Below are 144,179 nucleotides of genomic sequence, written 5' to 3' on the forward strand. Positions count from 1 at the left end.
CGTAATCATTCTCCAAACACACAAAAAAAGGTTTATTTCTTTTCACATAGTCCTGTGCACCAAAAGTAAAGGACTATCAACACAAATCTCTCTTCAACCATCTCATGGTCAATAATATCAGACAATCCAAGGCACTAATTTACTATTCAAACAGTTCAGTCTTTTCCAGCTTAGCAAAATGAAAACAAGGGGGTGGGGGGAGCCCTCTGCCAACAGTTCCAGCTTATGGGCTACTGCTGCTTTGTTAGTCCAAAATAACTCCAAAAAAGAGGGGAAGATACTACAAAAGATACTAAATAGCAACCACAAAAAGCAGTAAAAAGTCTAATGGACTTTCACAGTGACCCACTCTGTCTCATGCACTAAAAATTTCAATATAACAGTGAAACAATGATAACTGTAGGAGGTATCCTCAGTGTGAAGGAAAAGCGAAGGGAAAGAATTCTCCAGCGCTTATACACACTGGTGAAGATATAATAACCTCCACCTGCATTCAAATATATTGTAAACCAGTAATACTATCCGAAATATAAGTCTATATTAATAACCAAGTGTACATCGCCTAAGTGCCTCACTCTACATCAGGGGTGTCAAACTTAATCACATAAGGGGCCAAAATCTGAAAAAAAGGCTATGTCACGGGCCAAATTTTTAATTAAGATACTTAGAGGTCCTTTTATTAAGGTATGCTAACTGATTTTGCGCACGCTAAATGTGCACCTTAATAAAAGGACCCTTAAGTGACTAAGGCTTAGTCTTAGCAGACATATAGGGTTACAACATCTCCAACCCCACACTGGCTCTGTGGTGTAAACAAAATAAATATTGTAATCACAAAACAGAAAATAAAATTATTTTTTCTACCTTTTGTTGGCCCCAGGCTCTGGTTGTCTTCTGATAACTCACTTGCCAGGGTCTCCTGCCCATTTGTCGTTTTCTTCTTTCTCCGTGCTAACCATCCATCTTCCATCTCTGTCCTCCCCTTCCGTTTCCCTTTACTCCCTCGGAGGTCTGGCATTTTTCCTTTTTTCCTGTCCATATCCGCAGTTGCGGCAATGGATCCCACCATCCCCAGATCCACCATCTGTCCTTTTCTCAACTACCCTTTCATCCAGCATCTCTCCCTCCTTCCCCACCACCCCAGGGTCCATCATCTCTCCGTTTCTCTTCCCAACTACCCTGTCCTATGCCACTTCCAGAAACTGTATGTCTCCCACTTCCATCTTTCCCTTCACCCCCCATTGGTCTGGCATCCATCTTCTTGCATTTCCTCCTCCAATGATTTGGCATCTCTCTCCTCTTCTTCCCTTCCCTCTCCCACACCCACACCCCCATGCTCTGGCATTTCACTCTCTCCTCTCTCTTCCCCCCCACTTCCATCAGCATCTGCCCCCTTTCTTTCCCTCTGACCTAAATCCATTCAGTATCCTTCCCCCTTGTTTTCCCCCTTTCCCTGCACACCAATTCCATCAACATTAGCCCCCTTTCTTTCCCTCCAGCCTAAATCCATCCAGTATCCTTCCCCCTTTCCCTGCACACCAATTCCATCAGCATATGCCCCCTTTCTCTCCCTCCACCACTCTTTCCACATAGCAATGCACCCCCCAGCAATGGCAACAGGCCCCCCTACGGCAATGGGCTCCCACCCGGCATCGACGATGACAACAACACTGCCCCCGGCATCAACGATGGCAATGCAGCCAACTGCTGGCATCAATAGCAACGCGGTCAATGCAGCTCCAAGAAGATCCCGCGATGACTGCGTCTGCCGGTCCATCCCCCTCCGACATCACTTACTTCTTGCGGCAGACGCAGTCATTGTGGGACCTTCTTGGAGCTGCGTTGCAGTTGATGCTGGTGTTTGACTGCATTGCTGTTGGTCGATGCTGGGGGGGGCCGCAATGTTGTTGTCATCGGTTGGGGCCCGTTGCCAGGGGGGCCAGCATTGTCGTCATCGGGCGGGGGCCTGTTGCCGTGCAGAGAGGGAAGAGATGGGGCCCATTGCCTTCTGAAAAAAATGGCATGGTAAGTCGTCCTTCAGCGGACCCCCCCCTGATTATTTTGGGCCCTAGGCACGTGCCTACTGGGCCTATTGGTTAATCCGGCCCTGGTTCCTCCTGTACAACCCTCGTGTGAGGAGTAGGAGTTGGTGCCTGGGGTTCTCCAGCCGGTTCCACCCAGCTTGTGCTGTTTCTTTGCCTCTGTGCCCTTCCCCAACTCTCAGCTGAAAGGGATTTATTTTCCTAGGGCTGCTGCACCCCAAGTGTATCCCACCTCTACTGGCTCCTCCCTTTTCATTAATGTAATGTAATGTAATGTAATTTATTTCTTATATACCGCTAAACTCCGTTAGGATTCTAAGCGGTTTACAAAAAAACTAGACAATAGGGTGCATTAAAATTATAAGTAAAATGGGTACTTAGATATTCCCTTACTGTCCCGAAGGCTCACAATCTAACTAAAGTACCTAGAAAAATGACAATTAGTAGAGTAATGAAAAAATAAAATAGAGATAGATGAGAAAAATAAGAAAATAAACATTCTAATAAGACTACAATGGTCTAAAGGACTTTGAAAGGTTGAAAAAGAGGGGAGATGGGAAATAGAAGCAGAAGGGAGAACCGTTGAAACTATAGAATTCTTGGGAAATTTAAATGAAATTTAAATAATAAAGTAGGAAACAAAAACCAAGTGGCAAAACAATGAATGAGATTTAAAAATAAAATATCATAAACTAAAAAAGAAAGTGAAAAAATAAAAACATTAATCCTTTGGTTACTCTCTTCTACTGCTGGGGAATTATAGACAGCTTTACCAGTAGCCTTAGGGAAGGAATAATAGGGTCCTTTTGTGCAGCATGGCCTTGCTGCTGCACTGGTCCTTATCAGTTGTCCTTCTGAAGGGCCAGAAATCTGCCTGCTAGGCTTTACAAACCTATTTCTCTCTCTAGGCTTAGGTACTGGTCTGGCTGAACTAGAGTTATTAGCAGGGTTTGTGAGCATGACAGGGGCTTTCCTGCCACAATACCTTGGTTTATATTTTGACTATAATTTGGGAGGAAAATGTGGCATAGTGGTTAGAGCTACAACTTCAGCACCTTAACGTTGTAGGATCAAACCCCATGCTGTTCCCTGTGACCCTGGGCAAATCACTTAATCCTCTACTGCTCCAGGTACATTAGATTTATTTTTATTTATTCAATTTTCTATACCGTTCTCCCAGGGGAGCTCAGAACGATTTACATGCATTTATTCAGGTACTCAAGCAGTTTTTCCTTCTCTGTCCCGGTGGGCTCACAATCTATCTAACGTACCTGGGGCAATGTGGGGATTAAATGACTTGCCCAGGTCACAAGGAGCAGCGTGGATTTGAACCCACAACCTCAGGGTGCTGAGGCTGTAGCTTTAACCACTGCACCACACTCTCCCCATCAGGACAGATAGGGAAAATGCTTGAGTACCTGATTTGTAACCTGTTTTCAGCTCCTTTGGGAAGACAGGGTACAAAAAATCAAATAAATAGAATAATTTCTTCTTGTAAACTGAATATGTCAAAAGTCATAAATAAAGTAAAAGCAACTGTGAATTCTTGGTTACCTCTACATTTATCATGGTAGGAAAGATTGAATTATTTACAAATGACAATAGTCCCCCAAATTTTACACATATTAAACATGTTCCCAATAATATTCTCTTCTACCTTCTACAAATCTCTGGAAAAATCAATGGGAGGAATTAACTTTCCAGATCTTTAGTATTATCATAAAGCTTATTTGCCATGTCATGGATCAGTATGATTAACTTTACAAATTCCATATCTTCACAAAGATGGTTACAAATTGAAAAATTAATCTTAAATCCTATACCTTCAATTAGAGTTCCAGGCATGTGTTTACCATCATTACTTTCTAATCTTTTTCTAAAAGATACTTATAAAACACATACCCCCCTCTACTAAACCGCGATTGCGGTTATTAGCGTAGGGAGCTGCACTGAATGCTCCGTATTGTTCCTGATGCTCATAGGAACTCTACGCCGTTGGGAGCAGCGTGGAGCATTCAACGCGGCTCCCTGCGCTAATAAACGCTATCGCGGGTAAAAGGGAGGGGAGAGGGGTTTTAAAAAGATGGATCAGAAATCAAAAACTTCCTGGTCTAAATCACTTTATTATCTTATCTGGTATAGCCCAAATTTATTAATAGATAAAAAAATAATTTCCTGGAATATTTGGCAATTTTTTTAATACAGTAAAACCTTGGTTTCTGAGCATAATTCATTCCGAAAACTTGCTTATAATCCAAAACACTCATATATCAAAGTGAATTTCCCCATATGAAATAATGGAGACTCTGATGATTTATTCCGCAACCCATAAACTTTAATACAAAATACTGTATGTACTTGTATTGCAAGACCTTGCTTGTATATCAAGTTAAAATTTAATTAAATGTTTTGCTTGTCTTGCAAAACGCTTGCAAACCAAGTTACTTGTAATCCAAGGTTTTACTGTATATGGGACTTAAATGACCTGATTATAACAAACCCTATCAATAATATTTACCCTACATGGAAAACATTTGCTGAATTGCAATCTATTTTTAACCTCCTTGATACTCAATTCTATAAATGTATTCAATTATTAAACTAAACTAAACCTTAAGTTTGTATCCCGCATCATCTCCATAAAGATAGAGCTCGACACGGTTTACAGGTAAATTCAATAAATGAGGGAAGAACATAATAAGAAATTAGAGATTATGAAGAGGATAGCTAGCTTTACATTTTAAATAGCTTTACGTTTTGGAGAAAAGCCAAGTATTCAGATGCTTTTGGAATAATTGGAATGAACCTAGGTTCCGCAGTGGGGCAGGGAGGTTATTCCAAAGCTCAGTGAATTTGAAGAAAAGGGATTTCCCTAATTTCCCTGCATACATGATGCCTTTTAACGAGGGGAAAGATAGTTTGAGTATGTGGGCGGATCTGGTGGTGTCAGGTCTCGAAGAATTCCAGGATAGTGGGATTAGGGGAGGAAGAATGCCATATAGGATCTTGAAAATTAAACAGGTACATTTAAAGTGAATCCTAGAAATCACCGGAAGCCAGTGAAGTTTTGACAGAAATGGGGAAACATTATTACACTCTCCGAAAAAGTCAGCCATGGAAATTAAAACACTTTTCCTTCATTGGTTGTTTATTGTAAACAATTTATGGCTACAGGTCATATTATCTCAATTTTACAAGTTAATGAAACCTTTACATGCTAATTATTTAACAGGATTACAACATAAATGGAAGATTTAAAATGCAGCATCTCTGATAGTAATTGGGAAAAAGTTTGGAATATAACCTTTTCATCATCAAGGTCAGCAGCTAGTATACAATGTTTTATATAGCTCAAAAATCATGTTGGACATCAATTAAATCACATTCTCATTCCTGCTGGTCTTGTAAAATTGCTTTAGGCACAGTAAAGCATATGTTGTTTGAATGTAAGTTTGTTCAATTATACTGGAAAGAAATACTGTATAGAATACTATTTGTTCAATATTTAATTTAACAAATAAATTAACATAAACATATGATCTAGCGATGTACTGTAATTTTTGCTCCATAAGACGCACCTGATCATAAGACGCACCCTAGATTTAGAGGAAGAAAACAAGGAAAAAAAACATTCTGAACCAAGTTCTCCCTGCCAAGCTCTGCACCCTGTCCCCCTTCATTGCCAGGCTCTGTACCCTGTCCCTCTTCTGGTGGTCTAGTGGTAGGCCAGGACAGGACGGGCAGGGACAGGGCATAGCGCAGGCAGGGGCAGGGCACAGATGTCAAGACAGATGACTTTTTAAAATATGCAATGTCACCTATAGAAAAATAGACAAATATAGTGCAAAATATAGACAGCAGATATAGATTCTCAAAACTGACACATTTTGATCACTAAATTGAAAATAAAATCATTTTTCCTACCTTTATTGTCTGGTGATTTCATTCTTTTTTTCCTTCCTCAGGCCCAACAATTGTCCCTTCCTCCCTCCCTCCTTCCTATGTCCCCCCTCAATGCCTTCCAGCCTTTGTTCTCTTCTTCCCCACGTTGTCTGGTGATTTCTTTCTTTCTTTCTTTCTTTCCTTCCTCAGGCCCAACAATTGTCCCTTCCTCCCTCCCTCCCATGTTCTCCTCACTGCCTTCCAGCCTTTGTCCTCTTCCTCCCCTCCCTCCCCCCCCCCCCACGTTGTTTGGTGATTTCTTTCTTTCCTTCCTCAGGCCCAACAATTGTATCTTTCTCCCTCCCTCCTATTCCCCTTACTGTCTTCCAGCTTCTGTTCTCTGCTGACCTGTCTTTAACTACAATCCAATGGTAGAAGTCTCTGTGAGTTTCAGGAATGTACTTTTCGACTAGAAGTCTTTCATCTTTGGCACCTTTAGTAGGATAGGTCCGGAATATGCATGAGTTGTCCAGTGGCATTCACAAATTTTTCTCCCCCAGCCTACCTGCCCGCCCGCTGGATTTAATTACCTCCCACTGCTGCTGCTGTGAGGACACGTCGCTGAAGCAGCAGCAGTGGGGGCAGGGGGATTCATGGCTCAGCAGCGCTGTACCACAAACAGCGGACTGCAGGCTCAGCAGCGCGGCACCCGGAAGGGCCAGGCGGGTGCAGCGATTGCACGCCGCCGGCCCAGAAGTCTTACTCCCGACGTCAATTTTGACATCGGCAAGAAGGTCTGGGCCCGGACCTTCTAGTCAATGTCAGAATTGACGTCGGGGGTAAGGCTACTGGGCTGGCAGTGTGCAATCGCTGCACCCGCCTGGCCTTTCCCTTCTAATTTCGGCAGTGAGCAACCAGCAGCAGCGGCGGGCGAGGGACGGGTGGCGGTCCTGGAAGGTAAGGGAGGGGGGTGGATTTGGGTATTCACTCCATAGGACGCACCCTTTTTTCCACCCACTTTTTTGGGTGGAAAAAAGTGCATCTTATGGAGCGAAAAATGCGGTTTCTCCAACATATCCTAAATCTGTTATTCATTGCTTTAAAAATGATCTTAAACTCTTGGAAAGACCTATCCAAAATCTATTACATATAATAGTGGAATTTGGTTTGCTTACCATACAGATATGAAATTTACTTAGCCATAAAATCCTTACTACATTCCAAAAAACACTGATACATGGTTTGCTTTATCTACTTATATTGATACAGAGGACATATCTAACACTTTGTCTTAGGTTTAACTCTGTTTTTATATGTTAGAACTTTTGCTTTTTCTTCATAATTGTGATAAGAATATTTGTTATGCAAGTTTTGATGATTACACTTTTCTGTAAAAAAAGTTCTCTTTAGTTGGGGATGGAGGGAGGGGGGTATTAGGTGGGAAGGGATGGGGAGAGGTGAGGAGTGGGGGTCGGGGTTGGGTGTTTTCACCATGTTTTAAAGAATTATGGTACATCATTTGTATTGTACATGTCCCTCTGGTTACTTGTAAGTGATATTTTGTTTGGGTGTATTTTGAAGTTTGACTTGATTTTGTATTGTAATTTGTGGTTTTTATCAATAAAATATATCAAAAGTTTAAAAAAAAAGTTCTCTTTTCTAAATAAAAAAACAAAGACTAAAAAAAAAAGGAAGTGTGATGTCTCAACATATGCACATGCTGAAGGCATACTGCATCTGACACAGGCTTCCTGTCATGGAGTGGACAGGCGTACATCAACCTTCAGCAAGCGCATATAAGGAAGCTCCACACTTCCTTGTTTAGCTAACAGCGTGCCTGCTTCTTCCCGTTATTTTGTCCACCATAGCACTGGCACTATGACAAGGGATGGGAGAAGAGAAAGGGGAGATGCTGGGCCATGAGGTAGGGGGGATATTGGATGCTGGACTCTGAGAGAGATGCTGGACTACCAGGGGTGAAAAGAAAGAGAGAGAGGGAATTGCTGATCATAGGGGAGGGGGGAAGATAGGGAGCAGTGAGATGCTAGACTGCAGAAGAAGGATGTTTGAGGGATAAAGTCACTGAGAGACTAATGGCTTTCTTCATGCTCTTTGGCTGTGGGCCTGTGGTAGTTTGGGAGAGAGGTATCTGGCCAGTGACAGCAGTATGAGGAAAGCCAAAAGAGTATGATGCTTTGTGGTTACCTATTCCATCTGTCTGTCTCTACTCGTGTGGGCTGGTACCTGGAGGGACATTTGCAGATCACACTGGAAAACTCCCTTAAAGTGTGAGCTTCCCTGTGAGGCACAGCTGAAGGTGCATGGCCAAAGGGGTGTAGCCAACAAGAATCTATATGGCTATGGAGCCTTTTTGGAGTGTCTGAGGACTGGATTGTTTTAATATGGTGCTTAGAAATATGGAGTACAATAATTACTTTTGTTGATTTTCTAACCCTCCTGAATGGATAAATCAAAACAGGGTGCTACCTCTACACCAGTGTCCAGAGGACCTATAGATAAACATGTGTCTGTGTTAGATGCACTTATGGAAGTGCTCGACTGTTGCCTTCTCAAGAAGGACATCCTTGACCTCCACAAATAGGACCCCTCTCTCCCCACCGTGGACATCCTTGCTTTCTAAAACTCCCTCTGTGAGTGATGGTGCAACTCCTGTGGAAAAGAGAAATTGTAGTTGGTCTTTCCTAGGTGAAGGTATTCTTGTTCTCCTCTTAGGGAAATCTCATTTCCTGTGCCCTTGGAGACATCAGTGGAGGTGGAATCTGCATTCCCAAGAGGTATCACTTATGGATGTGTGGAAAGTGGGAATGAGATTTGAGGTGATTTTACAGGAGACTATGACTCCTATGTGCATAACAAAATAATTTAATCAGTTGACAATACCACATCTCAAAAAATATTACAGACAGAAAAAGTCCTGAGAAGGGCAACTAAAATAATAAAGGAGATGGAACGATTCCCCATGAGGAAAGGCTAAAGAGATTAAGACTGTTTAGCTTGGAGAATAGATGGCTGCAGGGAAATATGGTAGAAATCTATAAATTAATGAGTGGAGTAGAACTGTTAAACATAGTCAGTTATTTACACTTTCAAAATGTAGATTGAAATGAGTATATTAAAAACAAATTGGGGAAAATATTTTTTCACTCACTGGCAAATTCTATAAAGTCCACCTAAAGTTATATGCCTAATTGATTAATAGGCTTAATTGGCACCAATAATTGGCACTTCTCACCTCATAATTGGCATTAATTGAACTTAATTGAAAGTTAGGCGCACAACTCGCAAAGTGCAATTCTAAAAAGAGAGGCACCTAGTCCAAAGTGCATAATTAAAAGTGGATTTGGTTAGGGGCGGATCATGAGTGTGTTTTGAAGTTAGGTGCCAGTTTTTGACTTAGGTGCCTTTGGCACAGGCATTTAGGCCAAGAAAACCCTGGTATAAATACAGCGTGCCTCAAAGTTAGGATGCCTAATGATGCCTAAGGCCGCTTAGGCAGCAGTGAGTGAGATTCTATACAATGCACCTAACTTTTATAGAATCATGCCTTAGCGCTGTGCTAATTAGTGCTAATTTTTTAGGTGTCATATATAGAATCGGGACCTCAGTGCAAAATTAAGCGCTGAAATTCACTGGCCGATGATGCAGTAAAATATAGAATAGCTGGGTGTAAAAGAAGATTGGACAAGTTCCAGGATGAAAAGTCCATAAACATTTATTATATTAACTTGGAAATTCCACTACTTATCCCTGGGGGCAAGTAAAATGGAACCTTGCAATTTTTTGGGATCCTGCCAGCAATGCGTGATCTGGATTGCTCCCTATTGGAAATATGAGGTCAGTTCTTATTTATTTGGTTTTAGTTCATGGTGCATTACATTTAGGTACAGTGGATATTTCCTTGTCTCCTTAGGGCTCACTATGTAAGAGGTCATATTCAAAGTGATTTAAGTGACCAGAAATGGTCATTTTCAGTGTCACTTAATCGATTAGTGCTGCTGAAAATGTCCAGGTAGCACCAAACTCAAAACTGGCTTATTTGGAGGTGTTTGTGGGGGAGAGGGGAGGGCAAGTCAGCACTTCACCGGTTAAGTGCCAATATCTAGCACTTAACCAGCCAAAGTCACCGTATAAATAGGACCGTATAAGAGTCAGTCCTGTCTTAACTAACTATGCAGATGTGCTGGATATTGCACTTAACCAGTTCTGCAAATTCAGAAATTCAAAGCTGAACCCATGGCATATCATTGAATTTCTGGGCATAACAGAACACTGAGCACCATTGGCTAAATATATTTATATCAACCCTTAGGTTTCTATTCAGAGGCAATGCAGGATTCAGTGACTTACACAAGATCAAAAGGGGCAGCAGCGGGACTTGGACTGGGCTTCCCGGCTATCTGCCTGAAGCTCTCTAATCACCAGGCTACTCCTCTATTCTGCTTAGATGCCTATAGTTTGAATGCCTGGCTAATTGAATAGTAAATGTTGCTTGAACTGCAGCAACACTGTAGGTGTGCAGACCAAGGAAATGAAGTATGGGATAACAAAGATATGTTTACTCTTTTTAGAAGATGTCATCCATAAGGTCACTTCTTGTGTCATACTGCCTGTTGTAGGTTATGTCTGACTCTAGAGCACCAATTTCATCAATGTCCTCAAAGTTGCTGCTTGTTTCTTGATGAGCCTGTAATGCTTCCTTGGCACTTTTGCTTCCTTCCAGAGGTCTTTCTGATGTCATTGGCTGAGTGGATGCTGCATCTTCTAGCCCTTCTTCTGCAAGGGACCATTCCTCCCCTCTTAGCTCATCTATACTCTGCAGGGTGCTTGCTGGGAAAGGTCTCTCGCTCCTCAGTCTCTTCTTTAAGGCTTCCTCTTTGACCTGTTGAATACAGAGTTGTACAACTATAAGATTAAAGGAGTAAAAACTCACTAAATTGCTGGTAGTGCTATTGCAAAAATTATATTGAATACCAGCTTCTATACTTCACTGTAAACTTAAATTCTAAAAGTGATCTATAAATAATTCTAATTAACCAAATAAATATGTGAAAAGTGCTCAGAGTCTTATCTCTTACATGCAAGTCACACTGAGATCATAGAGGGACCATCATGACACTTTTCTGTCCCTTATTTAACATGTTATATGACAATTTTGTAAGCATTAGAGGGAGGGTCATATAAGAATTAGAGAGATGGTTATATAACATGTTAAATAAGGGACAGAAAAGTATCATGATGGTCCCTCTATGATCTCAGTGTGACTTGCATGTAAGAGATAAGACTCTGAGCACTTTTCACATATTTATTTGGTTAATTAGAATTATTTATAGATCACTTTTAGAATTTAAGTTTACAGTGAAGTATAGAAACTGGTATTCAGCATGAGTACAGAGTTGTACCAGGTGAATATGAACAAAATAAACATGACAGAAGACAGTGACCCAAAATTCTACACAAAGTGGTAGTATTACCACATATGCAGGATTGATTGGAGCAAGATGCTTATTGATTAGTAGCAGTTTAGAAAATGACAGTAGAAACAACATCCCTGATATGATATATAGTTTAATTTTTCTGAAGCATTTCTAAACAATCAAAAAACTCCACTCATCCAGCATTAACTTGATTTCAGGAAGCATTTTATAGTATTATTTTGAATTGTGATTATTCTTTTCATCTTAAACAGCAAAGCAGAACATGCGATATACTGTATATAAACTGGCTAAGATAGATGAATGAAAATATTTGCAGAGAACCCCCCTCCCCCCAAATAAATTGTGAAAGTTAGGCTTACCTAGACAATAAAGCCCAGATTCTATAAATGGTGGCTAAAATTAGGCACCTTGAGCAGTGCGCCTAGCTGATCTAGGCACCTAACTTACCCCCCCCCCCTTTTTTTTTTTTTTTACAAAACTGTGGTGTGGTTTTTATCACTGGCCGTGACAGTAACAGCTCCGACACTCATAAGTGTTGGAGCTGTTACTACTACAGCCAGTGTTAAAAACCACATTGAGAGCACCATTAAAAACAATTAAAAAAAACCAATTAGCTGATAGGTACCTAATTCAGTAGACCCCAACTACTTTGAGGTAGTCGTCTACACCATCATGTAGGTGTGGTTAGGGGCAGATTCTGGGCAGATATTAGGCATAGTTTGACTTAGGTATACTCATTTAGGCCAAGAAAATCTAGTAACCCTAGTCTTGAATGTCTACCAACAAACAATATACAGTTTAAATGATTTTCCTTTGCTCTTTGAGCAACTCAGATAAAAGACTGAAACATGATGTTCCTACCCTGATAAAAATGACATCAACACCTGAAAGCCAGGACATTTTGGAGCTGATCCTTGTGGAACTCTCACTATTAAATCAATGATACAGGATAGTATGTCTAATATTAGCACACTTCAAATGGAAAAGACAAATCTATCCAACCAAATTCAATCCTATGTCTCTCATACCTCTCAAAAGGAAAATCACTTATCTCGTGTTGAAGATGAGGCCTTTCGATGGCGCCATGACTGAGACATGCTGGGAACATTGCAAACTTAAATTGAGGAAACTAACAACTGCAGCAGGAGAAATAATTTGAGAATGGAATCCTCAAAGGAAGTGAGGGTCAAAACGTACCAGAGTTTGTTGAAGATCTCATCCCTAAATTACTCAACATTTTGTTTAATCATCCTTTTGAAGTAGAATGGGCATACAGAATCCCTGCTCACAGGCCTGAAAACATGCATGGCCCTAGACCCATCATATTTAAAGCTCTACGTTTCCAACAAGTTATGGAAATCCTACATCTTGCTAAATGGCCTGCACCTCTTCAGAGGAATGGAAATAAAATCATAATTGTTTAGGGTTTTGCTCCCGAGATAGCGAGACTGCGAACACAATTTCATATGATCAAACCCCAACTCAAGCAACTTGGAGCCAAACAATTCTATCCTGATAACTTTAAAGTCACTTTACACAACAAAGCTCAGTCTTTCACTGATTCTGCTGAACTCCAGGATTTTATCAATCACCAACAATCTGCTGGTGGGGATCAAATCTCCTGAGGTGCTGATCGTATGTGCCTCTTATACGCTGATTTTGAGCTGCGTACTCCAGATTTAAAGAATGTGTATGTCCAATGGGCATTTCTAATACTGAATGTATAATTCGTTGATTGTTTATTGTTACGCTTTTTATCTGGTTGTCTCTTATATCGGGAGGAGTTGGTAGGTGAGATGTGCTGCTCATTGCTTCCTGCCAATGCTCTTCACTGATTGTGTTCTCTCTTTTAATCTCCTTGGGAGTTTTCATTTCCTTTAAGGATCTAATGGGGGTTGGGTTTCTTCTTTCACAAAATATTCATAATATTAGTGGTATATTATGGGGCTCATAATTAAAAAAAACCCATACAAAAAGTGGCCTAAGTTGGTACTTGGATGATCAAAAAGACAGCTCGTACAAGTACCGATATTCAAAACTGGTTTTAGACATATCTAAAACTAGCTTAGGCATTTACCCTGCATCTGTATGGCTAGAGTGAAAAGGGGCATTTTTGGAGGAGTGGATAGGTCAGGAGGTGGGCAGGAGGTGGGCTGACCTAGACATAGTTGTTTGGCAGCCATAGCCAAAAAAGTTTGACTGGTTACCAGACAGAACTTATACGTTTTGACTTAGCCCAAGTCAAAACAGGTATACATTCTGAATTGGGCTGCTGAGCTGATCGTGGCTACTGCGATCAGCTCAGCAGCCCAGGCAACCTGTCCCCCCGTGCACTGATAACAATCGAGGCAGGAGAGATGCCTAATCTCTCCTGCTGCAACCCCCCCATAACCTCCCTGGCAGGAGAGATGCCCAATCTCTCCTGTCAACACAACCCCCCGAAGCCCCATGATTACCGGCAGCAGGGAGCCCAAGCCCTCCTGTCAGAGAGAAAACCCTCCCTGCACCCCGAACCAGTGATTACCAGCAGGAGGGAGCCCAAGCCCAACTGCTGGATAGAAAACCCTCTCTTAACCCCAAACCCCGAACCGCTCACCAGCAGGAGGAAGCCCAAGCCCTCCTGCTGGACAATCTCCTCCCTGAACTCAGACTGTGCCCTCCAGACCCTCCCCACTAACGTTAATTGATGGCCGGCTAGCCAGGTCCTCCCTCCATCCGGCCGGCAGGTCTGCCATCCTCTGAATGGTGGGCCTGCCCCTTCCCGGTTCATTGTGCGATGCACTGGGGAGGGGCATAGGGCCTGATTGGCCCAGGTGCCTAAGGCCCCTCCTATGGGCAGAGCATTAAGTGCCTGGCCAATCAGGGGGGGGAGGTTGTCTAGCAGGAGGGCTTGGGCTCCCTCCTGCCGATGAGTGGTTCGGAATGCAGGGAGGGTTTTCTGTCTGGCAGTAGGGCTTGGGCTCCCTCCTGCCGGTAATTGCGGGGGTTTGGGGGAGGGGGTTGTGTTAACAGGAGAGATTGGGCATCTCTCATGCCGCAATCGGGGAGGGGGGAACAATTCCAAGATTCTGTAACCAGCTTTGTTTATGACAGATGCTGGTTAGAGAATCCTGCTTTTAGGTGAAGGACTGGCCCCTCCTTTGCCCCAAAAGTCTTGCTTTGGGCGTTTGGGACTTGGACGATTTTTTGTATGGGAATGTGTTTTAAGGATAGATGTAGTGGTGGTCTGGGTGATTAAACTGCTCAACAGAGAGGTAGGCCATTAAAAAAAACAACCCTCATTTTGGATGTTTTTTTAAAGAATGGACATTTCCCTGCTGCCTACTCTTTCTCAAAGGACTCTCAGCCACAAGAGGGCATCCGCTCAAACTCAGGGGCAGGAAATTTCATGGCGACACCAGGAAATATTTCTTCACCGAGAGAGTGGTTGATCCTTGGAACGAGCTCCCAGTGCAGGTGATCGAGGCAAACAGCGTGCAAGAATTTAAGAGCAAATGGGATGCCCATGTGGGATCCCTTAGAGGGTTAAGCCAAGGGAACCTGTCACCAGGAGAGGGATCCCTAGGATAGTAGACTTGGGGGTGGGTCAGTAGAGTGGGCAGACCTGATGGGCTATGGCCCTTATCTGCCGTCATCTTCTATGCTTCTATGTTTCTATGTTTCTACTTTCTGCGTCTAGGGACTTAGGCCAAAAGGGGACTTAGACCTGTCTTTTGATTATGCCCCTCTAAATGTAATGTTGCACTGGATACTGTGTACTATTTCCTCTCCAGTATTGCGTGATGGCTCATCTTAAATTAATATTGCTGAATGTGAATGGACTCAATCATCCTCTTAAAAGGAAAAAGATTATGAATTATCAAACAAACCCAATCTGATATAGTATATGCTTACTACAATAAAATCACCTTATTGTTAAAGATAAAATTATGCGATTGTATTTTTGAAAACCTCAACTTGTGTTCCTAGGAAAGAAAGTATGGATGTTTCCCGACGTCATGAGAAGAACGCAGGAGCGAAAAAAATTATTCCTAGCCATGAGAGTAGAGACTTTAACCCTTGGAGGGACATTCTTATTAGCATATCCATGCAAATGTTTGATTTTTCAAGGAGTTAAATATGTCTACTATACACCAGATCAGTTACGTGCTTTTTTAGACTTGAAAGGTTTGGCTACTGGGAATGTTTAAGATCAGGAAGAAAAGAGGGGGTTAATAGCTGTTAAGCCTTTCATTTATTGATATATTGCTAAATATTGTATCTCTTTAATTTATTCAGTTCCTCTCCCCCATTTGAGTTAATGGTCTAAGGAAGATTGATTATGTTCCTAGTAGTAGTAAATATGAGTATCTTTAATTTGTTTTTCTTTCTGTTTTACTTGTACAAGAATGTTCTTGTGGAGTATGTAAAAATTTCAATAAATATAAAGATTAAAAAAAAAGATAAAATTAAATTGTCTGATAAATGGGTTAAAGAAACCTACTATTCCAGTGCTACTGAAAAAAAGAGGGGTGTTGTGATACTTATTAATAATAAAGCTAATTTGCTAGTTGATAATTATAGTACTGACACTGAAGGCAGATGGATTATTTTAACTTTCAATATCAATCAGATTAAATACTGTCAATCATAAATGTGTATGCTCCCTCTGTTAATAGTAAAGAATTCTTTGACAACTAAAGAACTGAGGGCATATCTAAAGCATCTGACAATCTAATAATTGCTGGTGATTTCAGTATATACTTCTCCCTCCGTGTTTGCAGTGATTGGGGCTGGACTGAACCGCGAATACGTAAAAGCCACGAATAACTTATATGGTGTTTCAGCCTTCCCTGCCCTGCCTGCGGCCTCCTTCAAATTGAGGCCGGCCGCCGCCATGATGGGTACTCCTCAGCAGCTGAGAGAGAGGGGCGATGGTAGGCAGGGGGGAGCTAGGGGGTACCTCTTCCCTGGCCGGAGGAAGCCATACTCACGCTTTATCCACCAGCTCCTGCACTTTCCACATATTTAGCATGTCGGCAGCTACCCCACAAGGGACTGGCTTTGGCTGGTCCCTACGCGGCCTCTGGAACTGGATGGGAGCGCAGAGAGGGGAGGCAGCCCACCACGGATTTTCTCTCCCACTCCCGGGAATCCCAACAGAGCAGCCGCGGCCTTGCGCTCCTGCCTCCAAAGCAAGTCCAGTCGATCAGGCGGAGAGTTGCGGCATACTCTGCGTGGGAAGGCACGTCCTCTCGCAGGGCAGCCCTGAGAGGTATAGTTCATGGAGATGGGAGCGAGGACTTTGCTTCCTGGGTTTCCAGTTTCCAGTAGTTCCTGTTACTGTGCTCATGGAAAAACCGTGAATAATCGAAATTGCGAGTGCAGAAACTGTGAATATGGAGGGGGGAAGTGCAGTATCTGACCCTTTATTAGATAGGAAACCTAGTGGAAAAAATGAAACTGTTAACAAGGAATTACATAATTTAATGGATGAACATTAGTTAGTGGACATCTGGGGGGCAAATTCTATAAAAGGCATCCCGATTGTAGACAGTGGTAGGCGTCCTACTGTTGTCTAACCAGTCAATCAGGATACACATTTAAAAAAAACCCAAAAAACACCCCAAGCCAGGCTGCCTAGATTGTAGGTGCTTTTGCAAGCCTAGGGAGGCGCATAGGGCCACTTAAGCTCGCCCAAGGCTAGGCATGGGCATGGTTTCACCTGGAAGTAGCCTTAGGCAGCTCTAGGTGTCTCCTTAGGACCATGATAGGTGCCTGAAATGTAGGCCAACATTTCAAAAAGATGCAGCCGCTGAACTAATCGCAGCAAGGGAATCTCCCTACCATGATCAGTTTAGCAGCTGCAGCAGGAACCCTATCCAACTGTGAAGTCAACCGGCAGGAGCGATGCCCAGTTCCTCCTACCGGAACCCCCAAAGCCCCTCTCCCAAATCTCTGCAGCAGGAGTGCCTAATTCCTCCTACTGCCACCCCCTGAAGATCACCAACAGGAGGGATGCCCAGTTCCTCCTGCCAGAAAACCCCCCACCCCCCAAAGATCAACAGCAGGAAGGATGCCCAATCCCTCATGCTGGAAACACCCCCCTCCCAAAAATCAATGGTAGGAGGGATGCCCAGTCCCTCCTGCTGGAAACCCCCCATCCCCCCGAAGATGCCCACTCTCTCCTGCTAGAACCCCCCCTGAAAAAATGCCACCACAATGACACTCCCCAAGCCCACTCAGATCCCCCCATACCTTTTTCTTGCAGGCCAGCCAGAGAGATACTTACTCCTTCCGGCTGGCAGGCCTGCCCCCACAGTATGGCGGGCCTTTTTCTTCCTGGTGAATACTGGGATGCACTGGAGAGGGGCTAAGACATTGATTGGCCCAGGCACCTAAGGCCCCTCCCATAGGACTCAGAGGAGGCTGAGCCTAAGGCTCCCACCCTTCTCTCACGTGCTCCATTGCATGTAGACATGGACACTCCTCTGCCAGCCATCCAGCGCAAATCTGGCATGTTATAGGGGTAGGATGTCCTGAGGGGTCCATCCCTGTCAATTTTAAGTAAAATTGAGGGGTTTTGATGTAGATGGAGGCTTTAGAAATAAAGCTTTTTAAAATCCAAGATGGCCACTGTCAGTAAAATCGCATCACAAATGGCCCATAGGAACTTCCCTGAAGCATAAAAACTGCAGGGAAAGGGGTTTTAAAGGTGGGGGACCTTGGCTCTGGCTGCAGAAACCTTTAAATTTCTCTTTTGGAGAAGCCCCCCTCCCCCCCATTTTCTACATAGGCTATAATAGCCTTACTTTCTGTGTCATGTGCCTGCCTGCTTCAGCTTAGGAATGCAGCTGGGAAAATGGAGAACTCTGCCTCACAGGATCACCAAACTTGTTCTTCGGACTGCCAGTTGAACCGAGGTTGGACTGAGTCTCAATCCTTGGAAAACCTTGCACCACAAAGGGGGAGAGGACCACACAGCCAGCCCATTATTAAGCCCGGCCAAGCCGGAACAGAGCCAGATATCCTGTGCTCAATCTCCTGATAAATCCAGGATGTGAGCAGCTAAGAAGGAGATGGCCCTTGAGTTAAAAAAAATACAGAAGCAGGCTAGCTAGCTAGATGTCGAGGGCTGATCCTGCCAGCAGCAGACTTCCATAGCGCAAGTCTGTGTCTTCTTCCAGGCAAAAGTCCAAACAAGAGGTAATCTGTGGGCACTGAACCTCCAACTGAACACTTAGAAAAATACCCTAAAATAATAAAACTGCAGAACAGGGGGAATGGTCAAGATTGTGGCAGTGTGAGAGAGCCACGAGGAATGGCTGGCATTTTGCAGTGTTTTTTTCCTTACCTTTTTCCCCTTATGCAAAGGTGCCTTTGCCAGCCCTTTCATCTATCTCCATACAGCAAACCATTGATCAGTTCTTTGTGACACTGTCTTCTACGGGATCTGGAGATGTTGACCCTGCTTTGAAGAGAAGCTTTGGAGAGTCTTCTCCTTTCCTGGGGTTTGAAACATCTCTTTCCTCTATGGCACCCATCAGTCCTCCGTGTCCAGCCACTGCCGGAGCTCTGGAGCAGGAGACATATGATCCCGGAAGTGGAGCTACAGGGTCTCCTAGCGAGGGCATAGCAGTAGCAGCAGAGGAGCTGAAGATTCAAAGCAAGAGATTGGGAACCCAACCACTCCGACAGAGGCTTCTTTGAGTGATATCTGGTCACTTCTTCAATGTTTGGAGAGTACGGTGGTGGTCAACAGAAGAGGTAACAAATATAAGTGCTAAACTTGATGTTTTAACTAAAACTGTTGATTCTGTAAAAACAGATTTCATTGACCGTGTCAAGCAAACTCAGGAGGATATCCAGCATTTACAGCAATTTAAGGTAGCAATGACTAAAGATAATACCTTAAAATACATAGAAAATTGGAACAAATGGAAAACTTCAACCGACGACTAAATGTCCGACTTTTGAATTTCTCATTGACTCCTGGAATATTGCCTATAGACCTTTGCAAAATATATCTGATTGAGAATTTAAAGATTCCCTAATTCTATTCCTCCAATAAATAAGATCGATTACCTACTGAATAAAAAGATTTCTCAAAGTTATCCTGAAAAAATAAATGGAAAAGATACACAGATTGACTTTGAAAATGTGTCTGCTCTTTTGGAACAAACTACAACTGAAGCTACTGAGTATTGTTTGTATTTGAGCAGGATTTGAATATGATCTTAAGATTGTATTTTAAAAATTCTCAAAAGCTTTTTGGGGGCCATAGAATTTGGGTCTATCCAGATGTTTCGCATATTCTTTTGGGAGATTGCTAAATAGGCGATGTTACAGTAAACAAGTTGGCTTAGTACGAGGGATTGTACCAGGATTCTGAATGCTGACGTATCAAAATATGATTTGATGGATCTAAGTTTCTAGAGAGTGAAAAAACCCTTCCTGATTAAGGAGTCCACCTGGTGTTTCATGGTTAGGCACTGATCCAGAGTTACACCCAGTATCTTCATAGTAGACTGAATAGGGTAACTAAGTTTATTGAAGCGTAATGGTTTTTTGTTGTCAAGCGGATGTGGTGAAGCAACGAAGAATTTCATTTTTTTAAAATTAAGTTTGAGCTTGAAGTCAGTCATCCATTGCTCCATCAAATTTATAGCTTCTGATGCCTTGGGAATGGTTTCCGAGATAGAGTTAGCAAATGGGATGATGATCGTAAAGTCATCTGCGTAACTGAATAATTTTATCCCCAACTTGGTTAATTGCGCGCCCAGTGAGGACATGTAGACATTGAAGAGCAATGGGGACAGTGGTGACCCCTACGGCACACCGGATGGATTGCTCCAGGTATCGGAGAGATCATAATTGAACTGTACCTGATAGGTACGGGACACAAGGAAGCCACGAAACCAGTTCAACACATCATGTCTAATACCAATAGCGTCTAAGCATTGTAGCATTTTCCCATGGTCGACTAGATCAAAGGCAGAGCTCATGTCTAATTGCATGATCAGAGCATTGAGGCCCTTGCTAAACAATAGACGCAAATTATCTAAGATAGCCGCAATTACTGTCTCCATACTGAATAAAGGTCTAAAATCAGATTGAGTTTCATGTAGGAGAGAGAACTGGTTAAGATATTCCATCAGTTGGATGTGCACCAATCCCTCCATGATCTTTACAAGAAATGGAATGGATGCTACAGGTCTGTAGTTGGTTACTAGAGCTGATGATTCTTTACTATTTTTTAGGATTGGGGTTATTATTATGTGACCGTTGTTAGTGAGGAACTTCCCATTTTTTAGGTTATGAGCTAAGTAGTGTAGCAGCGATAGTTTAAATTCTAATGGCGCCATTTTCATAATTTCCGGGGGGGCATGAGTCCAGAACGCAATATGACTTAGCATATTTGTTATATAGTTTGGTATAATTATTCCAATCTAAGTCTTGAAAGGAACTCCAGATCATATCTGCTGGTATTTCATTTCCTTGCTTGCTAGCTATTTGGTGATCACTGGGGTCATTTGTTGAAAAGTTGTTTCTTAGGTTTTTGATTTTTTAATCGAAATGCAGTACTAAGACATTCGCAGAGGGTAACTTAATGTTGTGTACGGGTAGAGTGTAGCGAGTGGTGTTGAATAAGTTTGTGATCCGGTTGAACAGTTCTTTTGTATTGATTCCTTGTGAACCATTGTAAGCTAAGTTGATTTTAGTAGAGTAGAATGCTTTACGTTTGTCTTTTATTAGTTGTTTGTAGCTTTTTATGTTGGCTCTCCATTTGTTACGGTCTGCCAATTCACCTGTTTTTTTCCAAATTCTTTCCAGTCGTCTAGCTTGTTGTTTCATTTTTAGGAGTTCGGTGTCGAACCATTTGTTATATTTATTTGCATTGCTTTTGCTATTACGTTTAGGGGCGATTTTGTCTAAAATGGACATGCTGGTTGTCGTCCAGTGATCCCAGAAATCGACTCCTTCATCTATCTCCGTTTGCAGTTCATATTGTGACCAGTATTCTTCTGGATTAATATAACCTCTTGTGTGATGTTCTTTTTTATCATCGGACGTGTTTTAGATTTTCAATGAGACCAGATTAACTTGAAATAATAGGTAAAATGGTCAGACCAGATTTCGTGACACCAGATGCCTTTAGGTAGAGAGATGACAGAGTCTGGGATTTCCTTTGTGGACATGGCTACCACATCTAAATGATGGCATTTTTCATGTGTTTGTGTGGGTACAGGGAGGTTGTAGTTAAGTAGGGATAGAAAGTTTTTAAACTCTTTCGTATCTGTATTGTCCTCTTCATCTAGGTGTATGTTTATCTCCTGCAATGATATTATAGGAAGGACCAATTGAATTGTATAGGACAAATTCATAGAAGATCTCTTTGGCTTTTGGCCAGCTTTTTGGTGGGGCATAGAATAATATGCAAGATAGGGAGTCTTCTAGTTGATTGCTACTGATTTTACAGGCTAAAATTTCTAGTTGGTTGGTCACTTTGGAATCCAATAGTTCGAACTCAAATTCTTCAAAAATAATTGCTAATCCTCCTCCTTTTTTTCCCTCATGGTTTAGTGTAAGGATTTTAAAATTATCTGGTAGGAGATCGATTATTATTGGATCGTCTTCAGACAATAGCCATGTTTCGGTTAGAAAAAGGCAGGCTATTTGCTTGCTGATGATCCAATCTTTGATTAGGAAAGCCTTATTCCTGACAGATTTAGTATTGAGATATGCTGGATGTGATAAGTTTGGTAGAGATAATGGTTTTGGTAGGTTTTACTTCCCTTATTCTTTTTTTTTTTTTTTTTTTGCAATTGTTTATTCTTTTTTAAGGGTTCGTTGATGTCTTCTTTTATATGAGATAACATTAATGTGATTTATTATTTCTTCTTGTGGGTTGAAGATGTGCATGGTTGATAGATCCGGGTAGTGGATTGATTGTAATTGTGGGCAGAGTGAGTTAACATCTTTGATGCTGCTACTTATCAGATAGATAGATTACTCACACTATTGCTTTTTCTTTAAGTTTACTTTAATTGTCTCCAATTATGGTTTGTCCATTCCTTCATAATTGTGATATAAGGAAGGGCTAAATATTTATTTTCTTTGTTTCTTTAAAATTTAATTCTTTCTCTGTGTTTCATTTAACAAGGTTTTCTCTTGTGAGATATATTTGAAACTTGATAAATAAATAATAACAAGCAAAACAAAACAAAACTGCAGAACAGAGTAGAAACACTTCTGATCAACTTGCGTGCAGAAAAAACCTGAAAGGGCAGAAGCAGCTCCCTGGGAAGGAGGTGAAATTCAATAGATAATTGACAGAATTCTGCAAGCAACTTGCGGGTTCAGATGCATAAACCTAGCATTCAGGACCACTAGACACACTGTACTAGAAGACTGCTTAGGCACTGCAAGGCACAATTCTATAAAAGGTGCCTAGTTGTTGATTGACAATCATGTCAAACAGCGCCTAGGAGTTAGAAGCCATTTATAGAATCAGACCCTTAGCATGCAAAAGCTATAGTATGTAATTGCAAAGGGGTATAAACATGGAAGGGGTATGTGCAGGATAGGCTAATGGCCAGCACATATGCATTAATATTCATGAATACTGTCAGTTATGTGTGCAACTGCAACATTTAGTCATGATCGTTATACCAGCCATTGGCACTGCATAAGTTGCCACGCCTAAATATTAGTGCTCTAATGCCCACTTATGCTAGTATTCTATAATGGAAATTACATGTGCAATTGTTGCAGGGCTGGCTCAACCTATGGACCAGATAAGACCCTGGCCCAGGGTGCTAGTGATATAGGGGGGCAAAATCTCAGTCTGATCTACCTTCAAACTTCTAGAGCGATAAATGCCAGACTGGGATTTTAGTACCCTTTTTCATCAAAGCCCTAAGCCAGTGCCTCATCTGGTCCAGCAGAAAGGGGAGATGAGGAGGGGGGAGGGAATACAGGATCACAGATGGGGGGGGAGACAAGGAGAGAGATACCAGATTGTAGGGGAGGGCACCAATGCAAAAGTTGGCTTAGGGAACCACAGTCCCTTGAGATGGCACTGAATTGCACTTAGCACATAGTATCCTGGCACCTAAATTTTGGTGACCATTTTAGAATTACCCCCTTAGCTTCTCCCATGCTCCTTCTCCACCCTAAAAAGAATGCTGGGATAATAAGAGCTCCATGTTGACTACCGGCTGAGATGGCAGTGCCCAGCGCTTAGAAGGATCAACTCTGCATGAGGCAGTCATCTTCCTTAGTCCCACTGGTAAAATCTTTGGGCTAGATGCACTAAAGATACTGATTCGATCGCTGTTGGACGATTCTCTGGCCGATTCTCCAACAGCAATTGATGAGCTATCAAGTTAGCATGCAAATGATTTTACAAGCAAATGCGACTGATCAATGGCTCAGTGAGCGATTGACATATGCAAAGAGCCCTAACATAAGTGACAGTGGCAGCAGCCTCCTGTCACTGCTGTTAGGGCTTTTTTTTTTTAATGGCACAAATGTTGTGTGTGTGTGTGTTACACACACACAATCTCCCACCAATTGCCCACCCCCACTCCCCCCCTGAAAAAAAGGCAGGAAGGATGCCCACTCCCTCCTGCCACCAGAGGCCCCCTTTAACCCCACCCCTCATACCTTTTAAGTTAGGAGCTCAGTCCCTCCTTCTCCGAGACCGCCAAGTCTAAAATGCCGGGCCTTCCCCTCCCCGGTGCATCATGTGATTGGCTCAGATGTATCAGGCCCCTCCCCTTGGGAGGGGTCTTAGATGTCTGAGCCAATCAGGGACTTCCTTAGGCTCCTTCCTTTGTGTCACAGATACAGGGGGAGAAGCCTAAGGAAGACCCTGATTAGTTCAGATACCTAAGACCACTCCCAAAAGGAGGGGCCTGAGGTATCTGACCTAATCAGGGCTTTCGGGCCCTTCCCGTGCATCACATGATGCACTGGGGAGTGGAAGGCCTGGCATTGTAGACTTGGCGGCCTCAGAGAAGGAGGGACTGAGCACCCCTCCTGCTTCCAACTTAAAAGGTATGAGAGGTGGGGTTGAGGGGGTCTTCCGGTGGCAGGAGGGAGTGGGCATCCCTCCTGCCTTTTTTTCAGGGGGGGGAGTGGGTAGGAGATGATTGGCATGGGGGGCCTTCATGTCAGGAGGGAGTGGGCATCTCTCCTGCCATTTATTTTGGGTTTAGGGGGGGATAATGGCTCAGGGATACCTGGTTCGGGGGAGGGGGGTGGAAGCATTTGTCAAGGGTCATCGGGGAGGACTATCATCGGTGATAGGGACTTTTTTCATATATTTTATGGGACAGATATTTTGCGAGTGTTACACATGCAAAATATCTGTGCCATTGAAAAAAAATGAAAAAACACCGGCAGACATAGTTACCGACAGATCTAGCCCAGTCAGTTTTTACGATTGCTAAAACCCCATTTGGAATAGCCAAGTGATATTAGTGCATCAATCGCTTGGCTATTTTGCATGGGGTTTTAGCTACTTTAAATGGCTGGATCAGAAAATGGGCAACTGAGGGGAAAAACATGCAGTGGGCTGTTTTGTGCATCGGGTTGGTAACAGCGATCATTGCTAAAGCTGTGAAAACAGTTTTAGTGACGATTGCTGACTTTAGTGCATTTAGTCCTAAGTGTCATGTCCAAGCCCTGTAGGACACAAAATCCATGTAAGCTGAGCTACCAAGCCACAGAACTAGCATAAGATTCTTTACTGTGAAAATGTCAGGGGCCAAAATTGAATTGAAAAAGCCAAAAGCCAAAAATTCATCTGCTCTATATATTAAAATGCATAAATCCTCCTATCCAAAATCAAAATCTGTCAAACAACAATCTCCCTACAATCCAGGAACTTGCCATCTATTTTTTTTACAAAGTAAATAACATTAGAAAAATCTTTATTCCTAGGAGATCATCAACAGAAGATCAGGGGTTGCCAGAATCTATGCCAGTTTCTTCAAAATGCTCCCGTTTTAATCTTCTATCCCTAAATGAAATCCAATGGCTTATTCAGAGCATTAATACTATAGGGTCCCAGAAAGAATTAATCCCCCCTTCATTTTCAAGTGTTTTTTCTCCAGTTTTGGTTCATTCATTCATTCCCTAGTAAATGAAAGCCTACAGTTCAGTTCTTTGCCCAAATCTTGGAAGGAAGCAACCATCTGTCCAATTATCAAAGATCATAAAATGAGCCAAGATGAAAAAGCAAATTATAGGCCCATTTTTTTAGCATATTCATTTTTTTAGCAAAACTGACGGAGAAAGTCATATTCAATCAGATCTCTGAATTCATTGAAAAAACAAATATTTTACTTCCAAACCAAACAGGCTTCAGACAGCATCATTCCACTGAACATTCCCTAATAGATATGACAACTTCTATTTTATACCATCTGAATCACCATAATTCTGTTCTTCTGATTTCTCTTAATCTATCCTCTGCCTTTGATACCATTGATCATAACCTCCTCCTTGAAACACTTGAATCTACTAGCATCACCAACCAGGTTCTCATGTGGTTTTGATCATATTTTTCCAACCACCCTCGATAGTCTCATTCAACAACTACATCAGAACTTTTCACACTAATTATGGAATTCCACAAGGATCTATACTTTCACCACTTCTGTTCAATATCTTTCTAGCCCCTTTGATGACTCTTTGCCAATCTATTGGATTTAAGGCTTTTGCCTACGCTGATGATATCCAACTTTTACATCCCATAGACTCTGAAAACTACCACGAAGTTTCAATGATTAACAGTAAACTTGAGCAAATTCACCAGTGGCTAGATAACAACATGCTTGCTTTAAATGTGACAAAATCAAAAATAATGGAAACATAGAAAGACGGACTGAAACTAGATTCCCATATCACACTTAAAGGCAATATTCTTCAGACCATTACCACAATTAAGATTATAGTGATTATATTTGATCAAAAACTTTCATACCACGAACATATTAGCAGCATAGTCAAATCCACCTTCTACAGATTACGCCAGATTTGTTCAGTCTCAAAATTTCTAGAACCCAAATCACTCAACATATTAATACATTCTTTAGTGATTTCAAAGATCGACTATTGTAACTCTCTATTCAAGAGAAAATAAGGTGCTTATTCAAAACGCAGCTATTAAACTCATCATGAAAGCTAAGAAATTTGATCATGTCTCACCACTTCTTAAGAAATCCCATTGGCTTCCAGTATCCCATCGGAAAATGTATAAAATATGTTTATTAACTTTTAAAATACTTATCTTCAAGGCCCCAGCCTTCATTGAAAGACTTCTGATACTCTATGCTCCTATTCGAACGCTCAGATCAAATGGTAAACATTTATTAACAGTCCTCTCTCTTAAAATCATTAACACAAGACGGCAATATATTTTTTTCAGTCACTGCACCTCAAACATGGAACTCCATTCCCAATTACTTGAGAGGAACGTTTTCTTGACAGGTTCAAGAGCAATCTAAAATGCTTTCTTTTTAAGGATGCTTTTGATCTTTGACTCTTGAAACTAGGATAAGCTTAAAACCCTCGATCTCTGATTCCTTAAGCAAGGATAAGCTTCCATCTAATCTTATCTCCATTCTATAACCTTTTTCTTCTTCTTCTTTTCCTCCTCTTCTTTTCTCAAAACCCTACCTTATGTTTTCCCATGTTCCCCTATGTATTGTTATAAACAATTTCTAGAATTGTACATCGCCCTGACTATATGATAGGGCGATCAATCAGATTTTAAATAATCTTGAAACTTGTATTTCTCACCTCCCTTCCCTATTGGTACTGTAAGTCTTGTATGTTAAATCAATGTCTTATATATTGTACCTTCCTGAATGTTTTTAAACTTTTATTCTTTGTACATCGCTTAGAAGTAAGATTAAGCGATTAATCAAATTTTAAATAAAACTTGAAACTTGAAAACTTGAATTATTTCTCTGCATGGTTTATTTCACTCCCTTCTGCTTTTTGCTTCCTAGTTCTATAAAAGCCTGCACATGCTCTCTCCAGCAATTTGATGAAGACCAAGTGCAGCAGACTGGTGTAAAGGAAGGTTTCAAGAAGTGTCTATGCTGTAGTAACAATGGTACTTCACCACCAGGGCAGAGTTCTTCCCACTGGAAAGGGGCAATGCTTTTGAAGGGTTGATGTTACCTTTCTTCTCTCCTCTGCAGCTTTCATTTTATTTTCAATGTCCTCTCGGGTTAAAGTCGTCTTCTTCTTTTTTTTTATTTTCAGTTTTTCCAGCTTTACAGGGGGCTTCCTCAGGGGTTTTTCTGATGTCTCAACCTGCAAAGAAAAATATAATGATTAATTCCAAAGGACCAAACTTGCACCAGAACTTGGAAACAAATCTGCATCTATAGAAAGAAGTCTAATCTAATCTAATCTTCATTTTATATACCGAATCTACTCCCTAAGGAGCTCGACTCAGTTTACAGTTTGTTAAAAAATGAAACATAAGTAAAAACTGTGGGATAAAAACAGAAATTGGTTAGAATAGATGGATGGAAAAAGTTAGAAAAAAAAGTATGTTGAATTGCTTAAAATTACTATTCGACAGCTAAAATCTGATTAACTATTGTGAAAAACAGGTTTTTAAACTTTTTCAAAATTGATATAATTGATCTACCAGTCTTAGAGAATCTGGAAGTCACCAGGTTTCACTAGCCCCAGTTTCACTGTATTGCCTGCGCTCTGGATTCATTGCTCATATGTGAACACTTTGAATCTTTATAGACTCTTTTGATTGCATCGATATTTTAGAAATTAATCTAGTTTCCTAGTCACTGCACAGAGGAGTATGCTTCCTGGTTTTGGCAATCTGGAGACAAATTTTCAAAGTAAATTTACCCATCTAAATAGTAAATTTACACATTTATATAGCAAATATTCTAGTAAATTGGCCTGTCTGAAAAATCACCCCTTCTCTGCCTGCCTAAAGGTACGCACAGACTTCTATAGTACAGAGTGCCTACAAAAACACTTCTTGATTTTAAATGGTTACAAAATCAAAACCTATTGGAATATGTTTATAAATAAGATGACAGCAAATACAAGTCCCAAAAAGCAGTTAGCAAGATATTTCACAATCGCTTGCACTTTCACCCTTATAAGCTGCAATTGGTGCAACACAACAAAATGACCAGGTGTTCTTCAAGTGGCCTCCGAGATCACCGTACATTACTGTTTGTGGCTTTTTCCTTTGGGGACACGTAAAATAAAAGAGTGTACATACCTCCACCACCTGCAGGAATGCATCACTGAAGCTATAAATGCTATCACGCCGGATATGCTTCGGAGAAGAGTCTGGTCTGAGCTTGATTATCGTCTTGATGTTTGACGAGTAATAGGTGGGGTGCACATCGAGTGTATGTAATCAATAGTGTGGTATGCGAGATAAGCCTGCTAGGTTTGGCCCTACTACTATGCCCTTGCCTAAAGCAGGTATTTCTCATGCTGTGCAAAGTAAAGAACGTTTTGCCTTCCTGCCCGACTTCCCTTCTAAATCCAGCAGAGGGAGCTTAGGAGCAGAGTTGCAGGCTTCCCCTCCCCCTCACCTTCCCAAAGCCGGTGACAGGAAATGCGTTTCACCTGGGAAGGTTGGGCGGGGCTGTAAGCTCCTTAAATGTAGGGCTGAACAGTTAGAAAGACAGAGGGAGAACTGGAGAGCAGGAGACCGGTCACAAGAACAGCTCTGGCAGTCTAGCTCAGGACTAGGAGCTCTGCAGGAACTTCAAAGCCCAGAAGGTATGGAAATTGAGGAAGCTGATTCTGTTTTGTCTCCTGAATGCATGGAAATTTCACAAGCCATGGAATTGGAAAGTGAACCAGTCTCTGAAGTTCTACCAATGGAAGTATGTGTCTCCAAGGCCAATACCCAGGCTGCCTAAGGACAAAGGTACTACAATTTATTTTGTCTTTGAGGACACTGCAGTGGCGTACCTAGGGGGGGGCGGGCCGCCCCGGGTACCAGCCCTAAGGGGGTGTTCCCGGCCTTGCCGTTCAGTCCCCCGCCACCCCCGAAGGACCGCTCGCCCCACTGACCTTCCTGCACCACCTGTGAAGCAGCCCGCAGCAGGATCGCGAAGTCAGCGTCAGCATCCCTGCGCTGCTTCCTGCGCCGCGATCCCGCCCCTCCTCTGACGTCAGAGGAGGGGCGGGACCTTGGCGCAGGAAGCAGCGCAGGGATCGCTGACGCTGACTTCGCGATCCTGCTGCGGCTGCTTCATAGGTGGTGCGCGGGGAGGCCAGGGGGGCGAGCGGTCCTTCGGGGTGGGTCGGGGCATCAGGCCTTCAGGGTGGGGCGGGCGGGCAGGCAAGCAGGCTTTCAAGGGGGAGGGGGGTGACAGGCAGGCAGGCAGACCTTCAAGGGGGGACAGGCCTTCGGGGGGGGTGCAGACCTTCAAGGGGTGCAGGCCTTCAAGGGGGGCAGGCAGGCCTTCAGGGGGGTGCAGGCCTTCGGGGGGGGTGTAGGCCTTTGGGGGGGTGCAGACCTTCAAGGGGGGGCAGGCCTTCAAGGGGGGGAACAGGCCTTCAAGGGGGGAAAGGCAGGCAGGCCTTCAAGGGGGGGGACAGGCCTACAAGGGGGGGGACAGGCCTACAAGGGGGGGGACAGGCCTACAAGGGGGGGGGGACAGGCCTTCAAGGGGGGGTGCAGGCCTTCAAGGGGGGTGCAGGCCTTCAAGGGGGAGACAGGCCTTCAAGGGGGGGAAAGGCAGGCAGGCAGGCCTTAAAGGGGGGACAGGCCTACAAGGGGGGGACAGCCCTACAAGGGGGTGGGACAGGCCTTCAAGGGGGGGACAGGCCTTCGGGGGGGTGCAGACCTTCAAGGGAGTGCAGGCCTTCGGGGGGGGGGGGGGCAGTCCTTCAAGGGGGGGGCAGGCCTTCAAGGTGGGACAGGCAGACCTTTAAGGGGGGACAGGCCTTTGGGGGGGGACCATGATTTAGAAGTACACGGAGGGAAGGGGGTGTTCAAAGAGACATGCATATGCCAAACTTTGGGGGGGGGAAGAAATAATGGGTCTGAAAATAGAGGAGAGGGAGAGAGATGATGGACCATGGGATTTAGGGAGGGAAGGAACAGAAAGGGAGAGAAATTGGACACAAGGGATGGTGTGGAGGAGGGATAGAGATACTGGATAGGAGGGTAATTAGGAAAAGAAACGGAGAGATGGTGGACTCTGGGATGGTGGGGAAGGAGGGAGAGATGCCGGATGAAAGGGTATTTAAGAAAAGGTGGATCTGTGGAGGGAGATGAAAAAAAGGAAAGATACCAGACTTCCTGGGAAGGGAAGGGAAATGGAAAGGGAGGACAGAGTTGGCAGATGGATGGTTAGCATGCAGAAAGAAGGAGACCCTGGCAAGCAAGTTATCAGAAGAAAACCAGAGCCTTGGACCAACAAGATTTGAAATATAACCAGACAACAAAAGGTAGAAAAATTAATTTTATTTTCTGTTTTGTGATTATAACATGTCAGATTTGAAATGTGTATCCTGCCAGAGCTGGTGTTGGACTGCAAACGAGAGCTAGGATTTAACAGAAAGAGGAAAAGTCCTTTTTGTTTCTTTATTTTATTTACACCACAGCGCCAGTGTGGTTAGGAGAAGCCAAAGGGGGTGTAAAAGCTATAAAACCCACCAGGAGTTTTGAAAAAAATCACCCAACTGGGCAGGAAAATCGAATTGAAAAACCAATTCAATAGGGCTGAATCGAATCAAAATTTTTTTTTCCTGTATCTGGCAGCATTAGTTTGCGCTACTGTCTTAGACTTTAGGACCTGGGATTGGGGAGAGATGGCATCCTCAGTACTTTATAATGCAAGTGAAACGAGGATTTGGTCAGACTTTTGAAGGGTCTGCAGAAAAAAAATATTGTATAGGCCGGGGACATGAGACAGCAGGAAATGGGAACTTTTCTTCCTTCTATTTTTGTGAATGGAAAGGCTGAGGATGTCAGAGAGGTCAGTTAAAATATGTGCTTTATAAGAAAATATAATAATGTTTTATAAAGTTTATAGCATAGCTGGCCTACCCAGTGAGGTGTTCCTAGTGGTGATGGTGGCAGCGTGTCAATGTGTTGAGAGGAAGAGGTGGTCTGGGAAATTCTGCTGAGCAAACTCCGGGCCCATTTCCACCCCCCAGTTAGTCCACTCCACTCAACTGATTCACACACTGAGTGGGTCTTTGGGTGTTGTTTTGGGATCTCTTCCAGAGGTTTATCTCCTTCTGGTCCAAGGAAGGAAACTTTGTTATCCTTAGCATTGACCTACAGAATATGTTTGTAACAGCGCTGCTTGTGTGGCATTAGGCTATGTAGTGATCGAAAGAAAAAAACAGACCTTTGCACATTTTTGCACTATATGGTGGGTGTATGAGGAGATTCACATTACCTGCACAGCTAAGTCCATGTGAAGTTACCTTGTGCTGTATTTGACATCTAGCAAGGTCTCTGTTTGAAAGGAAAGATCTAAACTTAAAAATGAAGTGGCCAGAAGTTATGGTAAAAGCAGATAGTGTAGCTGGTTTTAAGAAAGATTTGGACAAATTCCTGGAGGAAAAGTCCATAATCTGTTATTAAGACATGGGGGAAGTGTCTGCTTGCCCTGGATCGGTAGCATGGAATGTTGCTACTCTTTGGGTTTTGACCAGGTATTAGTGTCCTGGATTGGCTACCATGAGAATGGGCTACTGGGCATGATGGACCATTGGTCTGACCCAGTTAGGCTATTCTTATGTTATGTTCTCATCTGTAGGGGCCTTTGTTTTCACTTCTTATTTTAATGTATTTTTTTTCTGGGAACTTATCAGTGTTTTTTATAATGGGAACAAAAATGGAAGAGAATTAATGTGTGTGGAATGGGGGGTAACTAATTTCTTCAGCTAAATAATTCAATCCACTTCAAACAGACATAGGAGAACTTGTGCACCATTCACACACCCTCCAACCAAAAACGTCAAAAGAAAAAAACTGTTCGACAACCTCCTAGCCATTCGAGCTGCAACACTCGACCCCCAACTCTACAACCAATTGATATCAACCACAGACTGCAAAACCTTCAAAAAGAAATAAAAACCCTTCTATTCAAAAAACACATAAAACCGAACTAACACAATCAGAACTGTCCCAAGCATCACCTGCAACTACTCCATATGTACTTCTAATGTCATGACAATTTAGACATAATTTATGTTATGTTATGTTTGGAATAATGGTTACATATATGAGGTTCAATAAAAGAAAATTTTCACTGCCTTTTTCTATTCTGACCATTTATTCCATTTCATGGTTATTGCAAAAAAAAAAAAAAAAAAAATTTTTTTACATGGGGGGGGGGGGGGGGTGTCAAAAAATGATGGGCCCCGGGTGCCACATACCCTAGGTACGCCACTGGGACACTGAACTGTTTTGTTTGACTTTTGCCAAGTGTGGTGGGGGATTTAGCCCCACGTTTTTGAGGTGGGATTGAGGACTCATTGTGTAGCGAATTTCAGCACGTGGAGCACACCACCTGGCCAGCATTTTTAATCTGCTGAAGAAAGACAGTGCAGTGCTGCTGATCCTTGGGATAGAATCCTATACAGAGGAAAGAACACTGTTTGTTTTTCTAGTTTGTATCTTCTTGAAAAGAACTTAATACTGTGGCTCAGAATTACAGAGCCTTTCTTTATTTTACTGAAAGAAGTTTGGACTTTAAAATATCTTGCTGAAACTAAGTTTGATTTTTGAAGACTGCATTTAAAGTTGGTATCCTGACAGAAAGGTTGTTTTGGTTTTCTTTTTTGTTTGTTTAATGCTATGCAGCATAATAAAATCCAGTCCGGATTTGCTATAAAACTTTCCTAACTTGTGGCAAAAATTCTTATTTCAAGCAAGGGTTTGCTTTTCCTTGTGCAGACTCTCGCGGCTCACAAGTGTTCAAATCTTGTCCCAGTAAGCCTGGACACCTTGCCCAGTGTGTGCTGATGACAAATTGGTATCAGGAGTGGGATTTGATTTTTTCTACCTCCATGAGAGACTGTGAAGGACTAGGCCTGAAGTTAGGACTAAAAGTTTTGTTTATTTGATTCATCTGTTGGAGTTGACAAGTGCACCTGTGCAGCAGTCGAGCAACAGTGATCTGAGAGAGAGTCTGTGAGAGTGAAGGTCGTGGAAGGGAGTGGAGAAACCAAGCCGGAGTGAGCCCAGCTGTGTTCCTGAGTTCCAAGTCCAGCTATCATTACCCAAAGGCTCAGACTCGTCAGTCTGTCGGGTAAGAGTACCCTGGGCAGCTGATTGAGGATACGGGTGTGATAAAGGGACTGGGAGGCATAGGCTGGGGTTAGCTTGCGGGAGTGGGCCAGAGAAAAAAAAAAAAAGGCCGCACTTGGGGTTTCTTTTCTTTGTTTTTCTTTTCCAGCCTCACCATGGATCTCCAGCAATTGTTTACCCTCTTGGCTTCCGAGCGGCAGAAGCAGACGGAGGATTTAAAAGTCATGCTACAAGCCAACCAAGACCTCTGGCGTGCGAGTCAGGCGGAGACCGGGAGGCGGCACGAGGAATTGATTCAGTCCATGGCAGACCAGACACGTACCATGGTGCAACTCTTTCAGGGGACTACTGGTGGACCTATAACTGGATCTCCGGCACCTGCAGGATCTCCGGTAGGACTACAAAGTTTGCACGCTATGCAAGTATGTAAAATGGGCCCCACAGATGCGCCTGATGACTTTCTGCTTGCATTTGAAAGGATGGCTGTGGCAGCAGGCTGGCCTGAGCAACAATGGGCTACCCGACTGATACCGTGCCTTGCGGGAGCGGCCTTAACGGCCTATCAGACTCTTAGTCCTGAGCTAGCCAGTAACTACAGAGCCATTAAGAATCACATATTAGATTACCTGGGTTTCACTAGGGAGCACTACCGTCAGGAATTCAGGGGTGCACATATGGGAGAGAAGGAAAGGCCCAAAGCCCTCTTACATAGGCTGAAAAAGTTAGCTGAAAGATGGCTACAACCCTGTCTCGGGGATGCCCAGGCGTTACTCACCGAAATACTTCATGAACAATTCCTTGAAGCGGTGCCTAAAGGGTTAAAGGCCTGGATCCTGAGACAGGGTAGCCGTTCTCTGGCTCAGGTAATCGACCTGGCAGAGGCCTATTTAGACTCCCTGTACACTACTACACCTGTGGGAGAGGCCCCGGGGAGTAGGTGGTCACGTAGGGGCCAAGGGGACCAATTGAGACCTTTAAATAAAGCCTTTGAAAATAACACAACGTCCCTGAAGAAAGCTCCAGACCCATCGCTGCAGGGGAAAAGTTCCATCACTTGTTTTAGATGTGGGAAAACGGGGCATATACAAAAACAATGCCGGGTCAAGTTAGCACTTACCACCTCCTGTAGTGAAACTGAAATCCCCTCGAGGCCTTACGAATTATGGGTACAAATAAATGGTAAGAAAATTAAAGCCTTATTGGACACAGGGGCAGAACAATCCATCATTTCCCGTGCTTGTTGGGATCAGGCCAGGAAAAGGAGTCCCTTTAACAAGATCCCGGGGAAGGTGACGGTGGTCTGTGTGCATGGGGGTAAAAGTGCCTATCCTCAGTATCTCATCCCTATAGGATACAAAGGGGAGGTAAAAACCCTGAGGGTAGCGGTTATACCCAAAGCCCCGGTCCCTTTGATTTTAGGACGGGATTGGACAGAGCTAGGAGAAACTATCCAATATAGGAGATGCTCTAAGAGCCAGACCAAAAGAGAGAGGTGTACCTTGATGGTGAGGGACGGCTCTAGGGAACCATCCAGGAAACATAGGCCACATAAAGGGTATTTCCCTCGGCGAAGAAGGAGCCAGTCTCGCTGGTGCCCAATGATTAGATGGGCGCCTTTATCAGAAAACGCTTTAGCGCCCACCTTTGCCTATGAGAAGGCAGCGGGGTGCGATGTTTATGCTGCCCAGGACGCACTGGTGGGGGCTAAAGGAAGAGTGCTAATACCAACTGATATTCAGGTATCTCCACCACCGGGATCTTACTTAAGAGTAGCCCCAAGGTCTGGATTAGCTGTCCAGCATGCCATTGATATCGGGGCGGGAGTAATTGACCCCGATTATCGGGGTAATGTCCTCATCTTAATGATAAACCAGGCTGAAAAAGAATTCCAAGTAAAAAAAGGGGACCGTATCGCCCAACTGATATGTGAGCGGATCTGGCACCCTAAGTTAGAACAATGGAAGCAACTATTACCCTCTCGTAGAGGGGGCAATGGATTTGGTTCCTCGGGGGCTCCGATAGGGGGGGAGACCAGCCCTCCTACTACTGGTATACTCCAGGTTAGCTCGGACTCATTGGTTGAGATAGAGAAAGCTGTAGAACAGCAGTTCAGTAAATTACATCAGGAACTGGCTCAAAGACAGGAAGATCAACAGCAACAGTGGGAAAAGGCAGTACAGGGTATACACGGGAGTTTAGGCAACAGATTAAAGGAAACAATTTCCCAAACTGATCGGTTGCTTAAAACCACCCTGGAGGAAAATTTACAGCAATATCAGAAAGATTTACAAGAACTGAAATCTAGCACCCAAGATCTCAAAGAACAGATAGGGCATATTGAATGCCATGTTGAGGAACAACCGGACCACATAGCCGAAGTTAAAAACATTGCATGTGCGGTTAGTGAGGTACGGGAAGAGGTGAAAAAGGTACAGGTTCAAGTTGAACTAATATGTAGAAATGATCTCAAAGAAATGTGTGAATTAATGGCTGGGTTTGATACTCGCTTAGGTTCCTTAGAGGAAGAATACCTTCCTGTAAGATTGCTAACAGCAGAATTATCTCAGTCACAGGAGTTACTTTGGGATGGAGATTTTTATACTGCGGGTCCTGTTAAACCTCCCGCTAGGAGGGGGGGTAAACATAGAAAACACTGATGCTTTGTCCCGGGTGGGAGAAATGGACACGAATAAGCATAGGCTCACCCCTAGCAGTCTTTTAAGGGGGGGGGGTATGTGGTATGCGAGATAAGCCTGCTAGGTTTGGCCCTACTACTATGCCCTTGCCTAAAGCAGGTATTTCTCATGCTGTGCAAAGTAAAGAACATTTTGCCTTCCTGCCCGACTTCCCTTCTAAATCCAGCAGAGGGAGCTTAGGAGCAGAGTTGCAGGCTTCCCCTCCCCCTCACCTTCCCAAAGCTGGGGACAGGAAATGCGTTTCACCTGGGAAGGTTGGGCGGGGTTGTAAGCTCCTTAAATGTAGGGCTGATCAGTTAGAAAGACAGAGAGAGAACTGGAGAGCAGGAGACCGGTCACAAGAACAGCTCTGGCAGTCTAGCTCAGGACTAGGAGCTCTGCAGGAACTTCAAAGCCCAGAAGGTATGGAAATTGAGGAAGCTGATTCTGTTTTGTCTCCTGAATGCATGGAAATTTCACAAGCCATGGAATTGGAAAGTGAACCAGTCTCTGAAGTTCTACCAATGGAAGTATGTGTCTCCAAGGCCAATACCCAGGCTGCCTAAGGACAAAGGTACTACAATTTATTTTGTCTTTGAGGACACTGAACTGTTTTGTTTGACTTTTGCCAAGTGTGGTGGGGGATTTAGCCCCACGTTTTTGAGGTGGGATTGAGGGCTCATTGTGTAGCGAATTTCAGCACGTGGAGCACACCACCTGGCCAGCATTTTTAATCTGCTGAAGAAAGACAGTGCAGTGCTGCTGATCCTTGGGATAGAATCCTATACAGAGGAAAGAACACTGTTTGTTTTTCTAGTTTGTATCTTCTTGAAAAGAACTTAATACTGTGGCTCAGAATTACAGAGCCTTTCTTTATTTTACTGAAAGAAGTTTGGACTTTAAAATATCTTGCTGAAACTAAGTTTGATTTTTGAAGACTGCATTTAAAGTTGGTATCCTGACAGAAAGGTTGTTTTGGTTTTCTTTTTTGTTTGTTTAATGCTATGCAGCATAATAAAATCCAGTCCGGATTTGCTATAAAACTTTCCTAACTTGTGGCAAAAATTCTTATTTCAAGCAAGGGTTTGCTTTTCCTTGTGCAGCCTCTCGCGGCTCACAAGTGTTCAAATCTTGTCCCAGTAAGCCTGGACACCTTGCCCAGTGTGTGCTGATGACAATAGATACCATATGAAACTTTATGAGTTGATGAAACTGTAGCCCCAAAGGTGAAAGAATATTCGGTACTCGGACCGCTGCTGTTCAATGTATTTATAAATGATCTAGAAACAGGGACGAAGTGCGAAGTAATAAAATTTGCAGACGACACCAAACTATTTAGTGGAGTTGGGACTAAAGAGGACTATGAAGATTTACAAAGGGACCTGAACAAACTAGAAGAGTGGGCGACGAGATAACAGATGAAGTTTAATGTAGAGAAATGTAAAGTCTTGCATGTAGGAAACAGAAACCCGAAGTACAGCTATATGATGGGAGGGCTGGTAATGGGTGAAAGTACCCTAGAAAAGGACTTAGGGGTAATAGTGGACAAGACAATGAAGCTGTCGGCACAGTGCACAGCGGCCTCTAAGAAGGCGAATAGAATGATAGGTATTATGAAGAAAGGTATTACAACCAGAACGAAAGAAGTTATCCTGCTGTTATATCAGGCGATGGTGCGCCCGCATCTGGAGTACCGTGTCCAGTATTGGTTGCCGTACCTTAATAAGGATATGGCAATACTCGAGAGGGTTCAGAAAAGAGCGACACAATTGATAAAAGGTATGGAAAACCTTTCATATGCTGAAAGATTAGAGAAACTGGGGCTCTTTTTCCTGGAAAAGTGGAGACTTAGAGGGGACATGATAGAGACTTATAAGATCATGAAGGGCATAAAGAAAGTGGAGAGGGACAGATTCTTCAAACTTTCGAAAACTACAAGAACGAGAGGGCATTCGGAAAAATTAAGAGGGGACAGATTCAGAACCAATACTAGGAAGCTCTTCTTCACCCAAAGGATGGTGGACACCTGGAATTCGCTTCCAGAAGGTGTGATAGGACAGAGTACGGTATTGGGGTTCAAGAAGAGATTGGATGATTTCCTAAAGGAAAAGGGGATAAAAGGGTATAGATAGAGGATTACTATACAGGTCCTGGACCTGATGGGCTGCCGCGTGAGTGGACTGCTGGGCATGATGGACCTCTGGTCTGACCCAGCAGAGGCACTGCTTATGTTCTTATGGTTTTGTAACCATTTAAAATCAAGGAATGTTTTTGTGGGCACCTTGTATGTGTACTTTCAGCCAGATTAAAAAGAAGTGTTCCTAGGGATGTGTTTAGTTTGTAGAAGGAAAATAGCACACAACCACAGGATTTCCAAAAATATACTTGCTATTTTATTCCTCCTCTCCCTTGATTGTCCACACATAGAGCAGTTATAATAATAAATTGTAAAGAGTAAAATTAACAGGACAGCCTTCTAATTCCTGGAAGATGGACTGTAGGGTTTCTAGGGGGTTCCCCATTTTCACTAATTATATTTGAATATCAAATGAAGAGGGAAACAGAGCACAAAATGAGAAAGTCAGAACAAATATCACAAAGGGCCTCCAGGTGATGGTGAACAACATATATTTTATTAGAAAAGACCCAACACGGTCTGTGTTTCGGCATCTCCACTTGCATCAGCGGCCTGTTTAAAATATTTTTTGACAACAAATATAAAATCATGACAGATATATTTATAAAACATACAGAAAATATATTAAAAACCATGCATAAAAACACAACAAATGAACGTGTCTATAAAAAACTTAAAATACAGTACTATGTGGATTCCAGGTGAAGTAATGAATAATGATATAAAAATGTGACTAACTAATGAAAGCATCACCACCACTGGAAAAAATCACTAAAATGTGAAACACAACACTGTATATAAACATGACTAATCTCACCTATAGGTCTGTAAAATCAATGGCAATATATCAAACTGAAAGACACATAAAACATATAATAATGACATAAAAAAGCAGTATGTTTGAACTATAATGTGCTGTTTGTGTGACTGTTATGGCAAAATCTAATTTAATCTAATCTAATCTAATCCTTAGGTTTGTATACCGCATCATCTCCACGTTCGTAGAGCTCGACGCGGTTTACAGTAGGAGAAATAGGAAGGAACTACAACCGTAGTGCACTGAACTACAGATGCTGATGAATCACAAAGAACCATGTATAAAAATAAAAAATGCGCAGCAAAAGAACCTGATGCACTTCCCAGTTAAAATCAACTCCTTAAATAACATAAAATATAAAAATGCTACCATGATTGCCAATGAAATTGAAAAATTAAATAATTTTTAAATAGCTACCATGATTACCAATATAATAGGAAAATTGCGTCGATGTTTATAGATGTTCACCATCACCTGGAGGCCTTTTGTGCTGTTTATTTTAATTCACTAATTATATTTGACATCTTAATGTTTATACTAGGGCTGCATTTCGATTAAAATTTTAATCACAATTAATTGTGATTAAAGTTGTGGCATAGCCAGCAATCCATGGGGGGTGGGGGGAGCACAGGAGGGGACTTGGGGGGGCCATGCATCCCCCATCCCCACTTTGCTGATGGGGATACTAAAGTCTACTAGTCTAAGAAACCCACTACCAAAGCCATCCTCTTCCTCCTTATACTGCCTCAGGAGTGAGCAAGTCGGCAGGGTGCCTCCATCCACCGATACTGGCACTTCCCAAGCATGCTCAATTCTTGTAAGAAGGGGTGACACAGTCAGTGGATTTCTTCAGCTAGCAGGACTTCAGCTACCCCACCAGCCATTGAACAGTTCTGCAGCTTTGGAGAGGGCCTGAGCCAAAGTGGGGACCAAGTATTTGAAGAGGACGGATTTCTTTCTGCGTATTACCTTGGTATAGTGTGTTACTGTAATCAAGGTAGGAGACAACCAGAGAATGAATTAGAATATTAAGGGAGAATCTAGAAGAGAGGAGATTGAGTGCATTAATTTTAGCTTATAAAAGCATTTCTGCACTACAGCGCTCACCTGATCATGGAATGCAAGTTTATTATCGACTATGATCCCCCAGTAATTTGATCTTCATCTCCATTTTTATAGGGGTGGAATCTATACAGATAGGCTTGATTAAATCTTCCTTATCTGCACTGGAAAACAAGACGCCTTTTGTTTTTTGAATATTGAGTATGAGCATATTTTCTTTTAGCCAAGAGCTGATTTGGATAGGTTTACTGTTTATATCTTGAACATCATGTGGAACATTGGGATTCAGCGGATATAGAAGTTGAATATCATTTGCATATGCAAAGGCAGTAAAGCCTATAGATTGGGCAAGGATCAGTAAGGGTACAAGGAAGAGATTAAAGAATATTGGAGAAAGAATAGTTTTCAAGTTTTATTTAAAATTTGATTAATCGCTTAATCATACTTCTAAGCGATGAACATAACTAAAAAGTTTACAACATTCAGTATGTACAATACATAAAACATAGACTTGACGAACAGGACTAACTGTGCCAATGGGAAAGAGGGGGTAAGAAATACAATAAAAATAGGAAAGAAGACAAATAGGGGAACGACAGAAGGAGGGAGTATGAAGAAACGGAAAAAGAGGAGAGAATAGCGAATGGAATGTGAATAAGGTGTTTGGAATGATAAATAGAAAAAGAATAAAAATATGGAAGTTTATCTCTGCGAAGGAAATTAGAGGTCGAATGTTGAAGGCATTAACCTAAATTGGAGTTCTAAAGATCAAACGCATCTTTAAAAATAAATCATTTTAACTTGCTCTTAAATCTATCAGGAGCCCTGTGGAATTCCACATTTTTGAGAAAAGGTTTCAGAGGTAGTGTTTTCAAATGTTACCTGAAATGAGCGTTTCTCAAAATATGAGAATCAATCTAGAACTGTGCCAGAAATGCCTGAATTATGAAGTCTCCTGAGTAGTAAGGAGTGATTGATTGTATCGAAGGCTGATGTGAGATCCAATGAGATAAGGAGAACAGATTTGCAATGATCCAAGAAGTATAAAATGGATGTTGTTAAACCGACTAGTGACAGTTCAGTAGAATGGTGAGCTCAAAAGCCTGTTTGGTTGGGTAGAAAAGCATTTGTTTTTTCGAGGAAAGTAGAGAGCTGATCAAATACTAACTTCTCCATTAGCTTACCTATAAAGGGCAAGTTGGCTATTGATTGGTAGTTGGAACATTTTTCATCTGAGGAGTTAGGCTCTTTAAGTTTTGGATATCATTGCTATTTTCTAAAAATTAGGCATATTCCTAAGGAGAGACTATTAATGATCGTTTTATGACTAAAAGGACCAAAGATGTCAAAATGTTTTTTTGAGAGTATAGGGAGTTAAAGATTCCAAAGTATTGCTGAGCAAGTTCAAAGTCTGTAGAGTCCGATGGATGTCTGCTAGGGAGGGTAATGAGAATTCTGCTAAAGAACTGAATGAAAGTAATTTGGAAGTATTAGGTGAGGTTGGAGTTAGGTTGGTGGGTGATTGAGCTAATCTGTTATGAACAACTTCTATTTTATTATGGAAATGATTTGGTAGGTCTTAAGATGAGGATCTTGAGGGACAGATCTTTTTTGGGTGTTTCGAGAGGTGAGTGATCGAAGGATGGCAAAGAGAGTGGAGGAGTTCAGAGCTCTTGAAATATGTTAGGAATAGTATTCTTTTTTACCTGTTGGATGGAAGATTTATAGAGGGAAGTGTTTTCTTTATAGCAATTTAAGGAGGAAACAGAATGTCGATGTCTCCAGCATTGTTCTGATGATCAAAGTTGGTGACGGATAAGAGATAATTCTTGAGAGAACCATGGCTTTTTGTTTGATGACTTAGAGGCCTGTTTGAGGAGTGCTATCTTATCCATCAATGTTTTAATCAAAGAAGTCCAGACCCGTGATTGTTCTTCTAGATCGAGTTTGGATAAGTCTACGAGGTTAAGATCAAAAGTGTCCTTGACTATGGTTGAGGTGATATTGCTGAAATCTCTTGTTGAGTAAGTTTGGGGGGGGGGAATTGAATACAGACTAGGGGAATTTGGCAAGATAGTAGAATTAGGGAATGATCTGTCCATGGAAGAGAGGTAACTTGTTGAATGATCAATAATGAATGTAGAGATTTTGGAATGAAAATCATATCGAGTGTGTGTCCGGCTATGTGTGTGGGAGTGGAACATAACGGAATTAGAGAAAGGTCAGTGGCCAGCATAAGAATGTCTGTGGTGTGAGGGTTATTTGGGTTATCGAAGTGGATGTTGAAGTCTCCTAAAATGATTGGGTTGTTATGTGAAATACAAAAGTCTAGGATGGTCGATTGAAAGGCCATGATAGAATCTTTGGATATGGGGGAGGGAGATAGAGTAATTGGAAGTATAAGGGGAAAGTATTTGGAATGAAGAAACGAAGCAATTCGATGTAAGAGGATGTGCAATGAGTTTCCTGTTTAAGAGGGATAGAAGAATGGTGAATAACTGCAAAACCACCTCCTTTCTTGAATTCATGGCAATGCAGTTTGAATGTGTAGCCATTAGGGCATGCCTGATGGAGGTATGCTTCTTCCCCTTCCAAGAGCCAGATTTCTGTAAGGCAAAGTATTTGCATGTTGTGTTGCAAGATGAGATCATGAATTAGATGGTGTTTATTTTTGATAGAGCGAACATTTAATAGTCCTAACTTAGAATTGTTCTGTGTTGGGCTCAAAGAGCGATGAAGAGGAGGAGAAGAGATGAGAGGGACTGTTTGCAAGCATCTAGTTCTAGCATATGTGGTAGACCATCAGCTCCTAGTACTAATCTTAAACCTTCTAGGGATAAATGATAAAGTGCACACTTAGCTAGAAGGATTTCTAACAAACAGAACCTACAACATAAAAATTAATAGAGAACGATTGGAAGAATGGTCAGCATCAATCAGAGTACTCCAAGGCTTACCACTTTTCATCATACTGATGTCAACACTAGGACACTTCTTAGACAATAAAGACCTCACTTACTTCTCCTATGCAGATGATATTACAATATGCATTCCTTTCTACAAGAAAGAAAACAAGATCAAGAAATCAGTAGAGGATGTTTCAAGTTTCAAGTTTATTAAAAAATTTTTATACCGCTTAATCAAATTTCTAGGCGGTGTACAGAAATAAATAATATCTTAAAAAAGAAACAAGTTAGAGTTAAAATACTAAACAGAACCAGGTTAGGTTAGTAGACACATACAAAAACTTATATACTAACTACACATAGTTAGGAAAGAAGGGTAGAACTACAATCTTTGAAAAAAAAGCACACTTAGGGGAAAAACAATAAGTCGGGGGTAAAAGCTATAATTTGTTTTAGTCCTTAAAAGGACAGTTGTTATCCAAAAGCATCTTGGAATAAGAATGTTTTTAGTTTTGCTTTAAATTGCTTTAGCACAGATTCGATCCGTAAATGATTAGGCAGCAAATTCCAGAGAGAAGGTGCAGTGACAGCAAAATTGTTGGATCTCAACGTGCTAATTAATTTTAATGATGGTACGACAAGGAGATTCTGTGACATAGAATGAAGAGATTTAGTGGGATTATAGGGAATTAGGAGTCTATCAATAAAATCTGGTTGATTGCTAGAGCGAATTGTAAAAGTTAATAGTAAAATTTTATAGCTAATTCTATTTTCAACAGGTAGCCAATGTGCGTTGAACAGGAGAGGAGAAACATGATCATATTTCTTTGCGCCATAAATGATCTTGATAGCAGTATTCTGCACTATCTGAAGGTGTCTTATTTCCTTTTTTGTAATGCCCTTATAAAGGGCATTACAATTATCTATACAAGAAATTACCAAAGAATGGATCAGTGTATTCAAAGAAGCTGGGTCTAGTAGTTTGGAAAGGGAACGTATCATTCTAAGGCAGTGGAAGCATTTCTGGACCACCGTACTAATATGATTGTGATAGGAAAATTTAGTCAAGAGTGACTCCTAGCAACTTTAAAGTGGGTACGACTTTAATTGGGAGAGATTCAAATTTCATGGGAGCCTGAAGACTTATTCCATCTTTAAAGGGAAAGATCATTAGTTTTGATTTATTAATGTTGAGGGATAACCTATTTGAATCTAACCACAATTTGATTTTTTGTAGTTTGTGGTTGATGGAAGCAACATTCTCTTTGTTATTAAGATCAATGGGGTGGATTAATTGCACATCATCGGCGTAAGCAAATGTGGTGAAGCCGATGGATTGTCCCACAGTCAAAAGAGGGGACATAAAGATGTTAAAAAGTAATGGTGACAGAATAGAGCCTTGCGGAATTCTGTGTTTAATGATGTATCGTTAAAGATAACCTTGGATGATCTATCTGAAAAATAGGAGGTGAACCAGTCCATGACTTGACCTGTTATGCCAATTTCGTGAAGATGTGATAATAATAAGTTATGATCAATGGTATCAAAAGCAGAGGAAAGATCTAAGGAGAAGAGCAGAACTGACTGATGATGGTCAAGATGGTAGAGTATTTTTGTGGTTAAACCTAACAGAGAGAGTTCGGTGGAATGATGGTGACAAACTAAGCTGACAACATGAAACTGAAACTAAATAAAGAAAAAAAACCACATGTTTACTGATAAGCCCACCCAGAATCACCAACGATGATACTCAAAGAACACTGCATAATGATCCACTGAAACTGGAATAAGACCTGAGAATTCTTGTATATTTGAAAAGAACCTATCCTGGGGGGGGGGGGGGGACAAATGCAAATATTAACCAAGAAAATATTCACAACACTGAGAAAATACTACTACTATTTATCACTTATATAGTGCTGAAAGGTGCACGCAGCACTGTACATTTTGACATTTAATAGAAGGTCCCTAAAAAGCTTACAATCTAACTTGGACAGACTGACATGACATATCGGGTAAAGATGCAGAACCGAAGGTGAGAGGAGTTAGGAATTGAAGGCAATCTCGAAGACAAAACTGAGGACAAAACTGAGGGGAACTGGAAAGAGCATAGGAAGTATCAAAAAGAATGTCACCAAGTGGTTCGAAAAGCCAAAAGAGAGTATGAAGAGAGGCTAGCCAGGGAAGAACGAAATTTCAAACTGTTCTTTAGATATGTGAAAGGGAAGCAACCGGCTAGGGAGGAGGTGGGACCGCTGGACGACGGAGACAGGAAGGGAGTGGTGAAGGAGGAGAAAGAAGTGGCAGAAAGACTTAACATGTTCTTTTCGTCTGTATTTACAAACGAAGACACATCCAACATACCGGAACCTGAGCAATTCTTCAATGGAAATCAAGCTGAAAAATTAACATCCATGGAAGTGAGCCTTGAAGATATACGCAGACAGATAGAAAAACTAAAAACTGACAAATCCCCGGGTCTGGACAGAATCCATCCAAGGGTTCTGAAGGAATTAAAGGAGGAGATAGCGGAACTAATGCAGCAAATTTGCAATCTATCCCTGAAACAAGGCATGATCTCAGAGGACTGGAAGATAGCCAACGTTATGCCCATCTTTAAAAAGGGATCAAGAGGTGACCCGGGAAACTACAGACCGGTGAGTCTGACCTCGGTTCTGGGGAAAATGGCGGAAGCACTGATAAAAGAAAACATCGATGAACATTTTGAAAGAAACAAACTTCTGATAACCAGCCAACATGGTTTCTGCAAGGGGAGATCGTGCCTAACTAACTTATTGCACTTCTTCGAAGGAATTAACAAACGGATGGACAAAGGAGACCCCATAGACATCATATAGCTAGATTTCCAAAAAGCCTTTGACAAGGTGCCCCATGAATGCCTACTGAAGAACCATGGGGTGGAAGGAGACTTACATTGATGGATCAGAAACTGGTTGGCGGGTAGGAAACAGAGGGTAGGAGTGAAGGTCCACTACTCGGACTGGAGGAGGGTCACGAGTGGGGTCCCGCAGGGCTCGGTGCTCGGGCTGCTGCTATTTAATATATTCATAAATGATCTAGAAACAGGGACAAAGTGTGAGATAATAAAATTTGTGGATGACACCAAACTATTTAGTGGAGCTCGGACTAAAGAGGACTGTGAAGAATTGCAAAGGGACTTGAACAAACTAGGGGAATGGACGACGAGATGGCAGATGAAGTTCAACGTTGAGAAATGTAAAGTATTACTTGTGGGAAACAGAAACCCGAGGTACAACTATACGATGGGAGGGATGTTATTAAATGAGAGTACCCAAGAAAGGGACTTGGGGGTAATGGTGGACATGACAATGAAGCCGACGGCACAGTGCGCAGCGGCCGCTAAGAAGGCAAACAGAATGCTAGGCATAATCAAGAAGGGTATTACAACAAGAATGAAAGAAGTTATCCTGCCATTGTATCAGGCAATGGTGCGTCCGCATCTGGAGTGCTGCATCCAATATTGGTCGCCATACCTTAAGAAGGAGATAGCGTTACTCGAGAGGGTTCAGAGGAGAGCGACGCGTCTGATAAAGGGGATGGAAGACCTTTCATACGCTGAGAGATTGGAGAAACTGGGTCTCTTTTCCCTGGAGAAGAGGAGACTTAGAGGGGATATGATAGAGACTTACAAGATCATGAAGGGCATAGAGAGAGTAGAGAGGGATAGATTCTTCAAACTTTCGAATAATAAAAGAACAAGAGGGCATTCAGAAAAGTTGAAAGGGGACAGATTCAAAACGAATGCTAGGAAGTTCTTCTTTACCCAATGTGTGGTGGACACCTGGAATGCGCTTCCAGAGAGCGTAATAGGGCAGAGTACGGTACTGGGGTTTAAGAAAGAATTGGACAATTTCCTGCTGGAAAAGGGGATAGAGGGGTATAGATAGAGGATTACTGCACAGGTCCTGGACCTGTTGGGCCGCCGCGTGAGCGGACTGCTGGGCACGATGGACCTCAGGTCTGACCCAGCAGAGGCATTGCTTAAGTTCTTATGTTAACTTTCAGATCTTGGTACAGTCAATGGTACTATCCCAACTAGATTATTGCAATGTTCTTTGTGTAGGATGCAAAGAAAATATATGGAAAAAACTGCAAACCATTCAAAATGTAGCAGCCAGACTTATTTTCTCAGCAACCAAATATGACAAAGTAACACCCCTGTACCTTGAACTACACTGGCTCTCCTTCAAAGTAAGGTGTATTTTTAAACTATGTACACTAATTTCTAAAACTTCCATTTCAAAACACCAGACTACATGTTGAATTTAATCAAAATACTACCCAAAGACAAATACAACCAGAACAGCAACCATATGAGAATAAGATCCCCAGTAATCCTAGAGTAATCCTAGAATCCTAGAGTAATCAAATACAAAACTATTCACTCTATAACCTTTCCATACCTTTACCAGCACAATTAAGGAACATCCCCTCCTACCAAAAAGGCCTAAAAATCTATCTTTTTGGAAAATACCGTACAGCCCCCCCCCCCCCCCCCCCCCCCCCACTCTCCACAAGCAACAGGCTATGACCACCAGAAACCAAACAAGACACAAATCACCTCTCCTGTCTCAATAAATGACCAATCGGGAAGGAGACACTCATACCAGAACCCATAATATCAAGACTACAACACCAGATATAGCCAATCTTTTCTCCAAACCATATGCCATAATCATATGCCTACACAAACAGAAATCAAGTTATCTGTGTTAACCCTAATGAAATAATGTAATCCCTGGATATGGCCAGGCTCTTCTAAATTGTAAATTACATTGAACTCTTTCTGGGACACATTAGTGATCCATAAAGTGAGGATCTGCTAAGGGGAAAAAAAAAACTCCATTGGAATATCCTACCCGCTGGCATTCAGACTTGGGAAAAAGGTTTGAGCACTTCTGTAACCACAGTATGGCTGGTAAACATTGTGTAGCTAAACCTTCTGCCCAGTTTATAATTTCTATCTCTTTGTAGACAGAAAATGTTTCCCAAGCAGAGGGATTGGGTCTATGTGCAAGCTGTCTTCAGCTTGAACCCCTCATAAAGGAAGGGATGCTAAGGGCCTGATTCTATAAATGTTGCCTATTGTAGGCACTGCTCAGCGTGGTTGTTAATCAACCACGGTCCACTAGGTATTGCTAGGTGTCCTATAAGTAGGTGCTGGTGTATTAGGCCTGGTTTTACCAGGTCTAATTTACCGGCACCTAATTTACCGGCACCTAACTTGGACACCTAACTTGGCACCTAACTTGGACACCTAAGTCAACCACACTTATTCTCTGCCCCTAACCACACCTACTTTATAGGTAGGCATCATTAGGCGTTGGTAGGCATCAGTAGGCACTGCACAGAATCCATGCCTAACTTTTACTTTAATTTTCTTTAATTCAATTATTCAATTAACTTCAATGGAATGGTCAATTACCACGCCATTTAAGCTAATTGACCGAATTTAGGTTAGGCACCATTTATAGAATCAGGCCCTAAGGTTATAAAATAATGGGACAATGTGTAGAACAATAATGCCCATTAACTGTTAACAATGCAGCTAACATAGAGCAGTTCATGCCACCTCAGTGGGTGGTATTCAATATATATGTGCTATCTGCAATGCAGTTAGGGGCTGATTCTATAAACAGGCATCCTGATTGTAGGTGGCAGTAAGCGTCCTACCACCGTCTGGCAGCCAAGTGGGACACCTGTTTTTAGAAATAAAATCCCCGAGGCAGGATGCCTGTAGGCATTTGTCACGGGTCTAGGGAGATGGGTAGGGACACCTAATCTCTCTCAAGGCTGGGTGTGGGCATGGTTTCGCCCAGAAGTGGCCTTGGGAGAGTTTAAGCAGCCCTAGGTGTCTCCCTAGAGTTGCAACAAATGCCTGAAATCTAGGCCAGCAGATGCTAGTCTACATTTCAAAAGTTAAAAGTAGACACGGCCGGCTGAGCTGAACATGGCAAAAGAATCCCTGATCAGCTGAGCCAGCTGTGGCAGAGGACCCCCTAAATCAGCAAGAGGGATGCCCACTCCCTCCTGCTGCCATCTACCTGATCCCCCTGAACCCACGACACCCCCATGCCCACTTCCTCCTGCTGATGCCCCCTCCGACCCAAAGCCCCGACACCCCCATCACAATTGGCAGGAGGCATGCTCACTCTCTCCTGCTGCTGGCCCTTTTGATTCCCTGAACTTCCCTGTGAATCATGATGGGGGGTTGGGAGGACTAGTGGCAGGAGGGAGTGGGCATCCCTCCTGCTGTTTTGGGGGGTACGTGTCAGGAGGTTTCTGCCACAGCCGACTCAGCTGATTGTGACAGGGGTATTTTCCCCTTGATCAGCTGAGCTGGCAGGACTCTCTGAAGAGCAGCTTCGGCTCAGCTGATTGGGGATTCCCTTGCCATGATCAGCTGATGGCAAGGGATCCAGCAGCAAAGATTGGCGGCTGAGCTGCCTAACTTTGCGATCAGGCTAAGGTGTGATTCTCTAACTGGCATCAGTAACATGGGCTTCAGTTAGAGAACTGGGAGTTAGGCATCTGTTTGTTAGGGCAGATATGATTCTGCATAGGTCGCCGGTACCCAATTCTCAGTCACATCTTAGGCAGCTGCCTAGACCGGATAACTCCAAACAAGTGATTTAACTGGTCAGGGGCCGTTTCTGGTCAATTAAATCATTTTGAATATTGGCCAGGTAGTAACTGCAAAATTTTGATGCAGATTAGTAAAGGGAGCCTGAGAAATTATGTATATCTTTCAAAGCATACGAGTGAAACTAAGTTCAGTTTTCATTGACCTGCTACTTTAACATGTTTTACAGTTGTTTATATCATTTTTGCTTGTAAATTATACAAATGTGTTCTCGTATATTGTAGGATTTTGAAATGAGAAGAACGCTCTCGTGTACTAACCATGACATCATATGCTTCCCCATTTCTAACAAATCGAGTTTCACTCTGGATTATTCCTTGCAACATAAGCTCTTTTAGGATGTCAGATGATGTCTGTCGCTCCCTTTCTTGCAGATTTCCATATTTATTATTTAATCCATCACCAAATAACATGGAACCTGAAAATAAATAAACAAAGCCAAATTTGCCTACATTATCAAAAATAAGGACACGCTAACACTTTGTGGTCATTATATGTCATTAGTGTCTCTGGAAGATACGATAGATCTGGTAAAGCCCTGCAATCAGTTAGTAGTATGAAATTAGTATGTCCATCATTTACAAATATAAACTATGGGCTCCTTTTACTAAGGTGCGTTAGGGCCTTAACGCGTGGAATAGCATGCCCTAGATCAGTGTTCTTCAACCTTTTTACACCTATGGACCGGCGGAAATAAAATAATTATTTCGTGGACCGGCAAACTACTAAGACTGAAATTTTTTAAAAAAACCAATCGCTGCCCCGTCCCCGCGAGGTCGGTCCCACAAACCATCTGATTCCATCCACACAAGCCTCAAATAGTTATGATTTTATATTGAACATATTTTATTAAAGTAAAAAAAAAAACAATTTTCTATACAATTGTCTTTTATAAATACAAATAATACAGGGCAAAGATCAACAAAACCCCTGTCTCCCCTCCCCTTCACATATATCCCCTCTACTATCAAGAAAACTGAATAAGCCAAATTATTACAGAATGCTACTCAAATATCATGTAACAGAATACCACAGTCACACATGGCAGGAATGGTGTTAGGGGAATGGAACTAGGGCAACTGCTTCCTGGTCAGAGAGAGGCCTAAGCCAGCTGGAAGCTAAAGAAGCACTGCCTGGGCTTTGCACTCCCCAGTTATGTCTAGCAAGATACATATTTCAAATCTGATATATTTGAATCACAAGATAGAAATGAAATTCTTTTTTTCTACCTTTTGTCGTCTCTGGTTTCTGCTTTCATTGCCTTCTCACTCTCTTGCAGCCAGTGTCTGCCCTAAGAACATAAGAATTGCCACTGCTGGGTCAGACCAGAGGTCCATCATGACCAGCAGTCCGCTCAAGCGGCGGCCCTCTGGTCTAAGACCAGCACCCTAACTGAGACTAGCCCTACCAGCGCACGTTCTTGTTCAGTAGGAACTTGTCTAACTTTGTCTTGAATCCTTGGAGGGTGTTTTCCCCTCTGGAAGAGCGTTCCAGCTTTCTACCACAGAACTTCCTTACATTTGTACGGAATCTATCCCCTTTCAACTTTAGAGAGTGCCCTCTCATTTTCCCTGCCTTGCAGAGGGTGAACAACCTGTCCTTAGCTACTAAGTCTATTCCCTTCAGTACCTTGAATGTTTCTATCATGTCCCCTCTCAATCTCCTTTGCTCAAGGGAGAAGAGGCCCAGTTTCTCTAATCTTTCACTGTACGGCAACTCCTCCAGCCCCTTAACCATTTTAGTCGCTTTCTCTGGACCCTTTCGAGTAGTACCGTGTCCTCCTTCATGTACGGTGACCAGTGCTGGACGCAGTACTCCAGGTGAGGGCGTACCATGGCCCAGTACAGCGGCATGATAACCTTCTCTGTCTCTTCAGTCCAGCATCTGCCCCTTCCATTCACTGTCTGTCTTTCCCTGCCATCTCTCCTCCTGCCCCCCTCCCCCTCCCCCCAATTTGGTCTGGCATCCATCATCTTCCTTCTGTTCCCCTCATGGTCTAGCATCTCTGTCCTTCCCTCCCCCCTGTGGTTTTTAGCATCTCTCTCTTCTCATTTCCTCCACTCAGATCTGATATCGTTCTCTGCTCTCTCTTCCCTTTTCTTCTCTATTTTCTGCCTCCATCTAAATTAAATTCTTTCTTACTATTTAGTCCTGTTTCCCTCTTTTCACCGTGTCTACCCACAGCTTGTCACCCCTTTCCCTCACCCCTCCATTATCTTACTATTTTCTTCCCCCTTTATTGATCTCCTCCTTCCATCCAGTATGTGTTCTTTCCCCACTTCCATTCAGCATCTGCTCTCCCCTCTCAACTGACATCCATCTGCCTTCTGCTCTCTTTCCCTTCTTCTCACTTCCATCATCTGTCCCCTTCTCTCTCTCATCTCCTCCATTCCATCATCTGCCCCTTCTCTCTCTCTCTCCCCCCCCCCCAACTTCCATCATCTGCCCCCCTTCCCCTCACCTTTGCGGGTCACTTTCTTTCCCCTGAGGGTGGCTCATGTCAGAGGGGAAGCTTTGGCTGAGCAGAACCGCTTGCAAGGAACAGTGAAACTTACTTGATTGATGTCGATGCTGGGGCCCGTTGCCGTTTGAAGGAAAAAAAAAAAAGGGACCTGCAAAGGCGAGAGGAAGGGAAACCTCCAGGAAGCTGATCTTTGCCTTCCTTCAGCGGCCCAAGAGTCCGGACCAACAGCGGTAGCTCTGTGTACTTCTAACTTTGGCACAGAGCTGCCCCTAATCAATAGTTTAGCGTGGTTTCATGAGGCAGCCTCGGGGCCTTTGATAGCCTGCCCGCTTCGATGATGCGATGTGAGCCGGCCTAGCAAAGGCCCCGAAGCTGCCTTATGAAACCGCGCTAAACTACTGTTTAGGGGCAGCTCTGTGCCGAAGTTAAAAGCATACAAAGCTGCCGCTGGTGGTCTGGAGGTGCGGAGACAAGGCAGGAGGCAAACGTGGTGGAAGGCAGGAGTCCTGACACAGCGACTGCAATAGGAAGTTGCAAGTCAGCTGAAGCCGGCCTTTCGTTGCAGCGGGGATCGAATCCTTTGCGGACCGGCAAGATTTTTTTGCGGACCGACACCGGTCCGCAGACCGACGGTTGAAGAACTGTGCCCTAGATTGCCGCACGTGCTAGACCTTAACGCCAGCATTGAGCTGGCGTTATTCTAGAAGCATACCGCACGGTTTAGCATGCGGTAATTTTGTGCGTGTGCTAAAAACACTAGTGCACCTTAGTAAAAGGAGCCGTATGTATCTATAGGAATTAAAATGTTTACGATCACTGGGATGTCATTATGGAACGAGTTATCTGGTCAAATAAGATTATGTGCAGAATACTCCACTTTTAAAAAATTGCTTAAGACAGTTATTTGTTGATGCTTACTTCTAATATGGCATGATAATTTCTCTGCAGCTGTCTTATTCCCCAAATTTAAAGTAGATGAGTATTTTTTAAAAGTAATGCAAATGGCACTTTCTGGGTCAATAGCTATAGGTGTGGTGATCTTGGATTGTTATGTTTTAGTGTGTGTGTATTTTTATGTTTTTATATTTGTAAACTTAGAAATCGCTGAGATTTTTGGCGGTTTAGAAACTTTTTAAATAAATAAATAAATATATTTTGACTGTAGCACAAGGAATGGCCTTATATCATATCATCAACAGACTCATAAATAAAACTTAGTGAAAAAAAGCTGCTGAAATTCATATATTGCCATCAGCACCAAACTCTATCATTCATTTCACATTTTGATATAAATATTGTCTTATTTCTGCCTCCATGTGTCTTCCTGCTTTCGTTCAGTCTTACTCTGTTTCCTTCTGCCAAGGCCCTTAATAAAATACTTTCTATTTGCAGTGCATGAAATAAAATTAAATATTGAACATTGAGCATAACCTCCTGGAGTGACAGCTCTGACTCCCATCATTGCAGGTTACAACAAAGAGAAGCCATAGTTGCTATGAGAAAAGTGCTGAAGATTAAATATGAAATTTTTGTTGTCAGTATCCATCATTTTTGTTGCCAGTATCCTGCATCCCCTCAATTGAGTGCCAGGACTGACTACAAGGGGATCCATTGCTAGATCCCTCGTGTGTGGGGGGGATAGGAGAGAGAGTTACTAGGAGGGAAAGAAGCTATAGCCAAGGAGTGGGGTGGGGTGGGGGAGGAAATGTGGAACAAGAAAAAGAAAAGAGATTGACATAAGAGATGGCTGGGGGGGGGGGCAGGGGATGATGAGAGATGCTAGCTCCTAGGGGTACAGAAACAGAAGGTAAGGTGCTAGTCCTGGAAAGGAGGAGCTATGTGTTAGGAAGTGAAGAGTGAGGAGAGAGGCTGGACATGGGATGGTAAGTTAAATCAGAGAAGCAGGGGTAGGCAGCCTGTTTTTATCACTGCTGCTGCCAGCAAGTTTGGAGGACCACATGACTGGCGAGGGAATCCCACAGTAGCCAGAAAGGGCAGTGGGTGATTACACCTAAATATGGACATAAAGGTAAATCTCTAAAAAATTATATTTATAGTCATGATGCCCTTCTAAATTTATCTCAAAACTAATTACTGTATATATTTGAATATAAGTTGATCCAAATATATGTCGAGACCCCTTTTTCCACTTCAAAAAGAGGAAAAATGGTTGACTAGAATATAAGTTGGGTGGTTTAATATTCAAGTGCCCTGTCAGGCTCTGCACCAAGCTCCCTTCCTACCAGGCACTGCACACAGCACCCTTCCCTCCCTCCCCTGTCAGGCATTGCACCCAGCCCCCTTCCTTCCTTCCCTCCCTCCCCTGTCAGGCTCTGAACCCAGCACCCTTCTTTCCCTCCCTCCTTTCCCTGTCAGGCACTGCTCCCAGCTCCCTTCCTGCCAGGCACTGCACCCTTCCTTCCCTCCCGTCAGGCATGGCACCCAGTCCCCTTCCTTCCTTCCCTTCCTCTCCTGTCAGACTCTGCACCCAGCACCCTTCCTTCCCTTCCCCCATCAGACTCTGCACCCTCCCTCCCTCCCAGGCTCTGCAGCCTGCCTTAGCCTCATACCTATACTGCCGATCCCCGGTGCAGGTGCAGCGGGCAGGAGCAAACTTTCCGAGTTCCTGCCCCGCTGCTTACTGGCTGCCATGAGTTTCTTCGGCTGCTGAGTAGCACGAGCAGGTGTGCAATTTGGCACTGCTGCTCGGTGCTGAGCGGCTTCCTTACTGGCTCCCCCGAATTCTCAAGAGAATTCACGGGAGCCTGTTAGGAAGCCGCTCAGCACCGCCAAATCGTGCGTCTGCTCATGCTGCTCAGCAGCCGAAGAAACTTACGGCAGCCAGTTAGCAGCGGGGCAGGAACACGGAAAGTTTGCTCCTGCCCACTGCACCTCCACTAGGGATCAGCAGTAGAGGTATGAGGCTAGGGCAGGGAGGAGGGCAGGCATGGTGCAGAGCCTGGTGGTGGTAGCCGGCAATAATTTTGGAAGGGGGTGTATTGTTGGCTCAAATATAAACCGGGACCCCCATTTTTGGACCGATTTTTTGGCCCAAAAATCCCAGTTTATATTTGAGTATATATGGTAGGAGGAAAAGACTTCAAGAGCTCATAGACAACCCCGGGTTTGTCTATTATAAGAGACTACTATCACCAGTCATAAAGACCTCCTCTCTCACCTATTCTTTTTTTCATAAGCAAATCATTTCATTTCTACTATTGTTGCAATTTGTTCTTCATGGTTGTAATTCAACAAGCAATTGCTTGGAATGCCCTCTCAAGGGAAGTGGTGTAGAGGAAAACGGTGATGGAATTCAAAAAAACGTGGGATACAAATAGAGGATCTCTAATTAGAAAACAAAGGATATAAATTAAAGAACTAAGGTCTGTAATGGACAGACCTGCATGGTCTGTGTCCCATATATAGTGATTCGGTGTAGGGTAGGCTGGGGTGGGCATCAATGTGAACTCCACTAATATGGAACATGAGGATGCTACTGGCCAGACTTTACGGTAGATATCCTGAAAACAACGGGATGGTTGGATAGGCTGGAGTGAGCTTGGATAGCAACTTCAGCATTTGGAACCTAGGACAATACCAGACTTTACAGCAGGGGTGTCCAACCTTTTGCCTTCCCTGGGCCGCATTGGCTAAAAGAACTTTCTCTGGGGCCGCACAAACATGCAAACAATGCAGCAAGACAGAGGAGGGAGCCGGCAAGATGGTAAACACCTGGAGGCAGCAGAGGAAAACACTGCATCGCCCTTGACCGGGCCCTTGACCCTCGGGCCGCAGGTTGGACACCCCTGCTTTACAGTCTACGGCCCATAAATATCAAAGAAGAGACAAATTAATCTAATCATGTATTTTTTAATGGGTATCACTTATGGGCAGACTGGATGGACCATTCAGGTCTTTATCTGCCGTCATTTACTATGTTATTATTTTTTAAATAATTATTTAGCTACCTGTGGCAACTTAACTGAATCAGTGCTTTATTACTCTGCTCAGTGGAGCTTGCCCATTTCTCCGTTTGCTTTTTCAGGAGCTGCCTATTCAATTGCCTTTACACTATAAGTAAAATAAATAATCACTTTTATATTCTCCTTTAAGGGAAATTCCAAATTGGTTCTTAGCCTTGCAAGCATAGTCTCTACTCACCACCACAGCCTTTCCATGGATTCACTGCTAATCAGTCTGTTTTTTAATTATCCAAAATGGTGATGCTATTTATTCTTATAAGAACTATCCAAAGAAGGACAGAGTGGAAAATCACACAATAAACAGTTGAACTCTATTCTCTTCCAGTGATAGGGAAAGAAAACAAGATCAACCCCAGAGTATATTGTCATATAAGTGGAGAGAAAAAGACCTCAGTTAAAGCCACACTTGGCTAGGGAACCACTGATATAACAAGCAATTGTGAATGTACCTACAGTGGTCCCATAACAGGCATAGGCCATAATATGTTTCATAAAGACACATATGCACATGTTGTCTGTTCTACCGGTTTTTAATAAGACCACTTTTCTATTTTCGTATAAAAGGTGTTCTAATCTTCGTGATCCTCTATGTCCTGTCATTACTGGGATAAGTGAGGAACTGGGAGGGTGGCTCTCAGTAGACATTCATGTTGTGGACACTGTTTTGTGTGCAATCTCATGCTGGACATTACAGAATTAAAGATCCTACTTCTGATAAAATGATTCTGTTGCGGTCTATGAAAACCTGCATCTCTGTGAATGTTATTTATGCTCTGGTCTGCCCATGTCAAGTGATGTACATTGGACAAACATCTCGCCAATTGAAGGCTCACTTAATTCAATACAGGCACTGTGTATCTAATAGGAAAATAAATAAACCATTGATTGAACATTGTTTAACAACTGGGCATATAATTGCTGAATTTAGATGTTTTATGCTTGAACTTCATACTGACCTCCATAGGGGGTGATATTAGATGTAGATTGCGGCAGATGGAGCAACATCTAATATATACACTTCAAACTATTTCCCCTGGAGGTTTAAATTCAGCTATAGAATGGCAGGCGTTCTTCAGATTGATGTATTCCCGCAGCATGTCATTATGCTGATACATGTATGTGCTGATGCGCTTTGATTGAAATTGAATGCTGTGAATGGAAAGATCACCATTTTCTGCTACTGCAAATGCGAATAGAGAAACGGGGTACTCCAGTTGGGATTTGAAAGACTCTGGATGCAGTTTTGGATATCCAAATTAAGATATGTAGCCATACAGCATATTATTGTTGTTGCTGGATATGAGTTCTAACTGCACCTGTAATTCTGAACTGATAAAAAGAACTTTCCTTCTGATATGCCCAATGTCTATGGAGGAACTGATCAATGCTCTGTAGTATTAAGTGAGTGAAATTATTTTCTTGACCTATGATTGTTATGGGACCACTGTAGGTACATTCACAATTGTAGTGCTTGTTATATCAGTGGTTCTCTAGCCAAGTGTGACTTTAACTGAGGTCTTTTTCTCCCTTATATGACAATATATTCTGGTATTGATCTTGTTTTCCTTCCCTATTATTGGAAGAGAGTAGATCTGAACTGTTTATTGTATGACACTATTTATTCACAATGCTGTCAATCAAAAGAGAAACTACAACATTTTTATTGGGTACCAAAACCTGAAATCTTATTAATCACTTATTATTGCAAAAAAGCCTGCCTTTCTGTATTCTTATTTATATCCTTCGTGTGCAGACTGTGTAATCCATCGTTGCTCAAGTTAGCAGAAATGAAATGATTTCCCTATGAAAAAAGAATAGGTGATAGTGGATATTATTATGACTGGTGATAATGGGCTCTTATAATAGACAAACCCGGGGTTGTCTATGAGCTCTTGAAGTCTCTACCTCCTAATTAGTTTTGAGAGAAATGGGAATCAAGATTTTAAATATAATTCTCTATGGGACACTGTAACAGATTCAGGGGTTTTCACTCTCTAAGACTGCAGTTATGCTTCTGGGCAGCAGGGGGCATTAGAAGTTAAAAGAATACTACATGTCCCAGAATGTCCTGAGTTTGCAGCATTGCTGATTCAGAGGGGCAGGACTCAGGGAGGAGTATTTCTGCCCAGACGTTAATCAGTTAGGGGGAGGTCCCAAGAGAAGAGCCCCCTGAGAAAGAACTCCCAGTTTTCCTAGATGTGGGTTAGGGTAGAAGCCTAGGAAAACTGAAGACTGCCACCTGAAGCTAAAGGAACCAGAATAACACGTTGCTGCCTAGCCGAGGTAAGCCACAGTGATATTTTTGTATTAAATGTGAGGCAAACCAATAAAGAAAACACTTGGTTCATAGTCAGTGGCGCCCAAGACTCCAGCGCGCTGACAATCCAGCGCTGACAATTCAGCACGAGACAGAAGCACGCAGGGGAAAAATTAATTTTTAAAGAGCTCCGACGGGGGGTTTGGGGTGGCAACCCCCCACTTTATTGGTTAGTGTTCGCGCTGCTGTTGGAGGGGGGTTTGGGGGGTTGGAAACCTCCATTATAGCGAAAACGGAACTTTTTCTGATTTTTTTCGGGAAAGTTCCGTTTTCTCTATAATGTGGGGGGTTTCACCCCCCCCCCCCCACAACGGCAGCGTGAACACTAACCAATAAAGTGGGGGGGGAGGGAGTTGCCACCCAAAACCCCCCATCAGAGCTCTTTAAAAATTACTTTTTCCCCCGCGCACTTCTGTCTTGCGCCGAATTGTCGGCGCTGGATTGTTGGTGCGCTGGCGTCTGGCACGCGATTATCCCGTCACCAAACACTTTGTTTATGTTACAAGTGTTTGTGAAACGTGTGCTGATTGTTCCTGATAATTCAGGCCTGCCTGATTCACGAGTCTGGCCTGCCACAGACACCAATATTTAGTCTTAGCCATAATATGGGCCCCTTTTACAAAGCTGTAGTAGCAAGTCCTAGGGCAGAAAATGTGACGCAGCCCATAGGAACTGAATTGGCTCCGTCACATTTTCTACATGGGAATTGCTACCATGGCTTTGTAAAAGAGACCCTATATTTATATTTACTGTATTCAGTTTTATAGACTGTTCTCTCAGAAGAGCCCAGAACGGGTTACAGGTTAAAATACACAATAAGAGTTGGCAGTTTACAAACATAGTAAGAGTTCGTAGTTTAACAATTATTCCTGAGCTAACATGGGTGATGGTCCTAATAACTGTGCAGGATAGGTTTGGTAACTTTTCCCTGAATTAGCATTAAGTAATTTCTTATTAGTTTACATACTGTATATACAGAGCAGGATAGGTTCAGCAACTTTTTTTTTTTTTTCAAGATGGCGTCCGATTAGAACCTGAGCTGCAGTGCCACCTCCATTTATTTTTTTGTTTTTATTTTTGTTTTATTTTGCTTTTACTCAGTTTTATGTTCATTTGCTTTGGTTTTGAAGCTTTGCTTCTTTTTTTCCCCTAATTTTGATCTAGGAGACAGAGGTTTCAGACTTGTTCTGAGAATGTTATAGAATGTTATAGGCACCTTCGACCTCAACTACTTCACGCTGCGCCTCATGTCCGTCGACTATCAGGCGTCGTTCGTGGGCCACCCACCCGGCTCAGCCTACCCCAAGCTGAACTTCGTGCGGGACTCGAAGGTGGTGCTGGGTGACTCGAAGGAGGCGCCTTCGCCTACGTGCACCACCTGACCCTCTATGACCTGGAGGCCTGCGGCTTCGTGCGCTCTTTTTGCATGGCCTACGTGTTGGCGGACGAGCGCAAGATCATGGGGCAGTTCCAGGAGCTGTCGGCCGAGTTCTCGTGGGCGTCCGAGTGCCTGAAAACAGGCAACAGGAAAGCGTTTGCACACAAGCTGGAGAAGAAGCTCAAAGACCTGCGCTACACCCGCAGCGTGCTCCTGCACCAGGAGATGGAGCTGCCGAAGCAAGGCTGCTACACGAGCCAGGCCATCGAGAAGGCCAACGAGCTGGCCAGTGTGGAGAAATCCATCATCGAGCATCGAGATCTGTTGCAGCAGATCCGGTCCTACCCTTACCGCAAACGCCGAGACAGCGATTGCCAACTGGATGACGCGGAGCCCTGGGAAGCCAACTGTTATCTGAGGAGAGCCTCCTATATGCTCAAATTCATCAAGGCCAAGTCGGCCAAATGTTTTGATAAGAAGCTCAAAACGTTAGAAGAGCTTTGTGATCTGTATTTTTTCAATCAAACTTTTTTTCAATCATATCTTTTATCATATTGTTTTTTACCTATTTGTTTTATTTCTTCATTTAAATTTCCTTAGAATTCCATTGTTTAATGGTTTCTCCTTCTATTCATATTCCCTCTCTATACCTTTTTCCACACTTCCAAAGTCCATATATTTTATTTTATATTTCTATATTTTATTTCTAATTCAAAAAAATTTTAATTTAATTTAGTTTATCCACTATATTATTGTTGGGACGTACATTTTGCTTTAAAAAGAGTGTGGCCTTAGAGAAATCAATGTATTCTTGTTGGGATGTTTCAAATCTTGTTTTTATCTCTGTCTTTATTTTTACATCTTTACTATTCATTAATTGTTTTTCCCAGGTACTTTAGCTAGATTGTGAGCCTTCGGGACAGTAAGGGAATTTCTAAGTACCTATTTTTACTTATCTTATTTTTATTGTATCCTCAATGTATATTTTCTGTAAACCGCTTCGAACCTAACGGTATAGCGGTATATAAGAAATAAAATAAAATAAAATAAATAAAATAAAACTTCTGCCTGAATTATCAATGTCTTCAATTATTTCGTAAAGCACTAAAATCCTTTTTATTTTCTGAGCATTTAGCAACTTGCTCTGTTTAAATTTCTTTTTATCATTACTTGTATATTTAGGTTTATCTTATTTTTTTTCATTTTATTATTACTGGGTCACCTTATGATTGTTAACCGAGTCAAGCTTCATTTTTTTGAATATGGTCCGGTCTATAAATTTAAGGCTTAGTTTAGTTTAGATCATTAAGTGTGACTGTTTTTAGGAGGTTAAGGTTATCGGCTCCTGGTGAAGTGTCCTGTGTTCCATCGATAGAGATGTCTGGGTTAGATCCGGCCCCTGTTATTGTACCACGTGCTATGAGGGTACTGGCGGTTTGAAGGACTTTGACCTCTGAATCTAGGTTAGAGCGAATCTTATGTATTTTCTCGTGGAAGAAGGTGGATAGTGATTCGTTGTCTAGTTTTGATTGTGGGGGTTGGCCCTGCGAGAAGTTTCTTGTCAACGCAAAAATTCTTCTAGATCTGTTCGGGATCTTTAGAAGTAGGCTGTAGTAGGCCTTTTTGGTTTTGAAAGCAGCCATTTTGTAATCATTTAGCAGGTTTTTCCATAGGGATGTGGCTTTTTGTTTTGTGCCATGTTCTTTCAGCTTTTCTTACCTTTCTTTTTATCAGCTTTAGGTTTCTGTGAACCATGGAAATAACTTTTGGTGTGGAGCTAGTTTGATTATCTTTGTTTTCACCAGTTTTCCATAACAGGTTTGTATTCCTTTGTGACATTTTGAGGCAGCTTCTTATAAGTTGTTTCCAATAGTTCCTAATTCTTTAATCAGTTTGGAAACGGCAAGGGAAAAGGATTCAAGGTTGACTGTGTCAGGATTAGGAATTAATGTAGCCTTGGGTTTGGCCATATCTGTGGCTAGTCTGATTCTGGCTGATAGGTTGAATGTGATAAGGTGGTGGTCGGACCATGGTACTATGATGTTGGTGCATTTGGCTGGTGTATGGTCTTATGGAGGAATATCCAGGGTGAAGATCAGGTCTAGAATGTTCCTTGATGAATGTATGGATGAGCTCACCATCTGGGAAAAGCCTAAGTCTAATAGGGTGGTTGAGAAGTTCAGCGGTGCTCCCATAATTGCAGGGTAGTCTGGAAGTTGAAGTCACCTAAGACTATTGGTTGTGTGATACCACCAGTTTACTGATAATAGCTAGCAGTTGTTACAGGGTGCTCAGTAGATTAGAACAAAGATGGTCTTCTTGTCATGCCTTATTGAGAAGATAAGGCATTCTAGGACGTTTAATATTATTGAGTCAATGGTTCATGGAATCATGTTAGATTTAATAATAGCAGCTACTTCTCTACCTTTTTTGTTGGGGCAGGAGCAGGCAAGTGCTTGGTAGCCTGGTAGGCATAGTACACCCAGAGTAATGCTATCATTGTCTTTTAGCCAAGTGTCAGTGATCAGGAGGATATCTAACTTATGATCTGTGAGAGTATCTGTTAGAATAATGTCTTTGATATTGACTGATCTGGCGTTGATTGTGGCAGCTGATAGTGTCTATGGCTGAGGTTTTAGGGGAATGGTAGGGATTTAATGAAGGTTGTTGGTGTATGACTTAGTTGTGGTTCTGCAGGCGTTATTTCCTAGGTCCCTGTATCTACCCTGACCTGTTATTACTGGGATGGGGAAGCACATGGTGATAACAGATAGGTCAACAATCAGAGAGATTTTCTTAGGATCTGTTGTTTGGTATAGTTTGTGAGAGGGTGTTGGCATAGTGTCCTGTATAGATGAGTTTGTTTCTTGTGAGGCTAGGCCAGTGGTTCCCAACCCTGTCCTGGAGGACCCCCAGGCCAGTCGGATTTTCAGGATAGCCCTAATGAATATGAATGGAGCAGACCTGCATGCCTGGCACCTCCATTATATGCAGATCTCTCTCATGCATATTCATTAAGGCTATCCTGAAAACCTGACTGGCCTGGGGGGTCCTCCAGGACAGGGTTGGGAACTACTGGGCTAGACATTTCTTGGTGGCTAGTTTAATTTTGGTAGGGTCAAGTAGCCGATGAACTGCTTGCTACTATTGGTAGTATTACTCACTGTTCTTTTGGTCTGAAAGTGTTGGGTAGGCCTGTTCCCCTGCAAGTGTTGAAGGATATTCAAAGAGTTGTTCTCCTGAAGTCCCATGAGGTCCTCATGAAGGGCCTCACAAAGGGCCCTTTGGCATGGACCTTTGGTGTGGCCTGCTGGCAAGAGAGGCCCGCCTGTTAGGCGGCCCTTTAAGGGCCGAAGAGAGACTGCAGGCTCAGGAAAGAGGGCAATGTTTCTGGTGGTGTGGTCTGGTGTGGTGTGGGGAGATGCCCAGGTCTCCCTTCCCCTTCACTTTGCTGGAGTGGAGTCGACGTCAGGCAGTGATCAGGCAATTAAATTAAAGGGCTGAATAAAGGCTGCAGGCATATTCAAGCAAAGAGGTAAATCTACATCATTTCAATGTCCACATTTTTTTTCTCCATTACAGCATTGCTACACTCTATACCATTCAGAGGGAAAATCAAGCATTTTAAAGAATAAAAAAATGGCCTGGCTAAGTTATCTTTTCTTGCTAAGGACCTCTAGAAGAGCTTGTGCTACAGGAATCATTCACCTTTAAAGAAAATCTAATGAGCAATAGCAAAAGGAAATCTAACACGGTACAGCTACCACGTGTACATCACTATAAAGCGACCTACAAAGGGCTTTGAGAATAATTTTCAAGGTTAACTGATCAGTTATGAAATTAAATTTTCATAATTCATTTTGCTCCAATTTGATTGAGCCCAAAATTAATTATTAGCATACAAAACCAAATAAACAAATAAAAAACCCAGGCCCAGGACAAATGTCAGGAAGTTCTGTTTCGCACAGCGAGTGGTGGACGCTTGGAATGCTCTCCCGGAGGAGGTTGTGACGGAGACTACCATTCTGGGATTCAAGTTGGATGCACAAGTTGGATGCACACCTTCTTGCAAATCACATTGAGGGATACGGGTAATCAAGGTCTCCATCAGGGAGCACCTAGCTTGGCCTCCGCGTGTGCGGGTCGCCGGACTAGATGGACCTAAGGTCTGATCCGGTGAAGGCGTTTCTTATGTTCTTAATGTTCTTATATAAACTCTTGCAGAAAAAATATGCAAGATCCACTAAGTCTAGTATATCCAGTGGGGTAGTAGGGGGTGCGGTATGCCCTGGGCACCGTCTTGGTGGGGGGTGCCGACACCTCTCTGCCCCCCCCCCCCACACCATGCTTGCTTCCTCCCTTCCCCATCCTGACCCCACACCTCTTTAAATCTTCACCAGCGCAAGCAGCTTTTCTGGCCTGCTGCTTGCGCTGGCCTGGCTCCTTCTGAAATCACTTCCAGGTAGCGGGGCCAGGAAGTGATGTGAGAAGGAAAGCCGAAGTCAGCGTAAGCAGTAGGCCAGAGTAACTGCTTGTGCTGGTGAAGATTTAAAGAGGTGCAGGTGTGAGAAGGGAGGACGCGAGTGTGGTGTAGGGGTCCCAGAAGGAGCAGGGGGTGGAGAGGAGGGCGCAGGGAGCTGCCACCACCCTGGGCGCCTACTACCCTCGCTATGCCACTGAGTATATCTACTGTATGTACAGTATTTACCTTCCTTCACTCTTGAAATGTATTTCCTAAGTATTAGACTTTACCTGCATTTACTGCATTCTTGCTTCCTCTGACTGATAACATGCTTGTCACCGCACCAGGGACATCTCCTAAGGCAGGCTCATCTTCAAGTCCCACCCCGCTGTCCATGGTCCCTTTTGATAATGCTGATCCATCTCGCACACTGGGACCCACCTGTCTGTGAAGTGAATCATGGTTAACCTGCAACAGAAGGAATGCATGAGAAGGAAAACAAGGTGTGTCTGTAAAGCATCATGACTGAAGAGCAGAACTGTCCAACCTTGGGCAATCCAGTTGGGTTTTCAGAATTTCTAAAATACTTCAAAGGAACCTCAATGTGCTTGTTAATTAGAATCACCCCCACACTATAATTCAGACAGGAAAAAAGACTTCAGAGATCTCTCTGAAAGACTTAAGTTGTCTCGCAAAGGGGTCCTATTACTAAGACGCGCTAACCGATTTAGCGTGTGCTAAATGCTAAGGCGCCCATTATATTCTAATCTTTAGCGCGCTCTAAATCGGTTAGTGCGCCTTAGTAAAAGGACCCCTAAGTTTGGTTCATTATCTTTCATCTGTCCTTAAAAAACCTCTCCTTTTTATTTTAGGGTATTGTTGGTGCTACAAATGTGCTTAAAACAACTTACTCTCCAGTATAACCACAAATTGCTTTAGCATACATACATGTTAACAATTTCAATGAAGAGAATAAAAAGGCTCAGATGACCTAAGGAACACCTCCAAGTGCACAGACTGAAGTGAGCTAAAACACACTTGCTCTACTTGACACCATTCAACATTGGCATAAAATAATAATAATAACTTTATTTTTGTATACCGCAGTACCACAACAGTTCAGAGCGGTTTACAGAGGAAGAGACTATACACAGACAGCGATGTTACATACAAGACATTCAGGTTAGCTTAGCAAGTTGAGAGAAGTCAGGTATATCCGGAGGCATATCAGAGATACAAGGCAGGGAGGGAGTCAGAGAAATTTATCAAAGAGATAGGTTTTAATTGATTTCCTGAAGGTTTGGTAGGAGGGTGCATTTGAAATGAGGGTGGTTAGACATTTATTCCTTTTGCCTGCTTGGAATGACAGAGATCTATCAAGGAATCTCTTGTAGATACAGCCCTTTAAGGACGGGAAGGCAAACAGGCATGCATTACGTGTGCGGGTGGGGCCTGAAAATTCAAAATGGTACGACAGGTAGATTGGGGATGAGCCTGTTAAGGTTTTGAAGCAGAGGCAAGCAAACTTGAAGATGATCTTTGCCTCCATTGGCAGCCAGTGCAGTTTTCTGTAATACGGGCTTACATGATCCAATTTTTTGAGACCGTAGATGAGGCGAACGGCAGCATTCTGTACGATTCTCAAGCGTTTGATGGTTTTCTTAAAAGATCCCAGATATATAATGTTGCAGTAATCTAAGATGCTTAAGATTAGTGATTGGACCATCAGTCGAAAGGCGAGGAAGTTGAAGTAGTGTTTGATGGTGCGAAGTTTCCAGAGGGTACAGAAGCATTTTTTAACCTGAGCATTAGTATGTAATGTAATTTGTAATGTAATTTATTTCTTATATACCGCTAAACTCTGTTAGGATTCTAAGCGGTTTACAGAAAAATAGACAACAGGGTGCATTAAAATTATAAGTAAAATAGGTACTTAGAAATTCCCTTACTGTCCCGAAGGCTCACAATCTAACTAAAGTACCTGGAAAAATGACAATTAGTAGAGTAATGAAGAAATAAAATAGAGAATAGATGAGAAAAATAAGAAAATAAACATTCTAATAAGACTACAATGATCTAAAAGACTTTGAAAGGTTGAAAAAAGAGGGGAGATAAGAATAGATGCAGAGGGAGAACCGTTGAAGCAATAGAATTCTGGGGAAATTTAAATGAAATTTGAATGATAAAATAAAACAAAATAAGTGGTAAAACAATAAGTGAGATTAAAAAATATATCATAAACTAAAAAGAATTGAAAATAAAATCAAAACAGTCAAAACTGAAGTCCAGCTTGGTCTTCGAAAGTCAGGCATTAGTCCAGGATGACTCCAAGGATTTTGATAGTAGAGTTAATTGGGTAGTTTAACCCATTTAATTTCAAAGAGATATTTGTTAACTTGTAGGTAGGACTTGCCAAGAAAATCTTGGTTTTTTTCTGGGTTCAGTTTTAATTTGAATTGTGTGGTCCATTGTTCTATCTTAGTGAGGACGGATGCGGTGAATTGTTCCGTCTCTTGTGTCAGAGAGGTTATGGGAATGATAATTGTGATGTCATCTGCGTATATATATGATTTCAATTTTAAGTCAGATAACATATGTCCCAGTGAAGCCATGTAGATGTTGAATAGAGAGGGGGATAGAGGGGAGCCCTGTGGAACTCGGCAGGGATTACACCAGGATTAAGAGAAGGTTCCGTTACAGTGAACCTGGTAAGTGCGGTTTTTTAGGAAGCCTGTAAACCAGTTTAATACCAGTCCAGTGATGCCAATGTAGTCAAGGCATCTGAGCAAAATGTCATGGTCAACCAGGTCAAAGGCACTGCTCAAGTCGAACTGAAGTACCAGTGCGTTTTTTTCCAGTGAAAACAAATGGAAGAGGTAATTAGTCAGTGAAGCTAAGACAGTTTCTGTGCTATGATTTGTACGAAAACCAGACTGGGAGTCGTGTAGAATGTTGAACTTCTCTAGGTATTTCATGAGATCATGATTAACTAGATCTTCCATAAGTTTTTGGAAAAGTGGTATGTTGGCAATGGGTCTGTAGTTGGCAGCCGAAGAGATTGGTTCCTTGGAGTTTTTAATAATAGGAGACACAAGGATATGGCCGAGTTCCACCGGAAAGTGGCCAGTGGATAAACGTAGAGAAACCCAGTTGAAGAGATCAGCTTTGAATGGGGAGGGGGCAGATTTCATGATAGACGGTGGGCAGTTGTCTAGTAGGCAATTGGATTTTGCATATTTAGAGTAGAGCTTGAGAAATAGGTTCCAGTCTGGGTTTTCAAAATGATTCCAGGTCATGTTTGCTATTGAACCTTCCTTTCCTACGGCAGGTTGGTTGATTATAAAACCTTCACTGTAAGATTTTAGTTATTCAAAACAGCATTGGAAAAAGTATAACGGTCAACATTACTACTTAATATTGTTTATCTGAAAAAGCAAGATGCCCTGATGGTGGCCGTCGTTTCGTGGCCATTTCGCCACTGCTTCAGGACACAGGATCCACTGCTGAGTTGAAAGTGTTGCTTGCACCTATAGATCCTGTGACCTGAATAAGTGGGGAAATGGCTACAAAACGATGGCCACAGCCAGAGGATCTATTTTTTTTCCAGATAAGCAATATAAGTATTAATTCTGACCTTTATATTTTTTCAAATGGTTTGTTTGTTTGTTTGTTTATTTCTCACTCACCCTTATCCAGGGCGAGTTACATATTAATATACAAAATAAAAGATTTACATTTATCGTACAAAACACTTCAGAGACACACTATAACAAATTATATACTTACATATCACATCAAATTACATATAACATACACGTTACATCAACAACGAATTTCATTTAAGGCCAAAACTGGCCAAACCCACACATACATCAAAATATAAAATTCCATAAGTTATACAAGATGCCTCAATAACTCAATAAACCAAATAAAACAAACCAGACCATCGAACACCTCCGTGACCAGCTTTCAGCACTCAAGAGTGGTGTTTTGAATATGTTGAACATTACAGGGATACTGGGACAAACTAATGCTCAATTCCAAAGACACCCTGTGCAGCTTATATAGACCTTACTTTTGCTAGTATCATTTCTAGTACAGTCACTATAACCAAACAAATTAAATTCTGATGCTGGCAAATATTTACCGTCCTCATTTGGGTGCATGAACCTTTTTTAAAAATTTCAGTCTCTATTTCACCTGCAGTAGCTAAAGTACACCTCCCAGATATTTGTGACACTCAACTCTTCTCAAACTGTGATCGAACCACTTCCATCTTCTCTCAATCTTGCATGAAAAAATATGATCATTCATCTCCTTTTTATCGTGAATTACATTGGCTATCCGTGGAGGCCCATATCATCTTCAAGTTTGGTTGTATTTATTATAGAATTTTAACAGGTCAGGCACCCTCATATCTGTTAGATGTATTCACAGTCTCTAATTCAAAATACTCACGGAAAGCTTGTGGGTGGGTTGTGAGAATAGCTGTCTGCTGTCCCTGGATAATACCTGTTACAGTAAGTAACTGTGCTTTATCCCAGGACAAGCAGGCAGCCTATTCTCACATGTGGGTGACCTCAAAGCTAACCAGAAAGGGATGGTGGGAGTGTTAGCAATTCAGGAGAATAATTTTGTAACACTGCCTGGCCAAAATGGCCATCCCGTCTGGAGAAAAACATCCAGACAATAGTGAGAAGTGAAAATATGAACCGAGGACCAGGTGGCAGCTTTGCAAATTTTCTCAATAGGAGTGGATCTGAGGAAAGCTACTAAAGCTGCCATGGCTCTGACTTTGTGAGCTGAGACTCGACTCTGTAGATGCAGTCCAGCCTGAGCATAGCAGAAAGAGATACAAGCAGCCATCCAGTTGGAGATGGTTCACTTAGAAATTGGGTGTCCCAGTTTGTTTGGATCAGAGACAAAAAGTTCAGGAGCAGATCTGTGTGATTTGGTGCATTCTAAGTAAAAGGCCAAAGCACGCTTACAGCAGCACTTTTAATTGGGAACTAAGTGTGAAAGCTGTGAGGAGAAGTTCCTGCCAACCCTCAGTAAGGTCCCCGGGAAACAGGCTTATAGTGCCTAAGTTGCAAATATGCAAAATGGTCCCACTGAGGAAGTTCAAAGTCTCCACAGAGGTCCGCAAAAGGACGAACCCTCCCCTCCTCAGTCACCAGTTGGGATATAAATTTAATGCCCCTTGAGTTCCAGATGGAAAAAATTAGAGAATCCACACCCGGCAGAAAATAACCCTTAAATCTCATGGGCAATAGGGGTGATACCCGAAAAGGGATCCCAAGAAACGTGCAGATCCATTTCCAGACTCAATGAAGGGGAGTATACAACACATAATGACGTACTATCGATTCTGTACAGGGTGAGACACTATGCAAATATGCACTAAAATGTTATTTTGAAAATAAAGAAAGTTCTAAGGTGGTATTGGAGAATATAGAAATTCCTCGAAACCAGTCGTTGATGTATGCCACAGCCAATAACTAAAAAATGCAGGTTCAACAATCCCAGGCCACTTTTATATACCAGTTTTGCTGCCGTACTATAAGACAAACGGGGCCTCCTGCCTTTCCACAGAAATGTCTGAATCAACTGCACACGTTTCTGCTCATCTGAGACAGAAAGAAAGATAGGCAGTACTTGGAAAACATATAGCCAGCAGGAGACTAACAGCATATTATAAAGACTAACTCTCCCCCTCAAAGAGATAGGAAAAGCCTGTCACAAGTGCAATTTAGCTGTAGTGGATTGTAGCAAAAAGTTAACATTAGCCGAGTACAAAGTGGACAAATCCAAAGGTATATTGACCCCAGGTACCGTAAATGGCCAGGAGCCCACTGTAAGGGAAAGTTGTCTGACTAGGTCAACTGCAGTTCTGGCATTGTAGGCATTACCATAGACTTGGATAGGTTTATAGTTAACCCTGAATAAAATCCATATTCCGCTATCAAGTCCAAGGCCACTAGTAAGGAAGTGTGTGGTTGTGTTATGATGAGAAATAAGTCATCTGCAAAGGCAAGAGTATTCAATTCTACATCCGCCAAGCAGCATCCCTGGACTTCCTAAAATTGCCTCAAGGTGCACAATAATGGTTCCAGTGTGAGTGTAAACAGTAGGGGGGAAAGGGGACATCCCTGGCAAGTTCCCTTTTTAATAGCAAAATAATCAGTGGATATATTGACAAGCAGGAAGGCCCTAGGATTAGAATACAAGGCCTGGGGGGCTGCCAGGAACCACCCCTGAATGCCTTCATAATCCAAAGTGGCAAAGAGGAAGGGCAAAAGCTTTAGAAGTATCCAGACTGGTAAAAAGAGCAGGAATTTAGCAATACTTACAATATGTCAGGGCTAAAATGACTTTCTGCACATTGCAGACTGAATGCCTGCCCCTGACAAAGTCCACTTGGTCGTCCCCTACCAGTCCTGGCATGAACTGAGATAAACGCATAGCCAGAATATGAGACAATAATTTAAGATCGTTTATCAACATAATTGGTTGGTAAGAGTCAGGAAGGTTAGCATGCTTCCCTGGCTTAGGAATTAATGCAATCAAAGCCTCATTAGAGAAATGAGGGAACATACCATGGGAAATTGCATTATCGTAATAAGACAGTAAGGGGGCCACATAATTGAGCACATAGGATTCTATAGAATTCTCCCGAAAAACCATCTGGGCCAGAGGCCTTATGACCCCCACTTTTCTGAATTGGATTGGGGAGTTTAGATGTTGCACAGATTTAGGAGAAAGCCTGGGTAAACTAGAGGAGGGCAAGTAATCACTCATCATATCAGAAGGGGAAGCATTAGCTTTAAACATAGCTTCAAAAAAAATCATAGAAACATTTAGCCACCTCCTCTGCCTTCATGATCAGTTCTCCTGTGGAAGTGCGCACAGAAAGAACAAGCCGATGACCCTGACAAGTTTATGGTTTTTATTTATATCCCGTTTTATACAAAGCGGGTTCCAAAAACACATACATAAAAAAAAAAACGCACAAAACACATATTACAAAACATATACATGCAAGCACAAACTTGCCCTAACTGCTTTGTCCTACAGGGTGGAGGGGGATAGGGGGTGGGTGGGCATGGGAGGTGATAGTTCTTATTCACTGTTTCTGAGTGTTTGTTTCCTTGCTGTTTTTGAAAACTAATAAACAGATTTAAACATAAAATACATATCAAAAACAATCCACCCCATCCTCACATACAATACTTCCCACATGCCACAAATAGCCACCCCTGTCTCTTTGTATCATTTATACATTCAAGTTCACTACGCATGCAAGAAGACTATCCTGATTATCCTCAAAGCGATGTAGATGATATTTAGTAAATACAGCTCCCTTCTGAAAGCGAGTCTGCAAGAGTGAGTTCAGAGCAGCCTGGGTAGCCAGATAGTATTCTCACATAGAAGAAGTAGGTTGGCGCACATGTGCTCATTTAATCCCCCTTAATGCCCTCTCTAATATAATGATTCCCTGATTAATTCTGTGGTTCTGAGCACTGATATAAGAAATAAAATGGCCCCGCAGTACAGATTTTGCTGTCTCCCAGAATAGTATTGGGTCAGCTGCATGTTGTCCATTACGTGATAGATAGTCATCCCATTGAGAATGCAGAAGTGCAATAAAATCCCAGTCCTGACTGAGATAGGCTATACAGAAGGGGACTAAGAAAAGAAGGAGGAGGCTGTCACCTTCATTTGTAAGTAGGAAGATGATCAGAGAGACCTATAGGATTAGTGGGGGGTAGGTGAGTGACTGAGTGGATAGGTAAGTGGGAAAGTGACAGAATAGCTGACACCAGAATATGGAGTCCCAGGAGTCATTCAGACCTTTTGTTCCTGGGTTAGAGGCCGTCTAATATAGGACTCCCAGATTACAGGGTTTCTATCCTTAAGGCAGATTCCTCTAGTTTGAAAATCCTGGGCTTAGATGTTAGGGATCTGAATTCCTTTACTGGGGATTCCCTCTCCATGGGTCCCAATTTAGGAAGCCCAGGTATCAAGATACTGGGTTGTTTTGGGCTTTTTTATTTAAATTTCCACTTTCTAAGTAATGAATTTAAAGGGCTTCCCCCCCCCCCCAGCACTAATACCCATATTAAATATAGGGAGTGAAATTAGCATTGATAAAGAGTGAACTAAGATTTTGGCATATTTTATTACACTGGGGTCTTTCCTTGTTTTGCAGTCCACATAAAGTATTGGTGTACATACAGTATGTTGACTGGTACATTAAAACACCATATAGTGAACATGCTGAATGAACTACATTAGAGATCTTTGTAAAGTTCTTCTATACACAACTGAAGTATTTCTGCCTTGTGAATTATTAGTGCAACCTAACCCTATTGTTTTCATATCACCTCAAGCTTATAAAAAGCATATAATAATTTATTGTATGTTTATTAAAAGATTTAAATAAGCATACCATGCACAGTTATTCTATATGATTTTAAGGTGATTATTCAATCGATATTGACTTTAAACTTGATAGTATCTTTAACTACCAGTTTTATACCACCTTTTTACTATAGAGTTTTTTTTTTAGGAACCTCAGCGCCACCACTCAGAGCTCAAACTCATTCATTGCTCTAAGCTTTATGTGTTAGCTCCTCATCGGATCCTTTTTTATTTTAAAAAAAACTCTTTTTTTGTTTTTGTAAGATATATTATATTTTTACCATTTAATCGGTTTAACCCTTAAATTTGAAATATTAAGTTTTACTTAGCTTTATTTCTTGTGGTCTTTGGCTAGGGGAAACATCTTGCCGACATGTTTCGCTTTGCAGCTTTATCAAGGCTTTTACCCCTTACTAGTTTACCGCCAATACTTGTGACCACTTTATCCACAAAGTATTGGCGGTAAACTAGTAAGGGGTAAAAGCCTTGATAAAGCTGCAAAGCGAAACATGTCGGCAAGATGTTTCCCCTAGCCAAAGACCACAAGAAATAAAGCTAAGTAAAACTTAATATTTCAAATTTAAGGGTTAAACCGATTAAATGGTAAAAATATAATATATCTTACAAAAGCAAAAAAAGAGGGTTTTTTTTAAATAAAAAAGGATCCGATGAGGAGCTAACACATAAAGCTTAGAGCAATGAATGAGTTTGAGCTCTGAGTGGTGGCGCTGAGGTTCCTAAAAAAACTCTATAGTGAAAAGGTGGTATAAAACTGGTATTAAAAGTTTTTAATCACACTTAGGTTTGTCAACAGCACAGTGTACAAAATATATAAAAACAAGAAATGAAAAGAACGCCATAAAAAAATAGGAAAACAAAGGAAAAAACAAACAATAGAGAAAGAACAGAAATGAAATAAAATTTAAAAATTAATTAAATCTAAGTAATCTAAATCTAAAAATAAAATAATTTTGATTTCTTATATTTTATTTTGATTTCTTATATTTTACTTTGATGTGTTATTATAACATTGTAGTGATGTTATTGTGTTCTTACAACGTTATAGGAGGGGCCACTGAAAAGTTCTCAGCCCAACCAACCAAGTTGGGGCTGTTCCCTATTTCTCCAACAGAACGAAAAAAGCTGAAAAACACTGGACTAAGTATATAGCCCTCAGTGGAGACTGCCTCAACTTGGTTGGTTGGGCTGAAAACTTTCCAGCCCCCTGAAAAACAGTTGGCCAGACGGACAGGTCCGAAGCCCGTCCTTCCGGCCTGCCATCCATCGAATGGCGGGCGTTAGGGCCTGATTGGCCCAGGCGCCTCCAACCCCGCCCACAGGTGGGGCCTGAGGCGCCTGGGCCAACCGGAATCGGCCCAACCCAGCCCATGTGCCTAAGGCCCTGCCCACAGGAGGGGGCCTAAGGCTAGTGGGCCAATTCCAGTTGTCCCAGGCGCCTCAGGTCCCACCTGTGGGTGGGGTTGGAGGCGCCTGGGCCAATCAGGCCCTAAGGCCCGCCATTCGATGGATGGCGGGCCGGAAGGACGGGCTTGGGACCTGTCCATCTGGCCAACTGTTTTTCAGGTACAAGGGGGTGTTGAGGTTGGGGGTGGTGTCGAGGGGTCAGTGGGGGGGTCATGGGGTCAATGGGTGGGGGGCCGATCAGGGGTTCGGGGTGGAGCGATTGTGGGAGGGGGGTGCACCAAGGGCAGGAGGGCCTGGGATCCCTCCTGCCTGTATCTTAGTGGGGTTGGGGTATAGAGGGTTTTGCTGGGGCAGGAGGGCTTGAGCTCCCTCCTGCCCGGATCTAGTCGGGGGGGGAGGGGTCGCTGGGGCAGGAGGGCTTTGTCTCCCTCCTGCCCCAATCATGTCGGGCGGGTGGGGTTTCGGTGGGGCAGGAGGGCTTGGGCTCCCTCCTGCCCAATCCGATCGAGGGGGTGGGGTGTTGATCACGGCAGGCCGCGATAGCGATCCCAAGTGCCGCATTTGGCGGCACTTGGTGGTATTGCTATCGCGGCAGGGGAGATGAGCCATCTCTCCTGCCGCAATCGTTGCTGGGGGTGTGTGTGTGTGTATTCTGTAACCGGTGTTGTTTTTGACAGGCCCAGGTTACAGAATCCAGCTTTTAAGTGAAGGACTGGCTCCTCCTTTGCCTCAAAGGCCTGGCTTTGGGTGTTTGGGACTTAGGCTTTTTGGGGGGTTTATTATATGTCTTAAGTGTAGACATAGTGGTAGTCTGGGCGTTTAAACAGTTGAACATAGAGGCAGGCCATTATTTTTTTTAAAAACTCCTTTTGGATGTTTTTTTTTGGTAACGGACATTTTCCCTGTTTCTACTTTCAACATTTAGGGCCTTAGACCAAAAGGGCACTTAGACGTTTTTTTAAATTATGCCCCTTCACGCTAATAACATTTTTCGTTTTGTTCCAAACATTTTCAAAATTTTGACAGCATAAAAAGTTGGGCTTTATTTTATGTACATAGTGAAAGCTTTAGCAAGAGAAACAGAAGTGACCTTTTTTTTCCCGATCTGGGGGAATGGAAGACCCAAAGTAGGGACTGTGCATTCAAGCTACTGAACCGGCCTTCACATTTTTCTTGTAACATATTTCTGCTGAAAATAAAAATGTCATCTCCTATATCAAATAAAATATAAAATACTTTTACATAATTGTCTTCACAAAAATAATGTAGAGAACTAGACAACAGTATACAATAGTAATCGTGTTTAGCAAGTGAATTTCCATAGAAGCCGCTGTGTTTCAGAGATTGTGTGACACTGTTTCTTTCACTGTGCAGGATCTGGGATGATGTGGGAAAAGTTCCAACTCTCAAAAACTCTCATGCTTGCCCTTGGTCAAAACTCACCAGCACAGAACACGGGTCCTTTTGAAAACTTAACACGGTACTTTTTAGACATCTGGAACTACTTTCCCAAGTCAGAAAGCCATTGACTGTTTCCATCTTCAGAAACTGAACTTTTGTAACCTATCAGCACGTGACGATGTATTAAAATTTTCATCGGCCCCAGACGATACCCCTCTTCCCAGTACAGTAATAGTATTTCTTCAAAAGTTATACAGTATTACCAACTGGGCAAATGAGTGCTGGAGGGAATCCACCCACTTTATGTACTTTTTCCCCCCATTTAATGACTTAAAGTTTAGTTTAGTTTCCGGACAATCGCCGAAGTTTATTTTAGGATGCGGACTTTACCTTGGACTTCCCTCGGTTCAATCTGCTCCGCGAGTCTCCGGTTGTACGCACAGTTGTAGATCCTCTGCAACCCATCTGTGCGCTCACAAAGCCAGCGCGAGCGCCTCCAGCCGGCCAAAACCCACCCAAGGCTCACGCTTTTTATAGCTTCCCTGGGAGCCGTTGCTAGGGACTCCGCTGTTGCCAGGGCGGTTGCTACAATAAATGACCTCATTATGGCGCGCTCGGAATCTTAAAAAAAGTGAAGGGCGTGATACTGGTGTCCGCTCCCCTCCCGGGTGGTATCTCGCGCGTATGTGCCAGCAGCTGCATGATCTCAAGTGGGGAATGTGATGGCAAAGAAGAGAGAGGAATTAGAGGCCAGATTTCATACTGCCCGTGAAATTGTACCAGAGGGCCAGACTAAGAGGTTAGCAGCGTCAGAGAAAATAGTTGAACATTTTTTTATGATTAGGACGGGCAAATCTGTGAGTGACTTGTCAGAAATTATAGACTGAAAGCGGATGGATTTGTTTTGTCCCGGAACCCAAAATTCCACATTTCAATTAAGAAAGAACATTCAGTCCTCCAGTTTAAGAGATCCTCTGAATTCAGGGATTGTGAAATGACTTCGATTGTAAATGGTTGACAGCACTCAAGGAGAAGAAGTAGCAAAGGTGGTTTGTGAATTCTTCCTAGTGTTTATTGGCAGGCAAAAGTCAGTTTACAGCTGGGTGCCAAAAGGAGGAGGTACAACAGCACAGTTGTCTTTATTCTCCCTCCCCCCCCCCCTCCAAGTATCCCTCTAAACCAGGGTTACTCAAATATTTGGAGCAGAGGTCCAGGAACCTCATTTGTCTGGAACCTGGGGTTCGCAAACTTGGACACGTACCAATCAGTAAATGCCAAATACTCTTTTTCTATCTTTGTTGTCTGAGTATTGTGTTTTCCATGTGTTTTTGGTATCAGTGACTCTGTTCTGCCTTTCAGCTTTTTTTCCCTTACAGAGTAATCCTTGCTTTTACTCTCCCTCCCTTTCACTCTTCACCTCCTCCTCTGAGTCTCACTTCTTGCGGAAGCAGGGAGTTAAGAACATAAGAGTTGCCGCTGCTGGGTCAGACCAGTGGTCCATCGTGCCCAGCAGTCTGCTCATGTGGCAGCCCATAGGTGAAAGACCAATGCCCTAATTGAGTCTAGCCTTACCTGCATACATTCCGGTTCAGCAGAAACATGTCCAACCTTGTATTGAATCCTCGGAGGGTGCTTTTTCCTATAACAGCTTCCGGAAAAGCACCTTTCCCCAGTGGTCCACATGGGAGGGCTCCGAGGTCCAGACTGTGGACAGTGGTCTGCCATTTGCTATAAACCCTTCCTATTCAATTCTCTCCCTTTCTCTTCACCCTTGACCCCTCCACTTCCCCTACACCATTCACTGCTGTCTCTATTATCTGTTTATATTTTTGATCTCTCACTTTATTTTTGGTGGTGCTGCTACCAGCATTGTAAAACTACCAGTTTATCATCATAATAGTACAGATAGTCGTCGACTTATGACCTATCCAAGTTACGACTGTTTGACCTTACGACACGACGTCCACTCTCCGAAGAAATAAAATGTTGTTAACAGATTGCTTTGAGATGATTACAATGATTAAAATATCATTACCTAGTCTAATATTCTTGCCTTAATTTAACATAGGCCGACTTACGTCCTGATCCACTTACGACCTAGCAGTCGGAACCAATTGCGGTTGTAAGTCGACGGCTACCTGTATCAGCAAATATGGGCTGATCACATGTCTACTGAGACATGCATGAGTCTGGAGATGATGCCTTCAAGGTGAGGAGGAGCAAGGCAGATAAGAACAGCAATATCGGGCCAGACCAATAGAAACATGATGGCAGATAAAGGCCAAATGGCCCATCTAGTCTGCCCATCCACAGTGACCATTATCTCTTTCTCTCTCTGAGAGATCCCACGTGCCTATCCCAGGTCCTCTTGAATTCAGACACAGTCTCTGTTTCCACCATCTCTTCCAGGAGACTGTTCCATGCATCTACCACCCTTTCTGTAAAAAAGTATTTCCTCAGATTACTCCGAAGCTTATCTCCTCTTAACTTCATCCTATGCCCTCTCATTGCAGAGTTTCCTTTCAAATGAAAGTCTCAACTCAAGCACATTTAATGCAGTTTCCTATTACCAACAGTGCCCAATCCAGGTTACAGTACCTGGCAGAAACCCAAATAATAGCAATATTCTATGCTACTGATCCCAGGGCAAGCAGTGGCTTCCCTCATGTCTGTTTCAATAGCAGACAAACAAATAAAAGGAGCAAAAAGAGTTCAACGGGATGTCAACAAATGAACAAAGTGGAACTCTATGGAGTTCAAAGCACCTTTATTAAAGCATAAAACAGTCCAAATAATAAGTTGCTGTCTTGGAGAACAGACTCAGTTCAGTCACTTTGAGAGCTGAGGCTGGCACGAGCAACAAGTGACGGATGCTGCTCGCACCAGCAAACATTTAAAGAGGTACATGGGGGGAGAGAATGGAGGACAGATGCTGACACCCCCTGCAAAGATGGTGCCTGGGTTGGTGTGCCCCCCCCACCTCCCCTTACTAAGCCACTGTGTCCACCCAAACAGAAACAGGAAGTTGTGTCAAAGGGGATGGAATCACAGCAGAGGAGCAGTGCAAGGAGACCAGGAGAAGCACCAGAGGATCGCTGCTGCTCTGGCAACCACAAAGATCAGCCTATACTCAAATAACTTGTATCTAAACTAAACTACTTATATTTAAATTACTGTTCTTAATTTGCTGTATAGTCCCTATATCTAAACTGCTGCACAGTCTTGTATGTCCAAGTATTTAAATCTACTGTATAATCTTGTATGTCCAATTCACTCCATTGTGAATGTTTACTTGTAAACCGTTTTGAGCTACTGGGAGGATGGGATAAAAATCTAAATAAATAAATAAAGATACAGTGGTACCTTGGATTATGAGCATAATCCGTTCCAGGAGCATGCTCGTAATCCAAAATGCTCGTATATCAAAGCAAGTTTCCCCATAGGAAGTAAGGGAAACTTGCTTTGATATGTTCCCACCCCCCACCTTCCCCCCCCCGAGGCCAGCAGCGCTGCTCCCCCCCCCACGAGAACCGGCATTGCTCCTCCCCGAAGGCCCCCCTTGCGAACCGGCACCCTCCCCCCATGATCCGGCACCCCCTCCACCGCCATCGGCACCCCCCTGCTGCCATCGGGCACCCCCCCGCCGCGACATGAGATCCCCCAACCCACCGGAACCCTCTTCTTACTTCCAGTGTAGCCTCCGCATCGGCACCAGCATGTCCTGTGCCCAAAAATATGCTTCCTGTGCTGGGCCTTGAGCATGCGCATGAAGCAGATTTTCGGGCACAGAACATGCTGTTGCCGATGCGGAGGCTACACTGGAAGTAAGAAGAGGGTTCGGGTGGGTTGGGGTATCTCAGGTTGCGGCGGGTTGGGTGCCAGATCGCGGGGGGGAAGGTGCCGGTTCGCGGGGAGGGGGGGCGCTCGTACAGCGAGACAAGCTCGGTTTATGAGGCACCAAGTTTGCGAATGTTTTGCTTGTCTTGCAAAACACTCGCAAACCGGTGCACTCGTAAACCGAGGTACCACTGTATTTGAAAAGGTGAGGGAGGGCTTCGGATCGGAGGGGGGGGGGTGAGAAGAAGGAAAAGATATCTCGGTCCATTCAGATCATTCAGCGCGCCGGCCTGCACTAAAATCCGCTTTCACGGTTTTGTAAAATAAAAAAAAATAAAAATAAAAAAGGGGGGGGGGGACGGTTGCTGATGTTACAAAATTACTATATCAAAATCAAAGTCTTCCCATTCTTTACATTTCTCATAAACTTATTACAGAGTTACCATATCGAGATCAATGTCTTCCCATCATATTACATGAAAGCATTTACAAAATAACTGAGTTTTCAAGTCTCTTGAAGATCAAGCGAGCCATGCATAGTCTCAAAGTTCCAGGAAGAGAATTCCATAGTTTACTCCAGCTATGGAAAACATAGATAATTTTGACCTTATATAGTGACCTCTATCTTCCTTATCAGCAATCAACTTCACCCCTCCCTCAGATCTCAACCTTCCACCGGGTTGATAGATAATATCTAGAGATTTTGAAAACACAATGGGACAGACCAATATAGAACTAACTGTTCTTACTATCTGCTCTGAGTCCGGAGTTTCTGTCTGCATTTAAGAGCTTCCCAGCATGAATCAGATTACTCTCCCTCTAGTGCAGCATACTGTGAATTAGGGACAGCCCCATCTCTTTGGAACTCAGTACCCCCAGAACTACGGGAAGAACCCATACTAGATCGTTTCAAAGGAAAACTAAAAACGTTTCTTTTTATAGATGCATTCAACCTCTAATGCACTTACCTTATGAAATATCTTCATTTCTGCTTTGGTTATCAGATGGGATCTCCCTTCCTTTTGTATTTCCCCTATATGGCTCTCTTTCTTATTTTATAATGTAATTCTTTACCTTAATCCTATCGTTCCAGTAGGTCCTGTATGTTTTAATGTATGTTACTCTATTTTATTATGTACAAACCACTTAGAAGACTGATAGGCGCTATACTAATTTTTATTAAACTTGAAACTTGACAGCCATTAGAGAGCTTTTTGTTGTTAGAGAAAATCCTTGCTTTTATTTTACTTGTATAAGTATCTTTCATCCTCTCTTGTAATTTGTGATTATGCTGCAGTTGCAACACATATATTGGCCTTATAAAATCTTGCTTGCTTGTGTATTTTTTATATATGATGTTGCCTTTCTTTGTGTGTATGTGAGATGTGTGTTGTGCTTCCTTAAAAGAATATTTTGGGAGAGTAAAGGTATTGGGTAATTCCTGGGCTCAGACATGAGAAAGATGAGTGTGAATGATGGCTTGGGCACTGTGAGAAAGTTGTAATGGTTGTGGGGATAAGTTTATCCTAGGGGCCTTGGGTGTGGCTCCTGGGGCAACAAGATCTTTGCATTGGCCCTTACAGAGCATAGAGAAAGAAAGCAGAACCAGAAACAAGGACAAAGGGCTCCTTTTATCAAGCAGTGATAGAGGGTTTTAGTGCGGGCCGGTGAGGTAAATGCTCTAACACAGAGGAGTGATACTGGACACAGGGGGAAGGGAAAGGGACATAGAATGGTGATGATGATGATGAAGGCAAGAAGGAAGTACTAGGGGAAGTACTAGAGAGGGAAGTATAGGAGACACAGAGAAGGGAGATGCTGAACATGGGGAAAAATACACACACATAGAGATGGAAGATGGATGGTGAGCATGGAGAAAGAAATGTCAAATGGTCAGGAGACCCTGGAGAGTGAGTTAAGAGAAGATAGAATTAAATATTTTGCAAACCGCTTTGGTTAAATCTCTTCATGAAAAGGTGTTTAATAAATCCCAATAAATAAATAAGGAAAGGGGATAAGACTTGTATACTGTATTCAAAGTGCTTTACATATATACAGGCACTTATTTTGTACTTAGGGCAATGGAGGATTAAATGAGTTGCCCAGGCTCACAAGGAGGCAGCAGCTCTACCATTAGGCCACTCCTCACCTCTAACCAGAGCCTGAGACCAACATGGTTTAAAGAATAAAAGAACCAGCCAACTAAAGGTAGAAAATAGTTTTATTTTCTATTTTGTGATTAAAATATATCAGGTTGTATCCTGCCAGAACTGGTGTTAGACATAGCTGGGGACTACAAATCTCACTACCAGGCTGGGTCTTCTTCATCTTCTTGCAGGCTTAGTGCTCCCTCTTGCCAGGAGGCAGTTGCACTCCCCTAACACTATTCCTGCCACGTGTTATCTTTATGTTTTGCACCATAGGAGGAAATGGGTCTTTCTGTTTCTTTGGTGTTGCACTATATGCAAGGTGTGGCCTCTTGGGATTTTGGTTTAATTTACTGTATGGTTATCATTTTTGGTCAGCTATTATGGATTTGGCGTTTGTGTTCCATGTGTATGACCAAGGTATTCTGTTAGCATGATTTTCTATGTAGTATTCTGTAGTAATTTGGAGGGGATATTTGTGAGAGGGGGGAGGGAAGACAGGTTTTGTTGATCCTTATTCTGTATTATTAGTGATTTATAAAATGACAGCTGTACAGAATTTTGTTTCTTTTTTACTTTAATAAAATGATTTTAATATAAAATCATATCTATTCGAGGCTTGTTTGGATAGAATCAGACAGAGTTCTTGGGAACGGGACAGGGACAGTGTGCAGGGACTGGGTGGGGATGGGGCAGGGACAGGGAAAGAGCTTGCAGGGATGGGAACAAACTTTGTCCCCATGCCATTCTCTATAATGCTTCCCCAGAGGAAGAGACTGGCCTTTGGGTATTCCTCTCCCCTTGTCCTACCAGATTCCCTCCTACCCTTGGATACCTGTTTCAAGGATTAGCCAATGCCTGATCCCAGGGACGGCCTGCCTCAAAGGTTGGAGGGAACGCTCAACCCAGCCCCTTCTTCCTGGCTCCAGGGTACCTGGCCCTCTTCCCATCTCTCCTCTTTGTTCCCTCTTTTACAGACTGATCCTTATAACCTATCATAGGTGCTAGAGGCAATTAGTGCCAGTCTAGTGCCTGTGTTAGTGAGCACAGAATGCTCAGAGGTCTTTAGCATGGGAGTCGTGTGCACCAAAGATTAGCGTAAATAGCATGCACATGTAGTCAAATGGATGTTAATGAGGTAATTCCTAATGCTCAGCGAACAGCACACAAAGCAAGGCCTCTTTACCGCCGAAAAAATTGCACCAGCATGGAGCAAGAATTAGGGTGTTTGAAAAGAGAGGATTCCCCACAATTCTTTCCTTAAAATCTGCCAGTTTTTATTTTATTGGGAAGCAGAAGGAAGTCCATGCAAGCCCCTAGGTGAGAGATGAATGTGCAAGTCAAAGCAAGCCTGAAAGTGAAAGCCCACACTGGCACCTGTTTTCTGCGCTTAAATAGATGCCTTTCAAGTAAAAACAAAATTTGAAAAGCTTATATTTTAAGGCGTAGAAAAATGGTGCTGGTGTTGTGTGTTTCACTTTCTGGTTTGCCTGGGCATGCGCACAAGAGCTGTGCTTACCACAAACACTTCTGCGAATGTGCCAGACATGTTCCTCCCCCTTAACTTCCCAATGCAAATAGCGGGCGTATTATTTGTGTGCTATTAGTTCTGAGCGTTGGGACGTTTTTTCCCCTGTGCTCTTCCTGGGGTATTTTCAGGCACCTGCATTTGTTTTTGCCCATCGGCCCCTTAGTTCCCTTCGCTTTGCTGTTCCTCCGAACTTCAAAACAATTGTTTTAATTTCCTCCTGAACAAGCTGCATGTCAGCTAATTACTGCAGGTGTCTGTTGTTGCCAGGAAACCAGAGCAGTGCTAATTTTACGCAGGTGTTAGCTAGCAGGATCAGCAGGCTTTCCTCAGGTTTCCCTCAAGCCTGGCTCTGCTGACTTCACGGTGACGGGACTAAATCGCGCGAGACAACGGCGCGCCGACAACTGTGACGGCGTGCCGAGCACTATTTTAAAGGGCTCCGACGGGGGTGTGTGTGGGGAGGAACCCCCCCACTTTACTTAACAGACATTGCGCTGGCATTGTGGGGGGGGGGGGGTTTGGGGGTTGTAACCCCCCACATTATACTTAAAACTGAACTTTTTCCCTAAAAAACAGGCAAAAAGTTTGGTTTCAAGTATAATGAGGGGGGTTACAACCCCCCCAAACCCCCCACAACGCCAGCGCGATGTCTGTTAATTAAAATAGGGGGGTTCCCCACCAACACCCCCCCGTCGGAACCCTTTAAAATAGTGCTTTTCTTCGGCGCGCCGTCAACCTTGCGCTCAGTTGTCGGCGTGCCGTTGTCTCGCGCGATTTTGTCTATAAACCGACTTCACAGCTCACTGCATCATGGGTCTTTTAATTCCATTCCATTAAAGAAAAACTTCCCTTTTCCGGCCTCATTTATAATAAAGTGGGTATTTAGTGCCATAGAGCTGGATTGTCCTCTGCCATGACAAGGGCATGGGGATGCCTTGTCACACAGCTTAGTAGCTGATCCTAGCAAATATGTTGGGTACTGGTGCCCTTCATTTAGCCAGAGGTGCATCCATTTGCAAGTGGAGAGAGCAGCCACTCTGCCCATCTAGGGAACCTAGATAGGACCTATCCCCCAGCACCACTACCAACTGGTGTTGCTCTTGTGTTGGTTTCAGGACTCTTTGTCAAGGTTGCGATGGATGGACTAGTGCTATGGGCTGTTAACAGAGTTCTCTCCTGCCATGTGAGCAAACCTATGTGGTTAACTATGGAGTTAACCGCATAAATGCTTCTTTTAAAAAAATCTGACAAAAGTTATTCATGCACTCTTAGGTTTCCGCAGCTGGCATCATGGATTGTTGCTGTTGTCCAGGTTTTTGCCATGTCTGAGTAGGTAGAACCAAAGTTTCAGCCATGGAATGATGGCTGAAACATCGGTTCTATCTATTCAGATGCGGTGAGACCCAGAGAACAGCAACAATAAAAGTTATCCATTTATAAAAGGGAGGGATTGGAATAATTCAGGATGTGGGGCTTCAATTTAAACAGAAATCAGCAATTTTCAGCTACTAGCTGACTATCCAGTAAAGTTGGATCTCTCCTAACTTCAACAGATAGCTTACCCATTTGTGTAGGCCTGCATATTCAATTGTCTTACTTAAACGGATAGTGCTGCAGAATACTTTACATAAATTGAAGTGGGTAAGTCATCTATTTGTATTTATGCTGTGTCAGCCAGGTGAATATTGTTCCCATGATGTCAAATTATCACTTTCCTTAAGGAAAGTAAGGTTATAAGTTAATGCATGTAATACAAACATAATATATAGTATGATAGCAGAAAAACATGATGGCAGATAAAAGTCAAATGGCCCATCCAGTCTGCTCATCCACAGCATCCACTTTCTTCACCTCTCCCCAGGACTGGACCAATCTATAAGACAAAATTGGAGTCAGTTGCTAGCCTTAGTTACAAATAATAGGTACAAAATGTTCTTGAAGCTTGTGAAGTATCCAGATTTTTTTCTCCTACTAGATGATATTGTGACTCTTCCTGTGTGCCAGCAGATGGTGATCTGTGATTACAACTGTCTTAGTGTGTCTGCTTCATGGGAACTATTCTGTATGAGATAAACCAGCTTCCAATAAGATACCAAGATGCCAATGTACTACATTGCAAATTGCTTTGCAGATGTGTGTCTCATAAAAAAAAGAGTAAAAAAAAGTGCATCTGATTGTGTTTGCAAATTTTTACACATGCTATTTGTCATTTTAACATTTGTGAAGCTACTGTATTTACCAATCCATGATAAACTGAAGAATCATGCAGCTCAACTCATTAGTCATTTTGACATAGCAAAATTACATGTCTATAACTGTACAAAGTTCAATTTCATATAGATTTTAGCACAAGACAGTTGTCACAAAGTTCATTTGCCTTTTATGCAAACTGCCCAGTATATTTCCTGCAGAGTCAATGGCAGGTTGGTACATTTATTTATTTGTTTTCTATCATTTACATACTGCCTACAAGCCCAAAAGCTATTGAATAAGCATGTTAAGAGAGGCAAATGCTCTGGGAAGAGGGATTAGTAGTACGTTCATGGGTTATGATTCCATTCTAATTCCGTAATCACATGCCTCACAATCCCCCTCTTTTAGTAATGCGTAGCGTGGGTTTTAGCGCCGGCAACAGCAATAACTGCCCCGACGCTCATAGAATTCCTATGAGCGTCAGAGTAGTTACCACCGCTGTCGGTGCTAAAACCCACGCTACGCGTTACTAAAGGAGGGCGAGGGAATGTGATGCTGAGAACATCACAATGTGCTTTTCTGACAAGAGGCCTCATAGCATTGCTCTTATACACAGGGGCTCATTTCTAAAAGACACCCCCCACCAGGACCCCTCCCAAACTGACCCCTCACCCTCCCCTACTCCTCTTCCTAAAAAAAAAAAAAATCAACAGTAGGGATGCCCATCCAAAAATGGCATAAAGGGGCAGATGGACGTTTTTCTCACCAAACTCTTCCAATTCACTATTATCAAAAACACTTTCTAGATGGATTTCTATGTTGTTGAACAATAGTTTCATCTAAATCTCAAGGGAGGCACGGTATGGGTGGGACTAGGGTGGTCTTATGATATGGATGGTTTTCTGCAATAATCATTAACTACTAGATTTCACAGTTACTATTTCTTTATATCTTTTTTCATTATTTTATAGATATATTTCTAAAATTATTACGGTGATGTGCTCAGACCATTAACCCAATAAATAGTGAAGTCACTATTTATTGGGTTAATGGTCTGAGCACATCACCGTAATAATTTTAGAAATATATCTATAAAATAATGAAAAAAGTGACTTCACTATTTATTGGGTTAATGGTCTGAGCACATCACCGTAATAATTTTAGAAATATATCTATAAAATAATGAAAAAAGATATAAAGAAATAGTAACTGTGAAATCTAGTAGTTAATAATTGAGAGTTGTTCACAGAATATCACTGTGTATCTTCCTATTATTTTTCTGCAATAATCAAACATTTTAGAGAACGTCCAGGGCACAAGTTGGACGTTTGGGACTAGTCTTGTTTGAACAATGAATAAATGCCAAAAAAGGTGCCCAAACTGGCCAGGTGGCCACCGGAGGAACGAAGACATGACACCCCCACACTGGTCACTGCCCCCTCCCACTCCCCAAAGATGTGAATGAAACCTATATGAGAGCTGCAGATGTTATGGGCAGTCCTAGCAGAGCAGAAAGCAGGTCTCTGGAGTAGTCTGGTGGTGAGTGCAATGGACTCTAGAGAAGGGGACCCAGGCCCATATCCCACTCTAACTACTACACTTGTGGTGGAGAGCGTGAGCCCACCAAAATCCTTCTGTACTGACATATAGGCGATACCTGCATCCATAAGGTTCTATTGGGGTGCTGTGTAATTGGGTACAGTAGGTTTTGGAGGGATCACCATACAATGTAAGGGGGATATGGTGGCATGTATACATGGGACCTTTGATGCAGAGTTCACTGCAGTGCCCCCAAAGGTACCCATCTACTCTGCTGGTGTCTGTGTGGCTAGTCTGCTACGAACGCTGGCCCCCTCCTACATCCCCAATGGCTGTTTTTTGTGCGCTTTTCATTTGGAATTTTTTCCCCCCCCCCAAAAATGGTCAAAAAAGATATTGATATTTATGTCCCTTTGATCTATTCTCTGACATCATTATGTCTGTGCAAGTTTGTAGCTCTCGCGGGATCTCCTGGGCGTTCTTAAACTCCTGAGATGTCATTATTTTCTCTCCTGCAGCGTTTTTTTTTTTTTATTTCCTTCCGCTCTGGGATATGGTGCAGATAGAATAAATGCAGCTTCTGGGCCTCAGTTTTGAAAGTCTGCTTCGTATGGATCTCCGCTCCTGACGAAGGTGGCTAAATGGAGCTCTGTTGAGTGGTGACATTAATTTTTCAAGGCAGCATATGTGGTTTAACAGGATGCAGCTAAGTATACTTTTTCGTATCAAACAATTTTTTGATGAATTTTTACAACTATGAATAAGTGGTGCTATGAATCTTTAAATCTATGAAGTTTTTGATGAGCTTTTCACAACACAAGTGGTGCTATGAACTTTATATTTATGAATTGTATTTTTTTCGATTGATTTCTTTCATACATTTTTCACCTTCACATGAATTTTTTCTATGGATTAAATTATGTTTGCAGTTTGTTAGAAATTTGGACCAATGACTTTTTTAACATCTAAGATTTGTAATATTAACTTTTATAAAATTGAATTTTATAGTATCACAATATGAACTTTTTCTAAGCACTGGCACTTTAACCATTTCATGCACATTTTGTGGGTTTTAGGAGTTTATTGACGTTAGTTTAAGATTTTTCATCTTCATTTTATTATCTTTTCACATTTCATTATTTTTCTTTCAGTCCTCCCCCTTGATGGTAAAGTTAAGAAGGCATTGATTATCTTTCATTTACACTGATTGAGCGTTAATATTTATATGGACTATATGATGTATGGGGCAACCCTCATTAAGTCCGGTGCTAGACATCCATGAGGCACAGTCCGAGCCTATAGTCCCTCATCCATTTATAAAGGCTCATTCTGATGTCCATTATTTAAGTTTTGAGCCATCACATTTCCTTCAAGGGATGAGGACCATTTAGCCAATTCTTTATTTATATTACAAAAAAGATAGACGCACTGAGGGCAACCACATCTAGAAATGGCTTTTTTTTTTTTTTAAAGAGCTTTCTGCTTCGATAATGGTCATTTATTCTACTGGAGTTTTTGATGTTTTTCTCAAAACATCTAAACTTAAATTTAGATGTCATATTGAAAATGCCCCTCCACATCTTCCATTTGACTAGACTATCTTCATACTATTTTCATGGGGGACTGAATGGCTCAGGGATTGATTGGTGTTATACAGTATTTCACTTGTATGTTACCACTACAGATCTCAGCCAAGGGAGTGGCCAATGTGACTTGAGATGTTGGCTATTTCATAAAGATAACTAAAATCTTAATAAATAAAGGATTCTGCTGTACAACTGATCACAAACTCATTTTAGAACATTGTTCTCTCTTAACTCCTGTTCCACCTAGGCTTATATACTGTGATGTCTATTAAGAGGTTAAATGTGTGTTGTGTTGACATTGTAACAAGCACATTATTTTGCTAATCACATACTCCAAAAAACCTATACAGGGAGTATAAAAAATAATATACAATTGTCTTCCAGATTGATTAAACCACAAAATTATTTGAAGACAAAAATAGCACAAAACAAGTGCAATCCATGTTTAGCTATGCTTTCAAGATTAATTTCTATTACCCTCTAGTCGTTTTTTTCCCTAAATGTATCTCTATTTTCTGTAAAGATTTTAGTTCGCCCTCCTTTCCTTTTGTACTGGTAATTATTTGTACGTATACACTGCATGTTTATTTGTAAAAAGTTGTTTTATTGTTTGTTTCCCAATTTTAAATTGTCATACGCATTGAAGTATTTGATATTGCGTGTACAACAAATTTTTAATAAACTTGAAACTTGAATCAAAATAATAACAATGAAATTTAATTTCGTTATTATTATTTTGATTGCATTTTTTTGTGTTATTTTTGTTTTCAAATATTTGTTTTAGTAATATGCTATTGCCATAATAGAGACAATTGTGTAACAGGTTGCCAAAATTTAGATATCTACTCTTTGTGAGTAATGAGCCTATTCTATATGAACACTTACACTGGAAGAGATGTTATAAAATATGAGGATAAACTCCTATCAATGCACCTAGATTTAGGTACACAAATTTGTGACAGATTCATGGCTCTTGTAAATATGAGCACCCAAATTTAGACATTTACATGTATAAATTACAGTATTCTGTAAACTAGGGGGCTCATTTTCAAAGCACTTAAGACACACAGGCCCAAATTCTCTAAATGGCGCTATACCAGTAGTCTCAAACTCAAACCATTTGCAAAGCCACATTTTGGATTTGTAGGTACTTGGAAGGCCTCAAAATAACAATAGTTATTGTCTTAAGAACACAAGAATTGCCATCTCCGGATCAGACCTTAGGTCCATCAAGTCCGGAGATCCGCACACGTGGAGGCCCCGCCAGGAGTACCCTGGCATAGTTTTGGTTCCCATATCACTCTATGCTTCTCATTAGGGAAGCTTACCCATACCCGTATCACTCTATGCCACTCATAAGGAGATGTGCATCTAGTTTACCCTTAAATCCTAGAAATGACAATTTTGCATGAGGTAAAAACTCTTTATAGTTTATAAATCTTTCCTCTTGGCTAAGTCTAAATAATAATATTGTAATTTATAGCTAAAGAGACGTATGATCAAGAAACGGTTTTATTTTACTTTTGTGATTATGAGAAACATACCGAGGGCCTCAAAATAGTACCTGGTGGCCCACGAGTTTGAGACTACTGCGCTATATGGTAAGCGGTGGTAGGTCCCCTACCACCATCTAACTTAGAGCTAGATGCACTAAAGCCTCCAATTGTCTAATGATCGTCACAAAACCGGATTGACTGGATTAGTGATATTGTATTTGCTGACCAGATGCTCTAAACAGGCTCACCATGTGGTTTTCCTACAGTCCTACATTCTCCAATTCTGTCATGCAAATGAGGTCATTAGTATCAAAATCAGGCATCTGATCAATGCCCTAAATTTGCATGCCAGAATCAGGTCAGTAGGACCGACCCAGAAAAGCTGAAAGGTCTAGTAACCTAACCTGTTTTTATCATTTTTTTCTATGGGCATAGATGCTGTGCTGTACTGCCCCACCGCCGATGACCCCCCTGTGATGACCCCAATACTAAAAAATCAGCAGGAGGGATGCCTACTCCCTCCTGTCACCAAACTGCCACCCCCCGCCGAACAGACACCCCCCACCAAACAACCCCCCGGTCAGGACACCCCCCACCAGGAGACTCCCAAAAGGACCCCTCCCCTTCCCCCCAAAAGAAAATCAGTCCACTCCCTCCTGCTATGGGATGCCCCCCACACACCCCGAACCTCCCCTGTACCTGTTGCAGTAGATAGTAGGACGGATGTCCAGTCCCTCCTGCTGCTGAGCTGACACCCCCGCCAAACAGACATCCCCCCACCAAACTGACACCTCCCACCAGGACCCCTCCCAAACTGAACCCTCCCCTCCCCTACTCTTCCTAAAAAAAAAAAAATCAAAAGTAGGGATGCCCATTTCCTCCTGCCATGGGATGCCCTCCACACATCCTGAACCTCCCCTGTATCTGTTGACACAGTAGACAGCAAGAGAGATGCCCAGTCCCTCCTACTCACACGCCCACCATTCTGAAATGGTGGGCCTTCCCCTTCCCAGCGCATCCTGGGATGCATGAGGAGGGGCCTAATGCCCTGATTGGCTCAGACACCTAAGACCCCTAACACAGGGAGGGGCCTTAGGTGTCTGAGCCAATCAAGGTCATAGGCTCCTCCCTCTGTATCCCGAGATATAAATGGAGGAGCTTAAGACCCTGATTGGCTCAGATGCCTAAAGTCCCTCCCATGGAGCCAATCAGGGCCTTAGTCTCCTCCCTATGTCTCGGGATACAGAAGGAGATGCCTAAAATCTGATTAGCGCAGACACCTAAGGACCCTCCCTGTGGGTGGGACCTTAGGTGTTTGTGCCAATCAGGGCCTTAGGGCCCTTCCCATGCATCCCAGAATGCACTGGGAAGGGGAGGCCTGCCATTTTGGAGAAGCAGACCTGTGAGCAGGAGGAACTGGGCATCCCTCCTGCTCTCTACTGCTTCATTAGGTACAGGGGAAGTTCAGAGGTGTGTTTAGTGGGCATCCCTCCTGTCGATTTTTCAGTTGTTTTTTTTTTTTTTAGGAAGGAGAGTGGCGAAGGGGAGAGGAGGGGTCCTGGTGGTGAGATGTCAGTTTGGCAGCAGGAGGAAGTGTGCATCTCTCTTGCTGATTTTGGCTGGCACTGGGCGGGGGGGGGGGGGGGGGGGGGGCATGGTGGTGGCAGGAGGGCATCCCTCCTGCCAAATGTTTAGTACCAGGGTCATCGGGGAGGGGGGTTGGATCATCATGGGGGGGGGGGGGGGGTTCGGCTCACATTTTTTTTTGATGGGGACAGCTGTGCGTGTGTAACACATGTACACCTGTGGCCATTAAAAAAACAAACAAAAAAAAAGGTTTCCTGCCCTGAACACCAGAGTGGCAAGAGGCTGCTTCAGGGTTTTCCCTGCAGTTCAGCTGTTCGGGATTCTCTAGGCATGTGTTGAGTCGGTTTTCCAATGACTGGTGGGGTGGGATTAGGGCAGACATCCAACTCAACTCATTTGCATGGGAAGCCTTTAGAGCATGGATCGCTGTTTGGAAATCGGCCCAAAAATTGGCCAACAGCAACCCGCATGGTCTTAACAACTGTGCTTTGAGCTAGAGAATGACACGGAGACAAATTTTTCCCCGTCCCCACAAGTTTTGTCCCTGTCCCTGTCCCATTCCTGTAAGCTCTGCCTTAACCGCACAAGCCTCGAACACTTATGATTTTAAAGTGTTTGAGGCTTGTGCAGATGAGGACGGAGCTTAGGCATTGGTGGAATGAGGCATTATGATATCACAGTCTGAGCTCTAGAATGTTGCTACTTATGATTTTAAAGTGTTTGAGGTTTGTGCAGATGAGGACAGAGCTTGCAGGAACGGGGCAGGGACAGGAAGAGAACTCGCCGAGATGGGACAGGAAAATGAGTTTCCACGGGGACAAGGAAAAATTTGTCCCTGTGTCATTCTCTACTATAAGCATTTAGGCCTTAGTTTCAACTGGTTCAATTAGCACAGTAATTGTGTTGATTAAAAAATTGTTTTAAAATGTTGGCTCCTTGAGACACCTACAAAAAAGGCGCTGGCATCACATTTACAGAGGTGCCTAAGGTTCAAATAGGTATGGTTTGCGGTGAAAATGACCTTAGGTGCCTCTGTAGATGTGATTCTCATCAAAGATAGGCACTGGTAATGTAGGCCTTCAAAACCCTGGCCTACATTTCTGGCACCTACCTTTGACATTCTGCAAATGGTGTTTGACATGTGATTGGTGCTGTTTTTGCAGGCAACGATTCAAAAATGCACAGATAATACAAATCAGAAGACTCACTGTTCAATTAGTATCCACTATATTATAGTCCAAAGAACAACAACACCATGCTCCTCAGAAAGCCACACTAAACCTGTTGAATTTTATAGTTATTCAGTGTGGTAGCCGTCCTCATAGGGGCATATATAAGGTGAAGTTATTTTCTTGAGACATCTAATTCTATCATGTTATATTCATTAATTTCATAAAAAATAAAGTGCCAGTGCTTATTCATAAATAAGGTTTCATAAACTTTCAAAATTTCTTGAGAAGTGCCACTTAACTTGGAAAGGTTGTGTTATAATCCCCCACCGACGCGTTTCAAACATCGCCCCCGACCCTGAGGAAGATGTTTGAAACGCATCGGTGGGGATTATAACACAACCTTTCCAAGTTAAGTAGCACTTCTCAAGAAATTTTGAAGTTTATGAAACCTTATTTATGAATAAGCACTGGCACTTTATTTTTTATGAAATTAATGAATATAACATGATAGAATTAGATGTCTCAAGAAAATAACTTCACCTTATATATGCCCCTATGAGGACGGCTACCACACTGAATAACTATAAAATTCAACAGGTTTAGTGTGGCTTTCTGAGGAGCATGGTGTTGTTCTTTGGACTATAATATAGTGGATACTAATTGAACAGTTTTTGCAGGCAGACACCAATTAAGGCACCATAGTAGTAGGCAGGGCTGGTGTTAGACACGTTGAGGCCTAGGCAGAAATTCATGCCTCCTTTAATTTTAAGAAAGCTTGAGACGCCTTGTAGGATATGTCCTAGAACAATTGACCTGGTTGCACCCAGTGGCATAGCGAGGGTGATAGGTGCCCGGGGAAGTGGTGCACCTCCCCCACCCTCATTTCCACCCCTTCCCCTTCTCCCCCCTGCTACCCGCGCAACCCCTTCCTTTCCCCCGTAACTCTAGTTGTTCACTACTGTGAGCAACAAGAACTTCAACGTGCTTCTCGTGACCCCTGTCGGCTCTCCCTCTGATGTCACTTCCTATATGCAGCACCCGGAATTGACGTCAGCGGGAGAGATGCTGCAGTCACGAGGAGTACGTTGAAGCTGTTGCTCGTGGTGATGAACAACTAGAGGTACAGGGAAGGGAAGGGGGTACGGGTTGAGGGGAGAAAGGGGAAGAGGTGGGGCCAGAGAGGAGGAGGGGTGTTGGTTCCCCCAACAACATGGCGCCTGGGGTGGGCTGTGGCACCTGGTCCCCCGCCCCCCCCTACTATGCCACTGGTTGCACTCTCCCTAATTCCAACCCTTGCAGTAGAAGTTATCCTTGCAGAAGTAAGGATTAGTCAAAGGACCGCCTATCATCCTTACGATTGGACAAAAATCCGAATAGGCAGCAATGTGGGAAGACACATGATGACCCCTGAGGAAGGCAATTACATTGCCGAAACACGGACCTTGTAGGGTCTGTTTACTTCACATACATCACGATTTTTATGTCCTATAACTGTTGGCATTTGTCTGATTTTTATGACATTTGAACTCCTGAAAGTCCAGGACCTGGTTCCACTTTTTTGCTTTTCTCATCCATTGATTTTTGTGGTACCGAGGTCCTTTGCTGTGGGCAGTAGGACCACCTTTTGGGCATAGAGCACCCCACAGCATCCCTTGTTTCTTCATTGTCTTGACACAACAACCTGACACATGATGTGATAAGAAAGTGTTTTGGTTGATTCATGAAGTTTATGCCAGCCAGTACTTAATTATTTCCTGTGTCTGTTTGTATTGACCTTGATGCCTTAGGGTGCTGAACACTGCTGGCGTCAGAGGGGAATAAAACAGTAGGAGAAATTAACAACATTATTCTTGTGTAAGTGCCTGATTGTGTGCTTATTTCAGAAAAGGTGACAGCAAGTCAGAAAAGGTCACTGGCAGTCTCAGTGACACAATATGACAGCATACTTAGTTTAGTTTTAGTTGTTGGAATGACACCTGCAGTTCTGAATTTACTGGCAATTTCTTTATTTATGCTAGGACCAGAACATTAAATAAATTGTCCTGATTCTTTTTTCTTTTTTTTGTCCATTCTCTTGTAGAACTATACATACCAATTCTAAGAATTAATGTCTGCATCCTTTGTCATCCTTTCCAGGAGCATTTGGTCGAGTTGGCATTAATGCCTATATCAGTGTTCTTAGCAATGCAATAGCATTGGACTATTTATTTATTTAAAACTTTTTTATACCATTTACAAAAAATCTGAACAGTTTACATCAATTAAAACATACATAAGATAAAAACAAACCATATCATAAAATCTACATAATTAAACAATTTTTTCTCTGCAAATGTTTAAGCAGATTCTTTTCTTCAAATGCCAACTAATCACAAAAATGTAGTAACAAACAACTGAGTTTTTAACTGTTTCATAAATTGAAACCAGTTTTCACACAGCCACATGAAGAATGCTCAGAGCTGCCCCTCCCCCACCCAGTCTTTAACTTCTTAGGAAAATGTTCCACAGGAAAATAAAATTGTGTAGAACTTAAAACATTGTGCAAATGGTACTAAAAGCTTTCCTAAACTTTAAATACAAGGGTTGATACTGAAAAAATTTTATCTGGGTAGAAGAGGTTTTGCCAGTTAAATTGCATTGACCAGCACTAAAACAGACATTGTAAACCATAAGGAAACCAGTAATGGCACTTGCAGTATGTCAAGAATGTGTAAATAAGAATTCAGCAGCGGTCAATCGATGAGTGCCGCTGAATATCTGCTCTGACTGCTTCAGCGTTCTTCCGTTACCCCCTCTTTTGCAAAGGCGCATTAGCCCTTTTAGCGTGTGCAAAATATTAGCGCGCACTAAAGGCTAATGTGTCCATAGACTTATAATGGGCGTGTTAGCGTTTACCGCACTTGTATATTTAGAGCGCGCTAAAATGCGTAGCGCACCTTAGTAAAAGTAGCCCTTAGTGCTGGGGATGTCCAGGGACAGAGTTGGGAGGACCTGGAAGTTATCCAGATACTTGATAACTGTCTGTCAATTAGGACCACAAAAATAGCTATCCTAACTTGCTTGAATAGTTTGGGGTACCTACCGGTGCTGAACATCAACCAGCCTCCAGATAACTTATGGCAGCCAAATCAAGACCCAGATATTCAGTGCCAATAACTGGATTAGGAAAGGCATTTAATATCTTTGTCAAATTCAGCCCCGTGGCTCATAGGCACAAAATTCTCATAGTACTTTTGTGCACAATGTAATTTTTGACCACAAAACATTCAGAATATCCATGTCTCTCTAGGCAGCTCATGCTTTTAATAAATTAACAGCGACTTCCAGTAGAGCAACCGCCCAAGATGGCCACAGATCATTAGAACTCTGTACTCTCCCTTTGGGACTCTCTTCTTCCCCTTCAAATTGGCAAAACTGCAGTGCTAAAAGGCAAAAAGGAACTTTGCTCCCCCTTTGCCTTGCTGTCTGATAAGATTTGCCTCTTTGAGGAAGATACCTAAATCTGCAATAGATACCTCTGATGGTGTGGATAACATGAAGAAGGACCTAGCGAAGCTTGAGGAATGGTCTGGAATTTGGCAGATAAGATTTAATGCTAAAAAACACAAGGTCATGAAGGAACAGTAGAGTTTAGGGGGTGAAGAACTTTTGTGCATGAAAGAGGAGGGGGATTTGGATGTGACAGTATGTGATGATGTTAAGGTGGCTAAACAGGTTGAAAAGGTGACAGTGAAAGCTAAAAGGATGCTTGGGTGCATAGGGAGATGAATGACCAAAAGGAAACAGGAGGTTTTGACGCCCCTGTAAATTATTAAAATGGTGGTCCTACCCAAGCTGTTATGCCCATTACAAATGGTCCCCTTTTGGATAGCAATGTGAAATGGTTTAAAAGTATCTTTGGACAATTCTTGTGGAGAGGATGGGTAGCACATAAAGATCATAGTAAATTATGTCTGCCACAGGAGAAGGGGAAGTGGGAGCTCCGGACCTTTGGCTATATAATGTTGCAGATGGCGCTAATGCATTGGATACAGAAGTTGTATAGCAAGGCTACAAAGTTTTTTCCAGCTGATATGTTTAATATCTTGGCTGGGGATCTGGACTCCCTGACCTTGTTTCATAATGGGAGTGGAATTATCAGGAAAGGAATGGAAAACAAAGATGAAAATGTTATAATGCCCTTGTATTGCTCGATGGTACAGCCTCACCTCAAATATTATGTACAATTCTGGTTGCCATATCTCAATAAAGATATAGCAGAATTAGAAAAGATAAAGAAAAAGGCAATGAAAATGATAAAAGGAATGGGATGACTTACCTATGAGGAAAAGCTAAAGTGGCCAGAGCTCTTCATCTTGAAGAAGAGATGGCTCAGGGGAGATATAAGAACATAAGAACATAAGAAGCGCCATCTCCGGATCAGACCTTCGGTCCATCAAGTCCGGCGATCCGCACACGCGGAGGCCCTGCCAGGTATACACCTGGCTTATTTTATAGCCAACCATATCTTTATATGTCTATAAAATACTGACTGAAGTGGAAAGGGTAGATGTGAATCGCTTGTTTACTGTTTCCAAAAATTCTAGGATTAGGGGGCATATGAACATTTCTTTACTCAATGTGTAATTAAACTCTGGAATTTTTAGCCAGAGAATGTAGTGAAATCAGTTAGCATAGCAGGGTTTACAAAAGATTTGGATAATTTCCTAAAAGCGAAGTCTATAAGCCATTATTGAGCTTGCTGGGGGAAATCCACTGCTTATTCCTAGGATAAGCAGCTTAAAATCTGTTTTATACTTGGTATCTTGCCAGGTGACCTGGGTTGGCCACTTTTAGAAGCAGGATACTGAGCTTGATATACTTATGTTCCATAGTTCCCATGCTCATTCACAAACTATGTTTTACTGCTATCATACCCACATCTAGGGTCTGTAGCTTTCTCTGCTACTTCTAGAGAAGTGAAATAATGGTAGGAGATGGGGGTCCACAAATATATGTTTGTCTAGTGCCCTATATGCAGTATTCCCCTGAAATTCATGGGAGATCTGTTCCAGGAGCACCTACAAATTTTGAAAAACTGCAAATTCGGTTTAGGAGCGGATCGAAGGCAGGAGAGGTAGGAGAGGGCAGCTGGGGCGCCGGCGGGTGCTAAAAATTGGGTACGGGATCATTCTCAGTATTTTCCAACCGCCTCTTCCTGTTACTAAAGTCAGGCTACACCAATCAGGAGCTGCTTTGACATGCCAGATAACGTGTCAAAGCAGCTCCTGATTGGTGTAGCCTGACTTTAGTAACAGGATCAGATGGTCAGAAAATACCATGAAAGACTGAGTCCGCAATTCATGAACCGCAAATTCACGGGGGTTTACTGTAGTGTTAACCCAGCCCTGCTTGTAGTAAATATAATCCATGGTTTGCTAATTAGAGATTCCAAGCATACCTTCTTCCATAAAGCCATACCATGTCATCTTATTTTTGTTACTGCTATGTCAAAATTAAAAAAATGAATTGGTATTTTTATGGATATTGATAGCATACCATGTTTGTGTGGCTTGCACTTTAATGCCTCTCTTCCTCCTCCCACCCCATGCCTTAATAGACTATTCAAATGAAGGCTATTGGTAACTGAATTTGCTGTTTTGCTAATTTTTAGCACTGTTTCAGCAAGAGTTCCTCCTACGTAGATAATGGTTTGTTTGTTTTTAGTGTGCTCGGCAGCTACTTAAAAAACAAATAATAATAATAGAAAGATAACTCTAAGCTTAACTTCCTTGAATGGTGGAACCATCTCTGTGTTATTAGGAAATATGAGGAAATAATAGCGATTAAGCAAAATAATATTGCTAATTTTACTAGAATGTGGGCCCCTCTAGATGAGTTCTGTAAGGACTTCAATGATAATGTTAATTAACTCTATTATGCTTTGCGAGTACGCAGTTTATTCTGTTGTATACTTCCAGTTCAAATATGCCCAAGCTTCATCTATAGCTTGCTAGAGTTTCCACCCATTTGTATTTTGTCCTTTTCCTCCCTCTGTAACAATCACTGCACTGTAGCTCCCTTTGAAGTTCAGTGTGTGCATTTAGAATAAAATTTCCTGGCTTCGTTTGATGGCATTTCCTACCTTACCAAGCTTTGCACGCTGTCTTCAAGGAATTCCAAGCTCCAGTCTAGCCAGTGAGCAGAAACCAGGTCTGCCAGACTGCCAAGAGTTCCAAACCACTTGTGAATGTAAATGATGTTGTTACATTTTTAAGTGATGCAATAAAGAAATATCAAAGACAGCCATGTTATATTTTATTTTCCAATGAAAATTTAATGAAAGTCTGAGATCTGCGTGTGGTTTTCTACTATGCTTGGGATCTAGTTATTGAATGGAAGGTTTCCAAACCTCTTTTGTCCTTCTGGCTTAATTTTTACAAGTCAACTGACATCAAACATTTTTGGCTGGATGAAGTAGAATGGTTGGAATTCTCTTCTACAACAGTATTTTTAACCTCTGTGAATAATTCTGAGAGTCCCTTTGTAAAACAGCTTGAGACATCTGAAATGTCATTTACAGTAAACTGGCTAAGTTTTGCTTTCATCTGTAACATTATAAAACTCAGGCATCTATGGGAGCTAAACCAAACTGTGATTCTCACAGAGAAGATGTGAGAGGCAAAACATACGTTAAGGCCGTGAGTTCCCTAGCAAGCATGACATCAGCATCGAGGGAGCAAGGTATAGCTCCCATCCCTTCACTCTGTCCTCCCTACACCAATGGTGACATCAGATGTGATGTCAGAAAGGGCATCCTGAGACTGATTGACTGAGGGCTGTACATGCTTGAATGGCATGAATTTTGGTTTAAAAAATTATCAGGGTCAAGACTTGCCATCTTTCCCCCGATTGAGGGGGGACCGAGAATGACTGACACCCTCCTGTATCTCCCATTACCCCTCCATCCCACTCCTTCCTTCCCCCAGCCTGCCTGAAAGCACCGTCCAACCAACAACCCTAAACTATCATATCAGATGTGAGGAAGAAATACATTAGTGGAAGCTGCTGTGGCTCAATGGGTAAAAGCCCTGTGCTCATTTTCCAGAAATCATGGGTTCAAATCCCAGCACATATTTTAATTGTAGCATTCTACCTTGCAGGTGCACCTTGATGCACACCTCCATTTGCAATGAAGTAGAAGCCATGCTAAGGTCTTTATCTGTTTTTTCAGTTTTTAAGCTTTTGCAAATGAAGTTTTATTTATGCAATCTATATATTTTTTTCAAGTGCTTTCCATGCTTTCAGTAATGAGCTGATTGGAGCACTGTTTAGTCAGAAAAAAAGGGTAGCTTTTAGTAAGAAACCTAAAGCGGTGTTTTTTTCATATGCTCTGCTTCAGTTAATTGATGTTTATCCACAGAAATAGAAGGTTTTGCATGCAATATATCTGTTTTGATGTGCCCTGTTTATGTGGTGCCTTATTAAATGTATTTTGAGCTTAATAAAGCAAAAATAAAACCCCAGAAAACTATTTAGCATATCGCATTAAGGATGCCCAAACTGTGTCTAAGTTCAATCCATCTAACTGATGTCTATCTGAAGCTAAAACTATGTTCAAAAGTAGACCTCCTGTATAATGCCTATAGGACCTAGTTTTACAATTGCTATGCAACTTGCTAGCTCATTGTGTAGCACACTGTTTAAACCTATAGCCTTCTACCCTAATGTTGATGGTTCAAATCCCAGTCACTCTCTCTGATGGAAGAGAAATAAATAAAAGCATCAAACAGATCCAACTCCCAGTATCACAATTATAATGAAAAACACCATAATATTGCCATTCTAATAATTTCATAATAATAAAATATTATAACATTAAGGACATTGGATGTCTAACTCCCACCTAAAACCCGATTCTTTAAAAGACGTCTCAAAATTTGGATGTCCAAACTGCACCTAATTTTAGACGTGCGTTGCAGAATCAAAGCCTATATGTCTATCTAAACTAAATCTAAACTAAATTAAAACTTAGCTTTATATACCGAGTCTTCAGCCAGAAAGGAGATTGACTCGGTTAACAGTAACTAAAAAAAATACTTTAAAAAGTAACAATCAGAAAATATTAATATGACTAGTTTCCAAAGTGTTTGGCAAATAAAATAGTTTTTTAAAGATTTACGAAAAAGTTGAAAAGGACCAGGACCCCTTAAAATAAGAGGAAGTTCGTTCCATAGTTGAGAAAATTTGAAAACCCAGGATTGACTGAAATTCTTGACTCCTTTGATTCCTTTCACCGAAGGAAGGGAGAGTTTGAATTGTTGGGTACCTCTTGCATAGGAGAACCTATACAAACTACACTCCAAAAAACTGCCAAAAACCTAAACTAGTAACAACAAAAAAAGGCAGAAATAGTCACACTAAGGTTCATTAGGGGGGCGCTCAGGACCAAACTATACACACCATACCAGCCGCATAACAACTGGATAATGCCAAATTAAAGGGTGCTCTCAGTGTGAACAAGCAGCGATAGGAGTCGAGCTCCAACACTTCACAAATTAGGCACCCGCACACCATCATAGAGCACCCTGAGTGTGCTGAAAATCAAAAAGTGAAAATATCCACCAATCAAAACCAGTTATTCAAAAACAAGTGAATTAAACAGGTAAAACCCGAGCAACCCCCCCGAATGAACCCTGCCAGCCAGGACCCCAAAACTAGTCAATGAAGAAAATCAATCAAAAGGATGTCAATGTGAAAACGAAAAATATACTTAATTGAAGAGTGAAAAAAATCACATCACTGAACCGCGAGTCAAAACGTGCCAGGCAAACAGGTTCACTGAGAGCACCCTTTAATTTGGCATTATCCATTACAGTTGTTATGCGGCTGGTATGGTGTGTATAGTTTGGTCCTGAGCGCCCCCCTAATGAACCTTAGTGTGACTATTTCTGTCTTTTTTAGGAGAACCTATAAGCATTCCATAATAAAGGGACAAGAGGGATGAAGATACCATATAAAATTATAGGGCTGTATTTACAGGATCAGTTTGAAAAGTAGAAACTCCCTCCCCCATATGTTAGAGATGAACTAAATATTTATTACGCTTTCCTTGCATAATATTTGTATAATCTATAGCATGGGTCAGCCAAGACAGAGAAATTGTATCTGTGCTCAGAAACAACTTCTCATCACTGCTGAGTGTTCAGTACCCTCTCTGTCTGGAGAGGAGTCCAATTGCATTAGAAAGAAGAAGCTCAAGCGTTTTAAATTTCTTCCAAAAGAGTTCTCAGCCCAGCCAAAGTACCCTTGAGGAAAGCATTTCCCCTGTCTCCTCAGTTCAAAGAAATGTATATTTAACAGGCATGTTAGGCTTGAATTATATTCATGAATAACCATGAATATACCATGAATACACATGAATAACCATGAATACACATGAATAACCATGTGTAGAGAATAGCCTATCAAACAAACTATCCCCCCCTCTTTTACTAAGGCACGCTAGTTGATTAAGTGTGAATTAAATGCTAATGCATCCATGGAATATAATGGATGTGTTAGCATTTAGCCTGCGCTAAATCGGCTGGCGCGCCTTAGTAAAAGGACCACTATAATAAATTTTTTAAAAGTGGGGAAAGAACTATACACATCAACCAGAGATAAAATAATCGAGGTTTTATTCCAACACAATGAACAATATACATCAAATCCAATCTGTATAGATTGTATTTTGGAATAAAACAATATACAGAATATACTCGTATATTGTTTCATTGTTTTGGAATAAAACCTCAATTATTTTATCTCTGGTTGATGCGTAATGTTCCTTCCCCACTTTTTTCATTTTTTGTGAGTTTTTCGTGGGGTTGTTTTCCTTGTTTATTGGCTTCTATCACACAAACTGGTAGTGGTAAAGGCCATACAGACTACAATAGAGGTCACGTGCAGGAGAATTCAGACTTTCCCCCGCTTTTACTAAGGTGCGCTAATCGAATTAGCGCACGCTAACACGTCCATAGACGAACATGCACGCATTAGCGTTTAGCGCGCGCACCTTAGTAAAAGAGGGCCTTTGTTAACTGCAGAGAAGGGCTGGGCCTGTCAGTCATACAAGGCAGAGAATAAGGGCTATTAAGCTGGGTTCCCGTATTATAAATGCAAATGCAAACAAAAGATCCAAATGCTGCAGTTCAATCATATCAAAAACACAGAACAGCAATTATTGAGCCAGTAGCTATTAAAAAAAAAATTATTTCATGAATTGAAAATAGCCTTATTCAAAGTTGAATTACTAGATCCAAAACACTTCATAGAATAATGTATATTCCATGGGGTCTGATTCTAAACTAAACTAAACTAAACCTTAGGTTTATATACCGCACCATCTCCGTAGGTGTTCTAATCACGGACATCGAGCATCGCCAAACAAAAATTCACACACACCTAGAAGGACACCTAAGCAGGCCTTGGTGCCACTAAGGGCTCCTTTCTCTAAGCTGCGGTAGCGGTTTTAGCGCACGCGCTAGACGCTAACGCTACCATTAGCTTTTATGCGCAGTGCGGGTTCTAGCGTGCGCTAATTTGCAGTGCGCACTAAAAACACTAGCGCACCTTAGTAAAAGGAGCCCTAAGCCAATGTTGTTTTTAAGAGTCTATATGGGATTTTTTCGCCACTGTTCCCTTTTTCTTTTAATACTTATCGCCTCCAGTCTACTAGGAATACACATAAATTTAAATTAATTTTCCCTTCTGTAAGAGGGATTAAAACTTTAGGTAAACTTTCACACTTTTTGGCATATGCAATGGTGAAAATTTGGAATGATCTCCCCACAATTATCAGAACTTCTTTTTTTTTGCCATATTTTAGATAAACTCTGAAAACGTATATGTTTCAGAGATTTTTAACTGATAATTGAAATTGGACACTTTTAAACATCTTCTAGTTAATGACGGAATGCTAATTTCTTTTTAATCTTATTATTGTCTTTTAATGTATTTCATTTTAAGTTTTGTTAACCGGTTTGAGTCCCTTTTTGGGAAGACAAAGGATTAGATTAGATCAGTGGTTCCCAAACCTTGTCCTGGGGGACCCCCAGCCAGTCGGATTTTCAAGATATCTCTAATGAATATGCATGAGAGAGATTGGCATATAAAGGAAGCGACAGGTATGCCAATCTCTGTCATGCATATTCATTAGGGATATCTTGAAAACCCGACTGGCTGGGGGTCCCCCAGGACAGGGTTTGGGAACCACTGGATTAGATTAAGCATGATTATATAAGCAGTGCCTAGTGGTTGATTGACAACTGCGCCGACCGGCACCTACAAGTTAGGTGCGGTTAGGCGCTGATTATAGAATCAGACCCATAGTGCCTGCTTTGGGGAAAAAGCTTTTTTTACCCTCTGGGGACTTGTTTTAAGTTTACATCAGGTGCTGGATATCCCTATACATCCCTATAAGGACTTTAGACTGCCACCTAGGTGGATTGTTTGTCCAGTTACACCTTCAAAGTTGCACCTGAAGCAGGCACTATTGCTGAAACATGGACTATTATGTAACGTTTTTGGATCTAATAATTCCACTTTAAAGAAGGTTGTTTTCAATTAGAGAATTTTTAAAAATAGCTACTGGCTCATTATTTGATTACAAATTGGGTTATTTTAGGGCAGGGTCTCATTGCATAAAATGGAACCCCCATGTTAAAACAACCCACCTTGTGGTAAAATAACCTAAATTAACAGTAGCCTGCATTGATAACTTCCCCCCCCCCCCCTAAATGCCACTAAACAAATAAAAATAAATAAATAAATTACGGTGATACCTATTTACTGGACTATCATACATCTCTTAACTAGTTTTTGAAGGCTAACCCTTCCCCAGATCAAAACAAAATATCATTTCAAAAAACCACCCTGCTTTATCCACTGTGCTAAAAAGTAGAAAGGGGAGGTGGGAGAAGCAGGAAAACCCATGGCAGTGACTTAGTAACATAGTAGATGACGGCAGATAAAGACCCGAATGGTCCATCTAGTCTGCCCAACCTGATTCAATCTAAAAATTTGTTTGTTTTTTTTCTTCTTCTTGGCTATTTCTGAGCAAGAATTCAAAGCTCTGCCCAGTACTGTTCTTAGGTTCCAACTACTGAAGTCTCCGTCAAAGCTCGTTCCAGTCCATCTACACCAGGGGTCTCAAAGTCCCTCCTTGAGGGCTGCAATCCAGTTGGGTTTTCTTGATTTCCCCAATGAGATCTATGTGAGATCTATGTGCATGCACTGTTTTCAATGCATATTCATTGGGGAAATCCTGAAAACCCGACTGGATTACGGCCCTCAAGGAGGGACTTTGAGATCCCTGATCTACACCCTCCCAGCCATTGAAGCCCTCCCCAGCCCATCCTCCACCAAACGGCCATATACAGACACAGACCGTGCAAGTCTGCCCAGTACTGAAAAAATTTAACAGCATTCATGAACAACATTAATATAACACATGTTTGAGCTGTACATATAGAAAAAGATTTCAGACCTGACATTTTCACATGCAGTTTTAACTCTTTTAAAAAGCTGCCTTCAATAAAGAAAACTATTGCCAAGAGAGCTAGTTCCTTAATTACAAAGGAATACAAATTCTGCTAGTTAATTTTTGCTGTGATACAGAGACCCATATTCAAAAGATTTGTCCTGTTAATTCATGAAGTTATCTGGACAAATCTTAACTTTTAAATTTCTTTCCCTGGCAGCTGGTTAACTTTTGTCCATGCAAGTTGTATAAACAAAAGTTGACAGCGCTGGGGAGGCAAGAAGCATATTAGAGACTTAGAGGGGCATTTTTGATAGGATGTCCAAGTCCGACTTTGGACGTTTCCTGCAAGAAATCCAAAAGTCAGGATGGAGAAATGTCCATTTTTGAAATCGCTAGACGTCCCCAAATTTTTTTTAACACCTTGACTATCAGGACATAAAAACTTAGGACGCCTAATTTTGATCACCATTTTCAATCACAAAAATGTCCAAGTTCAAAGCATTCAAATCCAGACCATTTGGATGTGGGAGGGGCCAGGACTGAAATGGGCTGGTCACATAGACATGCCAACAGAGCAGTGGGACACCTTAGAGGGCACTGCTCTGAACTTTATATAAAGGGTGCCAGGTGTGCATCTCACCATAGCCCCCCTTATAATTTATGGTGAGCCCTCCAAAATTTCCTCAAAATCTACTATGCCCACCTGTTTACCACCATAATAGCCCTTATGGCTACAGGTGACACCTATATGGCAATATAGTAGGGTTTTGGTGGGATTTGATGGCTTCACCATAAATGTAGTGGTTAGAGTGGCTTATGGACCTGGCTCCTCCTCTCTATGGTTTATTAGCATACCCACCAGTCTACTTAAGACATCTGTGTGCTGCTCTACTAGGCTTTCCCATACCAGGTACTGCTGTTCAAGAGACAGATATGTATTGTTTCATTCAGATCTTTGTAGGGTGAGAGGGGGTTAGTGACCACGGGGAGTTATTACTTAATCCCTCCATCCAGTGGTCATCTGGTCAGTATGAGTACCTTTTTGGTACTTAGATGCTTCTAAAATAGGTCTAGCTCCAGAAGTCTAAGCTCTGTCTTGAATGTCTTGGGAAATGTTCCATTTTCACCACAGGACATCCAAGTGCTAAGCATACCCAAAGTCCTCCCATAAGATGCCTCCAACATGCCCCCTCAAACTTTGGATGCACAGCAGCTACAAAGCCTAGCAAGATGTCCAGAAAGTTGCTTTCAAAAATTGGCATTTGGAAGTTTTTGCAAGAAAAACTTGCCATTTTTAGGATATCTTTCTTTTTTGAAAATAAGCCTCAGAGTATAATTTAACAAAGTAGTACTAACTGGTTAAAGATAATTGTCTAAGGATTCCTTTTGATAAGATGCACTAACAGACTGATTTATTTAGCTTTCTATACCCTTCTGCCAAGGGTGCTCAGAGCAGTTTACATTAATTTATTCAGGTGCTCAAACATTTTTCTGTGTGTGTTCACGATCTGTCTAGTACCTGCAGCAATGTGGAGATTAAGCGACTTGCCCAGGGTTACAAGGAGCAGCATGGGTTTGAACCCACAACCTCAGGGTGCTGAGGCAGTAGCTTTAATCACTGTGCCACATGCAGCTGTTAATTGCTAATGTGCATTAAATCCATTAATATAGCTTAGCAAAAGGACCCCCTAAGTCTGGTCAAAGAAATGCCTGTCCTAAAGCTGACTAGATAAAGATAAATGTATCCAGTTAATTTAATGAGAGTAACATAGCAACAGTGGATAGAGCCAGATAAAGACTAATGTGGTCCATTCAGTTAGCCCAGTAATGTTGCCAGCACAATACCTGCCATTAAGTGCAGGTTACTTTCTCAAAGCTTTATTTTTTAATTCAGATTTTTTTTTCTTTGGTGGGGGGAAGAGAGGGATGTACCTGTCACATGACGAAGGCTACTTTCCCCATGCCTTTAATTTTATTTCATAGGGGTTGTATCTGCTATACAGTGCAGGTTACTTTCTTCATGCTTTGTTTTTTGTTTTTTTGTTGTTTTTTTTTTTTTGGGGGGGGGGTTGTGTGTGTGTGTGTGGAGAGGTTTGTAGTACCTTTTTCACAATGATAGGTACTTTCCCCATGCTTTTGTATTTACTTTGTTTGTGTGTGTGTGTGTTGGGGGAGGGGGGTGTTACTTAGATTACTTTCCCTGTGGTTATATCAGAATAAGCATAACAGGCTTTTCACTTTAACTGGGCATATTCAAGACTGCTACCTTAACTAGAGGGCCTTTTACTTGGTAAAAGAACCCAGTGGCGTAGTAATTGGGGTGCGAGGGAGGTCCACTCCGGGTGCGGTCTTCCTCAGGGAACTGGCACCCCTCCTCCTCTATGCCCCCTTCCTTCTCCTCCCCCCTACTGCATGTGTGCCCCTGTACCCTTTCCTGTTCCTTTTTAACTTTGGTGACAAGCTTACTGCCTATGTCGGCTTCAGCGCTTTCTCTGGAATCACTTCCAGGGAGCAGGGAAGAGGGCGGGCGGGGGGCACTACTGCCCCAGGCACTGGTAACCATCACTATACCACTGAAGAACCTCTAAAATCTTTCTCCCAAATATTTAGCCAGCGGTGGGCAGCACTTTTGGGTTCTGATTCTCAAAATGGCATCCCAATTGTAGGTGGCGGTAGGAATTCTACCGCTGTCTAACAGACCAATAGGGAAGCATGTTTTTTAAACAAAATCAATGCAGCCTACAATGTAGCCATCTGACTCATACCTATGGAAGCGCCTATGAATGCCTAAGGCTGGCGTAGGCGTGGTTTATGCCAGAAGTGTTCTTAGGCATCCATAGGCATGCCTAGCTGCTTCCTTAGGCATGAGTCAAATGCCTTAAATCTATTTGTGTGCCGCGCAATACCTACACAGGCTCAAGGCAACATAGCAGCCAGAAAAGAAGATACAGTATATTTGAATACAAAAGGATTAAGGAGGGTAGAGTAGAGGAATTTAGTGAGATATTGCGATTAGGACAAAACTTAGGCATTATAATTTGAAGTTTCTGAATAGTAGGGAGATGTTTCTATGTAGGGGAGTATTACTTAAGTCCAAGATCTTTGGTCCGAGCGGAGAAGGAAGCATTGTACAGTAGATCTAATATATGTGATTCTGGATGCAGTGCCCACCGGTGATTGACACGTAGCAGGCGCCCGTTTTGCAGGGCACCTACTGTGGCAGGCGCTGTTTCCAGAATCAGGCCCTTAACATCTGCTTCCAGGATTGAACTCAGATATTCAATGCCAGGCCATATTTGATTGCTGGCATTGAATATCCAGATTTTTTTTTAAGCCAGCTAGTGCATGCCCTGTTAACTTGATTTCCAGAGCTAACTGGACATTCGTTAGCGCATAAAGATATGATAGCTATTTATGTGGTCCTATTTATTTATTTATTTGGTTTATTTTTAAAATTTCTATACTGTCAAACCTAGATGGATTACATAAATATTACATACATAAATTTAGAACAAATTAAAAGACAAATAAACATCAATGATTAGATCCTCAGAAAATCTACGATCAGAAGAAGCCCTAACATTGCCCTACAATGCCTCTGGAATACCCCAAACATAGCCTGCTTGCTCTTCAGAGCTAACTGATCATTTGCAGCTAAAACAATCAGTTAAACTAAACTAAACTAAACTAAGCCTTAAGTTTATATACCGCATCATCTCCACGGAAGCGGAGCTCGACACGGTTTACAAAGCTTAAAAAATACAAGAAGAGAGGGGAGAGAGAGTTTACAAGGGCATATGAAAAGAGGGGAAGTAAGAAGGAGATGTTATATATTAGAGAAAAGCCAGGTTTTCAGTTGTTTCCGGAACAGTTGGAGGGAGCCCAGGTTCCGCAGCGGGATAGTGAGATCGTTCCAAAGGCCCGTGATTTTGGAGAGGAGGGATCTTCCCAGTTTGCCTGCGTGGGGGATGCCATGTAGAGAGGGGAAGGATAGTTTATGTCTGTGGGCGGATCTGGTGGTAGCAGGCGTTTGGGCGAGGAAGGATAGAGGGATTAGTGGTGGAAGGATGCCATGAATTATCTTGAAAGCCAGACAGGAACATTTGAAGTGAATTCTGGAAAGTACAGGGAGCCAGTGAAGATTGGTAAGTAAGGGGGAGACGTGATCAAATTTGCGTTTAGCAAAAATCAGTTTGGCCGCAGTATTCTGGATGAGCTGGAGTCTGCGAAGACTTTTTTTTGTTAGGCATAGGTAAATGGCATTACAGTAATCGAGTTTGGATAAGATGATGGATTGTACCAGGACGGTAAAGTGTTTTTGGTGGAAATAGGATCTAACTTTCCTCAGCATGTGGAGGCTGAAGAAACATGATTTTGCCAAGGAGTTCAGGTGATCGTTGAGGGAGAGGGAGGAATCGATAATGATGCCGAGGACCTTGCTTGAGAACTCAAGGTGAAGAGCGGGACCTGTGGGTAGAGTGAAGAGGGTGGGCAGGTGTACTAACTTTGGGCCGAGCCAGAGTAGTTTTGTCTTTGATTCATTTAATTTCATCTGAACAGAGAGGGACCAGGCATGAAGTCTCATTATGCAAGAGGTGATGTTCTCTTGGAGGTTTGTAAGGTTCTGGTCTGTTTCGAGGAGGATAAGGATATCGTCTGCATATGTGTAAATTGTTTCAAGGGGGGATAGTTTGAGAAGCTTCAGGGAGGTCATATACATGTTGAAGAGGATAGGGGATAGGGGAGAGCCCTGTGGGACCCCGCAGGATGGTGTCCACGAAGTGGATTTGGAGCCGTTTGCGTTGACAATGTAGGAATGTGCGCGAAGGAAGTTTGAGAACCACTTTAGGACAAAGGAGTCTATTCCTATCTCGGAAAGTTGGTAGATTAGTATGTCGTGGTGCACGACGTCGAAAGCTGCGGAGAGATCGAACTGTAGGAGAACAGCAAATTTGTTTCGGGCGTGTAGTTGTTGCACCTTTGAGATTAGGGAAACTAGGAGGGACTCGGTGCTGAAGTTGGGCCTAAATCCGAATTGGTAGTGTTGGAGGATGGAGAATCTCTCTAGGTAAGAGGAGAACTGGGTAGCGACTATGGTCTCCAGAAGTTTTGTTAAAAGAGGGATGTTGGCTATGGGGCGGTAGTTCGATGGTAAGGAAGGGTCAAGATCGGCTTTTTTCAGAAGAGGGGACAAGGCAATGTGGCCCATTTCTGAGGAGAACAGGCCCGATAGTAAAGCTTTGTTTATAAGGTTTGTAAGGGAAGAGATGGCCTGCGCTGGGATGTTTTCGTAGAGGTAGGATGGGAAAGGATCTAGGATGCACTTGCAGGATTTAAGTTTCAGGCAGGGTTTTAAAATGGTTTGGATAATTTCCTAAAAGAGAAGTCATTATCGAGATGGCCTGGGGAAATTCCCTGCTTACTCCTATGATAAACAGCATAAAATCTGTTTACTACTTGGGATCTAGCTAGGCACTTGGGACCTGGGTTTGGAAACAGGATGCTGGCCTTGATGGACCTTCGGTCTGTCCCAGTATGGCAATTCTTATGTTCTTAAGTGCCGCTGAAAATGTTAGCTGCCAATAAGCGAGTTAACTGTTCGGCGACCGTTCCTGGTCACTTAACTCGCTTTAAATACCATCTGGTTTGTCTTTCTGGCTGGTGATAATTACATAAGTTATTTACTTATATTTTACTAGACTTCATATGGCTGAATATGGATGCTAGGATTTTCAAGTCAGTTCTATGTCATAAGAAACAGACTTCTTCAATCCTGGTTTTTATTCTGTTGCATTCACACATTTGTCTTTTTTTTTTTTTTTTTTTTTCCCGTCTGAAAACTTTTTCCAGCAGTGCAGGCAGTCAGGTGGCTAGAGCTAGAGATGAAAGCATATACAGTATAATCTCGTTATAACGGACTTCAAGGGACCTGGAAAAATGGTCCGTTATATCCAGAGTTGCATTTTTTTTTTTTTTTTTTAAACTTTATTTAGGTCAACTTGAAACAACGTTCAATCAATGAACAACAGTCACTGCATAACCATTTCAGCAACATCAAAAACAAAACTCAGGAAAACATGGGTATGGCACAAAATGATTGCAAAACCAGAACACTAAAAGATGTTCTAAAGCATTATGTCGTACTGTACTGGAATGAAAAACACTCTGTCATTTTCTTCTGGGCTGCATTTTGATACTATATCACTGGCACGCCACGCGCCTTGTAGGCAGAGCCTGCAAGTCTGTTATAGCCAAAGAAAACTACAGCTAAAAATGGCTCTGGGGACCAAATTGGTTGTCTGTTATATGTGCGTCCGCTATATGCGATGATTTTCTGTATGTTTACAATGGTGCACGACCGGGATCAGCGGAACTCGTCCGCTATAGGCGAGGTTCCATTATAAGCGAGTTCGTTGTAACAAAATTATACTGTATTTTGAAAAATAAATGGGAATTTTTTTGCAAGATAAGTTTGCACCTCTAGAATAAACAAAGATTTTAAGTTTGTTAAAAGAGATTGAGGAAAATCTCGTGATCCCATTAAATGTCATTAGTGGCTGGAACACTGTTCAGTGTAGCACAGGATCTATCATTCTCAGCTTAGATTCTCACTGAGCTTCCCCTGCTCTTTACCTCCCCCTTCCCACCTTATGGTGGATGTGCTTACACCTACATTATTTCAAGTGCCAAATTTCTGCCCAAGTGGGTGATGCACTTCAACATGCTTGTGCTGTGATTTTCCTCTGAGTTTCAGGGTGCCTGAACAGCACTGTGAGTAACTGAATTATATACTTTTCCTTCCATTTCATTTCTGCAGGCATCTCATTGGCATCCCCTATACTCCACGGCAGGGTGCCAAAAGGCCTCTTGCAGCTTAAGCTCTGCAGAGAGGCAGCTCTGTAAACAACCAGTGGGCAAATATGTTTCACTGGTAATCAATTTGTTCTCCCATTAGTTGCTTTCCCTTTCATGGTCTCTGTTTCTATGCCCTCTCTTTTGATGAGTTTTACATCTGTTTCTAAATCTCATTGCCAATGGTAAAACAGAACCGTTTACTGAGTTCCCAGCTGCTGTGAACCTGGCCAGAAATGACTGTGTTCTGAGCTCATCCCACTGAATGAAGCCTTAGCAGGGTTTGTTGCAAGTTCATTCTAACTGGAGCCAAATCAAAAAGCTTTCACATCTGTGAACTTTACTACTTGAACTTTCTGAGAAATACAGAGAATGACACACACACCAAATACACAAACACCATATATATATATACCCCATGCACTACACAGGAACATATACATACATATGTGATATACTCAAACCACACACACACTAATATACACCACATGTACACACACCATATACAAAAACATCATGCTTACACCTACCCTTCACAAGCTATATACAAAAACACTATGCATATACCACACACACTCCATGGTCAAAACGCAATGTGCACATGCATACACACACACACAGTCAAACCACATACAAATACCCCATATACACATTGATTCACACAAAGGCACACACAGCATGTACAGAAAGACCATGTATACATAGCCCATATACAGAAACCCATACACACACACACAAACACTCCATACATAGACATATAGGCACACAGCCTAGGGAATAAATTTCTAGAACTAGAAACAGAAATAGTTAATGCAGACATAGACATAGCAGCAATATCCGAAACATGGTTCACAGACTCTCATGGGTGGGATATAACCATACCAGGATACAACCTGATTAGACAAGATAGAGAGGGTAAGTTAGGTGGTGGGGTAGCACTTTATATCAAAGAGAACATTAAGACAACCAGGATCACAGATGTCAAGTATACTGGGGAATCCATCTGGGTAAACTTGGCCAGAGGTGGAGAAAAATGCCTGTACCTTGGTGTGGTATACAGACCTCCGAGACAATCGGAGGAAAAGGACGCAAAATTAATTGAAGACATTGAGAATATCACCTTACGGGGGGAGGCTGTTCTATTAGGAGACTTCAATATGAAATAAAAACCCTTCTATTCAAAAAACACATAAACCGAACTAACACAATCAGAACTATCCCAGGCATCACCTGCAACTAATCCATATGTACTTCTGATGTCATGACAATTCAGACATAATTTATGTTATGTTTTGTTTGGAATATAAGAAAATTTTCACTGCCTGTTTCTATTCTGACCATTTATTCCGTTTCATGGTCATTACAAAAAATATTTTTTTACATGGGGGGGGGGGGGTGTCAAAAAATGATGGGCCCCGGGTGCCACATACCCTAGGTACGCCACTGGTGTGGAGGTGTGAGAGGCTGAAGGAGGAAGAGAAAGAAAAAAGAATAAGGCGTTTGAGCCCTGTCTTTATAGATTTGAATTCTCTGTTCCAGTATCTGCAAGTATCTGTGTGTATCACAATTTGAAATTTGTTTGAAACAATGAACTCTAATTAACAAGGAGGCGTGACCTTTGTGGAGACCTGGTTCATGAAACCATTCTGTCTGGATGCCTTTGTTTTACTCAAGCATATGTCTTTATCATATCTTTTGAAAGTCCAGGACTTGAGGATACTCCCAAGTACTAGGTAAAAGGTCTTTTGTTGGTCTTAAGTATTGGTCTTTAGGAGTCTGCTTGCAATGGCATTCACAGGGTCAGATTTGTGTAATATAATATCCCAGAATCCTTTGCTTGCACTCTGGATATGCCAGCACACTAATGCTGACAGCCAGCACACAATAATGTAATGCTGACAGGGACAACCAATTTTGGAACTAGCTTTTGGTGTTTGGTCCTGCTGGTGACTTTTCTTGCGTATTTTCATCACCTTGGCTCATGAACTTTACAAGTGTTAGAAGAATTCTGCCTCATTCTCTCATTTCAAATTAATGAGGAATTCACATCTAAGTATAAAAAGAAAAAAAAAATCCATATTGATATCTTGAAAAAGTGTGAAGACTTCCTGATCTTCTAGCTTGGGGCTAGTAAACTGTGCTGTTGGACAAGTGTTATTAATCAAACATTTGCCTGCTGGCACAATGAAAAGTAGCTGAGTTGTCAAGTCCCAGGTGGCTTCATGTGCATTACTCAGACTGACTAAAAGAGAAAAAATCATGACAGAGAATGGAGCTTTTCTCACTTACTGGGTGAGCTGCAAATAATTTGTCAACTGATTTGAGGTTATTGGTACTCATAAAGCTGTATCACTACATAGTGAGTGAAACTTCAGGCCCCCCCCTAATTTAGAAGTATAAAAGACCCCACAGCTGCATTGTGAGACCTATAGAATCCAGTTCAAATGAGGAATTGTGCAACTCACATCACCAGAAACCAAGTCCAGCTATTTTACAGGTTGACATATTTTGTCAAACCCTATGGAACTAGGAAAAGAATATTAAACTTATTAGGAACTAGTGCAACCACAGGCGAGACACTTGAGATAACGAACTCTGTAAAGGTGTTAGGAGTTACCCTAGATTCCTCTCTAACATTCAAAGGCCAAATTGCTTCTCTGGCAAAGAAGTGTTTCTTCAGACTGAGACAGCTAAGATCAATCAGACCGGCCCTGTCCCAAAGCAGCTTTAGGAAGGTGGCGCAAACTGTCTTACTACCCCACCTAGACTACTGCAACTCCCTCTACTACGATACCACAGAGAAAGAACTGAAGTGCCTGCATGGTGCTCCAAAATTCAGCGGCAATGCTGATCTTCCAATCCCACCACTTTGAGAGGGCTAGCCTATTGCTACACAAACTACACTGGCTACCTGTGAAAAAAAGAATTCACTACAAGTTAGCCTGTATGATTCACAAGGCCATCTTCGGAGAAAACTCCAGCAAACTAGTGGCCAGCATTCCAGTCTCACACACCTTCCTTAATTAAAGGACCAAGCAGCAATTTAAGATATTGTTTCCATCCTCTCAAGAGTTTGTTGAAAGAGGATGTTTAACTTCACCTTCTCGTTTGTTTAACTCCATCTTCATCGTATGAGGAAAGACTAAAAAAGTTAGGGCTCTTCAGCTTGGGAAAGAGATGGCTGAAGGAGATATGTTTGAAGTCTACAAAATCCTGAGTAGAACGGGTACGTGGATCGATTTTCACTCTGTTAAAAATTACAAAGACTAGAGGACACTCAATGAAGTTACAGGGAAAGGCTTTAAAAACCAATAGGAGGAAATGTTTTTTCACTCAGAGAATAAGCTCTGGAACACATTGCCAGAGGTTGCGGTAAGAGCAAATAGCGTAGCTAGGTTTTAAGAAAGGTTTGCACAATTTCCTGGAGGAAAAGTCCATAGTCTATTATTGAGAAAGACATGGGGGAAGCCACTGTTTGCTCTGGATCGGTAGCATGGATTGTTGCTAGTCCTTGGCTTTTGACCAGGTTCTAGAGACCTGGATTGGCCACTGTGAGAATGGGCTACTGGACTTGATGGACTTGAAGAGGACTGGGATGAGTTGAGTCTATTAGGGGAAGAGATATGTCTTTAATCTTTTCTTGAAAAGGCAGTGAGTTGGAAGTTGTCACAGGTAGGCAGGTAGATTGTTCTGAATATGTGGTCCCAGGAATTCAAACATAAGAATAGCCTTACTGGGTCAGACCAATGGTCCATCAAGTCCAGTAGCCCATTCTCACGGTAGCCAATCCAGATCTCTAGTACCTGGCCAAAACCAAGGAGTAGCAACATTCCATGCTACCAATCCTCGAGCCTAATTATGTCACGTTGCAAATCTTCGCAATCCCCCTGCGTCTTCACTACTCTGAACAGCTTCATATTGTCTGAAAATTTAATCACCTCGCTCGTCATACCTATGTCCAATTATTTATGAAGATGTTGAAGAGCACGGGTCCAAGCACCGAGCCTTGCAGCACCCCACTAGTGACGCTCTTCTAGTCCGAGTATTGTCCATTTACCCCCACTCTCTGTTTCCTATGGTCCAGCCAGTTTGTAATCCATGTGAGTATTTCACCCTCGATTCCATGGCTCGCAATTTTACAAAGTAGTCGTTCATGCGGAACCTTGTCGAATGCCTTCAGAAAGTCCAGGTATACAATGTCGAGAGGGTTGCCCTTGTGTATCTGCCTGTTTACTTCCTTGAAGAAATGTAGCAAGTTTGTCAAACAAGATCTGCCTTTGCTGAAACCATGCTGGCTTGTCCTCATCAGACCATGTCCGTCAAGGTGATCAATGGTGTGGTCCTTTATCAGTGCCTCTACCATTTTTCCCGGTACCGAGGTCAGACTTATCGGTCTGTAGTTTCCTAGGTCTCCCCTCAAACCTTTTTTCAAGATCGGCATAACATTCGCCACCTTCCAGTCCTCCAGAATCTTTCCAGATTTGATCGACAGATTGGCTATTAGTTGAAGCAGTTCAGTTCCTAGATGACCTTCGGATGGACGCCATCAAGTCCTGGAGATTTATCGCTTTTAAGCCTATCAATCTGCCTGTATACCAATTCTAGACTGATTGTTAACCCTATCAGTTTCCCGTTTTCACTTCCAGCATATAGCCTGATAGGTTCTGGTATGCTGTGTAGATCCTCTTCGATATATACAGACGTAAAAACGTGTTCAGTCTGTCGGCGATTGCTTCGTCCTCCTTTAGCGCTCCCTTTATTCCTTGGTCATCCAAAGGATCCACTGCTTCCTTCATGGGTTGTTTCCCTTTAATATATCGAAAGAACGGCTTGAAGTTTTTCGCCTCCTTGTCTATTTTTTCCTCGTAGTCTCTTTTGGCCCCTTTTACTGCCTTATGGCATCTGCGTTGATGTTGTTTGTGCTTATTCCAGTTTTTGTCCGTTTTTGATCTTTTCCACTCCTTAAATGAAGTTTTTTTGTTTCTGATTGCTTCCTTAACCTCTACAGTGAGCCACGCCGGTTCTTTATTCTTTTTCCTCTTTGATCCCTTGTTGATACATGGTATATGTAGATTTTGCGCCTCGGTGACCGTATCCTTAAAAAGAGACCAAGCTTGTTCCAGCATCTTTACAGTGTTTATGCTCTTCTTAATCTACTTCCCCACCATGCGTCTCATCCCTTCGTAATTCCCTTTTTGGAAGTTTAGCACCATGGCCATCGTTCTGGACCGATGTTTCGCCCCTATTTCCAGATTGAAGCGGCTCATATTGTGATCACTGTTTCCCAGCGTCCCTTCTACTTCTACATCCTGTGCCGGTCCTCGCAGTCCATTTAGAATTAAGTCCAGAATTGCATTTCCTCTCATGTTGTCCTTGACAAGTTGTTCCAGGAAACAATCGCCTACCATTTCCAGGAACTTGGTCTCTCTAGCACAGCCGGAGGTGCCTAGGTTCCATTCTATCCCCGGATAGTTGAAGTCACCTATGATAACTGCGTTGCCTCCCTTGCAGTTGTGTTTAATCTCATCCATCATTTCTCCATCAATTTCTTCGGACCACCGTATTTTCACGTAGATAACGCGCACCCGTGTAAAATGCGCACACGGGTATAGCGCGCGGAAAACACAAAATTATGTACAGAAATTTTTGTATACCGCGCACACCCGTATACCGCGCATGCTGCCCGACTCTCCAGTCGCCCGCCCCGACTCTTCTTTCGCCCGCCCTGACTCTCCTCTCCCCCTTGAAGTCCTGTCCCCACCCTGAAAGCCTGATGCCCCCCCCGACGTCCGATTCATCCCCCCGCAGGACTGCTCGCACCCCCACCCCGAAGGACCGCTCGCATGCACCCCCACCCTGAAGGACCGCTCGCACGCACCCCCACCCTGAAGGACCGCTCGCATCCCCACAGCCTCCCGACCCCCCCCCCCCCATCATGTAGAAGCTCCTACCGGTGTCCTGCTGCTTCCCCTCTTGCCCCGCCGACTCCCCGACACGATCGGGGCAAGAGGGAGCTAAAGCACTCTTGCCCCAGCCAACCGTGGCACCCCCAACACGATCGGGGCAAGAGGGAGCTCAAGCCCTCTTGCCCCCCCGACTCCCCGACACGATCAGGGCAAAAGGTAGCCCAAGCCCTCTTGCCCTGCCGACTCCCCAACTCCCCGACAATATCGGGCCAGGAGGGAGCCCAAGTCCTCCTGGCCCTGGCGACCCCCCCCCCCCCCCCAGTTGTTCGGGCCAGGAGGGAGCACCGTGTCCGAGACATTTTCCTCAGTCCACCATGTTTCTGTGATGCCGATGATATCAACGTTATCCTTTTGTGTCACAGCTTCTAATTCACCCATCTTATTTCTAAGGCTCCTTGCGTTCGTGTACATACACTTGAGTTTGCAGCCTGTTCCCTTCTTGCGCGTCCTTCCTTCTTGTGTCCCTTTCGGTCTGTCTTGGCTACGATCTGGTGAATCTTCCCCTCCATCTTTCTGCACGGTATCCTCCGGGTATACCGGTTCCTGAATCATCGACTCTGTCTCTCGGTCGACTGTCGGCTTTCCCCTTCTTCCTAGTTTAAAAACTTCTCAACTTCTCTCTTGATGTTGCTTGCAAGTAGCCTTGTTCCATCTTGCTGAGGTGGAGTCTGTCCTTCCTGAATAGCTTGCTCTTCCCCCAGAACGTTGTCCAGTTGCGCACGAAGTGGAATCCTTCTTCCTCACACCAGCACCGAATCCACGCATTGATTGTTTGCAGCTCCATCTGTCTCTTTTCATCTGCCCTGGGTACTGGCAGGATCTCCGAGAATGCTATCCTCTGCGTTCTGGTCTTCAGCTTCCTTCCTAGCATCCGGAACTGGTCCTTCAGTACTTCTCTGTTGTAGTTCCTGTTGCTCACGTTATTCGTCCCCACATGGATCACCACTGCCGTATCTTCTTCTTCCACACTGTCGATGATCCTGTCGATGTGGCTCACTATGTCTTCTACCTTGGCTCCCGGTAGGCAGGTCACCAGTCGATCCAGTCTTCCTCCTGCTATGTGGCTGTCAACTTGTCTGATGAAAGAGTCCCCCACGATGATTGCTGTCCTCTCTATCTTCTCTTGATTCTCTAGCCGCAGGTCCGTGTCCTTGATGTACTCCCTTCTCTCTAGCCGTAGGTCCATGTCCTTCGTTCCTATCCATTTCCTCTCATCCTGGTGTTCGTCTTCTTGTGGGTTCTCTCCGCTGTTTTCAGATGTTACTGCTATGTCCCCCATTTCCTCCTGGTAGCTGGCCGTCTGGTGGTCCACACTCTCTGTAGGTGTATCCCGGCAGTTCCACTGTAGCTGGTGTTTTTTCATGGCCTCCCTGTATGCCTCTTCTATAAAGTTCTCCAGCTCCCGGACTTCTTCCTCGATGGTGTCCTCCTTCTTGATGATCTCAGCATCTCTGTCTTCCTCCTCCACTGCTTGAAGTGCCTCCAGTTCCAGTATTCTGCCCTCCAGGAGTCTGACTTGTCTCTTCAAGCTCTCCAGTTCTCCGCATCGGGCGCATACGTAAGACCGCCTCCCAGAAGGGAGGTAGTCATACATATGGCAAATGGTGCAGAAAACTGGGTAGCTCAACATCCTGCTTCTGTCTGCTCTTCCATTGCTGCCCGCTTGCTGGTCTCCTGTGGATGTCTTCAGTGTCTGCTGTGGATATCTTTTGTGTCTGCTGTGTCTTCCGCGTTTGCCTGGTTATGTCCTCAGTGTCTGCCTGGTTGTGTATCCTTTATGCCTGCTTTGTCCTCTGTGTCTGCCTGGTTTGTTCTGTGTCTGCCTAGTTTGTCCTCTGTGTCTGCCTGGTTGTGTGTCCTTTGTGCTTGCTATGGGTGTCCTCTGCACCTGTTGTGTTCTCTATGTCTGCCTGATTGTGTGTCCCTGTACCTGCTGGGTCTTCCTGGTTGAGTGTCCTCTGCTGTGGTCTCCCTCTGCTCTTCTTTAGTGGTGGTTTGTCCCTTCTCAAGGCCCTTCGCAAAGGTGCTCTCGCTAAGGCGCCTTTGACGTGCGCCGAACGGCTAAGTGCCGTTGGCCCCTCCCCTTTTAAAGGGAATCTTCAATAGATGATGTCGGGGGTGGGTGGAGCTAACTCTCGCCGCTGCCCCTGCTGATCTGGCCTCCTTCTCTCCTGCTCTCCCCTCCTTCTTCGGGTTCCTCCTGCTGTCTGTCCCCCTCCGCTCTCCTCCTGCTACTCTCCTCTGGCTGCCTGCAGAACCAGAAAAAGTGTGTCAAAGACTAATAAGCAGAAGAAAACACAAAAGGGTATAAAAATAAGAAAAAGGAAAACAAATTCACTGTCAAGAGAAAATAGAAAAAAACCAATGCACCCCCATATACATGAACTACTCAAAGTTCATGGAGTCCTTCTGGATAAACATAATTAAGCTCAAATACCCAGTATTGTTCATGAAGCTGAATGTGTTCTTTTCGGTCTCCCCTGAATGAGGTGGGGATTTGTTCTATAACAAACCACTGTAGGTCGTAAAATGCATGTCTGTGTTCCTGGCAATGAGTGACTAACAAAGTAGTGACACCGGCTGTCTATATGTGACTTTTGTGTTCTTGTAGATGCATTTTGATCTGATGTATGGTCACGTCACTACCCATTGGGACAAGTATGTTGTGCTATGTCTCAGAGTGTGAATGCGCGGGATACGAGGGTGGCCCCAGGTGGTCACATGTAAGGAATTAATACACATCGGACGTGTACCTCAGGTCTTCTTAATTGGCAGTATCTCTGCTGCTCGGCTCTCCTCCCCATGCCAAGTACACAGGATGCTAATATTCAGCAGTTCAGTCAAGTTTTTGAAAGTTTGGCGGTTTTACGTCTATCCTCCTGATGTTTGGTTCCTGATGAAGGGGCTTTGGTCCCTGAAACCAAGCCTGGTGGAACCATGGAGACTAGAGGAGAGGTTTACAAGAAGTTTCTCTCTCCTGACGTTTATTATCAGTTCCTTAAGAAGGGGACAATCTGACTCATCAAGCTAAGTACTGCTGTTATTGACTTTTGTTAGCTTGTTTAACTCTCTGGGCTGGAGGTGTGGGCAGGATTTTCACTGCTATTTTTTGAATTATATTGATAGTAATTTCACTATACAGTATAAGTTTATTCACTACATTTATTCACACACAGTATGTTCCTGTAATGGAGTAGGGCTAAGTTGTGAATTCTCACTCTGGAAAAAGCCCAGGAAGGTTCTTTTTGAACTTTGTGCTTCCTCAAGCTTGCAAATCCGACAAGAAGAGGCCCTGGAGATGTCAAATCCAACAGAGTGGTCAGAAATCCTTTATTAGCAGTTTGTATCACAGTTTAAAATACCAAAAGGCAAAGTCCCCAAGCTTCAACCTCACACTGAGGACACACTTCACCATTATTATATTATATATCATTATTATATCATTTTGGTGTTATGTCTAATTTATAAGGTTACTTAGCTGGTTAACATCTGAGAATCACCACTAACTGGCTGTTTTCACTCAGCCCTAACTCCACTCCCAGACTACCACAAACTAGCCAGTTATTGGCATAGACGGTTAGAGGAGATATTCAGCAGGCAAACAGAGCACCTCGCCTCCGAGAAAGGACAATCAAGGGGCTGGAGGAGTTGCCGTACAGTGAAAGATTAGAGAAACTGGGCCTCTTCTCCCTCGAACAGAGGAGATTGAGAGGGGACATGATTGAAACATTCAAGGTACTGAAGGGGATAGACTTAGTAGATAAGGACAGGTTGTTCACCCTCTCCAAGGTAGGGAGAACAAGAGGGCACTCTCTAAAGTTGAAAGGAGATAGATTCCGTACAAACGTAAGGAAGTTCTTCTTCACCCAGAGAGTAGTGGAAAACTGGATCTCTCTTCCGGAGGCTGTTATAGGGGAAAACACCCTCCAGGGATTCAAGACAAAGTTAGACAAGTTCCTGCTGAACCGGAACGTACGCAGGTAGGGCTAGTCTCAGGGCGCTGGTCTTTGACCAGAGGACCGCCGCATAAGCAGACTGCTGGGCACAATGGACCACTGGTCTGACCCAGCAGCGGCAATTCTTATGTTCTTATGTTAAACCAAAAAGGCAAGGGTGGTGTCTTTTCAACCTGTGATAAAGGGCTCCTTTACCTAAGGTGCGCTAGGGCTTTAACATGCGGAATAGCGCATGCTACATTGCCACACACGCTGGACCTTAACGCCAGCATTGAGCTGGCGTTAGTTCTCAAAGCGTAGCGCGCGGTAATTTCCTGCGTGCGCTAAAAACGCTAGCGCACCTTAGTAAAAGGAGCCCAGAATCTTTATTCAAGTAACAGTCCCAACAAGGATCCCTTTTTCGGCATATAAAAACGCCTTTCTCAGGGGACACTATTAAAAGATATGTAACACAAATTAGCACATTAAAAAACATGTATGTTAAGATCATAAATACAACTATATAAAAGGCAGAACTACACAGACTAAATAAAAGAATACTTGAAAACAGAGAGTGAAAGGCTGATGTCAAAATACATAATAATGCAAAAGGAGCATACAAAACGTATAAAAAAAACATTGGAGAACATAGTGCATAAGACTTATTTATAAATAGACCAGCATAAAAAATACAGTAAGCAAACTCATAAAAATGCATATAATACACATAAATAAATATGAGGAATCATGAGGCATAAAATAGACCAGCATTAAAGTCCAAGCATAAAAACAAAAGGCAAGTACACAAGGAGCAATAAATACATATAAAAGAGCAGCACTATCTGGTTAAATGCTACTTAATATCCCCAGATAGCCCCACACAGGCAATTAAAATGGTGAGGAGCCATCAAATATGCGACGTTGGCCCCCCCAAAAAAAAAAAAGCAAACAGGTTGCTTGGAATTATTATTATAATGCTTCTGGATTGCAACCTTGAGGATTGCGTTCAGTTCTGGATGGCATATCTCAAAAAAGATATTGCAGAATTAGAAAAGGTTGGAAGAAGAGTGACCAAAATGATAAAGAGGATGGAACTCCTCTCATATGAGGAAAGGCGAAAGAGGCAAGGGTATTCGGCTTGGAAAATATTTGGCTGAGGGGAAAAATGATTGAGGTCTACATAATCATGAGTGGTGGTGAATGGGTAAACGTAAATCAATTTTTCATTCTTTCAAAAATTACAAAGACTAGGGGACACATTGAAGCTACATGGAAATACCTTTAAAACAAATAGGAGGAAATATTTTTTCACTCAAAGAATAGTTAAACTCTGGAACTCATCGCCAGAGGATGTGGTAACAGCAGTTAGCATAACTAGGTTTAAAAAAGGTTTGGACAAGTTTCTGGAGGGAAAGTCCATAGTCTGCTATTGAGACAGAAATAGAAGAAACCACTGCTTGCCCTGGATCGGTAGTGTGGAATGTTGCTACTCTTTGGAATTGTTCCAGGTACTTGTGACCTGGATTGGCCGCTATGGAAATAGGATACTGGACTAGATGGACCATTGGTTTGACCCAGTATGGCTATTCTTATGTTCTTATGAGCCTCTCTTGGCCATTTAAATCACTTTGAATATTTATCCCTGCATTCTGTAGTGCTGAGTTTAGCATCCTCCGAATGTCTGCTTATTTTCCAGCACTACACTGTTCTTTGGCTTTCTGAACTGTCCCTTTCAAATTCAGAATCACATTTTTAAGTTTTAAATTTATTAGGATTTTATATACCACCTATCAAGGTTATCTAAGCGGTTTTTACAATCAGGTACTCAAGCATTTTTCCCTCTCTGTCCCGGTGGGCTCACAATCTATCTAACGTACCTGGGGCTATGGAGGATTAAGTGACTTGCCCAGGGTCACAAGGAGCAGCGCGGGGTTTGAACCCACAACCCCAGGGTGCTGAGGCTGTAGGCTGTAGATCCAACCACTGCGCCACACACTCCTCACTAGTCAGCTGACCCTCCAGAAGCGCTGTTTATCATGGCCTCTTTTCAGCTTCTAAATGAGTGATTCAGACCAACAGTGGATTGGAGTCCCTGCTATATGATTGCAATTTTTTAAACTGTTATTATTTTTTTTTCTTGTAATCTTTCCCGTGCTTTCTTTTGGCTGCAAGACAGGGAAAGATGTCTTACATGATGTTCTAGGAAGCTTACAGTACATCTTCTATAGAAGAAATCCACTGGGTGCTTGCAATCTTAAATAATGTTTTCTGAGTGCTTTTGATCTGCTTCCAATCTATCAATGGAAAGCCTCAGATAAAGTTGTGAGTGGAGTCAACAATCTCTTGGTACCATTAGAAAAGCCAGTATTTAATCACTGATATAAAATGCAGATTCCAGGTTTTACAAAGTAAGGCTCAGCTGTCGTGCATGGTGCTTAAACAACAGCAATCAAGAAAGTGATGGATTTGACACTGTAGCAGCTTCCAATTTTCATGGCATCTTTCTCCAACCTCCTACGAATGTGTCAAGGCAAAACCATATTTTATCTAGATCTGTTTTAGGTGGAAGAACTTGTCTGCTTCGTTCTACTGTGTCTTAATTAAACACAGTAGTTTTATAATCTTCAGCATCTTTTTCATCACTGATTTTGTTTCTTGACATGTGAAATTAGATCTGATGAAAAGGTAAAGTGGGAGGGGAGAGTCTGCCTGGCATTCTGTTTCTCCTGGAATTCACAAACTGGTGTAATTTTATGTGCTTCTCATGTCAACTCATATCCTGATTTTGACATTTGTAGGTGTCTGGTTCACTTAAATATTGTTAAAAATTGTTAAAATTTTTACAGAATGCAAATACAGAATGCAAATGATACAGGAATACATTTATTATGAAAATATTTCAAAGAAAGGTGACTTTTAGATGGATGCTTCTCACATGCTATTGCAACATTCCTAAGAGCACACAGGGTTAATCTATTCACTGTAATTCACCATGTAGCATGAAAATAGGTGACCCCTTCACACAAGGGGGGGTATCCAAAATTACAGATCTTCTTTGAGTTCAAATAATTTTTTATTTTGAAAAACTTTTTACAGCATTCAAACAGAAGAATATGCAATTCAAAATATTTCCATACAACAGTCATAAACATAAGCTAGGGATACATATGTAACTTATACACCAAAAACAACCCTCCCCCCCTGCAGAGAGTATAATATCATGCATACACCTATTTACCACATTCATATCCACTCATACACATCTATTACATTTAATATCTTTGATGATTCGGTTGACTTACTTCCTAGATGGGGGTTCTGGTGGGAGAGAGTGGGCATCGCTCCTGCCGGCCGAGTTCACGTGGGAGTTCAGGGGTTCCCTGCCACAGCCACTCAGCTGATCGTGGCAGGGGGATCCCCTTGCTGCGAACAGCTGATGGCAAGGGATCAGGCGCGACTCTCTAACTAGCATCTGTGCCATATGCACCAGTTAGAGAATTGGGCCGATTAAGCGGAGTTGGGCATCTGTCCCTTAGGGCAGATGCGATTCTATAAAGGACACCGGTGTGCCATTCTCAGCTGCTTCTTAGGTGGCTGCAGAAACCGGCGTCCTGTACAGAATTTCCCCCCTTTGGATGACAAGTCAGGGAAGTGGTCTATAAATAGTCCTTTGTTCAGTTCCCTGGGATTTTCCCAACGCCTTTAGCAACTCATTTTCAAATGAGAAAAACATCCTAAAAATGGTATAAAGGGGCATTTGGACATTTTGTTTGCTAAAACAATCAGACATTCACATTGCCATTTCTGAAACACATCTTTAAACAGTTTTCTATGCTATTTGTCTGCAGTGCATCTAAATATCAAGGGGGGGGGAGGGTGTTGGTTGTGTTTGGGTGGCATTAGGGGTAGACATGATTTTGATTTTTTTTTTTGCAGAAAACATCCAGGGCAAAACTTGGAAGTTTGAGGTTAGGCCTGTTTTAAGAATGAATAACTGCCAAATAGGTGGCTAAACTGACTAGATGACTACTGGATTCATGAAGGCATGGTTACCTCATACTCCTCCAGTGGTCAATGACCCTGTCTCACCCTCCAGAGATGTGAATGAAACTTTATATATCAGCCTGTATGACAGCTTCAGATGTTATAGCCAGTCCTATTAGAGCAGCAAGCGATCTCTGGAGTAGCCTAGTGATCGGTGAAATGGATTGCAGAGAAGGGGACCCAGGCCCACATCCCACTTACCACTTACGCCTACGCAGATGACATTCAATTAATTCACGTAGTCAACCTAGAAAATCACAATGATGTAATTCAAATTAATCAAAAATTAGAAAAAATTAAAAACTGGCTTACTCAAAATAAATTAGCTTTAAACATATCCAAGACAAAGGCACTATTCTTTCCAACTAGACAGGACTTAAAGCTTTCCACTCCTTTTTTAATCGAAAACACTTCTATCGATTTAGTACCATCTCTTAAGATCTTAGGCGTAATATTAGATGCCAAATTTACCTATCAGGAACATATCAATAATATCGTTAAAAGTTGCTTTTATCGCTTGCGCTTAATCCGGTCAATGTCTAAATATCTAGAGATAAAATCTCTAAACATTTTAGTCCATTCTCTCATAATTTCGAAACTAGATTACTGTAATTCATTGTTTTTAAACATAACATACAAGGAACAAAGGCGACTACAAATTATACAAAATATCGCCATTAAATTAATCCATCACGGGAAGAAATACGACCACGTAACGCCTTACCTAATAAATTCACATTGGTTACCTATTAACCAAAGAATAACATATAAAATAGCTTTATTAGTATTTAAAACAACAACTACCAATGAACCACAGTTCATTGACCGCCTTCTAATTCCACAAACCTCAAATCGTTTTCTCCGATCTAATACACAAGATCTATTAATGGTCCCCTCATTAAAAACAATAGGAACCAGACGCCACGACATCTTCTCAGTTAAGGCACCGCTTGTTTGGAATACCCTTCCTTTGTATATTAGAAATACTAAAGATCTCAACTCATTTAAAAATAATTTAAAAACATTCCTCTTTAAAGCTGCTTTTAACCTCTAAATTCTCACCCTTCCATGTAAATTTTAATTTCACTTTCTTAAATCCTAACCCTAATGTTTTTACCCTCCCCCCTTCAACCTTCTTTTTCTCCGCACTAGGAATCAAAATTTTGTAACTTTTTCCCTCACGTTCTCTCCAATTCACTCCAGTTTTGTAGTAATAGTCAGTATTGTCAGTCTGAAATTGACCTGTGATATTTATTGTAGAAACTATATTAATATTTTTAATGTTTGACCCCAATTGTACATTTTATGTAATTCGCTTAGAAATATTAAGCGAACCATCAAATTTAAATAAAACTTGAAACTAACCAGCATACTTAGAGTGGAAAGTGCGGGCCCTCCAAAACCCACTCAAAACGTACTGTACCAACATATAGGTGACACCTGCAGGCATAAAGGCTATTGGGGTTGTATATAGTCAGGTGCAGTAGGTTTTGGGTGAGTTTTGGAGGGCTCGTCATTAGAGAATGACACAAGGGCAAAGTCTGTCCCCCATCCCCGCGGGGTCTGTCTCCATCCTTGTGGGCTCTGCCCAGCACCCTGCCCGGTGTGTTCGAGCTCTGCCATCTTCTGCACAAACCTCAAACACTTTAAAATCGTAAGTGTTCGATGCAGATGAGGACAGAGCTTGCGAGGATGGGACAGGGGCAGGAACAGAGCTTGCGGGAAAGGGGTGGGGCTGGAAACGGGCCCTGTGAGGATGGGGACAAACTGTCCCAGTGCCATTATCTACAGAGGGTTATGGTGAGATGTGTACTAGAGAATGACACGGTGGCGGTTTACCCGCGGCCACCGCATTTTAGCCGCGGGTCACCCGCCGAAAACGGGGAAGAAAACTAGAAGTCGCTGCGGCGACGGGGACAAGGCCATTCACCGCCCGCGGGGCGGTGAATGGTCTTGTCTCCGCAGTGAGGTATCAAGGATCGCGCGGTCCCCGCAGCCACCGCCCGCCCGCCCGTAGCATTTAGCCAGCTCCCTCCCTCCACCTCACCTTAAATTTCGAGTTTTCCGGCTTCCTTTTTTCCGAGCCGCACGTGTTCAAAAATCCGTGCACGCGCGGCTGCGCGAGTCAATCAATCTTCTCCTCTGACGCAACCGGAAACAGGAAGTTGCAGGAGAGGAGAAGTTTGATTGACTCGCGCAGCCGCGCGTGCACGGATTTTTGAACACGTGCGGCTCGGAAAAAAGGAAGCCGGAAAACTCGAAATTTAAGGTGAGGTGGAGGGAGGGAGCTGGCTAAATGCACGGCTTTTTGAACGCGTGCGGCTAGGGAAAAAGGAAGCCTACAAACTCGGAACGAATATAAGGTGAGGTGGAGGGAGGGTGGGGGCTGCTGGACCATTTTCATTACTTTGCCATACTAATTCCATTCTATGTTAGGTGCCACGGACTCAGATTCGAGTCCTAGCGATGATGAGTTAAAGATCCCAAAAGAAGCCAACTTCTAAATCCAGTGGTTAGAGCTACACTACACTCCTTGTGACCCTGGGCAAGTCACTTAATCCCTATTGCTTCTGACACAATGGGCAGTTCCAAAGACCAAGACTGGCCAGTGTCAAAGACAGGATGCTGAGCTTGATAGACCCTTAGTCTCCACTGTTTTTAGTGATCAACAAAGTTCTATGTTTCTATAATCACCCTAATTCTGTTATCATTGGACTAGATATTCAAAATGATTTAAATGGCCAGGACAGGCTCCTGGCTGTTCAAATCATCTGTCCAGGCATTTTCAATCTTCATGTTCAGCCCAAATGGTGTCACACAATTCAGCAAAAATACCCAATGTTGTTCCTCATAATTTAAATATTGCTCATAGAAGGAACAACATTGGGTATTTTTGCAAATGGAAGTTGGAGGGTTAATTCCCTTGAAACAGCCAATTGAGTGAAACATGAATTCATGCTGGGACACAAGATAGGTTGAATTTGTTTTGAATTTAAAAAGAAAAATGATCAATGAAGAATACTATAATGGCAAGAAAATATAATGATAAAACAGCAACTAATTTTGCCTATTTTTATATATTAAAAAAGTACTACATAAGGTGAATGTCCATATTGCTGTCTGTTGTTCTGTTGAGCACTGGCATTGAAACAGCAAAATGCATTTATTGCATACTTGTCCTCTGTCGGAAACATTATGGTGGTATATTAGTTGTGTTAATAAAAATTTATAAACAAAGCCCTGCCAGCTGAACATCTCTTTCTCTAGTTCAGCAGCAGGAACTTTGATTTATAAGAATGGAATACGCTAAATATTAGAGTACTAAGGCTTATATGGATGCTGCGGGGACGGTGATGGGGCGGTGAATGGGATGGCAGTGGCGGTGACGGGGCGGTGAAAGGGATGGCAGTGACGGTGACGGGGCGGTGAATGGAATGGCGGTGACGGGGCGGTGCAGAGGATGGTGGGCCGGGGACGGGGCGGTGACGGGGACAGATTTTTTCCCTGTGTCATTCTCTAATGTGTACCTTGGACTTTTTATATGAAGTTCACTGCAATGTCTCCTAGGGTACCTCACTGCTGGGATGTCTGTGTGGCCAGTCTGCTAAGAATGCTGGTTCCTCCTACACCCCAATGGTTAGTTTTTGTGTGTATTTTTTCATTTGGACAGGTTTGTTTTTTTTCTTTTTCCAAAAATTGTTCTAAAAGATAGGTGCACTGAGGACAAACACATCTAGGATATGGCCGTTTAAAAAAAAAAAAAAAAAGATGGACTTTTTCTGGTTTGAAAATGGTCATTTTCTCTTCTGGATTTTTTTATGTTTTCCCCAAATGCCCAAAATCAGATTTAGACGTCATATTAAAAATGTTCCTTTTAATCTTCTTCCCCATTCCTTCACAGCCACAGTTCCTCCCTAGGGACTGCAAACCACAGTTTCTTCCAGAACCCAAGAGATGTGCACCCTAAGCATATCTACTAATTGCACCATTGTTCAGTGTGTGAAACACCCTACCACAAGGACAGTGAGCAATATCGTCATGCTATCCACACACAGCTGTAGTGAGCCTGAATCACAAAAGCTGGCTGGAAGCAGAAATCAAATCCAGATCTCACCACAGCAGGTGAAGCACAGCCAATGAGCCAGAGAAACCTGATTAAAAGAAGGAACTAATATCACTCACTATATAGCCTTTGTTTGCAAGACATTATTACTGAATTACTCTACATCCAACGATCTTATGGAAAAGCAGAGAAAAGTAATTAAAAGCAGTATCTATTACTTCTGCCCTTGGAAAGAAATCTGATTGCTCATTAGCATACTTTCCTAGAAAGTAATTCCCTGCTATAATCAGATACTCAGAATACTAATTAGATTTGTGCCTTGCAAATACAGCATCTCAGTACAGCATCTCAGTCTTAAGTTGTAGTAGGTTTTCTAGAGCCACATGTTTGGATGTTCATTTCAAACACTTTCTTTTTTTTAAATAAATATTAATTTTCCATTCGAAAAACAGTGCAATAAAATATATATACAATTGACTTCACAACAGCACTTACAATCGATAAAAAAAAATACTACAAAACATTTCCCCCCCCAATTCAAAAACGAAAAGAAAGTACATTATTACATACATACAATTAAATCATAAACAGTAATTTCCTGTCAATTAATACAACAAAATATATTACCCCCTTCCCTCCCACCCACCCATCCTATCTGGATGTGCAAAACAAATAGGAAATACGGGGATAATGCAGCTAATCAGTGTTAACAAAATTTGTCAATGGACCCCATGTTAATTTAAATATCTTATTATTACAGGATATTTCTGCATTCATTTTTTCATATTTATAGCATAAATATAAAGAATCCCACCAAAAGGAGAAATTAAGTCTGTCCCAATTTTTCCAGTTCTTTGTAACCATTTGCATGGCTATCCCAGTTATTATGGCAAATAGTCTGCCTTGTATATCTATCTAATGGTGGCTTAGGTGACAGCAATGTATCACAGATAACCACCTCATAAGATAACGGAATTGAAGACTCCAGAATCAAATAGATTTGTCCCATCATCTTGACAGTTTGTGCTCTCCCCCACCAAGAAAGATGTAAAGGGTTCCAATGCTCACACATCTCTTTGACTTTCAGCAATAAAGATTTTTCATTTACTGCCATTGTGTCTTCCAGAGTTTTTTTGAATCATAACACCTACATATTTTATACCCTCTTCCTTCCAAAGGAATGGGAATGGGTCAAATAGTCCTTTTACACAATGTACATTTAACAGAAGAACCTCCGATTTACTCCAATTTATTTTATTACCAGAAAATTTACCAAATCAGTCAATCAATTCCAGTAAACACGGAATGGTAAAATCGGGATTTCTCAAATGAAGCAAGATATCATCTGCATACGTAGAGACCTTATATTCCCGACCTGCATAAGGAATTCCCTGTATCTCCTTTGCCTGCTGTATAGCCAACAAGGGTTCCAACCAATATCAAAAAGCAAAGGAAACAAGGGACATCTCTGTCTAACTCCCCTCTCCAGATGAAAACGCTCTGAGAAAGTATTATTAATATATAATGTGGCCGAAGGGGAGCTATACAAGGTTTGAATCATTTGTATGAAACCAGAACCTATTCCAGACCAATCCATTGCTTGGATACATGAAAGTCCATTCTACATGATCAAAGGCCTTCTCTGCACCCAAAGAAACAGAGAAGGCCGGATCATCCAATGTTTTTGCTAAATTTAACATATGTAAAGCCAATCTGAAGAATGTCTTTGAGCAACGATCAAACACTTTCTTTTAGAATCTACATATTACTTATAGGCTAAATCAGGCATCTTCAACCCAGTCCTTGGGACATACCCAGCCAGTTATGTTTTCAGGATATTCTCAATAAGTATGCATAAGATAAATGTATATGCATTGCCTCCATTGCATGTAGTGGCTTTGCGAAGGCAGGAAGTTCCAGGGGCAGTGCCCCCCTCCCTACGCTCCTTCCTTGCCCCCATGCTACACTTGTGCCTTTCCCTTCCCCCATATCTCTTTAAATCTTTGCCAGCTCCGGCTCCGGCTGTTTGTGCTGGAGTTGGCTTTCCTTCTGATGTCACTTCCTGGCCCAGTGACCCAGGAGTGATTTCAATATCAGAGGGGAGCCAGGCCAGAGCGAGCAGCAGGCTGGAGAAGTTGCTCATGTTGAGGAAAATTCAAAGAGGGTAGAAGGTGGGGGGAAAGGAGAGCGTGAGTGTGACATGAGGGGGCAGAGAAATGCAGGTGCCCCCACCAAGACAGTGCCTGGGGTGGTCCGCCCTCCTTACTACACCTCTGATTGTATGCAAATCTATCTCAAGCATATTCATTGTGGGTATCCTGAAAACCTAACTGGCTAGGTGTGACCCAGCAGTGGCAATTCTTACATTATAAACTGCTGAATTTAAACATATCATAAAGAAGAGCGACCAAGATGGTAAAGGGGATGGAACTCCGCTCGTATGAGGAAAGACTAAAACGGTTAGGGCTGTTCAGCTTGGAAAAGAGACAGCTGAGGGGAGATATGATTGAAGTCTACAAAATCCTGAGTGGAGTAGAACGGGTCCAAGTGGATCGATTTTTCACTTCGTCAAAAATTACAAAGACTAGGGGACACTCGAAGAAGTTACAGAGAAATACTTTTCAAACCAATAAAAGGAAATTTTGTTTTCACTCAGAGAATAGTTAAGCTCTGGAATGCATTACCAGAGGTTATAGTAAGAGCGAATAGTGTAGCTGGTTTTAAGAAAGCTTTGGAAAAGTTCCTGGAGGAAAAGTCCATAGTCTGCTATTGAGAAAGATGTGGGGGAAGCCACTGCTTGCCCTGGATTGGTAGCATGGAATAGAAACATAGAAGATGACGGCAGAAAAGGGCTACAGCCCATCAAGTCTGCCCACTCTGCTTACCCACCCCCTGTCTATGCCCTAATTACCCAATTTTCTTATCTTGACCCTCGTAGGGATCCCACATGGGTATCCCATTTATTCTTAAAGTCTGGCACACTGCCTCGATCACCTGCACTGGAAGCTTGTTCCAATGATCAACCACTCTCTCTGTGAAGAAATACTTTCTGGTGTCGCCATGAAATTTTCCGCCCCTGAGTTTGAGCGGGTGCCCTCTTGTGGCCAAGGGTCCCTTGAGAAAGAAAATATCATCTTCCACTTCGACACGTCCCGTGAGGTACTTAAATGTTTCGATCATGTCTCCCCTCTCCCTACGTTCCTCGAGAGTGTAGAGCTGTAATTTGCTACACCTTGGGTTTTGGCCAAGTACTAGTGACCTGGATTGGCCACTGTGAGAACGGGCTACTGGGCTTAATGGACCATTAGTCTGACCCAGTAAGGCTATTCTTATGTTCTTACTCTGCATGCAGTACAACCCCAGAAAAATAGAATCAAATGCATTTCTTCCTGAACAGTACAAAATATAGACAGCAGATGTAATTTCTCAAAAATGACACAATTCAATCACTAAATTGAAAATAAAATCATTTTCCCTACCTTTGTTGTCTAGTGATTTTGTTTCTCAAACCATTTTTTCACAGTCTCTGGCTGCACTTTTTTCTGTCTGTGCTCTTAACTGTGTATCCAGGGCCTCCTTATCCATTTGCTGTTTTTCTCTCCTTCACTTTCTGCCATACATCCATCTTTAAAGTTATGCAGCATTTCTCCTATTCTTCAGACCAAGATATGAAAACAGACAGAGACTGATATGCTTCCGTATACTCAGAGATGTAGAACTCTAGTTGTCCACTCTTCTTTGGAGTTTATTATCCAGTCATCGCATATAGTTGGCTTTCTCAATCATAAGCTGTGTTCATTTCTATAGACTGGTTCATATTATCAAACAAGTTTTTTTTTCTTAAGTAGCTGGTTTTGAATTGATCAACATATAAGGTAAATCTCACTTATCTTAGACAGTGTAGGGGTCCCAACGCGGCCCCGTTTCATAGTCTGCTTCAGGAGACCTGATGTGTAGGAATTCTGAAGCGTTCCGCTGGTGGGACAAACTACCAGCAGGAAGAAACTGTGGTCAAATGTATTGAAGCTGTCAGCACTTTAAGCGAAAAGTTAAAGATTTCACTGCGGGGCTCCTATGTCTAACTGACAGCTGCATTTCCTTTTCTGTTGAACAGAATACAAAGATATCTGTTAAATATGTTTCCCAAAACTAACATATTTCAGTCAATAATTTCCTTTTTTTACCTTTGTCGTCTAGGGGTTTATTTTTCTTGAAATAATTTTTATTGATAATGCAACCAAAATCAGTTGGTTTCAGTTTCAGTTTTTCTCAGCTTTCTTCTGCATTTCTTCCTCTCTCTCCTCCACCCCCATGTACAATATGGGGTAAATTCTCTATTACTGCGTTTAACTTAGGCGTGCTTTGGACGTCCGATGTAAGTGAATAATTACGGAGTTAAGGGTCTTAATTAATGTTAATTGGGAGATAAACGACACATAGACGTCCCTAAGAGGTAGTTGATGGACTGACGTCTACAGAAAGCATAGTCCCGTCTCCAGCTCTGGACGTGGGCGTTCCGTGGGCGTGCCAAATGGGGACGCTAGATAGGCGTTACCTGAGCGAACGCCTGCATCTAAATATCGTGTATTATGTAGACGTAAGAAACCCTGGTCTAACTTGGATTTCAATGCCGTTTCAACTTTCGTAATTGCAGCTCTTTGTTAGACGCGAGGCAGACGTTCGCTGTGTTTTTTCATCAATAATTCCAATAGTGAGTTTGAATAGGTAATTTTCATCTTTTCTCTGTCCTAATAAATATAATGTCAATGGAACACATTATATTGCATGGATAACAAACCACATTTCTGCCCGAACAGTAATATAATTTACACATGGCTTTTACAACCCCTTTTTTTTCTCAACAAACAGCACTGCAATCGGCTCTCTTTTGAAAGCAAAGAAAAAACAGCACACATTATCAGCACTTAAAAAGAGAATAAACAGATACACATCTTAACATTCAAGCTTCCCTCATTGCAAAATGGAGGTCTTCAGTTGCACAAAACTGACCTCATTGTGACCTCATCAATCTGCACCTTCAAAGTAGTATGCCACAATTAAAAGATGTGCTGGGTGTAGAACTCACAACCTCAGGATGTTAGGAGCACAGGCTGGCTCCTAACACATAGAGCTACAGCTGTTTCTACTTAGGTCCATCTCACCATCCTTTCATATCATACTTGACTGAGCTGTCTATGCTCATTAGCTATCATATCAGGATGAACTCAAATAAGTTTAAGCAAAGGAATGCCTAAAGATTTGGAAGGTTTTCAAGTAGAAAACAAATATCAAATATGTATTAAAGAATTGCAGCACAAATGACGCTGATCGGTAAGGGCAAAAAAACACCACTTTTCCGGTTTGACGCCTAAACGGAACAGATTACTTACAGTCATATATCCATTAGTACAGTGCTTAGAACTTGCGTTTGCCGGACGTCTAAAGCACGCCGAAGTTAGACGTACTAATAGAGAATTTACCCCTATGTCTCCATCTCTCTCTCTCACTGTTCACCATTTCTCTCTCTCATTTCCTCCTTTGCTGCAAAGGGAGTGGGAAAGGAGAGAGAGAGAGAGGGATGGGGATCCAGAGTGCATTTTACCCACCCCTCTCTCCTGCCAAATGCAACATTTTTCCATCTCATCCCTTGGTTCCTGTACAGCATCTTTTGTCCCTCCCCACCATCCTCATGTCCAAAATTTCTCCTTGCATCAACCCTCTCCACCACCATGTTCAACATTGCTCACTCTTACATCCCTTTACATCTCCCACCCTTCCCTCTCAACATCCAATATTCCTCTCCACCACTATCATGTCCAACAATTCTCCCTCTTTCTTCCTTTCCCTTTCACTCCACACACCTATGTCCAACAATTCTCCATTCCTTTTCCCTCCCCCTCCAGCAGCATTTCTTTCTCTCCCTTCCCACATCCCCGCCTGTGCAGCATCTCTCTTTTCCTCATTTCCTAACACCCCCCCAGTCTGTTCATTTATTCTTCCCAACCTTCTCCCAGTACATACAGTATCTTTCTTTACCAACCCCCCCCCATCCCCTGAAAGCCCCTGAGCATCCATCCTCCCTGCCTTCCCAACTCCCTATCCCCAGCCCGTGGTATGTATCATGCTATTTCCTTCCTTTCCCCCTTTTCCCCCACACGACCTCATTCTTCGACTTTGGACTCTCAACTCCCAACTCCCCCACATCTACCTCCTCCCCGGTGTTTGTTTTTTTAATTCTTCGGGCAGCGTCGACGAGATCAGCGTGCTGCCATCAGCCTGCTCCGGAATCCTTCATTCAGCAGCAGCCTGCCTAAGCGGAAACAGGAAATTGCTGCCTGAATGAAGACTTCCGGAGCAGGCCGACAGCAGCACGCTGATCTATGTAAAGATCGATATCCAAGCGACTGAAATGCAAGGGACATGGGGATAGGAAGAAGCGATATGGATTGTTCTGAAAAGAGAAGATGGAACTTCTATCTACGTGGGTGTAGTCTACAGACCTCCGACTCAATCACAGCAAATTGATAAGGATCTGATTGTGGATATCCAAAAGTTTGGAAAGACAGAGGGGGTGCTGCTGTTGGGAGATTTCAACCTGCCGGATGCGGACTGGAATGTTCTGTCTGCGGGATCGGAAAGTAGGGAGATTGTGGATGCCTTTCAAAAGGCTCTGCTCAGACAAATGGTGATGGAACCCACAAGGGAAAAAGCAACATTGGATCTGGTCCTCACAAATGGGGAGAGTATCTCTAATGTTCAAGTGGGTGCTCACTTGGGAAGTAGCGATCATCAAACGGTTTGGTTTGATATAACAACTAAAGTGGAGAGCGACCACACAATAATTAAAGTCCTAGATTTCAAACATACGGATTTTAATAAAATGGGAAAATGCCTGATGAAAGAGCTGTTAGGATGGGAGGACATAAGAGAAGTGGAAAAACAGTGGTCTAAGCTGAAAGGAGCAATAAAAAATAAATAAAAACAAGAGAAAAAGGAAACCGATATGGTTCTCCAAACTAGTGGCGGAGAAAATAAAGGCAAAAGAGTTGGCGTTCCTGAAATATTAAAAAACCGAAGACGAGGAGTACAGAAAAGACTACTGGGTGAAACTGAAAGAAGCCAAGAGAGAGAATCATCTGGCGAAAGCACAGGCGGAAGGTCAAAGGGCTAAAAAATGTAAAAAAGGGAGACAAAAAATTTTCAGCTATATTAGTGAAAGGAGGAAGATGAAAAATGGAATTGCTAAACTAAAAGATGATGGGAACCGATATGTGGAGAGTAATGAGGAAAAAGCAAACATGCTACACAAATACTTTTGTTCTGTGTTCTTGGAAGAAAATCCTGGAGAAGGACCAAGATTGTCTGGCGAAGTAATACAAGAAATTGGAGTAGATTCTGCGCTATTCACGGAGGAAAGTGTTTAAGAACAACTTTAAAAACTGAAGGTGGACAAAGCGATGGGACCGGACAGAATCCATCCCAGGATACAGAGGGAGCTCAGAGAGGTTCTGTCTAGTCCTATTAAAGACTTATTCAACAAATCTCTGGAGACGGGAGTGGTTCTGGGGGATTGGAGGAGAGCGGATGTGGTCCCTATTCACAAAAGTGGTCACAGAGATGAAGTGGAAAACTACAGGCGGGTAAGCCTCACTTCGGTTGTTGAAAAAATAATGGCAGTGTTGCTGAAAGAAAGGATAGCAAACTTCCTAGAATCTAATGGGTTACAGGATCCAAGACAACATGGCTTTACAAAAGGTAAATCGTTCATATGATTCAAAATGTTGTGTGATAGTGGCACTGAGGTACCCCCCCCTCTTCAAACCCAGCAAGCACCCCAAAAGAGGGCGAAAAAGCCTCATATTTCAATCTTCCCACTTTAGGAGAGCTTGAATCTCTCATAAAAACTATTAATAATAAGGGGACTCAGGCTGATATAATTCTTCCTTTTATTATTAAAAGATACTTTACAATTTTTGGTCCTTTAATACTAACTTTGATTAAAGAAAGTCTGAAGCAAAACATTATGCCATCAGATTGGAAAAAAGCTATTATCCATCCTATTTTAAAAGACCCAAAGATTAGCTCTGATGAAAATTCAAACTATAGGCCCATAGCAAATATTCCTTACTTAGCCAAGTTAACAGAAAAGATAGTATTCAACCAAATCTCAGAATTTGTAGAAATGACAAATGTCCTTCATCCTAATCAAACAGGCTTCAGACAATATCATTCCACGGAACATTCCTTGATAGGCATGACATCTTCCATACTTTATCATCTTGACCATCATTCATCTGTCCTTCTGATTTCAATTGATCTCTCATCGGCTTTTGATACCATCGATCACGCTCTTTTACTAAATAGACTTCAATCTATCAGTATCTCAGATCAAGTACTTTCTTGGTTTCATTCTTATTTTGATAATCGCTTTTCCACTGTTATCTTTAATAATACTATGTCTGAAAGTTTTTCAGTTCCATATGGAATTCCGCAGGGATCGATTCTCTCTCCTCTTTTATTCAATATTTTTCTTGCACCCCTCATGACCCTCTGTCAATCTATTGGTTTTACCGTATTCGCATATGCGGATGATATACAGCTTCTACACTCCTTGGATCCCAACAGTTCCTTTGAAATATCTGCTATCAATACAAAACTTGAACAGATTCATCACTGGCTCGAACTAAATAGATTAGCCCTAAACATTGATAAAACAAACGTTATGCTCTTTCCTTGGAAAGACAGTTGTACTCTTTCCTGTCCAATCACCATTAAAGGCATTTCTTTGAAACTAATTCATAAGATCAGGATTCTTGGAGTTATTTTTGATGAAAAACTAACCTACCATGATCATGTTAGTCATGTCGTGAAATCTACTTTTTACAGGCTCCGTCAAATTTGTTCAATGACAAAATTTTTATACCCAAAATCCTTGAATATATTGGTACACTCTTTGGTTATTTCCAAGATCGATTACTTTATTATTTAAAGGAATAGCTCAAAAAGAAATTAAACGTTTACAAGTTATACAAAATGCCTCAATCAAATTTATCGAAAACGCTAAGAAATTTGATCATGTTACGCCATTACTTGAGAAAGCTCATTGGTTACTGGTTGCCTATCGAATAATGTATAAATTATGTTTGCTCACTCTTAAATCCATAATATTCAAAACCTCAGCATTTATCTATAAAGTTTTAATTCCTTATAATACTTCGAGAGTATTACGGTCAACAGAACAACATCTGTTGGTTGTTCCTTCTTTAAAAGTTAGTACACGACGTCATTCTATTTTCTCAGTTAAGGCTCCCCTAGCTTGGAATGCCCTGCCAATTTACCTAAGAGAAGAAAGAATTCTTGACAAATTTAAGAGCAAATTTAAGGGCTTCCTTTTTAAAGACGCTTTTAGTGATTAACTGAATTCTTTTTGTTTTTAATATTTTATAATAAATTTCTTCCCCTTTTCCCAATGTAGTTTTACCTTAATTGTTTCTTTTATATTTAATTGTATTTCTTCCTGCAACTTTCCCATTACTTGATCATGTATGTTAAAACAGTCGTATTAGTTATGTTTAGTCATGTTATTTTATGTTATGTATTTTACGATATTTTAATATGTTTAGTAACAATTTTGTTAGTCAAGTATGTTTCCCCTAACTTTGTAATTTTTAGCTGTACATCGCTTAGAATCTGGAATAGGCGATTAATCAAATCTTATAATAAACTTGGAAACTTGGAACCAAAAGGTACAAATCAAAACTGCTTTTGATGCTTTCACTGGCAAAAAAACTCCCTCACAGAACAGCTACGGTTGGCTGGGGCAAGAGGGCTTGAGCTCCCTCTTGCCCCGATCGTGTCGGGGAGTCGGCGGGGCAAGAGGGGAAGCAGCAGGACACCGGTAGGAGCTTCTACATGATGGGGGGGGGGGTCGGGGGGCTGTGGGGGTGCGAGCGGTCCTTCAGGGTGGGGGTGCATGTGAGCGGTCCTTCGGGGTGGGGGTGTGAGCGGTCTTGCGGGGGGGGGGATGAATCGGACATCGGGGGGGGGGCATCAGGCTTTCAGGGTGGGGACAGGACTTCAAGGGGGAGAGGAGAGTCGGGGCGGGCGAAAGAAGAGTCGGGGTGGCCAGAGGAGAGTCGGGGCGGGCGACTGGAGAGTCAGGCAGCATGCGCGGTATACGGGTGTGCGCGGTATACAAAAATTTCTGTACATAAATTTGTGTTTTCCACGCGCTATACCCGTGTGCGCATTTTACACGAGTGCGCGTTATCTACGTGAAAATACGGTAGTACTGTTCATATGTGAAGATATACTTGAGTACTAATTCAGCGGCATACAAATTTGAGCTTTTATTACTATTTTTTACACATGGGGCTCCTTTTACAAAGGCGCGCTAGCGGTTTAACGCATGTGTTAGCGTTAACCCCACTAGCGCACCTTTGTAAAAGGAGCCCATGGTCTGTGTTTCATTATATTGTGTTGCACAACTGGGTGAAAAGCATTCAAAAATCATTTCCATGCTGGAAATTATACTTTGCATTCTGTAAACAGAAAACTAACATCAAGTCCACAATGAATTCATCTTTACAAAAATGATAGTAATAAGTAGCTCTTTGGATTCAAGTAGATTTTTCCATTGGATCCATTTAGGTATTTCCAGGAGTGATTTATAACAGTATTTTTATGCCCAAGGTTCACTGTAACCACATAACAGACCGCCGTTTGGAAGTATTTACTGCACTACAGAAGGCAGGAAATCCATTACAGTTTACACAATCCTGCCTGCTTACAAAATCAGATGGTTGAGTTATGCTTCAAACTCCTCAAGGGGGCTGTTATCACAAGCCATCAACATCCTAATATAGATCCTGGAGAGAGGCAGGTTCTTCCAGAGAGGAGGGGTTGGATGCCAAATAATTACCACATTGCAAGTTCAAGAACTGAAGCAGGCTGGAGAGCTTGCTCTTATTGATTCCCAGAAAATTTCTACAAACTCACTCCTTGCTTACCCGAGCCCTTCCATTCAAATCCTATATTTCAACCATGATATGGGGGAGAGGTGCTGTGTGCTAATACACCGCTGCATTATGTTGATTATTAATGGTTGTATACTTCATGGCACTTTGCATCAGTTTTTTGTGTTTTTTTTTAAATTCTTTATTCATTTTCAGACTTACAAAAAGTGTGACAATATGTCCAAACAAATTAACAATAAATATATCACTTAATAATCATCAATGGTACAAATAATATGCTCTTATCACCCACCCTCCCACCCTTTCCTATCATATAATCAAATATCTTGTACAATATGTAATAACTTTGCATTAGTTTTGAAAATTAATAAAGATTTATAAAAATAAAAAAACCCAAAACCAGATCAAATTCTCTTCTAGGATATTTGGTGTTCTCATAGACTCCTCGCTTACTTTCAAGGATCAAATAACTCTCTTGTTAAGAAGTGCTTTTTCAGCCTTCATATGTTGAGGAAAGTTAGGGGCCTTTTCTATCAACAGCATTTCTCTGTTCTGATTCAGTCTATTAGACTGAACAAGAGGGCATTCAGAAAAGCTGATAGGAGACAGATTCAAAACAAATGCTAGGAAGTTCTTCTTTACCCAACGTGTGGTGGACACCTGGAATGCGCTTCCAGAGGACGTAATAGGGCAGAGTACGGTACTGGGGTTCAAGAAAGGATTGGATAAATTCCTACTGGAAATGGGGATAGAGGGGTATAGATAGAAGATTACTACACAGGTCCGGGACCTGTTGGGCCACCGCGTGAGCGGACTGCTGGGCATGATGGACCTCGGGTCTGACCCAGCAGAGGCATTTCTTATGTTCTTATGTTCTTAGCTCAGTTGGATTATTGCAAAATAGTTTATCTGAGTTTAATTAAGACCTTCTTGTAGAGACTCCAACTGATACAGAATACCGCCGCTAAGTTGATCTTTTGGAAAAAGTAAGTTTGATCATGTGTCTCCTCTGCTTCAAAATCTTCATTGGCTCCCTGTCCACCTCAGGATTCTTTTCAAATGTGCCTGTATTGCCTTTAAGATCCTCTATGGCAGGGGTGCCCAATAGGTCGATCGCAATCGACTGGTAGCTCGCCAAGGCAAAGTGAGTCGATCATCCAGGACTCCCTTTGCCTTGGCGATCTATCGGGCCGATCAATCTTCCTCTCCCCGACGTCAATTCTGCTGTCGGAGAGGAAATTCGGGCCAGCCAATCGCTGCCTGGCTAGGCGGAACTTCTTCTCCGACGGCAGAATTGATGTCGGGGAGAGGAAGATTGATCGGCCTGAAGCAGAGAGAGCATGGGATGGCGTCAGCGTCGGCTTTGGGGCCTGTTATTCATTGGTGGCGTTTGGGTCCTGTTCCCCGATGGTAGTGGCAGTGGCTTGGGGAAGGGCAGGGAGAAAGAAAGAAAGGGGCGCAGGCAGGGAGACAGAAGGAAAGAAGAGAAACAGGAAAAAAAGAAAGGGCATGAAGAGAGAAAGAAAGAAAGGGCAGGGAGAGAGGAAGAAAAAGTTGGGGGAGGGAATGAGGTTTGGAGGAGAGGAAGCATACAGGCTGAAAGAAAGATTGGATGCACAGTCAGAAGAAGAAAGTGCAACCAGAGCCTCATGAAATCACCAGACAACAAAGGTAGGAAAAATAATTTTATTTTCAATTTAGTGATCAAAATGTATCCGTTTTGAGAATTTATATCTACTGTCTATATTTTACAATATGGTCCCCTTTTACTAAACCGCAATAGTGGTTTTTAGCGCAGGGAGCCTATGAGCGTCGAGAGCAGCGTTGGGCATTCAGCGCAGCTCCCTGCCCTAAAAAATGCTATTGTGGTTTAGTAAAAAGGGAGGGGGTGGGTATTTGTCTATTTTTGTATAGTTGTTACTGAGGTGACAGTGCATAGAGTCATCTGCTTTGACCTCTTTGAAAAAATCCCAGAATAGGAATGATAATTAACAATTCTATGCATACAGTGTGCGTTGTGTTTTTTAAAAATTTTATTGTTGGTAGATCATTTTGACTTGGTCATTTTAAAAGTAGCTCGTGAGTCAAAAAAGTGTGGGCACCCCTGCTCTATGGTATCTTTGCTCTTCTTGTCCCCCTATCTTGGAATGCTTATAGATCTTGTCTTGCGAGAAGCACCCAACAATTTAAACTTTCCTTTCCCTCAGCCAAGGGAATAAAAGCAACTAGGAAACTTGGGGCTCCTTTTACAAAGGTGCACTAGCGTTTTTAGCACACGCACCGGATTAGCGCACGCTATAGCACACACCACCTAAAAAACTACCGCCTGCTCAAGAGGAGGTGGTAGTGGCTAGCGCAGCATTTTAGTGCGAGTTAAAACCGCTAGCACACCTTTGTAAAAGGAGCCCATTGTCTATCTTTTATTTTCAAACTAACAGAATTATGGAATGGAATCCCCCTTACTTTAAGGATCTCTAGCTCCTTTTAATTTTTTCGCAAATCTCTAAAAAACAATTCTGTTTGCAAATCATTTTGAAAATCACTCTTAGCCTTTTCTCTTTGACCTATTGGTTCTTTCTTTTTTTCTATTATCATCCTGTATATTTAAAATAAAATAAAAAAAAAATACTGTTAACTGAGTCGAGCTCCTTGATCCGGTATACAAAGTTAAATTATAGTTTAGTTTAGTTTTTCTGTCTTCTATGAATCTGCTACAAGGGGTGATTTCAAGTTTCAAGCTTTATTTGAGTTTGATGAATTACTTATTTAGTTTTACTAAGCGAGGTACAAAATCGATAAAAATATAAACATATATTTAGACATCCAGTCTATAATAATAAAATGCTAAGCGCGCATGCGCACTCTTACCGCCGTGTTCCCTGATCCCTGATCTGTAGGTCAGTGGTTGGCAGAAGTGCGCATGCGCGACACCAGGACTCCAGGATGCCTTCGGTTCCGCGG

The 144,179-nt window shown here is 42.3% G+C and overlaps 1 protein-coding gene across 1 annotated transcript; it reads right to left on the reverse strand.

Annotated features, from left to right (window-relative positions):
- Positions 1 to 8,791: 8,791 nt before the first annotated feature.
- Positions 8,792 to 76,288, reverse strand: STMND1 (stathmin domain containing 1). The gene is made up of 5 exons (XM_033935165.1): positions 76,180 to 76,288; positions 64,833 to 65,010; positions 50,199 to 50,356; positions 27,560 to 27,694; positions 8,792 to 10,824 (listed from the first exon to the last, which is right to left on the reverse strand). Exons 1-5 carry the CDS (start codon positions 76,252 to 76,254, stop codon positions 10,510 to 10,512), a joined length of 861 nt encoding a protein of 286 aa, XP_033791056.1. The 5' UTR covers positions 76,255 to 76,288; the 3' UTR covers positions 8,792 to 10,509.
- Positions 76,289 to 144,179: the final 67,891 nt, after the last annotated feature.

This window comes from Geotrypetes seraphini, chromosome 2, assembly GCF_902459505.1.
Source record: "Geotrypetes seraphini chromosome 2, aGeoSer1.1, whole genome shotgun sequence".
NCBI lineage: Eukaryota > Metazoa > Chordata > Amphibia > Gymnophiona > Dermophiidae > Geotrypetes > Geotrypetes seraphini.

What these genes read in the sequence shown, in the direction of transcription:
- STMND1 (XM_033935165.1), bottom strand. Translation starts at nt 76,254, where the DNA reads ATGGGTTGCAGAGGATCTACAACTGTGCGTACAACCGGAGACTCGCGG. An exon ending in CAAGAATGCAGTAAATGCAG is followed by an intron (nt 50,357 to 64,832) that starts GTAAAGTCTAAT and finishes ATTTATTTTCAG; the next exon opens with GTTCCATGTTATTTGGTGAT. An exon ending in CTGCAGAGGAGAGAAGAAAG is followed by an intron (nt 10,825 to 27,559) that starts GTAACATCAACC and finishes TGTATTCAACAG; the next exon opens with GTCAAAGAGGAAGCCTTAAA.